This window comes from Peromyscus maniculatus, chromosome 6, assembly GCF_049852395.1.
Source record: "Peromyscus maniculatus bairdii isolate BWxNUB_F1_BW_parent chromosome 6, HU_Pman_BW_mat_3.1, whole genome shotgun sequence".
Classification (NCBI taxonomy): domain Eukaryota; kingdom Metazoa; phylum Chordata; class Mammalia; order Rodentia; family Cricetidae; genus Peromyscus; species Peromyscus maniculatus.
In genome coordinates this window covers 82,077,960-82,221,272 of record NC_134857.1, presented here as the reverse complement: position 1 = coordinate 82,221,272, position 143,313 = coordinate 82,077,960, and the positions used below count along the sequence as shown (strand labels likewise).

The 143,313-nt window shown below is 45.6% G+C and overlaps 2 protein-coding genes and 3 long non-coding RNA genes across 14 annotated transcripts; 2 read left to right on the top strand and 3 right to left on the bottom strand.

Annotated features, from left to right (window-relative positions):
- Positions 1-30,219: 30,219 nt before the first annotated feature.
- Slc22a15 (solute carrier family 22 member 15) lies at positions 30,220-91,710 on the top strand. Of its 3 annotated transcripts, none has more exons than XR_006073400.2 (12): positions 30,220-30,451; positions 43,667-43,879; positions 54,642-54,774; positions 55,498-55,662; positions 62,573-62,702; positions 66,384-66,599; positions 68,550-68,690; positions 70,906-70,991; positions 86,671-86,791; positions 87,346-87,422; positions 89,364-89,552; positions 90,075-91,710. XR_006073400.2 is itself a non-coding variant. In XM_042279611.2 (12 exons), exons 1-12 carry the CDS (start codon positions 30,365-30,367, stop codon positions 90,165-90,167), a joined length of 1,647 nt encoding a protein of 548 aa, XP_042135545.1. In that variant the 5' UTR covers positions 30,220-30,364; the 3' UTR covers positions 90,168-91,710. The 3 variants fall into 3 exon arrangements, 2 of the variants coding, with proteins under 2 accessions (XP_042135545.1, XP_042135546.1); XM_042279611.2 differs by having other exon boundaries at positions 87,346-87,418; XM_042279612.2 differs by lacking the exon at positions 90,075-91,710 and having other exon boundaries at positions 87,346-87,493; positions 89,364-89,498.
- Positions 66,540-81,924, bottom strand: LOC121830268 (uncharacterized). Its single transcript, XR_006073402.2, has 3 exons — positions 81,710-81,924; positions 75,185-75,456; positions 66,540-66,674 (listed from the first exon to the last, which is right to left on the bottom strand). It is a non-coding gene; the product is annotated as an uncharacterized LOC121830268 (long non-coding RNA).
- Positions 91,711-103,367: 11,657 nt separating the features above from the next.
- Positions 103,368-142,046, top strand: Mab21l3 (mab-21 like 3). 7 transcript variants are annotated; one of them, XM_042279609.2, is made up of 7 exons: positions 103,368-103,391; positions 120,758-121,006; positions 130,341-130,481; positions 132,430-132,721; positions 136,161-136,339; positions 136,985-137,179; positions 140,338-142,046. In XM_042279609.2, the coding sequence occupies exons 2-7, from the start codon at positions 120,758-120,760 to the stop codon at positions 140,569-140,571; spliced, it is 1,290 nt and encodes a 429-aa protein (XP_042135543.2). In that variant the 5' UTR covers positions 103,368-103,391; the 3' UTR covers positions 140,572-142,046. The 7 variants fall into 7 exon arrangements, with proteins under 7 accessions (XP_042135543.2, XP_076430844.1, XP_006997245.3 ...); XM_076574729.1 differs by lacking the exon at positions 103,368-103,391 and adding an exon at positions 118,991-119,315; XM_006997183.4 differs by lacking the exon at positions 103,368-103,391 and adding an exon at positions 119,439-119,579.
- On the bottom strand, positions 118,292-119,917 carry LOC121830266 (uncharacterized). 2 transcript variants are annotated; one of them, XR_013052275.1, is made up of 3 exons: positions 119,740-119,917; positions 119,126-119,210; positions 118,292-118,725 (listed from the first exon to the last, which is right to left on the bottom strand). It is a non-coding gene; the product is annotated as an uncharacterized LOC121830266 (long non-coding RNA). The 2 variants fall into 2 exon arrangements; XR_006073398.2 differs by lacking the exon at positions 119,740-119,917 and adding an exon at positions 119,296-119,426.
- On the bottom strand, positions 124,710-129,996 carry LOC121830267 (uncharacterized). The gene is made up of 3 exons (XR_006073399.2): positions 128,634-129,996; positions 127,936-127,995; positions 124,710-126,386 (listed from the first exon to the last, which is right to left on the bottom strand). It is a non-coding gene; the product is annotated as an uncharacterized LOC121830267 (long non-coding RNA).
- Positions 142,047-143,313: the final 1,267 nt, after the last annotated feature.

Below are 143,313 nucleotides of genomic sequence, written 5' to 3'. Positions count from 1 at the left end.
AAGGTGTTCCAAATGCACATTGGACTCTTCCTCTAAAATCCCAAGCGAGGTCTGAGGTAAAAGGTGGAGCGGGCAGCCATCTTGCTATGACTTAGCTAATGACTACCGCAGTCCTCTGCATGGGAATCACCCACAGCCAAAGGCCAGCTAGCCAAGAAGTGTGGAAACAGGAGGTGCGGTGAGGGTGAAGGGTTCAGTGGGAGTGTCTCCCTTTGCCCCCACGACAACGACCATGTGGAGGCTCTGCAGATGGGTTCGACTTAGGCTGTTCCGTTTTCCAAGCTGTTCGTGCCCTGATGCAGAGAAGGTTCCCTTGGCTGTCCTCTAAGGGCACTTGACTCTGCCTGGTGTAACACAGATGGTAGGTTAGTAAAGACGGAGCTACAGCACAGGGCTTCAGCCCCGGGACGGCAGAGACAAACCAGGTTCAAATCTCACCTGTGCAGCTTGCCAATATCTCTTCATTTTTGTCAGCCTGGGTGACATAATTCATTTCTACCTGCAGGAAAAAGCGAATGAATTCACTGAGCAAAGCACCATCCCTGAAGGGTCCAGGATGGTGCTTAGTGCACAGTGCCCTATAGAAGGGTGTTTGCTAAGTCAGTAAATCAACTCGCTCCAAGGAGACAGCATCTTCCGGGAAAAGACAGTCAGGCTGCTGCAGACGGAGCTGACATGAGTTGGCTTGTGCTTCCTGTTACAGGAATGGGTTTCCTTGCAGCAAATTTCCATTTTCTAATTAGTCTCTCCCAGGCAACTGAATATTCTAAAGTGAGAGAGTATTTCAAATTATAGGTAACTTGCTTTTGGGGGATGGGTGGGAATTAAATACATAAATGTACCGTTTAAATAGAGGTTAATTAACTGGCAATTTAGAACATGGAAATCAGTGCAAAAAAAAAAAATGGAAGATTTTGAGGTAGTCAAGCTGAAAGACTTAGATCATTCAGCTCTGCAGCCCTTAACGGTTTCATCTCTGGAAGGCTCTACCCTCCTGGAGTTCAGTGTCTCCAAAAGACACACGGGCCTGTCTCCCAGAGAAGGCAGGGCAGTAAACCAGGATGACCTAGCACACCAAGGTCAGAGAGTGTTCAATAATGACTCTGCAGATCCACCAAGCCTGTCCACAGATCCCTTCAGTATTTGGCCTAGGACCTGGTGGTTTTTATTGGTTACAGTTCTGCCTAGCTGGGTATTCAGATTTTCCAGATAGCAGGGCGCCCCAGAGCACTGCAGCAGAGAATAAATGCATAAAAAGGCTGGGTTATTTGGGGTCCTTCTGTTAGGGAAAACTGCTCCACAGGTGTAAATGCTCCCTGACAGATGACTACATCATAGTCGTTTGCAGTGGTGGACATCATGTGATTGTCTCTGAAAGGTGCAGATGAATGTGCCTGCAGCCCAAAGGAGAGAGGGTCTGAAGCAGGGCATCACAGCATCACTCCCAAGCATTTGAAGATATGTCTCAAGCAGGACCAGCAGGGACCACGAGTAGAGTCTTGCATGGGAGAGGAGGGTGTTGGGTGGAAGCATGCTCCTATGCACTGGAGGATGAGGTGAGATGCTGACCTTTGAAAAGGAGACGGTCAGCAACATTAGACTGTCAGAGAAGGAGTGAATGGACACACCATGGGACCAGTGTGCTGCAGGCATCATAGTGTGGAAAGCAGGTGGTCCCCAACCATGGGGTTCACTGATTGGCTGCAGGAGCCAGATGCCTGAGTTCAAACCCAGCTCTGATTCACTGCTAGAAGGATCTCCAGCTTAAACTGACAGTCTCTTCTGGGTAAAATAGATGATGTGCAGCAATCTGAGGATAACTTTATCAACCCATAGAAGGCCCTTAGCAACTGCTGGGCACACTGTGATACTTTGAGGTCTGGTATCATCAAACACATCCCTTGAAAACAACTTCCTCCCTGCAATCCTAGTAACGGAGGCCTGGGTCACCCCAACTCTACTCATTACAATCATCGATGTGATTGATACCTTTATATTTTCATTAAATATGCATTTACTGAGACTGACACGTGATCGGCAATGCTTCTTTTCAATCCTATGCCAGACTTTAACCTGAGACACTTGTAATTTCACCAATGCCAGCACCCTGCCCACGAACTCACACCCGGGCCAATGGCCAATGTTGTGTCCCCATTGCCAATACTCCGCATATTCAGATGTTCTAATTTTGGATAGTCTGACTGGTGAAAAGTGGGAACTTATTTTTCAGTTCTTGGAGAGCAAAGTTGAGCCTGTCTGTGTATTCTTGTAGCTGTTCTGATGTCTTCTTCAGAAGACAGGCTCAGAAACCTTGGGTTTCTCTTGGTTTTGTTACCATTGCTGCTGTTGATCTAAGTTTCATTTTTATATTTTAGATCCCAGCACTTGCTAGTGTTGCATGTTGGGAATTTCTTCTCTCAGTTAATCACATTTGTTTGGGTTGCATGATTGAGCAGAAACCTTGAGCAAACCCAGCTCAATTCTAACCCTCCATGTGGATAACCTGCAAGAAAAAGATGCCTGCTTGCTTATGGACTTCTATGCCATTTACCTCAGTCTCCATTGTTCTTCTGTACCCACTGTCTGACACTGAGTCAAAACTTAGGATTGAAAAAGAAAGGAAAAGAAAATCAAGGAAGAAAACGACAGCATCAATGGCTACCTAGCACTAACTAAATGTATTCGGACCCTGGTCCCTCCTTTACATGATCGTTCTCCTTCAAACCACCACACCACGGTTTCTCTAAGTCACTGAAACCTTTTCTGATTGTTAATGTTTTCTGTCTTAACTTTCTTTGTTACTGATTATTTTGGTGGTTTAGCCAACTCATCAATCTCTTATTTATCTGGCATCCCTGGGATGAAACTGAAGGAATAAATGAGGTTTACTTTCTTATCAGGAATGGGAAACCTTGTCTCTCATGCCTTAGCTATGATCTTCAAGCAATAAATGCTCTGAGGGTAGTAGCCTTCAGGGGGATCCCTGGAGCCTGCTAGACAGCCTACTTGGTGAGCTCCAAACCTTGTCACCAGGAAGAGTGGACAGCCCCTGAAGAAGGACACCGGAAGTTGTTATCTGGATTCTGCACACAAGGACAAACAGGAGTACGTACACCAGCACAAATGTGCACCTACATACACATGAATACACACACACACACACACACACACACACACACACACACACACACACGAAAGCATCCTAAGTGTAGTTAATTGGAGAGAACTACAGTGTTCTATGAAACAAATAGAAACATTTCATCCAAGGGTACTGCCACAAAAGGAAACATTGTCTAAATTTGTAATTATAGTATCATCAAGTACATTATTAAAACAAAGGTTCCGTCCAGTATGCTTATCACTTCCCCGACAATTATGCGTCCCTATTTTCTTCACAGTAAATTCAGACAGCTGAGGGGGAACTACATTTCTCTGGGGGCATTGTCAAAGTATTGCTAACATCTGTTAAAATCACTATTAATGTGGGTGATAAATCCCTTAAACTCCCTCTGTAAACACTTTCTGATGTTCTGTTTCCTGTAAATAAGCAAAGATGTTGGGAGATGCAGCAGTGTGGCTCCATAACTGCTGGACTCTTCCCTTGCTGCCCTGGTTGCCTTGAACACAAGGACTGTGGTCCAAACAACCAGCCGGATATTCCTCTGCCGGCGCTAGCAGCTTCTGACACTCCCCCGATGCCTTGAGGAAACTACACAACGCTCACAGCTGATTGCTCCAGCTTATGAAGACACCACCTCAGCCAGGACTGTTTCAGACAGCTGGTGCCAGACAATTTGATGTCACGAGCCTCGATGAAGTCTAGATGACCCTGTGACGTTTCCATCTGTGCCAGAGGTAAGGCGTGCTTCCCTTCGAGACCTAGCGGAGCCAGAGCTAATGGAACAACGCTGTGAACCAGCCTTCAGTTTCCTTGGGGGTTTGCTGTGATTGGTGCAACCCTTACTTCTATGATTGCGTCAGCAAGCTTGGGCTCACTTTGCCAGTTGTGACAACCCTCCTCCGCTGCCTCCCCTGATGTGGCAACATTAAACACAAAAAAAGGCTCAGGTGGTCTTGTCTACCTGTTTTCGGTAGTGTGGGCTGAGCTGGGAACACACAGGGAAAAGAAGCACACAGTGGGACAGAGCAGAGGCAGCGGAGCAGCAGCCGTAGCTCAGCGGACTCCTGTTGAGATGGTGAAACGGCAGAGGTGGCCAGATGCTTGACAGTTGAAGAGGCAGAGCCGCGAAAGGTGCAGAACAAGCGGCCATGGCAAAGGTAGAGCCCCAAGACTGTCGGCTGAGGGCAGCAGAAACCACAGCAGCAGAAACCAAGCGGCGCTAACGGCCTCCCAAGAAGATGCTACCATAACGAGGGCTGTAACAAGAGGCAGATGAACATCCTAGACAGTAGCCAGGGCAGGAACCAGGATGGTGAAGGTCAAGAGACAGTAGAGCCAGGGAAGAGAAACTGCAGGCCCTGGTAACTGAAGAGTTCCAGAACCGTCATGCTTTTGGAGTCAAAGGTCTCAGACAGGCCAGCCCCAGACATTGACAGCTGACCAGTGCTATAGAATTTTGATACCTGGGCTTGCCAAGACGTTGCAATGCCAGCTGCAGCCAAGGGCTAAGGTGTCCCGACTCCCTGACTCCACAGGAACCACAGAGCTAAGCATCCATCTACCTGAGGCCTGTGTGAAAGCCGTAACACTAAAGGGTGCTCACTGGTGATCTCACCTACCCAATGCTACTGTGCACTGTTGTAAGTTCCAAGGGATACGGCACCAAATAGCAGCATTTGAAGAGCTTCTCTTTGCCTACCTACTGTTTCCATCCAGGTAGAGCAAAGGACCCAGGCAGTCTGTTGGTAAGCGCATCAGTGTCGAACAGGAGTATCGATAGCAACACATCCTGGAATGCGCAGGTCCACATCGAGCGCTTTAGGACTTTTCGGATGTATTAGTTAATTTCTTATTGCTGTGACCAAGTACTTGTCAAAAGCAGCTCAGGGAGGAAGGATTTGTTTGGGGTCAAGGTTTTCGGGGATGACCAGGAGGTCATGAAGATAGGATTATGAGGCAGCTAATCATAGGGTGTTCAGGAAGCAGGGAGAGAGGAAATGCCTTCCTAGTCACTCAAAACCTTTCAAGTTGACAGTCAAGACTGTCAGACTGAGCCTCAGCTCTACTGAAAATCCCACATGACTCATGCTCTTCATCTAGCTCCTTTTCTGTTCTAGCTGCTAGATGGTGCTGTTGGGGATTGAGGAGAAGTTGTAGGGAGGAAACGGAGGACTTCGCACACCGGCCAGTTTTGCTGGTCATGTTTAGTCTCTGGAATGTGTAGAATTGCGGCCCTGGTGCATTCCATTGAAGCACCTTTCCCAGCCTACTTATCCCTCTGCCTCGGTACTGTAGCCTAGAAGCTTTTAAAGGACTTTAACAAGTATCTGAGACCTGAAAGCAGATTCTCCCTAAAATAACTGAAGTATGATTTTGGTATGGAGTAGGGTAGTAGAGTGCCATAGGAACCATGTTTAAAGTCTATGGGTCACCAACTCAACAGAATCCAGAGTCACCTGGGGGAGAGGCCATTGGGCATGCCTGCAGGGAACTAACTATCTTGTTTTGAGCTGGGAAGACCCACCCACTGTGGGCGGCACCAGGCACCATTCCCTCTCAGGGGATTCTGGACTGTGTGAATGGTGCTTTCCTTCCTCTTGGCTTCGTGACTGTGGATGTGGTGTAACCCACTGATTCTTGCCCCTGCTGCCTGATGGACTGGACCTTGAACTGTGAGCCAGACCCTTTCTTCCTCTAGTCAGTTTGATCACAGCGACAGGAAAAGAGACTAAGAGCCTTTTCGAGTCCTGAGCCAGCCTCAGGTCTCTCTGGGAAAGATCTCTGGGAGAGAAGAATCTAGACCGACAAAAAACTGGGATGTTTAATTCTCACAGCTGTGGCAGAGAGCTCCTAAGCTTTCAAATGTTCCTCAGCTGAGAAGGCTGGACCACTCCAGCTCCTCCGGGTCTCCACCCAGGTAGCCCCTCCCCTTCCAGCAGGAAAGCAGCTCCCTGTGGTCTGTTTGTTACATTTGGATTCTCTGTTAAGTGTTATTTGTTTAGAGAACGTGTTCACGGCTCACTGTTAGAAAACCAACTTCATCATTTTCTTGATGAGTGCCCTGAGGCTCCAGGAATTTCAATTAATTGGCCAAAGTCTGCAGACTTACTAAGAAAGCCAGACTTTCGGGATTCCAGTTCAAACAGGATGACTTTTATATCTGTATGGAAGCAAGTCGGTTCTGAAGCACAGGTGAGAAGCTTGTCTAACTGCCCGGAGTGGCTGTTACCCGTAGTTCCTTAAGAGTAACTTGACTTGGGGGCAGAAGAGATGGCTCACTGGTAAGACGACATGGGTTCAAATCCCCAGCACCCACATAGTAGCTCACAACCACTTCTAACTCCAGTTCCAAAGGATCTGACACCCTCTTCTGGTCTCTGCCAGCACTGCACACAAATGGTGCTCAGACCTCCAGGCAGACACCCGCACACATTAAGAAAATGAAACAGCGACTTGACTTTAACCCAGAGATACATAGGTTAGCAGGGCCTCACGGTTAATAGATAACAGCCGGAGAGAAAACACCGAGTTGGTGTTCAGTGCTGTTTCTGTGGAGATAGAACAAGAGAAACAGTAACTCCCTGTAGATTTCCACTTCACTGAGGCAGGTGGGACTAGATCTGGTAAGATTGAAGGCTGCCGCTCCATGCTTTGCCTCCCAGAAATTATTAATTAGATAGATTGATTAAGTTAGTTCCAATGAAAACATTTTTCAAAAGAGACAAAACAAAGCTGAACTTGTTTTTGTTGGCACACAGTGCACATGAGCAGTTTGGGGAACAGGAGAATGAGACACAGCCCACTTAGAACCAAAGACTGATTAACAATTTCTAGAACCCCAAAGAAAGTCAATTATGAAGAGCACAAACAAAAACGGAGCATCCATTTAAAAACACCGAAGAAGGCAGTCTGATAGTTCACGTGTGAAATGGAGCAGTCACAGGACAGGTGGTGGGTCTCAAATGTAATCATTCCCTACGCTCTGGAACCCAAGAACATTACCACTGGCTTTGTAGGTGTGGTAAGTTAAGGATCCTGGTAAAGGGCTACCAGATTGATCTGGGGAAAGTATCCAGGATTATCTGAGTAGGTCCTAAATGTAAGGAAAAAGGAGAGCGGGTGTGACGGCAGGTGTATAGAGGAAGAAAAGGCCACATGACCACCCAAGTAGAAGCAGGAGTAACAGGAGCCACAGATGCCAGCCACCACTGGAAATGGAAGTGGCTTTGCTGTGGTTTAGATGGTAACGGTCTCCAAAGGAACATGTGTTAAAGGACTGGTCTTCAGGGTGAGAATTCTGGAAAACAGTGAAACCTTTGAGAGCTAAGGCAAGACCTTTTGGAAGGTCTTTGTGACAATACTGGAATCAGCCAAAAGAATGCCTCTGGTCCAGTCTCTGACGACACTTCCAGGATTGACAAACTGAGAGGAGGAAGCCCCTTCCCCAGAGCAGGAAGCATATCGGAGGTGGCCCAGACACAAAGAGGTCTGGGGGGAAGAAATCAGTGCTAGCTGCCTTTGTTTCTTGCTGGCAGGTCCATCTGTCCCATTAGAATTGCTTCTCTGCTGCTGGCAGTATCCTCTGCTAAGAGCAGAACGCAACTTCTTCAGCCTTTCTACATGGGCTGAAGACCAGCAGTTCTCCAGGAATCCTTCAGGCCTTCAGGGCCTGACAAGGATTGCTGATGGATCCAGCTTCATGGGCTGAGCAGCTATCAGGTCCCCAACCCAGCATCTCTTTATTTTCTGCTTCCTAGCTCAACATACAAGAAAGAAAAGACAGGCACTCGGGAGGCTGAAGGGCGAGGATTGCTGTAAGTTAAAGCACAGCCCAGCTTACATAGCAAGTTCCAGGCCAACTTGGGCCACCAAATGAGACCTTGCCCCTCTACACAGGCTCAAAGCTTGTGGCCATTCATCCTAGACTGGAAACTGTGAGCCAAAATAGGCCCTTCGTATTTATAAGTTACTTCCCACTTTTTGTTAGTAAGACAGGAAGCTGATCAATATGAAGTGGGGGGTACCAAAAGTGAGGTTGTTAATTGTAGATATTCTTGATGACAGGGAGGAACCTTTAACACTGGTTTTGAGGAAGATTTTGGAAAAGCATTGAGGAGCAAGGTAGAAGAAGGCTAAAATGGGAACAACAGAGCCTAATGAGTGGTTCGGTGCTAGCTTAGAAAACCAAAGTTCTAACGGGAATGTGGACTTTTAGAAAAGGCAGATGAAATCTGAAATGAAAATAAGGACTCTACTAAGAATCAGAGTAGAGAGCATCCTTATACTGCTGGGGGGCAAAGTTGTATGCAGGGCTAGTGAGATGGCCCAGTGGTTAAGAGTACTTGCTGCTCTTGCAGAGGACCTAGGTTTGGTTCCCAGCACCCACCTGGTGTTTTATAACCATCTATAGCTCCATTTCCATGGGATTTGACACCTTCTTCTGGCTTCCAAGGCCATCAGACACACAATTGGTGCACACACATACACACAGGCAAAATATACACATAAAACAAAAACAATTTTAAAAACTAGTTGCACACAATTTCTTCATGCCTTGTGTCTTAATGACTTTTGCATTGCTGTTACTAAAAGATTTGCACTGGCTAGTTTTATGTTAATTTGACACAATTTCTAGTCATCTATAGGGAGGGACCCTCAATTGAGAAAATGCTTCCACAAGATCAGGCTGTAGGCAAGCATGTAGGGCATTTTCTTAGTTAGTGATTGATGTAGGGAGGGCCCCATCCATGGTGGGTGCTTCCACCCCTGGACTGGTGGTTCTGGGTGCTATCATAAAACAGGCTGAGCAAACCGGGGGAGCAAGTCAGTAAGCAACAGTTCTCCATGGTCTCTGCATCAGTTCCTGCCTCCAGGTTCCTGCCTCCAGGTTCCTGCCCTGACTTCCCTCAATGATGGACTGTAACCTAGAAGTGTAAGCAGAATAAACCCCAAGTTGCTTTTGGTCATGAAGTTCATCAGAGCAACAGCAGCCCTAAGAGAACACTCCATAGAAACAACTTAAAGGGGGGGAAGGGTTTGTGTGGCTCACGGCTCAAATGATTTTCCCCATATGGTTGAGCAGAACATCTCAGCAGTGGTAGCCTGTGACAGAGGACAGCTATCAACATCATGAAAAACAGAAAGCAGAGAAACATAAGAAACTGGCCAGGGACAATGCACCCCCAAGGACTCATCCCCAGTGAACTATTTACTCCAACTAGACCCAACTTCCCACATTTTCCAGAACTTTCCAAAACAACCCTACCAGCTGGGGACCAAGTATCCAAAACATGAGTCTGTGAGGGGAAACATCCAATTCAAACCACAATACCTTGATGCTCTCTGGGAGACTGAGACTAAAGGCACCGGCTAGTTTTTCAGATGAAGAGAAATTCAAGATGGTAAGGCATTCAGGCTACAGCTGGAGCCAATTTCACAGTGAAAATTTGGATCAAAGAGGAGCCAAGAGGAAGGACTTTTAAAAATTGACCCTTGACCAAAAGCAGTGCACATAAAAGATGTGTCCAAGAAGGATGCAAGTTCTAGAAGAGATAAAAAGCAGGCAGGTGATCTATGGTGAAAACAGTAGGAAAGATGCAGGGAGTCCCTCACAAAACTCTCCAAGGCCATCCTACCCACACAGACTCAAAGGGACAACAGTGTCAGGGTTTTGAAGGCTCTCCCCTCCCCAAAAACTGAGGATTGAACCCAGAGTCTCACACATGCTTCAGAGACCCTTGTTTCAAAGACTTGCTAGGACACAACCCTTTCATAAAGGAGCCCCATGATGCCCTGCATACCCAGGACCACCTCAGGAATCATTTCTCTGGGATGCTCAGAAGCCACAGCAGCTGTGGTTCAGTCAGGCCCAGGAACAGCAGCACCAGTGGCAGACCTTGGCTTCACACACCTGATGCTTGTCTTACTATAGGCATGCAGTATACAACAGTTATGGAGTTACAGGGCTTCTCCAGAGATTTCAGAGGGTAAGAGGATAGGCCAGGTAGTATACTGCAGGCTCAGGGTCCCTGCCACAGACCCTACCTGAGTGATGCATAGGACCATGGGCATGAAGCTAAAACTCAGTGGAGACCTTGGGATATTAGGTAAGTGTGTCGCTTTCCTTGTACCCTACAAAATACCTGAGACAACTGCCATATAAAAAGGTTTGTTTTGGCTATAGTTTTAGGGGCTCAAGACCATAATCAAGCAGATTCTCTGTTTTGGGTTCTCTACTTGGGGTACCAGGGGCCACTGTAGAGGCACATGGTCAAGTGAAGCTATTCACCTCATAGCCAGAGAGCAAAAGAGAAAATGGAAGAAGTGGATGTCTCATAATTCTCTTTGAAAGGCATTCCCCACAGTTCTACCTCCTGAACGGTCCACCGCCTCCCCACTGCACCACTGTGCAAATCAAGTCTTTACCGTGACTCTTTGGAACACATTTTGCATTCCAAGTATAGCATTCTGCCCCTGCTCTCCAAGGCTCCTGTCTAACATCTCACATTGCAAAATGCATTCAGTCTCCAAGAGTCTCTAAAGTCTTCCATTTTCCATCATTGCTTACAAGACAAACTGAGCCATGAGTTCCCATAAAAGTGAAACAGGTTGTACAGCACCAAGATGCAATGGTGGGGTGGGCACAGAATGTGCATTCTTCCTCCAAAAAGGAGACATAGGAAGACAGTGAGGAGGGAGGGAGTCAAAGTAAGATCGAAACCCAGCAGAGCCTCATCCGGGTCCCTTCTCTGGCACCTGCTGCATAATTTGGCAGGTGAGCTCCCAGGGGTCCAGACAGCCCTACCCTACAGCTTAGCTGGTTGATTCATGAAGATTCTTTCAGGCAGGGTTTGCACATTTTGGGGGCCTTGCTACCATTTGTGTGTTGACTGTTCCCCTCAGGGACTGTGTGTTAAAGGCTAGGTCCCCAGATATCAGCAATCAAAAAACTAATATGGGGCCCCAGTGGCTTGGTTAAATTCACTTTGAAATACAATAGTTTTGTTTTGTTTTTGCCTCAAACGTATAAAAATCTCCAGGCTTAAAACACAGACTATAAAAATGTCTAAGTTCTCCAGAGAATGCAGGGGAAAGGGTGCAACACCCTTGTGGCATTTGCTCCCTCACATTCTTATCTTTTACCCCATTCTCTACACCTGCCCTCTCTTTCTCCCCGCCCCCCTCAAAGCCTGGGCCTTCTGTAATGAACTCTAACCAAGCTCCACTTCAAATTTACTTCTACGATTCATGTGACAAATCACTATCACATTCAAAACATTCCAGGTTATTTTTTCAGCTATGTGTGGTACAACATATAATTAGTAAAACCAGCAGCAAATATTAACATCTTTAAATATTAGACCATTTTAACATATTAAAAATGTATCGCCGGGCAGTGGTGGCGCACACCTTTAATCCCAGCACTTGGGAGGCAGATCCAGGTGGATCTCTGTGAATAAGAGGCCAGCCTGGTCTACAGAGCGAGATCCAGGAAAGTCGCAAAGCTACAACCCTGTCTCGAAAAACCAAAAAAAAAAAAAAAATGTATCACAAATATTCAGTGACTTCATGGTGAGTTTCAACTGTGCCTTAGGCACCATGTCAGATACCAGACAACACAACAGTGAACGCAGGAGATTCGGTTCTTGTCCTATTTACTGAGTAGTCAAGGAGATAGGTATAACATAACTAACTGGGAGACGTGCCACGACAGAGAGGAAGAGGCTCCTTGGCAGTGGCACTTGTATATCCAGAACAAGGCCAATAAAATAGGGGCAAGTGATCTGAACACTTAGTAGCGGAAGAAACACAAGTAGCCAATGTACGAAGAAATGCTCACCACGACCAAAGAAACCTGGGGAGGAAAGGGTTTGTTTGGCTTACACTTTAGAACTTTAATAGTTCATCACTGAAGGAAGTCAGCACAGGAACTCACACTCAGGAACCTGGAGGCAGGAGCTGATGCAGAGGCCGTGGAGGGGTGCTACTTACTAACTTGTTCCTCATGACTTCCTCAGCCTGCTTTCTTATAGAACCCAGGACCACCAGCCCAGGGGTGGCACCACCCACAATGACCTGGGCCCTCTCCCATCAATCGCTAATTAAGAAATTGCCCAGACTTGCCTACAGCCCATCTTACAGAGGTGTTGTAGAGTATTAGTTTAAAAGGTGTTACATTCATTTATGCTGGACTCAAAGATGTGTTGCATTCTTTTATATTGCATCTGTTTAACTCTGTAAAGCTGTGTTACTTTTCCTGTCTAAAATACCTGGTTGGTCTAATAAAGAGCTGAATGGCCAATAGCTAGGCGGGAGAGGGATAGGTGGGGTTGCCAGGCAGAAAGAATAAGTAGGAGGAGAAATCTAGCCTTGAGGAAAGAGAAGAGGGGGAGCAAGAAAAGGAGAAGGAGAGGAGGATGCCAGGGGCCAGTTACCAGTCACACAGACACCCAGCCACACAGCCAGCCACAGAGTAAGAAGAGAAGAAAGATGTAGAATAAAGAAAGATAAAAAAGTCAAGAGACAAAATGTAGAAGAGGAGAAACAGGTTAATTTAATTTAGGAAAGCTGGCTAGGAATAAGACAAGCTAAGGTCAGGTATTCAAAAGTAAGAATAAGTCTCCATGTGATTATATGGGAGTTGGACAGTAGGTCCCCAAAGAGCAAAGCCAAAAAAACAAACAAACAAACAAACAAACAAAAAACCAACAACATTTTGTTGTACCAGCATGAGGCTTGAATTTCCATGTAGGGCCTGAGAAAGCTAAAAGAAAGAAAAGGAGGAGGAGGAGGAGGAGGAGGAGGAGGAGGAGGAGGAGGAGGAAGAAAAGGATATGGCTCTTTTAAGAAACTGTCATACTGCAGAGCACTTAAACAGCCTTTTCTCTGCTAAGTAGAAACAAAAAGTCTAAGTAAAAACACCTGCCATAGTGCAGGGCTCTGGCATTCTAGAGCTGGGGGGTTGAATGCAGTTCTTGGTCACCTACCTCGCTTGGGCCCAGGATCTTTAGACTTGGTTCTCAAAGAACCAAAAGTGGGCAGAGCCAGCTCAAAGTCATGGAGGATGTCCTAGCTGTGCTGCTTATCAGTTTAAAGGCTCATGCAGTCAAAAAAGACTAGAGGTATGTAGTAAAGAGGTCCAGATGGAAAAAACCTCTGAAGAGTTTACAGCGTGATTAACAATGTGCATAGATAGGCTTGAAAGAATATAGGCAGTCATAGAAAGAAAGAAGTAGTTTTAAAATAATAAAGCTTTTAAAGAGAGAATTGAAGTAATATAAAAAAAAGAAGATGGGAAATACATAGGGAGTCTGGATCCTGTATGTTGTTGTATTGACCTTGAATTTTTTGATTGCTGATAAGCAAATGACAGCTGCTAAGAGACATGGGATTGAAAGAGTGACTGATGAAATAAACCAGCCTAGTTATTTTAAGAATGCTTTAATTTTAAAATAGAAGCCAAAAAAATGTATTTGCCAAATGGAAGTCAAAAATGCTTTGGGGAAGAGGTTTTGCTTTTGTGTCCACAGGAAACAAGAGGCCATGGATTGCTTCCAGGTTAATATGGATCAGATTTGATGGGGGAGACCTCCTGAATCTTGACAGGTGATATATATCAACAAAGGTTACAGCTGGTCTTCCCAGGACATGGCTATTATCTCAATTTCCTCAGGGTCTCCTAAAGATGCCTTCACCCACAGACAACATGAAGCAGTCTAGAGAAGATTATGCCTACATTCCCAAGAAGTGGGGTGAGTGGTTGTTGGTTGTTTGATGGATTACACATGTTTGCTATTGTTTAGAGGAATACAGGATAAAAAGACAACTATTAATGTCAGATATTTTGCACTGGCATGGATTTTGGTGTATTGATACAAATTTAAAGTTATACTTTTTGTTATATTGTATACATGTTTCTACTCTTGTTTGAGGTATTGTGCTTATGCAGCTCATTTAAAAATGCAATGTACAATTAAGGAATGAGGTTGGTAGTTAATCTATAGTAATCAAACTTGTAATCATATTAGGTATGTTTTCAAGGTTAAACAGGTATGTGTATTTTAGACAGATTTTCAAACACTTCAAAGACCCACAAAATATGGCACTTAAGATGTTTAATAACCTAAGGTTTTTCATGTTAATGAGACACATCTGCTCCTGGCAGCACCAATTTACTTCATAAAAGGATGATGAGCATTGAAGAAACTCCATTTGGAGTTTGCTTTCAATGTGGCAAGGCTAGCCATTTGGGCAAGGAACTGCTCTTGCCTTGACTGCTGACAGTATGCTGTACAAACTGGACAATCAGGATACAAAAGAAAAAGACTGTGGAACTTTTTCAAGACAAGGCAGAACAGTCCTTCAAGATTCCTGTTTCACAGAAGAGTCTGCCAGACATTTTGCAGGACACAGAAGAAAGTGACTGATGATCTTTGCCTCACTGAAAAGTCTGCCAGATATTCTAGGTCTATAGGCTGAAGATGGATGCCCCAATATTGCAGAGGAACTTTAGGTGACTGTCCAGGCAGCCAGATGTCTCTGTCATTAGGTAATATTACATTCTTCTGAGGTCTGTGATGGAGTTAAAAACTAAATAGTTAGAATTATAGTTTTCCTTAGTTATGATAGAAAGTAAATTAGGTATAAAACTTTGGAATTACTAAGATAAGATAGATAATGGAGTATTTTCTCTGAATTCGCTAAATATAAATGGACTGAATATTGTGAATGTAATTCTTACTTGATAACTGTTTTTGGTGTATATAGTTTTACTATGTTAAAATTAAAACCTCCATTTTTATTTAGACAAAAAGGGGGAAATATTGTGGAATATTAGTTTATAGTGTGTTACATTCATTTATGTTGTGGAATATTTGTTTAATGACACAAAGATGTGTTGCATTCTTTTATGTTGCATTTGTTTAACTCTGTAAAGCCCTGTTACTGTGCCTGTCTAAAACACCTGATTGGTCTAATAAAGAGCTGAACGGACAATAGCTAGGCAGGAGAGGGATAGGAGGGGCTGCAGACAGAGAGAATAAATATGAGGAGAAATCTAGGCTCAAAAGAGAAGAGAGAAGAATGAGAAAAGGAGGAGAGGAGGACACCAGGGGCCAGCCGCATAGCCACACAGCCACACAACCAGCCATGGAGTAAGAAGGGAAGAAAGGTATATAGAAAGGTATAAGCCCAGAGACAAAAGATAGATGGGATAATTTATGTTAAGAAAAGCTGGCTAGAAACAAGTCAAGCTAAGGCTGGGCATTCATAAGTATGAATAAGTCTCCACGTATTTATTTGTGAACTGGGTGATGGGCCCTCAAAGAGTTAAAACAAAAAAACTACACAGAGGCATTTTATTAATTGAGGCTTCATCCTCTCTGATGACTATAGCTTGTGCCAAGTTGGCATAAAACTATTCAGGACAAAGGGTATTCAGAGTTCTTGGAGTCCACACAGCAGAGCAGCAGGAGGAAGTGTAGAACACCAAATCCAAGATAGAGAGTAAAGAAGCTGAGAGGAGGAGCAGATGCAGGCCAGTGGTCCAGAGGCAGGAGGCCAGTTATCATATGCTGTGCTGTGAGGAAGTAAGATGGTAACTGGGGGGTGGTAATGGTGGGGGTGGAGCTTGAAAGAGAAGCCCGGGACTGAAGAATACATGTGCACTCACAACACACCAACAATGCCTATACTCCCAACACACACATTCACAATGCACAAACCCACAATATGCACAGAGTTGTTTGTTTGTTTACAGGGTATAAGGAGTGTTGGCAGAAGCCACGAACATTAGCTCTCGAGAGGAAACAGCAAAAGGAGAAGTAGCTTGAAAGGAAAGCTCTGAGGAGTGTTTAAAGATGGAGTGAGAGGAAGAAATATGAAGTATCCATGGAGGTAAGAGGAAAACAAAGGGAATGCCACAGGATGGACAGCACACGAAAAGAGCGCTCCAAAAGGGTAGGGATGGGGAACAGCATCAAGTGCCACCACCAAGATGTGACATAACATGAAGCCTGGAAGGCATCACTACGATCTCAGAAAGTGTAATTCTAGGGAGGGTTGACCTGCTATCTGGGGGCCACATGCATCCAGGAGAGTCTGTGGCCCAGCACATTTGTAGATGGCAGTATCATACTGTAGATGACAGTGTCAAAAGTCCACACACCCTAACTGAATACTGGGTGATTCTCTAGAAACTTCAGTAGAGTTATGCTTTTGTAAGAGGGCAGTTAGTAATGGGTTAAATTTCAACCAAGCTCAAAACAAGCTTCCCATGGTTCAGGCTGATAGACTAGTAAATTAATGGCCGAATGAACAAAATCTACCTCCCTTTAACAGTGATGACAAAAAGGAAAAAATATTTCTAATGGACAATAAGAAATCATGAAACAACAATAAAAATCATGAAACAAATCCAGAAATGAAAAGATGGTAGAATTAGTACAATAGCAAAGAAGAACTTCAAACCAGTTATGAACAAAACACATATTTAAAGGAAAACATAGATATGATAAGAAATGGTAAGCATAAAAAGGAAAATAGAAGTGTTGCTTTTTCAGTAACACCATACTATATACACACACACACACACACAGAGAGAGAGAGAGAGAGAGAGAGAGAGAGAGAGAGAGAGAGAGAGAGAGAGAGAGAGAGAGATGGCTAACCCTATACCCCCTTTTCTGTAAGATATTTTATTGCAGGTAATTTTGAGTTTGTTTTAATGTATAAATATTTTTAAAAATTACCGAGAGGAACATATATACACTTTTAAAATGACCTGACACATGTGATAGCAGGTGTGATTATGAGACAAGTGTAGATACACTTCTGCTTTCCTTGTTTCCCAGAGCTTGTAAGACTTCTGCACACCAGGGCCATGGTCTGGGCTCTAGGCAGCCTCCGTCCTGTGGTCTCTAGAACATCAAGGTTCTAGGCTCATGAAATTAGGCTCATGTGCCTAATTACTCCCTCTCGCCTGACCCACCCATACTAGTGCAGGTTCTCTGGACCGCTAATCATCGTGTCTCCTCCCCCCCCCCCCCCCCCGATTTAAATTGCATTTGTTTGTTTGTTTGTTTGTTTGTTTGTTTGTTTGGTACAAGATCTCAGTGTGGAACTCTGGCTGGCCTTGAAGTTGCTATGGAGAGCAGGCTGTCCTGGAACTCTCAGGGATCTGCCCCTGCCTCCCGAGTGCTGGGATACAGCACCACAATCGGCCCTACTTTTTATTTTCTTTATTGTGTGCATGCATGCACCACGGCATGTGTGGAGGGGTCAAAGGGAAGTTTTGTGGAGGTTTTTCTCCCCTTTCACCTTCACGTGGGTTCTGGGGATCAGATTCAGGCGGTCAGCCTGTCCTGCAGGCACCTTTTCCCTCAGAGCGACCTCACCAGCTCTTTCCTGTGTTAAATGATCTTCGGGGAGCTTACTGGGATAGAAGAGATGCTCAAAGTAAGAAGAGAAATATCAATTGGAAAGGACATATCACGTTCAAAGGCGCACTTGAAGTATTTGTGAGCCTGTGGCAGCAAGGCTGGGTTTGGGTCAAGTTAAACAAATTCGAGTTCACACAGAAGGTCACATCTTCTCCCAGTCGTGTGTGGATTGCATCCCAGAACACAGGGCTCATTTAAAGATACATAAACTTGGACCTTAATCCAAAAAAAAAAAAAAAAAAGAATTCCCAAATTTGAAATCTCTCAGACTGTCAGCTTTTCTGGGTTTGTTCACATGGTGGAGGACTCAGGATCCGTGAGTCACTTTAGTGCACAAGGCGTCCCTACAGGTTGAACATCTCCAATTGCTCCAAAATCCAGAACCTTTTCCAGCACACACATAAAATCACTAATAGATAATCCTATACTTGACCTTATGAGGCAGGCTGGTCAAAGTACAATAAGGATATTATAAAATAACACCAGGCTGTGTGTGACGTGTATATGAAATACAAATAGACTTCATACATTCCATCATGTATGCATATATTCCTGAATCTGGAAAAAACAAAACAAAATAAACAGAAATCCGAAACACATCTAATCCCAAGTATTTCAGAGAAGGGGCCCTCAGCCTATTCTACAGTTAAACTCTAAAATTCAAAATTACTGGAGATATGCCTATTCAGAACCTTTAACGGGAAACTCATTTACTTCTGTATGTCCTCCATGCAGTAAGGGGATTAGAGGTCATGTTTTCAGCTACTCCCTCGTTGAAGGAAAATGGAAACATGGGTCTCAGTTGAATGTGTCAAGCTGTCATGCTTATATCCAGTGCCAGCTGGGCACCTGTTGGCAGGGCCAGCAAAGAGCTCTGGGGATAAATTCATCTTACCCTCCTACACTTGACAACAAGCAGACTGTCTCTCTCAGATTGTCCTCCCCCTGTGCAAGCCACTTTGTTACATGAAAAACCTCTCTGCTTAAGTGATGTTTAGTTATCAGCTTGCGTCTTAATATCTAACAAATTAAAAACAAAATTAACACGGAGCCAATATCTTTCCATTATATGTTGTTTTAAGAGACAACCTTTTCCTTGCAACAGACTACATTTTTGGTTTTTGTTTGTTTTGGTTTTGCCCCAGAAATACAGCTGAAAGGGGCTGAGAGAGAAATAAAACATAAAAACAAATGACTTACTTCGACTATTTCTAATTATCATTGCTACAATTTTGTTTTATGCCACAGTCATTTTTGTGGCTAAAATATCCACCTTCCTTACTCCCTCTCCCCACTGAGCTGTCATTTCGTCCTCAACAGACACATATCCATCATGGAAAGATGACAGAGAAAGAGAAAGATGGTCACCAGGACACTGAAAGTGACAAACACCACCTTATTAGGGGCATGTCATCGAACAGAGAGGCTCAGACTTCGTCATTTGCAGCCCAGCCCCAAGTTCATCATCCATCATCATCTGCTGGTAACTGTGACTCCAGTGGAAACATTGAGTACTCTGCCTGTATGAAGTGCTACACACAGTAAGCCAAAGGGACTGCATAGCATCTAGTGGACTGGTGAGCATTTAAGGAGGTGGGAATCCTAACTAGCCATACACTGGACTTCTAATAAGCAGGTCAGAAGGTGTAGCACCTTTTCAGGTCAGAGGTGGGATGGCCATTACATGAGGAAAAACCCTCCACAGACACTGACAGACACAATTCCATTCTTCAGCTTCAATCACAACAGACAAGAACTCTGCCCATGCTTGTGTCTGGAGTTGCATTGTTATAGTATGTGTGTCCAGCTAGGGCTTCTGACTGAGGAGACATGGCAAAGCCCTTATTTTGCCTAAGTCAGAACCCTAAAATCATTGTAGAACTGGGGACACAAAACATTGATTCTCACCATGCAGTGGTGGCGCACACCTTTAATCTCAGCACTTGGGAGGCAGAGTCAGGTGGATCTCTGTGAGTTCGAGGCCAGCCTGGTCTACAGAGTGAGATCCAGGACAGGCACCAAAACTACACAGAGAAACACTGTCTCGAAAAACCAAAACCAAAAACCAAAAAACCCAAACATTGATTCTCCTGACAAAGAAATCAGAACACAAGGATACCAAGCTAACGTGTACTAAAGCGGTCCACAGACGGCAGCCTGTTTTTGAGAGTGGTCTGTGGTAGTACACATGGGTGGCGACACACATTTTTTGATAAGTTAGTCTTATTCACTGCTCTGTTGTGAGACTTTCCATATGTTCACTAGCCATCTGAGCATCTTATGTAACCTCCGTTATCCTTACCCATATGTGTGTGTGTGTGTGTGTGTGTGTGATGTATGTATATGTAACCTCCGTTAGCCTTACCCGTGTGTGTGTGTGTGTGTGTGTGTGTGTGTGTGTGTGTGTGATGTACATATATGTAATGGTGCTCATGCACATGTGTACTCCTCTTCCCTTCTCGAGTTTAACTCTCATACCTGGCTTTTACATGGGTGCTGGGGATCCAGACTCAGGTCTCTCAGGTTTGCAGGGCAGGGATTCTAATGACGAAGCCGTCTTCCAGACCCCAGACTTACATTTGCATGTAATGTGGGGTTAGACTCAGTGATTGCCTAAAAATACGGAGTTCCTCCAGGCCAGCGAGGCTCAGCTGGTAAAGGCGCTTGCCTCCAAGCCTGACCAACTGAGCTTGATCCCAGGACTCCATGGGTGGAAGGAGAGAACGGATGCTTACAGGTCACACTCTGACCTCTACATGTGGGCTGTGCATGCACACACATGATAAAAAGTACCAAAAAGAGGTTAAAAAATATGGCATTCGGATTACGTTGCTGTGTCTGAAAGCACTCTGCCCTGTGCCCTTGCTTTTTTTCTGAAAAAGCCTATTACTTTCATAGGTTTGCAAAAGGTCTGGGGGACTAAGGGAAAGGTGGAGAAGAGTCTTAGCCATTTACTGCTGACGACAGCATGTATGCCATCAAATATGGAGAAGTCCAGCTGGTGTCTAACTAGAAGCCTCACCCCTATCGACTGATGCTCGTGGTACTGGGAGGTCCTCTGCGTGCTATCAGAGGAGAAATAATCAAAATAATCACTATCCCTAGCTACAAACGCTTCGACCCACAACAGTGACTTGACTACAAGACATGTCACTGAAATAGTGGCACAAATGTGATGAGAATCACCAACCACTTTCTGGTGGATTCAAGGCCCACCCCATGACCTGGAACTCATCCCTGACACTGCTAAATCAGCCAAGAACCTGAGACTAGATAGGTGGTAGGCCTAGGGGAAAGCCCAATACCATTACTCTGCCATAGGAACACAATGATAAAATGGTTCCTAATGACGTGCCCATAGAGTGGTGCCTGGCTCAGACCTTATTAGAGAAGCTTCTTGGAGTGCATGGAAATTAGCACAGAGCCCGCAGCTGGACAATGTGCACAGAGTAGGAGACTTTGGAGCACTCAGTCCTAAGTGTGAATTCTTCATCAAAGCCCTCCATTCAAAGCTCAGGGATCTGTGCAGAAGAGGAGGCAGAAAGACTTTAAGAACCAAAGGTGAGGGTTGATGCCAAGAAAAGTGTTTCCCAGACACAGCAGGGCTGATGCTCATATGAACTCACAAGGACTGGGAACACCTACAAGGCCTATACAGGTTCAAGACAGATGGAGTCCCAGCACTGAGAGAGGGATGTGGATGATACCTGCTGGCAAAGGGAAAACTTTGTTTTCTCCAGTGGAGTCTCCCTGGGTATATTAACCATATTCCAGGCCAGGCCTCATGCCCAGTAGTTGGCCAACACAAAACAAACTCAATGGTATTTATGTAGACTTTTTGTCTCATTTTGCTTTGTTTAGACATTTTTTCTTTTATTGATCTTTTGCTTGTTTGATTTCCATTTTTGTGTGGGTCTGTGCATGTGTTTTTTCTTGTTTATTTGTTTGTTTTAAAGAGAGTTAGAGAAAAGATAATGATGAGTGGCTAGGGAAGATCTGGGAAGAATTTGGGGAGGGGAAAAGCATAATCAAAATATACTGTATGGGAAAAAATTTAATAAAGAATCTTGGCTATGGCCGATTTTCCATAGGGCTGGAAAGGGACACTGAGAATATTCAAAGTTGTTTGTTGGGAGAGAGAAGGACAGAAGGACTTGATTTGCTCCATTTGGCTGAGAGCAAGTTGCCCTTCTTATGTAAATGAAGACTGAGAAAGAGGATGAGTTTATATTGTTTAAAATGCAACAAGATCTTTTGGCTCAAATAGCTGTATGGTAGTAAATTAAGGATTAATTTGGTTCTGAAAATCATGTAAATTCTCTTTGTGAATTTGTGCATTGATATAACTTTATAGTACAACTTTCACCACAGGGAGAGGAGATCCCACTTCATTCTTCTGTGGCAGATAACCCTAGGGTAAAGAGCCATTGGACCAAGAAGACTTAATAGGTACCATCCTCCTCTACAATCTGCTTGGGTCGCTGTTTTGATTCGGGGCTGATTTCGTGTTTAGATAACAGAGCATGTCTGCAGTTCTCCTAAGCTACAACTTCCTCTTCCTCCTCCTTGCTTTCTCCCCGCCATCCCATTCAGCACTATGAGGAGTCTGAGGTCCCCCCCAGGAGTCTGAGGGAGCTCAACAGGAAAGCACTGTCCCTGCTTGAACACTTTTGTTGGTACCAGAGCAGACTAGCTCTTTACTGAGTGGACGATCAGCAACGCTGCAACGGTGGGGGAACGTGGGAGACTTTCAGAGTCATGACACCTTACTTTTGAGCCTGAGTAGACCAAGCACAGTAAACTTCATCCTCGGAAATCTACAGAACTTTCTGTTTCCCAAAAGCAATAAAAATTGCTGTTCTCGATTTATAAACCAATGGCGGTCAGCCCAGTGACATGTGGGTTATTTTCACCCTTGTGCAATCCACCCCCAGCTGTACTGGTGTGGGGTAATTCCAGTAAGTCTCCATATTTGAATCCGGGGAAACTGTGAAGCATTTGTTTCTGTACAGGGCAAATTTTCATCCGTTCAATTGGATCATAACTTCAATTTATTAAGCCCATGAGTATAGCAAATTCATCATTTCAGTCTCTTTCCCCTAGTTATAGAACTCTTCCATGCAAGAAACAGCAGCAGCAGCAGCAGCAGCAAGAATGGAGACAGCAGTCCCACTGACGTTTTCATTAAGGACGGGCACTCAGGGATGAATCTGTTGAATTAAATGAATGCCCTATTATCTAGGCTCCGTGCCTCTTGGACAACATGTAAAATTAGACTCTTAGCAAGCAAAACACTCTACTATCTAAATTCAAGCATAATTAATGGCTAATTTCCCTCATATTTCATCTCTCTCCTTTAACCTCCCGAATCTCAGCATAGCTCTGTTTATACTCTGATTTTACTGCTAAGGCTAGAGACCCAAGAATGGCTAATTTCTCCATATTAACTGGGGGTCTGCTTTAATGGTTTTTTTTCACCCCCTTGACAGTGGTTTGTAAATGAAAATTGTTGCTTCAAGAGCCTCGAAGACAGAGGCATCCGTCCCACTATGAATCCTGTTTTCTTCTTCTTCCCTTGTTTCCTTGTCTTTTCCTTCTAGACATCTATCCTCCAGACATACTGCTGGCTCCCTTGGGACCTGTTCATTCCTGTCATTTATGCTATATGTTTTTTTTGTTTTGTTTTTGTTTTTGTTTTGTCATTTTACTGTTGACATAGATACGTGTATACTGGCTGTCTTTATCAAGGTAAATTGCTGTGGCACACTCACAATACAGTGTTATCTCAGTGTGAATGAAGGGTCTTTTGGCAGCGGAAAAGATTCTTCTGATGAAAGAAAGACAGACAGTTGTACCCCTGGGTACATGGAGCTGGCTAGAATACTTACCAGACACTAATCTGTTATCTCACACACCAAACTTAAGTTGTCACCTGGGACACAAACTGCCAGTGATTCAAAAGGCAGGACAGTGTTTAGGGGCACAGGTTCACAGGCGAGGAAGATAATGATGGATTACATTTGCTTCAAAGTTGATCTTTTTCTTTCCTCTCGTGGAGCAAGGGATGCTTGATAGATACTATATTCTAAATGTTGTTCAAATGTTTTAATTATTCAAAACAATGTGTATTGTTCCTGATTTATAAACAAAAGATACAGGTATTACAAAATTGTGGTAGAAAAAGACTTCAGGAAAAAAAAAATGAGGTGGGGGACCGAAGGTCAGAGGGGGAAAATGTGTGCTCAAAATGGAACTCATTGCTGAGAGCCACAGATGCAATACCTTGAACCTCAGGAGAGCTTTAATTAGTCCGGCTCTTTCCTGAGCGCATGCTCAGAAGCTCTGCTGCTAACTGTAAATTAGGGCACGGAAACCCAGCAGGGGCCTGCCTGGGTTAAGGGGGGAGGGCAGGATCTTAAAGGAACAACAGTCATTTAAAAGAGCAATGCCCGTTGGCCCAACCATTCCTGACATAGACCTTGTGCTAGGAACCTACTCCACAGTTTGGGCTCCTGCCTCGGTTGACAGCACCCCACCCCCCACCCCCCGAGTCTGGCCTTTAGGATGGGAGTGTGGAGGTGATGCATGGTTTCACCCTGATGGAATTTGCAAATGTGATCTCTATCAGTTCTGGCTGACTTTGCTTTGGTTTGACTTTGTTTCTCCATTCTGTCATTCTAAATGGTTAAGCTCTCTCGGTGGGTCCTGCTTCCATTTTCCCCGCTGGTCTTACATGTATTTTCCAGCACACTGCTGTCCAGTTTAGATGATCTAAATGAGATCTCTTCAATTTAGAACACCACCACCATCCTCTTCACTTTAGGACAGTGCCCAGCTTCTGAGTTCCGACTGTTGGCCCTCCATCAGCCCAGGAAGTCTTGCCTCCTACCTCCCCAGGCTATACGATTAAAAACAAGGACTGTAGCTGGGCTGGGCAGTGGTGGCGCACGCCTTTAATCCCAGCACTCGGGAGGCAGAGCGAGGTGGATCTCAGTGAGTTTGAGGCCAGCCTGGTCTACAGAGCAAGATCCAGGACAGGCACCAAAACTACACAGAAAAACCCTGTCTAGAAAACAAACAAACAAACAAACAAACAAACAAAAACAGGGACTATACAGAAGAGGCTTTGTTCAACTTAAAATATTTCAGCTTTTGGGTATAGGATATAAAAGTCCATCTTTTATATAACAATATATTAATTTAACTATATGTCATATATAATGTTAATTTTAATTGTTTTTTTTCCCACTTAAACACTTCATGATGTCAACGAAAAAGGTTTAAAGTTAAATGCACATTACTGGGCGTGATGGCACATGCCTTCTGTATACCCTTTGATCTCTGAGTTCAAGGCCAGCCTGATCTACAGAGAGAGTTCTAGGACAGACAGAGGTACACAGAGAAACCCTGTCTTGAAAATCCACAACCCCCCTCTCCAAAAGAAAGAAAGAGAGGAAGAGAGGGAGAGAGGGAGGGAGGGAGGAAGGAAGGCAAAGATGTAAATACATGTCTCTTTGTCTAACATAGGATGAAGCCTTGTTAAGGTTTTATGTAACCTGAGTACCGATGCCGGGACTTGGGGGAGCAGAGATGGCCCCACAGCAGTTGAATGAATGGTTGCACACAAAGCATGGATGTCAGAGCGGTGCTGCTGCATTGGGCACCGAGTGAATTAACATCCCACAGGGCAACACAATCACAGCTCATCTTTCCTGTTAAGTGTAATCATTCTCCTCTCTCCACAAACACAAAATCTGTAAGCCGACCCACAGCTTCCCGGCTTGTTATTAAAAGAGCTAGGCCTGCTAAATAATACATCATTACTACAATGAACAAGTTTTCTGCCTTATTATTTTTATGTTAAGGATAATCATTCTTAGCAATAAAAAGTTTCTATTTTTTATTTTCTAATCAAAACCCTTCCCATGAACCTTGGGTCACTGGGTTGGAGATTGAGGAAGCGGATGAAGGCTGGTGCCTTCCTGCTCTCTCATTGTGTTCATCCTGAGCTGGCCGCCCACATTCCCTAAACATGAGGATTCACCTCTGTTAAGCCTCCCTAGAAATACCCTCCTCACAGATATATATCCAGAAGATTGTCTCCTAGGTAATTTTAAAACTTGTCCAAGCTGACAGTGATTTAGCAAACATTTCCAGAACCTGACATCTTTATGCCTCCTGAGTTTTCTCAGACACAGTATTCCTGAAACCTTGTATAGGTTTTTAGTCACTTTGCAAAGAGGATATATAGATTCTATCGATACAGAATGTATAGATATAAACATTGTGGAAGTAGGCACGGTTAAGTAGGTAGGTGTAACTTCCAAAACACTAATAATGATGTGATCCATAGCTCCCAGAGAAGCAAAAGGAAGATGGATTACAAAAGTAGATATAATCCCAGCACTCAGGAGACAAAGGCGCATCTCTGAGTTTAAGTCCATCCTGGTCTACAAAGTGAGTTCCAGGCCAGCCAGGACTACACACACAGTGAGACCTTGTCTTTTAAAATAAATGTAATAATCCAACAGATGGCCAAGAAAATTAAAAAGAAACACAGAACAGGGATGGCAGAAATAATTTTGACTATATAATTCACAATAAATATAGAGAGATGTATTCTCCTACTGAAAGGCCTGTTCTAGTGGTCTGTCTTTAATCCCAGCACTCAGGATGCAGAGGCAGGTGGACCCCTGTTAGTTCAAGGCCAGCACGGACTACATATCAAGTTTCAGGCCTGCTCAAAAACAAAAAACTCAAAACAACAACACAAAAACAAACCAAGCAAAACAAATGAACAACCAATAGACTATCAAGTTGAATGGAAAGATAGAGACAAGCAAGATGAATGGGAAAGAGAGTCCTTCTTCCGTAAACATGGAAGGAAAAACCACTAAACCAAAAGAAGAAAATAAGATGACGTAAGAATAAGAGACTTCAAGGGCTATATTGATAATGACAAATGAGTGACTCAGATTGTCCTTCTGTGAACCTATAAAGATTTTAAAAGAGAATCTAAAAATAAAAATGATAATTCTGGAAGATGTTGATACATTTAATAAAAACTGATATACGCCCTTGAAAAATGTTTAGTATGAATGCTGGTGATTTTAGTAGGATCACACGTATATGTACTAACTTAAAGAATGCTTTGAACCCAACAAATGGAAACTATATGTTATTTCCAACACATATGATGCAGTTTTGCTTTGTTTTTTACAATGACTGCATGCTAGGTCAAAGGAAAGGTCAAGGCAGTACCAGGATTTAATATTGTCTTTGTCCATGAAACATTCAAATAAATAATAAATAAAAATTGTTAAAATAGCACAGCTTTTAACTGGAAAGATAAAAAGAATGCTCTAAAATATAACTTACTAGTTAAAAAACAAATTGTGAGGCTGGAGAGATGGCTCAGAGGTTAAGAGCACCGACTGCTCTTCCAGAGGTCCTGAGTTCAATTCCCAGCAACCACATGGTGGCTCACAACCATCTGTAATGAGATCTGGTGCCCTCTTCTGTATACATAATAAATAAATAAATCTTTAAAAAAATTGCAATGTCATGAAATATTTTAAAACAAAATATTGCTTAGGAAACCTTGCAAATAAGGGCAAAATGGTACTCACAGAATTTTATACCCTTTGATATAACTACTCTTTACAAAGGAGATTGTAACCAGGTATAGTATTGCAGTGTTGGAGAGTATTATTTTAAGATGTGTTAGTTTGTTTATGCTGTGGGACATTTGTTTAATAATGGAAAGATGTGTTGCATTCTTTTATGTTGTGTTTGTTTAACTCTGTGAAGCTGTGTTACTTTGCCTGCCTAAAACACCTGGTTGGGCTAACAAAGAGCTGAACAGCCAATAGTGAGGCAGGAAAAAGGATAGGCGGGGCTGGCAGGCAGAGAGGATAAATAGGAGAAATGTGGGGGGAGAGAAAGAGCAAAAGAACAAGGAAAGGAGGATGCTAGGGGCTAGCCACCCAGCCACCCAGCCACCCAGCCACCCAGCCACCCAGCCACCCAGCCACCCAGCCACCCAGCTAGTCATGGAGTAAGAATGAAAGATACACAGATGTAAAAAAAGGAAAATGCCCAGAGGCATAAAGTAGCCAGGATAATTTAAGTAAAGCTGGCTAGAATCAAGACAAGCCTAGGCTGGGCATTCATAAGTAAGAGGACATCTCCGTCTGTATTTATTTGGGAGCTGGGTGCCGGGCCCCCAAAAGAGCAAAATCAAGCAACAACACTGCAGGCCTGTTGTCTCAGCAATCGGCAAGACAGTGGCAGGAAGATCAGCAGTTTAAGGATAGCCCTGGCTGCATAACAAATTTGAAGCTAACCTGAGCTACAGGAGACTTTATCTCAAATAAAACAAAGGAGGGGAGGGAGAGGTTTGAAAGCAAACAACTAAATGCTGGCGCTATCCAGCTAGTAAAAGAGTTAGAGTAACAAAGCTAGACAAACAGAGGAAGGATTCAAAGTCCACCAACTACACTTTTATATTTGAATATTTCCTTTGTAGGAAAAATACAAAACAAATAATGAAAAGACAAGAATGTAACCCACACTAAATAAATAAGTCGTAATAAAAATAATGAAAGGTGGAGTGTAAATACAGCCAGATGATGATTTGAGAGCAAAATGAACAAGTTTATTCCCTAAATAAAAAATAAAAATTGAAACATTTTTAGAAAAAAAAATAGTAAAAGTACTTTAAGAAGAAACAAAACCATTCAACTCCCCCCTTCTTCTCCCCCTCCTCCTCCTCCTCCTCTTCTTCTTCTTGTTTGTTTGTTTTGAGACAGGGTTTCTCTGTGTAGTTTTGTGCCTGTCCTGATCTCACTCTGTAGCCCAGGCTGGCCTTGAACTCACAGAGATCCACCTGGCTCTGCCTCCCGAATGCTGGGATTAAAGGCGTGCGCCACCACTGCCCGGCCCCCTTCCTCTTCTTATAGAGAGCCCTGCCCCCCAAGAAAGCTAGAGCCATACGGCTAAAGGAAAGGTTTGCCAAGCACTCCCCACTCATGTGGTGTACTGGTTTTGTGTGTCAACTTGACACAAGCTAGAGGCATCAGAAGAAGGAGCCTCAGTTGAGGAAATGCCTTCATGAGCTCCAGATCCAAGGACTTTTTTCATTTAGTGATCAATGGGGGAGGGCCCAGCCATGGTGGGTGGTACCACCCCTGGGCTGTTGGTCCTGGGTTCTATAGAAGGAAGACTGAGCAAGCCAGGGGAAGCAAACAGCACCCGTCTATGACCTTTGCATGAGCTCCTGCCTCTGGGGTCCTGCCCTGTTTGAGTTCCTGTCCTGACTTCCTTCAGTGATGAACAGCAACACTGAAGTATAAGTCAAATAAACCCTTTCCTCCCCAACTTGCTTTTTGGTCACGGTGTTTCATTACAGAAATAGAAACCCTAGTTAAGACATGTGGCTACTACACTCACCACCTCCAAAACGCCCATATTCAACTACCTTGAGTATCCTTTTTTAAAAAAATAATTAGGTAGGTGACCAATAAAAGGTGGTTACCAATAAACAACAGACATCATAATTAATGGGAAATTGTAGGAGCACGACAAGGATGCTGGCCAGACAAGGGGACCTCCTGGCCATCAGTTACACTCTGCATTATATTTGGGGCGGGGGGGGGGTGGTTTTAATTATCAAAACCTTGTCTCAACTGGGTAGGGAGTCTCAGCGAGGAACAGTCTAAAATAGGTTGGCTCGGAGTTGCTTCTGAGGGACTTTTTAAACTGGGTTGAGTTAGGAAGGCCCGCCCTGAATATGGGTGTGGCCATTTCATGGGTTGGACCCCTGATTGAATGAAAGAAAAGGAGAGGCTAGCTGATCTTTGGTGTGCGTGTCTTCTTTCATTCACTGCCCTCTTGACTGTAGATGTCATGTTATTAGCTGCTCAAGTTCCTGGTGCCTTTGACTTCCCAGCAATAATGGACTGGAACTGGAATTGTGAGCCAAATAAACTCTTTCTCCCCTAAGTTACTTCGGTCATGGTAATTTATCACACCAACAGAAAACAAAGGCAAGCTGAGTGATGGTTTAGATCAGTGGTTCTCAGCCTTCCTAATGCTGTGACCCTTGAGTACAGTTCCTCATGTTGTGGGTGACCCGCCCCCCCCCCAACCATAAAATTATTTCGTTGCTACTTCACAATATGAACCGTAATGCAAATATCTGATCTGTGACCCTTGTGAAAGGGTCGTTGAACCCTTGAAGGGTCACGATGCACAGGTCGAGAACCGCTTGCTTAGCTACTTTGAATGGTAAGCACACCATAAAAACAGGGTTAGGAGTAGGGGCATGAGGGGACTCACACCGGTAACCTGTCCCCACACCTCTCCAGCCAAACTCCATCGACAACAGACTTGGCAGCTGGGACCCCTGCCCGGTCACCTGTCCCTGGCATCCCTCCGCTTCGTGCGCAGGGGCGAGCCCCGCGGGGCGCGGCGTGGAGCTCCCGGCCCCTCCCGTGGATCCCCGTGGCCGCCCGCGCCGCACCCACTTCCTCTTTCCCTTCCGCGCGCGCCAGCCAACCGCTCGCCAAAAAAAAATTCCAGCCACTTCTGACACAGGAAGCCGGGAGGCCGCGCCCGAGCGACCAGAGGTGCATCTCAGCCGCGCCCCGGGGACGTAAGTGGGCCGCGGGGTCCCGCCTGGGCCTGGGCCTGGGCCTCAGCCCCGCCCGGCCGGGTCCTCCAGCCGGCTCGGCCCGCTCCTCCCTCCCCGCCCGGCCGGGTCCTCCTCGGGCGCGGTGGCGGCCCGGTCCTCCGCCGCGAGCCCGCCATGGAGGTGGAGGAGGCGTTCCAGGCGGTGGGCGAGATGGGCCTCTACCAGATGTACTTGTGCTTCCTGCTGGCCGTGCTGCTGCAGGTGAGTCCCCGGCTCCCCACGGCCCCGCGGGACGCGCTCAGCTCGGGGGGCGCCCCCAGGGATGGCGTGAGAGCCGGGCGGGCGGGCGCCGCGCGGTGGCGGGCCAGCCACTTGAGCTCTCCCAGGCTGTCACCCCCGAGCTTGGCACTGACACTTAGGCGCCAGAGCTAGTTAAGCGGTGAAAACCATTGCCTGGGATCTGCTGCAGAAAATGAAAGGGAGTCGGTACCCTAACCCGTGGCTCTATCACCCTGCAGTCTAAGACCGAGATGGCGCGGACCCACAAAAGGTGGGAGCTCCGAGGCCCTCTCTGAGCTCGAGGGGACTTCCTATTAAGGGGGCTTTCCATGCACGGGATTTATTTCTCTGTGGTTTAAAGTTCTACTGGGTTATTCAGCACTGAGGCCGGCTTCGGTCTGATGGTATAGGGAAATAATACCATCTGTATAGTGTAGTTTATCGTATAGAATTCCCAGAACCCATTTGCACACCTCAACCGAAAACTCTTGATTCTAGGGTGCCTTAGAGCTTCACTCTTGTAATCACAGCACTGTGGAAACTGAGGCAGGAGAAGGATACCTCTCCTTTCAGGCATATTCAAGGCCAGCCTGAGCTTCTTCGTTCCCGGGATGCAGATCAGTGGTAAAGCCTTAGCATGTGCAAGCCTCTGGGTTTGGTCACTAGCGCCAGGGCTGGAAGGTGAAGCTAGCTCCCTGCCCAGGAGGCTTGCATTCCTGGGATGAAGTGAGGTGTGATGAGGCAGACAGACTGACCGCTAAGCGCGTAGTTAAGGTGTGATGGTGTTATTCCAAGGGAAGCACTGACTGGACACGGATGTAGCCAGAGCCCACAAGGTGCTTCAACGATGCAAAGAGGTAGGTGCAGGACCGGAGGCAGTGAGGTCAAAGTTGACTTATTGATTTCTCTTTTCCGGTTAAACCATCAAAAATTCAGTTGATTTCACCACCAACCAGAAAAATGGTTCCAGTGGTGATATATGGAAAACATTCTCTTAACAGAATAAAAACTAGTTAATACAGAGAAATAGAATTGTAACTGTGATACCTGATCTTTGTATAATAGTTTCTTTCACAGTAGTAGTCTATCTAGCCAGGAATTCCAAGTATATAATTCCTCTCCGGCAGTCCTTTCCAGCCCCCTCTCTATCCACACTCCAGTTCTGTGCTAGCATCTTCTTACTTAGCCAGGTGTCCACCAACTTGGAATAAATCTTTCTTGAGTGCGGTACTGAAAAGACCGTATTCTGGGTCGGGACCTGTGAACTTTCCTGTGCTTTTTACCCCCCCCCCCCCCAGCTGGAGATCCAACCCCAGAGCCGTGTGCTTTTTACACAAGAGCTTTACAGCTGATCTACAGCCCACCCCAGGCCTCCCATACTTTTTTTGTTAATGACTGACCTAGGTCACTGGAGTTTGTTAAGGAAGAGTTCCAAGCCCGCGATCTTGATGGCTCACTAACCCTTGATTGAAGTACAGTCGGTATTTGCCAGGTTTTAGAGGGTTATTGGCAGTGGGTGATTGTTTGCCTTGTAGGTGTGGGCTGTCTCTGTCACCCTGTTCCTTCCTCCAGCTGGGATGAAGTCCCCGCTATAAACAAGTGATGAGGGTCACACCGTGAGCATTGCTGAATTAATTACTTAGTGGATCATAGTCTAAGGCCAGCCTGAAGACCCCACTGTATCATAGTCTAAGGCCAGCCTGAAGACCCCACTGTATCATAGTCTAAGGCCAGCCTGAAGACCATACTGTATCATAGTCTAAGGCCAGCTTGAAGACCCCACTGTATCATAGTCTAAGGCCAGCCTGAAGACCCCACTGTATCATAGTCTAAGGCCAGCTTGAAGACCATACTGTATCATAGTCTAAGGCCAGCTTGAAGACCTTACTGTATCATAGTCTAAGGCCATCCTAAAGACCTCACTGTATCATAGTCTAAGGCCAGCCTGAAGACCTCACTGTATCATAGTCTAAGGCCAGCCTGAAGACCTTACTGTATCATAGTCTAAGGCCAGCCTGAAGACCTCACTGTATCATAGTCTAAGGCCATCCTGAAGACCTTACTGTATCATAGTCTAAGACCAGCTTGAAGACCATACTGTATCATAGTCTAAGGCCAGCTTGAAGACCATACTGTATTATAGTCTAAGGCCAGCCTGAAGACCTCACTGCATCATAGTCTAAGGCCAGCCTGAAGACCTCACTGTATCATAGTCTAACGCCAGCCTGAAGACCCCACTGTATCATAGTCTAAGGCCAGCCTGAAGACCTCACTGTATCATAGTCTAAGGCCAGCCTGAAGACCTCACTGTATCATAGTCTAAGGCCAGCTTGAAGACCTTACTGTATCATAGTCTAAGACCAGCTTGAAGACCATACTGTATCATAGTCTAAGACCAGCTTGAAGACCATACTGTATCATAGTCTAAGGCCAGCCTGAAGACCATACTGTATCATAGTCTAAGGCCAGCCTGAAGACCATACTGTATCATAGTCTAAGGCCAGCCTGAAGACCTCACTGTATCATAGTCTAAGGCCATCCTGAAAACCTTACTGTATCATAGTCTAAGGCCAGCTTGAAGACCATACTGTATCATAGTCTAAGGCCATCCTGAAGACCTTACTGTATCATAGTCTAAGGCCAGCCTGAAGACCTCACTGTATCATAGTCTAAGGCCATCCTGAAGACCTTACTGTATCATAGTCTAAGGCCAGCTTGAAGACCATACTGTATCATAGTCTAAGGCCATCCTGAAGACCTTACTGTATCATAGTCTAAGGCCAGCCTGAAGACCCCACTGTATCATAGTCTAAGGCCATCCTGAAGACCTTACTGTATTATATAGTCTAAGGCCAGCCTGAAGACCTCACTGTATCATAGTCTAAGACCAGCTTGAAGACCTCACTGTATCATAGTCTAAGGCCAGCCTGAAGACCTTACTGTATCATAGTCTAAGGCCAGCCTGAAGACCCCACTGTATCATAGTCTAAGGCCAGCCTGAAGACCCCACTGTATCATAGTCTAAGGCCAGCCAGCAGCAACACAGGGGTTCAGCCATGAGGAGAATCTGTTCATATCTAGGGGGGTCAGCCATAAAGAGAACCTGTTTGTATCTAGTAAGTTTCTGATGGTGAAAACATGACTAGTCACCAGGGTTCTCTGTGAGTTGGAGTAAGTTTTATGCTGCTCCTGGGCTTGAGCTTGGTTGAGCCTTCTACTAGTCTGGGTTCTCTAGAGGAACATAATATATATGTACACACACACACACACACACACACACACACACACACACACACACACACACAATTTATTAGAATGGCTTACAGGCTGTGGTCCAGCTAGTCAAACAATGGCTGTCTACAAACGGAAGGTCCAAGAATCCACCTGCCTTCCAAGAATCCAGTTGTTCAGTTCCTGAGGCTGGATGTCTCATCTGGTCATCAGAATCTCAAATAGGCTCTAATGCCAGTAAAGGAATGGACTTGTCAGCAAAAACAAGAGCAAGCGGACAACGAGCAAAAGCTTCCTTCTTTCCTGTCCTTTACATAGGCTGTCAACAGAAAGTGTGGCCCAGATTAAAGGTGGATCTTCCCACTTCAAAAGATCTGGATTAAAAGAGGACCTTCCCACTTTAAATGATTTAATTAAGAAAAAAAAATCTCTCACTGGTATACCCAGACACTTGAGTTTTAGTTAATTCCGGCTGTAGTCAAGTTGACAACCAAGAACAGCCATCACAGGCCTCATGAGGGTTATGATAAACTGGAGACTTTTGGCTGATTGTTTATACCAGCTTTCATGGGTGGGCCCCCGAGCCATACTGGCCTCAGTTACATTCTCAGGAACAATGGTTACCTTGGACTGCCCACGTGTGTGTAACACAGATAAAGTTGCAAGTCCTTTAGGTACTTTCCTCATGGGGAGGCTGCGGCCATACAAGAGGCTCCAGGCAGCACAGAGGGCTTCTTAGGGTCTGGAATATTTCAGAAAGTGGAGTGTGGTTTGGAAAGTGTCTAGTCTGATGCCTCCACAGATCCCAATGGCATGCCTGGCAAGGCCACCCACAACTCTTGACAGTGCCCTGATGGAGCAGGTGTCACCTTCCAAGGAAGCACAAAAGAAGTCATTACAAATGTGAAAGCAGACAATGTGTATAGAGTAGACAGAACTCTGGTCCCGGCACCACGTCACTGCTGCAGAATGGTTGAATGATCTTATGAAAATGACCTCTCAATCCTCACCGTGCCTTTGGAGGTGGCTGGTCAGGAAATCTTGTTTTGCAAATTTAGAGTTTTTTGGGTTTCTTTTTTCCTAGTCTTTAACATTCAATACTTTATCTAATCAGCATGACTATGAGGCCAGCATAGACCGAACGATTAAATAAGCATTTATAGCTATCCCTGTGGATTCCAGTCTGAAGGTTTTCTTAAAGTTGCCCCTTACCTAGTAGTAATAATTGGCATAATAAATAGACCTGGTGGTTTTTAGGACATTAGATTGAGTCCTTACCACAGTTGGGAGCTATTTTATGACCAATAGGTAATCAAACTGAAAGGCACACAGATTGGCGATCTTCTCTCTGGTTTCCTTGACCAAAGTTCAAACAAACCTATGTCTGTATTCTCGATAATTATGAGCATGCCACAGATAGTATTTGATGATTGTAGGGGGAAACGAGAGAGTGTAGAGAAAAGAAAGAAAAACAAAACAGTTATTCAGAGTGTACCAGGGGCACATTTTGGTGTATATCCTTCCAGAACTTTCATTAAGTAAATATGCACATAGCCCTTCTTTTGCAGAAATGTATATTATCACTAAGTTTTGTCTCTTGGCAATGTTTAGATGCCTTGCTAGTGTTGAGAGGTAACTCCACCAGAGAACACACACGGACACTCTTAAAACCCAATAGAAAGTCTGTTATGCCAGCCAGCCGCTGCCCAGGGAACTTGCCCAAATCATGAAGCCTCAAGCCTCACTGTCCCTTGTCTTTTATTCACAAACATGATCTCCTAGTTGACATACTTTGGTTACCAAGAACAGTTAGCAAGATGCCAAACTACAGAAGCCAAAAGGCAAGGTTAGGATATTTAGGGACTTGACTGGATCCTGGAACTACGGAGTAGGTCTTTGATGGATTTGGTCTTTCCTGTTTTGGCAGGTGTTGGGGCCTATGTGCTGGGTTCTAAGGTAAGAATGATGCTTTCAACATGGCAACAGCTGTGCTAAGGTTGGGGACCTGTTACAATAGTCACAAATCAATAGCTTCATGTAGCGCGAATCCTAATTGTTCTTAGTAACAAAAACCTGGAGCCAGATATTGAGGTAAATGCTGAAAGATCAGAGAGACAAAGGAGCAAGCCATAGCCACTTCTCACCTCGCCAACTCCTCAACCTGAAAGGGACCGAGCTCCTGTCTCCACCCCTCATTATCACTTCTTATTCTCTGCCCAGCCATATCACTTCCTATTTCCTCCTCCCAAGTGCTGGAATTAAAGGTGTGTGCCACCACTGCCTGGCCTCTATGGCTAACTAGTTGTTATCTCTGCATTCTGATCTCCAGGCAAGCTTTATTTGTTAGAGCATAAACAAAATATCACCAGAGCTTCGTATTTTATTTTTAACAGCTGCAGCATAAGGTCCTTGTTATATGTCCATACCGTAGCTTGTTTATCAGTTTCTAGTTTTCAGTTTAGAACCACACACTGTGGTGCTGGGCTCTTCTTTGTTCTGGCCTTCACCTCTTGCCTGTTGATTGACACTCCCCTTCTCAAACACGGAGAAGACATTACCTAATAACACTCTTTTATTTCACTGTATTTGTTATTCATTCTATTTTAAAATTTTAAAAATAATTTTAAAGCACTTCAAATAATGTAGAGAATAATTCACAAGCCCACATGCACTTATTTTCAGGTTGAATATTACTAATATTTTTTCAAGATTGTGTTATAGTTTAGCTTGTAAGGCAGGACAAATAACACCTAGGATGTGAGATTATGCATATAACTAATGAATAGCTGCATTGTTGAGATCTGACCATGCATTGTTCCAGGAGCTGGTATGTGTGATATTGGGGCTCAAACTTGGCAGGGCAGGCTGTTGGGAAGGCAGGGTATGTTCGGAAGCCTATCAGAACTGACTGGGGTCTGCCGTTCTCACTGCCTGCATTCTCAATGAAAGAGATGCCTCTGATCATAGACTTAAACATTTGCCTGGCCAAGAAATCAGAGCAGGTAAAGGCAGATCCAGATGAGGGTGTGGTTGCAGGCCGAGCTCCTGTACTGGTCGAACTGAACCAGCTAATATATGGCAGTGAATATGGAGCACAGAAGCACCCACCCCAACATATTGAGCACAAAACCAAAAATAGCTGCCCTTCACATTCACACCTCCTCCCTAGATCTTGCCTGTAACATCTTTTTGAGGTCATCTAAAACAAGAGCATCCCAGACAGCACTTGACCTTGTAACATCTTTTTGAGGTCATCTAAAACAAGAGCATCCCAGACAGCACTTGACCTTGTAACATCTTTTTGAGGTCATCTAAAACAAGAGCATCCCAGACAGCACTTGACCTTGTAACATCTTTTTGAGGTCATCTAAAACAAGAGCATCCCAGACAGCACTTGACCTTGTAACATCTTTTTGAGGTCATCTAAGACAAGAGCATCCCAGACAGCACTTGACCTTGTAATATTTTATGTGTCTTTGACAGTTCCCTCTGTCAACTGATAGCTGTATTGATAACAAATTGTACTTTCATGCTGATTTACTTGCAAAAATAAAGCTTTGAATTGAGGGCTGGTAAACTAGCTCAGGCAGGTAAGGCGCCTGGTGCCAAGCCTGAAGACCTGAGTTTAATTCCCTGGACCCACATGGTAGAAGGAGAGGACCAAATTGTCCCACAACTTGTCCTCTGACCCCCACACTCACACCCTTCCCCCCAAATAAATACAAATGTAATGTAATTTGAGGAACTGATTTAGAAGAAACTCATGAATATAGCACATAGCAAACAGACCCAGAGCACTTGCAGGGTCATCACATGACAGAGGTTGGAAGAAACTTGAGTTATCCCAGGAGTGTGCTGTCTGCTCTCTCTCCTCTGTCTGAGCTACTGCTTTTTGCCAAGAATTCCTTCCCTAAACTTAAACTTACCCGCAGCACTTACACAGCATGGCATACACTTTGCCCTGAACACCCTCTACTAGTATGAACTTCATTTGACTTGAAAGAGAGAAATAGGTACTGATAAAAGAATTTCCCCAGAATCTTACTAAGTAGTAAGATAAAAAAAAACAAGACGCTAGAACCAGTTTTGTTGGCTTTTTGTTGTTGTTGTAACCTATTTGTTTGTTTGTATACTTATTTTTGAGACAAGGTCTCACTATGTAGCTCTGGCTGACCTCAAACCCACAGAGATCCTCCTGCCTCTGCCCACCAAGTGTTGTGATTAAAGGCATGTGCCACCACACCTGACCCAGAATTACTGGGTTTGATTAACTTTTTGCCATACCATTCTGTAAGGAATTAGTTTGAAGATACATAAGATATGCTGTTGTAACAATGGTACACAGAGGGTTTAGAGGGATACAGACATGCATGAATGTTACTTTCTCTACAGGTCTTTAAACAGTTAAAGTTAATCCTACCTATACACATAATCATGCAAAGCACCATTTCCCCAGTAAGTAATGCACCCAGCCAGTGGAAAGTAAGAGAAGAGACTGGGGTTTACTGCAGCCTTCAGAAGGATGAAGCTTAGGTTTAGAGAGAAACTTGAAGGTCATTTTAGATGGAAAAACACCATTGCAGAAGTGGAGAATACCTCACACCTGTGCTACTGCTACAGCGTGTGTTGGATGGGGCTGGAGAGATGGCTCAGAAGTTAAGAGCCCTGGCTGCTCTTCCAGGGAAAAGCTGTGTATTTCACACCAGAATAGGTATAGGGAAGCTGCTGGGGAGTTAGTTAAAGTTTAGGAAAAGGGATTCTTGGCAAAAGCAATAGTCCATTCAGAGGAGCGAGAGCAGATAGCACACTTCTTAGGGTTCCATGAAGATATCCTAGAGTTAACTCAGTTTCTTCCAAACTCTGTCATGTGATGTCCTTGCAAGTGCTGGACCCGAGTTTGGTTCACTGACACCTACACACACACACACACACACACACACACACACACACACACACACACACACTCACACACACATGCACTATGTAATATACGTTCACAAACATACAGTCCATTAAAACAAATAAACAAGCGATACCGAATCAATTTTGGAGCTGGTAAGAAACAGTCAATCTTCACCCTGATCCAGAAAGTCTCTGCTGATTCAAGTTTGGGGAGTCCTGGTGTACAGTGCTTGCATAGTACTGTACAACTTTGCTGTTCAGTAAAGAAGTGTCCCATTGGACCCTCCGGAGAGGCTAGTTAGATAGGCGTGCATAGGCAAAGACATGCCATTAAGATCCAACTGTATTACAAGAAGACGTGAGTGTAGAGAGTGTGACTATAGCTGAGCCTCAGACTCAGGTTAAGACCCGTGTGCTCTCACAGCACGTGGTAAGTCACACCCGGGAGTGAGCAAGCCAGTGCAGGCAGCTGTGTGTGGACTAGTTAGCAAGTGGGCTGTAGGAAAATAATCCTGCACCCACTAACATGATTCAACCGGCAGAGTTTGCGGAGGAGTTTCAGGAAACTGAGCTGGTTATCTGTAGATGGATTAGAGAAGAGAAGCACCAGTGATTTAGAATGTGTGAATTCCACACTTTAAGCCTCCCAAATACATCCTCCTCTGCAAGTCACTCAGTCAAGAGCTAATAATGCTCTCATGTTCCAGACACTGGGCATGTGGTCTCGCTTTCATGATTGGGGGCTTATTCACACAGTGTTTCTGGTTGACCAGTTAAACAATTGAGTCCTAAGTGCGTAAAACACTAATAGTAATGCCAGCAATGAATTCTACTTTGATTTTTGTCCTTTATGTTCCCCTGAAAAAAGATCTGCCCCTAAAGTTAGATGAACCCACTCTCATCTTGGTTTGTGGTTAGAGAAAACCTTGAATGGTATTTAATTGCCCTGTGTCTTGTTCCGACTCACAAAGTGAATATCAGGCACAGCCATGACTTCACAGTGTAGGGTTGTGATGGTTTCCTGAGAAGTATTATGAAAGCCCATAATGGTGTTACTACAAAATTACTTTAGAAACCTTCGCTTTCAGAAACTTGAAATTTCAATACCCTTGAATCATTGTAAGTGTAATTCCACTGGGGTGAGGAGTGGAATGGGGGGATCCAGCCATCTGTGGTACTTGTTCTTCCCTGGAGCTGGAGCCCAAGGGCATAAATGATTTATCTGAGATGTTGTTATCCCACACGGAAGGAGAATAGATAGTGGTTTCTTACTGTGGCTTTAAAGCCCATCTGCTCATAGGTGTGATTTCATTGGACAAAAACGTGGGTGAGTGTGCACATGGTAATGGCAGAGTGATAGTAAAGAGTGAGAGTCTGCTTTTGTTCTCTGGGGGACAGAGTCGGATGTGTGAACTGTGTGAAAATGTCACAGTCAAAAATGGCAAACCAAGGAAAATCACCCCCATGTTGTGTGGGGGTGGTGCATTTCAGGGCTGGTTATGTCATCTTTGACTTCCTATGACCACATGACCCCAGGATGTCCCTCTGGTATGGAGGACCAACACTAATATAACTGTGGACCTGGAGCCTCCCTCTCTGACCTAACCTCACGGTGCTCTTGTGTAATGTTCATTGCACAGCATGGCTGCCCCCCGCCTACTGTGTCTGCCCGGTGACTAACAAAGCTGAGCATGACCACGGGCTGGCGCCGCATAGAAGAGTTGCATATGTTTAGCCTCTCTGTTAACGTAAAAATGATGAACCCATGTATTGAGCACCTTGAATGTGGATGTGTGCATGTGTGTGTGCACACTCAGGCTTGTTCATAAAGGGGACCAAGAAGACATTGTGTGTGTGGGGGGGTGAGCAGAGAGGATGACAAAGATAGAAAGTGCTTATTCTGCTTACTGATGGCTAGGAATGAAGTGGGTTCACACTGCTTAAAACATACAATACTGTGCTGTGGGATGTTCTGTATGTCCTGTGGGAGCCGTTCTTGGGTTCCTCGTGGCTTTACCCAGCAGGTCCGTATAGAGGATGATTAGGACCACGGGCCTGAGTGCAGGTGTCTGAGATGGTCTGCACTTGACTGTGCTGTAGGATGGTCTGTATGTCAAGTTGCTCTGATTGGTCAATAAATAAAACACTGATTGGCCTGTGGCATGGCAGAAAGTATAGGCGGGACTGACAGAGAGGAGAAAAGAAAGAACAGGAAGGTGGAAGGAGTCACTGCCAGCTGCCGCCAGGACAAGCATGTCAAGATGCCAGTAAGCCACGAGCTATAGATTTATAGAAATTGGTTAATTTAAGATATTAGAACAGTTAGCAAGAAGCCTGCCACGACCATACAGTTTGTAAGCAATGTAAGTCTCTGTGTTTACTTGGTTGGGTCTGAGCGGCTGTGGGACTGGCAGGTTACAAAGATTTGTCCTGACTGTGGGCAAGGCAGGAAAACTCTAGCTACAATGCTGATTGACTAGTTTCCATTGTTCCCTATGAATAAAGGAATACAATAGCACCTCTTTGTTTTGAACGGTTTTCCTCAAATTGTAGTATATACCCAGAACAGTCGCCTTCATAATGAGGCACACCTCAGATGAGAGGACCCGTTAGAGCATTTCCTCTTTTATCTAGAATATTGCTTATCCTAGAACAATGCAGATAAAAATATCATGTACTAATATACATTCAGCAGAAACCTATACTAAGAATGGCACATAGCTAGCATTATAAAAGCATGTGCTCATGTCCTTCTTGGTCACTTATTCATCTCCCTTGTTGAGTGTGGGGACCCTGGGTTATTTATTTTGGAAGCCAAAAGATGAGTCAGACATAACAAATATGCATGAGCATGACTTCTAGACCACTGGAGAGGAAGCCGAGTCGGTGAGGAAACCGGTAAATGAGCCTGACTTTCAGAGAATGAGAAGCGTTTTAACGTGACTTGAGAGGAGACGCTGCCTCTGGGGAAGGAGCGGAGTGCGCAGAGGTAAAGGGGCACAGTTAGAGAGGGACGTGGCTAGTTTGTTTTGCCTGATGAAAGGCTGTGCTTTGAGTCATCTCCTGCATTCCCTTGGCCCATGGTTTTCATTTCTTTATACCCATCAATTAAATTTCAGCAGATTGTAATCAGAGGGCCAGTTGGTAAATGGATGAAAGTGACTTTGTAATTATAGCTACTGCTGGATGTGTAATCTATTTGTTCTTGTGATTATTAAGGTTTTTATTTTTATAAGCTGATTGCCTCCTCTTCTAAAATGTCCTTAATAGTATGCAAATAAGGTCCAGGAAGCATGGGCGCCTAGGAACATATTTTCCTTTGTGCCTTATAATAAATCTCACAGCATATGAGCCATGCTAGCTTTGCCCTTCTCCCAAAAGGTCCACAGTCCATCCACTCAAAATAGTGTGGGACTGCCTTGTGTCCCCTCAGCCTTAACAAGAGGGAAGTAGTCACAACTCAGATTTTGCATTAGCTTCTGATAAATGCACAAACTATCACGACTCCTTTTCTCTTTCCTTGACTAATTCCGTTGTCTACCACTGATAAAATTCCACTATTAGTTCTTCTGTTTATCTACTGAGCTCAACATGCCCTGTAGAATGGTGTGGAAAGAGCCCCCAGCTAGAGTTCTTGGTGAACTGAACAGGAATCCTCTGATAGACTGCCTATCTTTATATGCCTCGGTCAGCTCTTATAGTGAGTGGGCTCATGGCCATACACTGATAGGAATCACATGCTTTGTATTTTTTAGACACTCTGTTTATTGGTATTTTAAGACCAAGTTAAAAGTTAACAGGGATCTTATCTTCCTAAAATAAGATTGTCTTAACTTGCAGACTAATTATGTATTTTCTTAGTGAATTTCAAATCTGAAATAATCATCCAGCAGTGAGAGCTAACATAAACAGATATCCATATCAGTAAAGTCTGAGAGGACTCAACAACCCAGAAACCCAACTGCGAGAAATCACCAGATCTACAGCAATCGGCAGATGGCATATGTATTCAGTAAACATTTCTTGAATGAATTGGTGCTGTATTTTTTCCTTATTAATCAACAGTTATGGTTAAATTAAACCAAGATTAAATACAGCTACAAGTTGTAATCTGAATATGCCTGAGATTCCGAATCTTTTTCAGTCTTAAGAGTTGCATGTCACATTTTTAAAACAATGTGCTGTTTGGATTGCGAGTCCAAAGCCAAGCGCCTCCTGGCTCCTGGGAACTGATTATTCGAGCTGGAAACATGGCTGAGAAGGAAATAACTGGAGTGTCAGTCTGTTAAAGCAGAGTCAGTGGTGTGGGCTGTGCTGCCAGTGCTGTACAGTATCACACAGAGCCCATGGCATCAGACACACCCCAGATGTGGAAGGAAAACAACTGTCTGAAGCAGCGCACAGTGCTCCACGAACGGGCTGCTGATGGCCCCTGTAGCGAGGGACTCTGCTTCTTCATGTTTGTCTTCCTGACTGCTCCTGTGGCCCATTTCTAGCTACAACAAGACAAAACATGGAAGCAAGACACCCACCCTCCCCCACCACTTTCTTCCTCTTCCTCCTCATCTTCTTTGGTTATTTGTTTTTACTTTATGTTTGTGCATGTTTTACCTGCATGTAGGTATGTGTACTACATGCATGTCTGGTGCCTGTGGAGGTCAGAAAAGGGCATAGGATTCCCTGGAACTGGGGCTGTGGATGGTTGATTCTCAACTGCCGTGTAGATGCTGGGAATGAAATCTGGTTCCTCTGGAAGAGGACCCGCCCCTCTTTCCCCCTTTCTCCTTTGTCTGCCTGAGTTAGACTACCATGTATTTCAAGCTTTCTTGAACTCACTGTGTAACTGAAGATGAACTTGGACTTTGGATCCTTCTGCCTCCACCCCCTCAGTACTGGAATTACACAGGTGATGTACCAGGCGTGGTTTAGGCAGTGGTAGGCAAACACTCTACCCACTGAGCTACATCCCTAGCCAATCACTGTATCTTTCAAGGTCTGCAGGCTTCCCGAGTTTTCCGCACATGTCCACATCTGCAGCAGTTGATTCTGTGTGTTTCCTTTCAGCTTTATGTGGCCACGGAAGCCATCCTCATTGCACTAATTGGAGCCACACCATCGTATCACTGGGACATGGCCGAGCTCCTGCCCAACCAGAGCCACAGCAATCAGTCAGATGGCCAAGACCAGGCCTTTGGTGACTGGCTTCTGACCGCCAATGGCAGTGAGATCCATAAGCACGTGCATTTCAGCAGCAGCTTTACCTCTATCGCCTCTGAGGTAAGCAGTCACCACACTAGCCAGGTGACCTAGGTATAAATTCCCAAAGAGCTTATTTTGACTGTAGAGCCTTTCAGAGGTGAATTAAAGCTGCCCAGGTCCCTCTTACCACGAATGCAAGCCGAGGAAAGCAAGGGGACCACAAGAGGCCTAGCTGTACTTCCCAGAGAATATGCTTCAGTCCCATGCTGTGTGTAGACACAGGACACGTTGGCTGCACAGGGTAAAGTCCAGAGGGTGCCCTGTTCTGAGGGGCCACTGCTGGCGAAGAGACTCTGGTGCAGCAGAGCCAACCAGAGATGAAGAAGCTCAGAAGAGTCTACTGAGGGTAGCATCAGGAAATCATGCTTTGATCACCCCTGTATCTCTATAGCCCAGGAGCAATTGTGGTAACTGCCCCCTACCCCGACTAGCCACTTCAAAAGACAAGTAGCATCATTGATTATTTACTATAGACCAGGCATTGTGACATTTTATAGGTCTGTCTTATTTACTCAGACTAATTTTGTCGGGTAGACTGTTTTCTCCATTTGGCAGATGGAGAAACCAAGATGAGGTCAAGCTTGACTTATAAGAACAGTGTTGGTGTTTGAGTGTAGATTTGTCTTAACTCGGAACCTGTGCTCTTCGTTCTGTTTCCAAGAAAGAACATACAGCCTGTGTCCAGACTGGGGTGCACATCTCTTAGGTTCTTTTTGACTGGCAACAGTGGCCAAATATTTTTGTACTTATAATTTCAAACCGACGGAGCAAAGAATGTAGCTCAGTAGTAATCTGCTGGCCTGTCATATAAGGAGCCCTAGGTTCTATTCTTAGAGCTCTTTTCTTCTTGGAGACTCAGGAAGACATACCAGGCCTCTTCTGCCTTACGTTTTAAACACAGAATTGTTTATCTTTCTCCAAGTCTTACTCTATTGGAGTCAGCACTGTGTCTGCCCTGTGTGTATATCCTCATCCAGAGTGTGTGAGCCATGGGTGAGCTCTCAGGCTGCTCCTGCCTGGCACCTTAGAGGTCTGTCTGATGGGCTTGTTTGAAGTGGTCAGTACAGGCGGCCTCCAGCCTCCCTGCTGTTCCCAAACCACCATTCAGCGGAGAGCTAGCAAGAGAGCAGATTAGTGGCTGGTGGGCAAGGCCAGGAGCTTGCCTGGGCACACAGGCGGGTTTCAGGTGTGCTGGCCACCCCCAGGTCTGTGCAGCAAGTTGGGTTCATCTTAATTGCAGTCGAAATGCAGCTCCAAGCCGACCCCCATTCTTAGCACTGATTCGATTTCAGTCCCCCATCCGGTTTTCAACTGTTTTCACAGTCTTCATATTGGCAGTATTGAAACAGTCTGTGGAATATACATAGTCCAAGACATAGCTCTTGTTGAAATTATTTAGGCTAAAAGTCAAAGTTTCAAAGCAAGTTCTTGGGCCAGCATGATAATGCCGGAGAGGGTGAAGGTACCTGTTGCCATGTCTGATGGCCTGAGTCTGAGACCTAGACTCACATGCTAGAGTGAGAAAACTGACTCCTGCAAATTGTCCTCTGACTTTGACAGTTGCACCATGGCATGCATGTTCCCCACTCCACTAAATAAATGGAAATAAAATAAACCAAGAACTTCCCTTTGCCTGTGTAGAGAGATACCAAGACAGTGTTTACAGAACTCCACAGTCTAGGACATTATGTTAAAACCCACAGTTTACAGCTTCTACCAACATCTTACTGTACTTGATCTTGAAGAACTGTTTTCTGGAGGGTTTGGGAAGGGTGAATAAAGGGTTATGTGATTAACATGGTATTTAATTTTTTAAAAATCCTCTAATCTAGGAGTCTTGACTATTCTCAAATGAGCTAATAGCCATTGGGATGGATTTATGTAGCAAATTGCTGTCTGCTGTATTCAAATTATTCCCTGAGCTCTGACTCCTACAGAAAACACCAAATATCATGGAGACACACAATTATCATGCTTAATTAATGTTTGCAACCAAAAAGCGCAAGGTTGGAATCTTTAATATCATTGTGGATATTGAAGAGATGAAGTTGACTAACTATTATCTTGAGATTAATATATTTTTCCTCAAGCCAGACCCTGGGGTCAAAAGACAGAGTATTAAAACTATTTGAAAAATTCGCTGCAATTAATTGCTGCGGGGGCTAATTTTTTTTTAATGTCTTGCTTCCTTACGCCTGTGCTACTGATTGTTATCGCCTGCACACTTCACCCATTAAGTGGTAATTCAGAGTGACAACTACATGGAAATGAAGCAAGTTAGTTAATCACCGTGAAACTGCTCTGGAAATGCCCTGTCCAAGTACTCTCCACTCACGGGAGCTCTCATTACCTGACTCGCTCCCAGAGGGCAGTTTCCTGCACAAAGCCGTTTTTAATTTTTATGGAGAAGACAAGGGCAAAGGGGTTGGTGATGATGTTTGTGTGGCATTGTCATCAGGAACCACTCAAGGCCAAGGAGAGCCCTCAAGGTCATTCTCTGGGTGTTGGGAAGCTGCTGCTCGTTCCAGCGCTGTGGTCTTTGAAATACTCACAAGCTAGGAGTCTGGGCTGCGGAAGTGATTGTTATAACTGGGTTTTCCCAGAGTGTGACTTCAAGCCGCAGGGGGATCAATGGGCATCGGCCAGTCTTGCTTGCCCGTGATTAGATGGCCTGCCGTAGCAACCAGGGAGCTACCTCTGTCTTCCTTTGCACTTTGACCGGGTGGACAGAGCAGCCATGCTTCTGCCCCCATTTCCTGGAATGGTGAAGTGGTACTTGTGAAAATATACTGGGCCCCAGTACAATCCACCTTTTAGAGAAGACTCAGCAGCAGGTGAGGGGTGACGTGGTTCTCTGGCCTGCTGCAGTCTCTGCCTGTCTCACAGATTCATTGATCTACTGGGTACCATAACATAGCTTCTCTCGTTGCATGGTCATGGGCATTGTTCTTAGTAGAAATACTTGTGCACTAATGAACATGCTTTCATGAGCTCAACTTATAACAAAGTATTCTAGATGTCAGATTGGCTATCAAAAGGATAGCCCCTCGAATTCCAAGTGTCCCTCATACTTCACTTGATGAGAATGCCACTCAGTGGCTCTGAAGAAAAGATGGTTGGTTAGGTTGTCTCTTGGTACTCCTAAACTCTAGTGTAATGCTTGAAGTAATGCTCCCAAGATGCTGTAGGTGTCAGGCAGGGTAGCACATGTTGGAATCCCAGCAGTCAGAGAGCAGAGTAAGGAGGAGCACTGCTGGTTCAAGGTCAGCCAGAAACAGAAACAAAAGTCTACTGTTTGTGAAGATGCCTGTAAGACTAGAGCGTTCACTCACTACATACATAATTCAGTGAGTGTTTAATTAGTGTTGGCAGGCACTGTAAGATTAGCACGTGGCTTACAAATGTGCCCTCAGGAAGCTCAGGGCATCATTGGGGAGAGACAAGGGAACAACACATGGCTCACTCTGCATCATGCAGAAGAAAATGTGAGATGATATGGCAGGGAGAAGAGAAGGTCAGCTCCACTGAGGAGTGCCAGACCAAGCTGGGGCGTGTGTTACAGAGGATGAGCAGAAGTTCAGCAGGAGGAGGCTAGGTGGGGAGAGCGGGGCAGGCGCCTACCCATGTACAAAGAAAAGGCAGTTCCCAACAGGAGTCAGGCTTCCTGGCAAAAATAGAAATGTTTGCTTCCCTCTGGATAGCCATGCCCTCACCTGGGCTCCTGCAAGGCCCGTCGTGCATAGCTCATATGTGGGTGATAGAGTCATCACCTGCCCTGGGCCAAAACAAGGAGAGCAAGAGAGAGCCAGGCCTCCCTAGAGGAGGGAAATGACCTAATGCTTGTAAAGGCCTGCTGTGCATAGCTTTCACTTACCGCATACAGCTCCTTTTGAAAAGAGGGGTCTGTGTTGAGACCACGTCTCTCAACTACTGTTCCATGAAAAGTCACCATAAACTAGGAAGATAAACATAAGGAGAAGAGAGTAGGCAACTTAGGCCCAAGGGGAACATGAAACAACAGACCTATGGCCTTCCTGAGCGTCTGAGGGTCAGGCTGCACACACTGCAGCTCTCAAAGCCAGCAGAGAGGGCCTTCTGCTTCTCCAGATCTCTAGGAGTTATGCTCACCCGAGTGCTACAGGATGCAGGAAAATATTATAAGAACTCAGCTGGTTATGGCAAAGCCACTACCTGGAGGGATAAAGGAATTCCTTCAGAGGAAGCCAAATTCCAAGGAGCTTTTGGTGTTATTTGGCTTGTTATATATCAGCTGTCTTCTGTTATGAAAATCATGTGTGCCGTCATAGCTTTCCCAATTGATTTTTCCCTAAGTGCTAACAGTGTGGACTGATCCCTCTCTGGACATACACATTCCAGGTATTTGGGGAACAGCCTCAGGAAAGGCTTCCTTCCCCTTTCTCCCCTTTCAGCACTGGAATCACTTTCAAGGACTAACAGAAATCACAGTCCAGACCACCAGCTAGTGCTGGGGGATGGTCTGTATGTCAAATTGCTCTGATTGGTCAATAAATAAAACACTGATTGGCCAGTGGCCAGGCAGGAAGTATAGGTGAGACTAACAGAGAGGAGAATTGAGAGAACAGGAAGGCGGAGGGAGTCACTGCCAGCCACCGCCATGACAAGCAGCACGTGAAGATGCTGGTAAGCCACGAGCTATGTGGCAAGGTATAGATTTATGGAAATGGATTAATTTAAGCTATAAGAACAGTTGGCAAGAAGCCTGCCATGGCCATACAGTTTGTAAGCAATATAAGTCTCTGTGTTTACTTGGTTGGGTCTGAGCGGCTGTGGGACTGGCGGGTGACAAAGATTTGTCCTGACTGTGGGCAAGGCAGGAAAACTCTAGCTACATGCTAGTCTCCTGATTTAAGGTAAATTCCACAAGGAGACACCGCCTAGGTCAGGTGGACTTTAAGTAATAGCTTTACACAATTTAGCTCGGATCCTCCTTTCTTACAGCCTTACTAACTTTATAGACCTCTAACTCCTTACCTAACCACTTCTAGGAATGTTTAGATAACCTCCTGCACTGACAGCTATGTTCAGCCAGAACTCCCAGTTCAAGCCTCCCTGTAATTATCATCATTGGCAGCATCTGGCCAGGTCCATCCCCAGACGGAGGAGAGTACGTTATCAGAGATACCTCTGTACTCTCTAAGAACAGACTTAAGCATGCAGACTACCCGTTTGAGAAGGCCTGTCAGATGTGCCAATTAAGCTTAACTTCCTCCTTTCCCAAACCTTACCTCTAGTTCCAGATCTCCCTTTAACTATCACCAGAGGCCTCTAGCTGTGCACAGGTTGCCTAGCAACTGAGCACACTTTTCCCCCACCCTACAGAAAAACGGCAGATAGCTTGGACAGATAGGAGCCACAGGAAAAAAAGAAGGCAGTTTTATTTTCTCCCATTGACCTAGCAACTTAAGGATTCTTAACATTTTCTACTAATCATGTTTAAGATTATAGTTGAGCACATAAGATCCCTCTTTTCTTAGATATTACCTGAATTTAGCCTTTAGTTAATTCATTTCCCCATTGGTCACTTCCCTTTTGGGTTGCAAATGATAATTAACTGCCCCTCTGTGTGATTCTTATCACCCCTCTGCTTGACCCTGGAAGCCTGGCTTTGCACTGCCAAGGGATTACTGCTTGTAAGTGCATATATACTGGGACTCCCAGGGCACGGGAGCTTGCAGAAGATTTGGAAGAATAAATGACTGGACTCAGAGCTCGGTGTGCTGAGATTCTATTTCCCAAAAATAGTCCTCGCCGTTTGTAGTTCTCTCTCCTGAGCCCCTGGGTTGTATAATATTAAGGCTGGTCCCTCTGATATTATACAAGACCTGGTGCATGCTCTGGGGCAGTCAGGGAAGATGGACATCCCAGCAATATGCAGTGTGGAGGGCAAAGAATGGCATCTGGGGCTGGTGTCACATTAGGACCTAAGGATGGCACACAGACTGCAAGTCAGTGATACAAACCCAGTTTAAAACCAGAAACGTTCCTGGGCATTAAGACACACAGATCATGGAATGAGGCATACCCTGGGGCATAATACTAGCCAAATATGAAAAAATTACAATAAAAACTGCTGTGGACGGTGACTTTAAAACATTGTCATGGTTCCCTCCCATAAGCCTTCTGTTTTCTAAGCACAAAGGCCACAGAGCATTTACTTCCTTTCTCTTTCTCTTCCTTTCTAGCAATACCTTGTCCTGTTCCTCTTAAGTCAATGGTTCTCAACCTGTAGGTCGTGACCCCTTTGAGGTCAACTGAGCCTTTCACAGGGGTCATCTAAGATCATCAGAAAACACAGATATTTACGTTATGATTCATAAGAGTAGCGCAAGTACAGTTACAAATAGCAACAGAAATAGGCTTATGGTTGGGGGTCACCACACATGAGAAACTGTATTAAAGGGTCGCAGCATTAGGAAGGTGGAGAAGCACTATTCTGAGTTACAAGATCTACTTATTCTACTGTCTTCCGAGAGCTGGTTTTTCCTGCATGTTTCCTTAATGGAACAAATGCAGAGGACTAAAAATAGAAAGTCTTTCCCCAGTCTATTGTCATTTCTGCACGAAGGGTGGCTGCGGGTAAAGGAGGAGAGTAAGTGTAGAAGTCGGCTGGTTAATTATCTAGCTGTGAAGTGTGCAGCCTGCCTGTGTGACAGCTCTTTGATGTCTGCATTTTCATTACTTGGCTGCTAACTTGGCTTTTAGAATTATGCCTTAGCGCGGAGTCTGTTTTAGGGACGTACATTGTCGTTTTTTCCCCCAGATGATCATATTTCTGCCATGTCACAGAAATCATTGATTCAACTTGACATCTCCATAAAGCTGAAGGTTTGATGAGTTCAAGACGTGTTGAAGATGCATCTTAAAACTTCCTTTAAAATTCATCTCCAAGCTTTTCTCCATGTTTGGTTGGTGTAGTCTATTCCAGTTGGCATCAGTAATTCCCGTTCCAAGATGGCTCAGCCTCTCTGAGCACCAGGTCTCCAGGTCTGACTTGAGTCTGTTGTCTTCTAGAAGCCCCCATCCTGCCCAGGCCGCCTGGCTTATTAGTCAGCTTGCCGTCTCCATCCCACACTTTGTATTGCAGCCAGGGCAGGTTTGCCCTCCATGTATCCATACTTCAGTCCCTCATTGGGCATCTCATTTATTCTCAGCCTTGAAACAAGTAATACTGAAGTCTGAACAAAAACCTCTCCCAAATATGTCACTGGTACCCAGCCAAGAGTCAGTCTGTCTTCGTTTTCATCCATCTCCTACCTTCCCTCCTCTTTTAAGAGCTGGAAGGCTCTGCTGAGCACCTGTGCTGGGCTCGCACCTGTGCTGGCCATATTTATATTCCTCTCATCTTTTATGGTAGAGGCACCTGCTCTTGGTTCGGCCCTGCATTGTGCCTGGTTTCCTCTCAGGCCCGTTTTCTGTAGATGAGTGAACGATGAGATCTGTTTTTACTACTAAGCCCTTCCATTCCATTTTGAAATAGAATATAATAAATACTTATAGATTCTATGTAGTGATTAGAGAGAAGATAGATAGATAGATAGATAGATAGATAGATAGATGGATGGATGGATGGATGGATGGATGGATGGATGGATGGATGGATGGATGGATGGATGGATGGATGTTGGTTGTTCAGTCAGGTCAACATGAGAGGCTAAAAATATTTGTCATTATAGTCTTCCTTTCCTGTTAATGTATGTGGGGAGAAAGTGGGATTTTGTATTTTGGATTTGCAAGCAATTTTTCAGTTTGAAATGAATTAGTATAAAAAAAAAACATTCATTCTAACTGCTTTAGAATTAGGCCTGCAATTAACAAAAACAACAGGGGAGTCACTAGTTTAGTAGTCTCTAGCCAGTAAAGACATGAATGACTTACACATTTTGATTTTTAAAATCTAAAGATTCATGAAAACATTTCTTGAGAATGTCAGCGTGGTCATTATATTTGGTTCATTATCATTTCATTTCTTATGTCCTGGTGATTTCCTGGTTTGGATTTTACCTTGGCACTAAATAACGACCACAGGATAAGAAAATGAGCTAGCAACTGACCCAGTCTTCCAGCCACTGTCTTTAAGATACAGGGATCATGTCTTACTGCATCTTGGTCAAGTTTGGACAAAGTAAAACCCTTTTAATCACATGGTAGCTAAGTAATAAGAATTTAAAAGATGATTTAGAGAAGTTGCAAACATAAAGAAAATGTAAAACAGAGTCAGGATAGGGTTGTGGAAAGCTTTCTGTCAGCTGATGATCCTAACTACTCCTCACCCATGCCTCAGCACGCTCAATTCACGGAGCTCTGCTAGGGAGAGAGCCTGGATTCTAACTATCCGTTCTCTATTTAGCTTTGTAAAAATCTGCTTTTTAATTTTTCTGTTTGTTCTTGAATGTATTCCAGGAGAGATGGGAGAGTGCATTAGCTTAACCAGCATCGACTTGAAGAAAAATGAGTAGAAATGACTTTGACACTTGGAACTGGCAGCCTGAGAATCAGGATTTGGAATTTGCTGGTTAACCATCCCTTGGGCCATTTCTTCCTAAAATTGTTGTCCAAGTTGACAGCTATTCAGTTGTTAAGGGATGGCACTGTAATCTTTTTAGTAGATATGAGAAATTTGGTGAATACAGTCAATAGACTAGTCATTTCCTCCTGATTAACAGACCCAGCTCACTGTCCACATGAGTATCTTGACCATGTAAATAGACTGGAATTCCTAAAGCACAGAGGAATTAAGGCTAAAGTTGCAAGCCAGCTTGTAAGAGCATGTAAACATGAGCATTAAGAACATGATGAATATAACAAGTGTTTGAATTAAGAGGTTAATTGTACGTAAGAACAATTCCATTTGGCCCTGTTTCGTCTATCCTAGGAGCAGGGCTGTCCCTGTGATAGATGCTGAGCTGGTTCCCTAGGACAACATGGCATCTAATGTCTCATTTTTCCATTTCAGAATATGCACCGTAGTCATTCCTCCTGAGTTGAACATTCTTCTACAGAACTACCACTGTATCCAAAACGAATTAACTTTTCACAAAACAAAATTCTTCTTCAAATGCCAGAGCTCTCCTCATTTCTTTTATATGAAATTCTACCACATTATAACCCTGTCTGTCATGATCCTTAGAACTGACTTGTCAAGACCTTCGTCACCCTTATAGGAGATACAGAGCAAGGAGAGAAAGTAGATGTGCTTCTGGGGCCCCAAAAAGAGTTGTCTTTTGTCTGGGGCCCCAAAAAGAGGGGTAACATAAAACAACAGAGACAGGCAGCCCAGAAAAGTGCCACCTTGAGAGTTCTCAGTGAGAAGGGCTCTTGGGTGGCTCTGCAAGGGGGCTGGGAAGAGGAAAGGTGTATCTTTGTGTCCTCTGAGGTTATGACATGCTTCCTGTTCTTCACTGCTAACCGTCACTGGATAGGATGTCAGAAACTGATGCTGAGCAGAATGAGAGCGCCTTCTCTTTACTTCATAATTGTACTGAAGTAGACCATAGCACTCTAGGAAGATTTTTATTGTTCCAAATATACATGGCACAAAGGTCACCATTTTCATGTTTAAGTGTCTAATTCTGTGGCCTTAATATAGTCACATTATTCTGCAGCCATCACCACCATCCAGCCAGAATGTTTTCATCATTCTACATGGAAAGTCTGTTCTCATTAAACAGTGACTCCTTTGTTCCTCCTCCCCTAATCCCTGTAACCACTATTCTTTCTGTCTGTGACGCTAACTCTTGCAGGTACCTCATATGAGTGAGTCACACAGTGTTTGTTCTTCTTGCCTGGCTTGTTTCTATAATGTCTATAATGTCAGAAGTTCATGTGGGCTGTAGTATGAATCAGGCTGCACTAGTTTTAAAGGTTGAGTAATATTCCATTGTACATGAGTATGGTGTTCTACTTCTCTATTGATCTGTTAATTGACACAGGTTACTTCGACTTTGATTGTTGGGAATATGGTGTGTTAACCTGGGCGTTAATGGAGAACCTGAATTTAGAATTTGCTGCTCATGGATATACACCCAGAAGAGAAATTGCAAGATTATATGATGTTCTCTTTAATTTTTTTATTATGTTATGTGCCTGAGTGTTTTGCCTGTGTGTATATCTGTGCAAAGCTCTCAGAAGCCAGAAGACAGCATTGGATCCCCTGGAACTGGAGTTACAGACAGTTTTCAGCCACCATGTGGGTGCTGGGAATCAAACCCCGTCCTCTGGAAGAGTAATAAAGTGCTCTTAACCTCTGAGCCATCTCTCCAGCCCCTCTCCCATTTTAATTGTTTGAGGAATGTGTTCAAGGGATTTTAAACATACTAATCTGCTAAACTAAAGATTTATTCATTGATGACTTCGTATGTGCCATGTGATGTGTAGGCATCAGAAAAATGGAAATAAAACAAGACTTCTCCTCTCCAAAGACAGCCCAGGAGGACTCAGGATAAGGCCATAGTCAGCAGCCACGTATGTAATGAGCCCTTGCATGCTGGGTTCAGCTCTGTCTGGAGTACATGAAGAGTACTCTGGTAGTATACCTAGCAGCAGTGCTTCCCAGTGTTTCGGAAGCTAACTGTCTCCTTGGATGGTGTCTGTGATGAATATTCTTCCAGATTCTGGCTAGTGGTGGCTGAGGCAGAGACGTTCCTGTGTCTGAGTCTGTGTTGTACTCGAGGCTTATTTAGTTCAGTGTATGTATTGCTCTCTGTCCCTAACCTGTCCCCTCGTTTCTTTTCCCTCCTAGTGGTTTTTAATTGCCAACCGATCTTACAAGGTCAGCGTGGCCAGCTCCTTTTTCTTCAGTGGTGTCTTTGTTGGCGTCATCTCCTTTGGTCAGCTTTCAGATCGCTTCGGAAGGAAAAAGGTCTATCTCACAGGTAACCTTCGCCACGGTCGGACACCGAGGAAGAGAGAGGCTTTGTCTCCCTGAGACACTTAGGGAAGTAACCAGGGGGTTAGTTCCCTAAAGTTCTCTGAGTCCGCAGGTGGACAGTTTGTTTGTTACCCTGGCGACAGGCCACACTGCAGCTAGTCATGACTCTGATCACGTGCTTTTCCCGAATGAGCTCACCTGGCTAAGGCCAGCTATTTCTGTTAAAAAAACATTTTATATATATATATATATATATATATATATATATATATATATATATATATATATATATATATATATTGACAGTGCTTTCTACAACCCCCAAATTGTAATCACTGCCCTGCTTCTAAAGAGAGCCGTGGGAGATTGCCAGAGCCTTCCCAGCCTATTTCTGGTGTCTCTCTGTGTTGATTTGTTTCAAATGAGCTCTATAGGACTTGGCGTAGCTGTCGTGACAGGCCGAGTATGAGTGAGGATTTTCAATTTCTAGCATTATTATGAATAACTGAAAATGGTGTGTGATTGACAGAAATTGTAAAACAAAGAAAGCAAGCCTTGGTTTTTCTTCATAATTTTCGGGGCAAATTGTTAGGGAAAAAATGAAAAACATAGCTCAGGACATTTAAGTTTACACAGGTTTATTTCACAAACTGATGAATATAATTTATTATTTTCTTCAAATGCTGTTTTGCTTCTGGGTCATTGAATATTGTTCCTCTCTTCCCAGGTTTTGCTCTTGACATCTTATTTGCTATCGCAAATGGATTTTCCCCCTCATATGAATTCTTCGCAGTGACTCGCTTCCTGGTGGGCATGATGAATGGAGGAATGTCCCTGGTGGCCTTTGTCTTGCTAAATGAATGCGTGGGCACCGCCTACTGGGCACTTGCAGGTACTGCTTCACTTTGTGCAGCTCTGGGATGTGAGTGGCTCTGGAAAGCCTTGCTGGGAACCAGCTTAACCCAAGTCTGAAAACACACTTGGACTTGAGGCATTTCCTGTCTACAGGTTGAGTATTCCTTACCCTAATGCTGGGGACCGGAAGTGTTCCAGATTCCAAGTTTTTATGCATAACGAAATACCTTGGAGATGTGGCCCGTTTCTAAATACAAAATGCATTTACATTTCATAGCTTCTTTATGCGCATAGCCTGAAGGTAATGTTATGCAGCATTTTTAGCATCTCTATTTTGGGTTTAAACCATCACATCCAAGGTAAAGTATGGATTTTTTTCACTTGAGGAATTGTGTTGGCTCTCAAAATGTTTCGGATTTTGAAACGTTTGTGATTTGGGCTTTTCATATGAGGGATGCTCAACCCGCTCAGACTTGCTTTCTCCATTGTGGTCTTCAAGATGTCAGAGATCACGTGGTTCACATTTCCTGGAAGAAGTCTTTCCTGGGCCTGCCTCGCAGACAGTGAGGTGGCCACCCACCTCATGACCTGTCTGCAGATGACTGTGACGAGTGTCTCGTTTGCTCAGAACAGTATTCATCACTTTCCCCCTTACCCTGGGAGGTAGTGCAAGGGCAGGAGACACAAGGCCTTTGACTGCATCCTCTTGACGCTTGTTTCATGGATTTCCTCATTTTCGCTGTTCTCTCCAGCCACTAGAGGGCATTGTTGTAACATTTCTTACTGATGCTCAATTTCTAAATTGAGGCCATATTCTGTATTATCTGCAATAATTCCAGGATATTCTCAACACCACACATACAGTAAAATATATATATATATATATTTAAAATTTTTATATGTATATATTTTACATGTGTATATATGTTCATGCGTACACATGTGCTCATATGCACATGGTGAGAGAACAACTTGTAGAAGTCAGTTCTCTCCTTCCACCATGTGGGACCTGGTGACTGACCTCAAGTCATCAGTCTTGACAGCAAGCACCTTACCCACTCAGCCATCTTACCGGCCCTGTAATTATTTCTAAAGGTTGTCTTGGCTAGGGGTTCTTTTGCTGTGATAAAGCACCATGACCAAAATCAACTTGGGAGGAAAGGGTTTCTTTCACCTTATTCCTTGTAGTCCATCATGAAGGGAAGTCAGGGCAGGGCCTCGAGGCAGGAACCTGGAGGCAGGAACTGATGCAGAGACCGTGGAAGAATGCTGCTTATTGGCTTGCTCCTCATGGCTTGCTCAAGCTGCTTGCTTACGGCAATCAAGACCACCAGCCTGGACTCCTCACACCAATCATCAATCAAGAAAATGCACTACAGGCTAGCCCACAGGCCAGTCTTGTGGGGACAGTTTCTTAGCTGGGGTTCCCTCTTTCAAAATGACTCGAACTTGTGTCAGGTTGACATAAGACTAGGCAGCATAAAGGTCAGGGGCTGGGGAGACGGCTCAGTGAGTGCAATGTTCACTGATTCCAGATTCCCAGCACTCATAGTGGAAGTCAGACAGGACAGCCTGTCTGTCACCTCTGCTGGGGAAGTGAGAACAAGTAGATCCCGGGGCCTGCTGACCAGCTTGACTAACTGAAATGCCAGGGTCCTGGTTCAGTGAGAGGCTCTGTTTCAAACTATAATGAGGAGAGCAACATAGGAAGACACATAGCAGCCTCTGGTCTCCGCATGTACAGGCATGTGCACCTGCACACACATCCCTACACCACACATGCACACACACACAGCACTTATAAACACAGGCACACACACATACGTTATATGACTTCAAATATTGTCTTAGGAGAGTACCTGTCTAAACCTCTACATTTTAGATTAGAGATTTGCACTCATAACTTTTTCAGATCTTAAAAAATTCTTCATTAACTCAACAATCATTGGTGTAAACAATATTTTTGTACTATTATGGGGGTAAAATTTGCCTTATGATTGATAAAAATGTGTCTAAATGACAATATTATGAGAGAATGCCATTGTTACTCTTTAAAACTAATTCACTAATTTTTTTTTTTTTTGGTTTTTTTTTGTTTTTTGTTTTTTGTTTTTTGTTTTTTGAGACAGGGTTTCTCTGTGTAGCTTTGTGCCTTTCCTGGAATTTGCTTTGTAGCCCAGGCTGGCCTCGAACTCACAGAGATCCACCTGCCTCTGTCTCCCGAGTGCTGGGATTAAAGGCGTGCACCACCACTGCCCAGCTCTAATTCACTAATTTAAAAAAATTGAACTGGGCGATGGTGGCGCACGCCTTTAATCCCAGCACTCAGGAGGCAGAGGCAGGAGGGTCTGTGTGAGTTCAAGGTCAGCCTGGTCTACAGAGTGACTTCCGGGAAAGCAGGGGCTACACAGAGAAACCCTGTCTCAAAAAAAAAAAATAAACAACAACAACAACAAAAAAAAAAAAACCAAAACTTTTTTTTGAGATTATAATTACATTTCTTCCTTCCCTCGCCTCCATCCAAGCCCTCTCATGTGCCCCTCCCTACATTGCTTCAAATACCCTGCCTTCCATTTTATTGTTATTGTATGCACATATGTGTACACACACACACACACACACACACACACACGTGTGTGTGTGTGTACCAAAGTTACCAAGCCACATAATAAATAAATATATTTATTTATTTGGATTTTTATTCAAAATGCAGAGGAAGGTCTTGGGACTTATGTTACATAGAGGAAGGACCTGATACAGAAAGATTGTTCTCATGGGTTTATGACAGCAGGGAAGAGAAATAAAAACTGAGGGGTCTTTCAGGAGGCTCTGTAGTCGGCTGTGAACCCAGTGGTGATTCAGACAAGTGGGAGCTGGAGCGGAGGAGGAGGAGAACTGAGTTTGATTTGGGTAGCCATGACCTGGAGAGGAGTCTGCAGCGGGGGGGGGGGGGGGGGGGGCGGGAGGCCTAAGGGAGACTTCAGGATTTGGATCTGAACACTGGGTCAGTCACTGGTGCCTTTTGCAAAATCAAGTCATAACTAATCTGCCAACATTTATCCAGGTCCTAACCGAGCAGGGACAGGAGACTTGAAATGTCTAAGAAATGAGTGGAAAACAAATGTAAATGAAAGAGTAGACCCTGAGGTACATAAACATTAAGTAAACCACACATGGGGTTCCAGGATTATAATGATCAAGGGACTTGAAATACTTACATTTTTAATGGTTTTAGCCAAATATCACAGGAGTCCCATCCTATCTGCAGCTCTTTGCTCTTTGTGCCTGCTGTTGTTTACAGACATGCATGTGTGGCTTCTTCTTCTTCTTCTTCTTTTTCTCCCCATGTGTGGCGTCTTGCTGGTTCCTAGTTGTGACTGTCTTTTAGCCTATCAGATTCAACACTACTTTCTTACCACCTACAATTGATGTCACCATCTGGACCCTCCCTTATATTGTCATCGCAGTATGTAAGATCACCAAGCTACAACATATCTTTAAATCATCTACTCTTGCCCACCATGTCTATGTGGCACCTTCTTTCTTTCATTAGCTGTGACAGAGGTCAGCTCTAAAGAATGCAGATATAGGGAAATCATTTGCTCAGTACTCATGACAGTACAGCTAGACCTCAGAGACTTCTGAACCCTGAAAGTCAGGTGTTTCTCATCTCTGCTCTCTATGCTCTCTGAAAACTTTCTCAGCCAGAGATAAGACCCAGCAGTCCCGAGGACAGTTTTTGAAATTACAAGTTCTGATTGGTCAAGCTAAGGTTACTCTTATAGCTAAGGGAACTGTGATTGGTTCCCTTGAGCTATACAGTCTGTTCTCCAGGATAGTGTGGTTGAGAGGTACTGTGGGATAATGCTCTTGTACATTGTAAAGGTTTGTCACTTGAATTGGTTTAATAAAACGATGATTGGCCAGTGGCCAGGTAGGAAGTGTAGGCGGGATGACTAGACTAGGAGAATTCTGGGAAGAGGAAGGGTGGAGTCAGGATCGCCAGCCAGATGCAGAGGGAGCAAAATAAGAACGTCAGACTGAGAAAAGGTACCAAGCCGCATAGCTAAACATAGATAAGAATTATGGGTTAATTTAAATGTAAGAGCTAGTGAGTAATAAGTCTGAGCTACTGGTCAGGCATTTATAAGTAATACCAAGCCTCTTAGTCAATTATTTAAGAAGCGGCTGCTGGGTATTTGGGAACAGGCAGGTGGAAGAGAAACTTCTACCTACAGAGAGAGAAGTTCTTGAAATTAGAAAGGAAAATAAGGCAGAAAATCTTCTAAAGTGGACACTCATAACCAGAGGCTTCCAGATGTCCTCCCTGTCCCACCCTGATTAATGGATGAGAGCATGTGAACCCAAACCCAGATTGTAATAGGATGCTGTGGTAACTACTTGCAATTGTCAACTTGGGTGTATTAGGAAATACTTTAGTGAGCACACTTGAGGACATGTCTGGTAGAGTTTCCAGAGACTGAGGAGGGAAGACCCACCCTGAAGAAGGTGGGCCCATCCCATGTGCTGAGGGTGCAGCCTGAATAAAGAGGAAAACAAAAGATACATGAGTGCCAGTGTACATCTCTCTGCTTCCTGCTCTGCACAGATGTCAACAAGCAGCCTCACACTCCCACTGCCATGCTTCTCTGCATGATGGACTCCAACTCTCTCAAAGCGTGAGCCAAAATAAACCCTTCCATGCTTCATCTGCTTTCTGTCAGACCTTTCCCCACAGTGAGGAGAAGAGCAGAGAGATGACGAAGATAACATTTGGATAACAAGCATTATTTGGGGGAAGTATTAATAACAAAAGCAACCTTTGAGATCAGTATTGTTTTTGTTTCAGTGGTGAGAAGATGGAAATTCAGGAAGTGACTTGTTCACAATCACACTATAGTACCGTGGTTCTCAGCCTTCCTAATGCTGTGACCCTTTAATACAGTTCCTCATGTTGTGGTGACCGACCAACCATAAAATTGTTTTCATTGCTACGTCATAACTGTAAGTTTGCTACTCTTATGAGTTGTGATGTAAATATCTGATAATGCAGGACGTGTGATGTGTGACCCCTGTGAAAAGGTCAGTTGACCACAAAGGGGTCATGACCCATAGGTTGAGAACCACTGCTGTAGTGTTTGGTAGAACTCAGATTTAAACTTGATCCCTCTGTAACAAGCCTATCTTATCCCCCGACTGTGTTCTTTTTGTGTGTGTCATCATAGGTGAATACTGCGTGGCAGGGAAGCCTTATCCTTGGGAGCCAGCCAGGTGCTATATGGTAGAAGATAAAGAATCCAAACAGTTATTGATTGTCTTAAATTTCCAGGGGACTCCATACTGTCTCTATTCTCTTACTTGGTGAATCTTGTTCTCAGAATGCTGCACGCGCGTGCTCACTCTCCCTCCCTCCCTCCCTCCCTCCCTCCCTCCCTCCCTCCCTCCCTCCCTCTCTCTCTCTCTCTCTCTCTCTCTCTCCCTTCCTCCCTCCTTTGGCTTTCTTTTCCTAGATAGGGCAAACAGTTATCATGTTTTGCCATAAAGTGATAATCTATGAGCAGTGATCAAAGAAAACATTTGTTTATAAGATTATCATAGAAAAATTAAAAATAAGACAAGCAAAGCCCATCTAAAAACTGTCTTTCCATAGAAACGAGTCAGGAGGTGGGGTGGCTCAGGATGCAGGTGGACTTTGTACAGGGCCGGGCTTTGCCCTATACATACAGCCTCTGCGTCGTAGACACCTTCCCCTAACCCTCAAGATCTTTTATTGCTTCAGTGTGTGGTTAATAATGGTACCTGTTTCATAACACAGCACACACAATACAATTATTCTCGACAGATATCTCAATAGCCTGCCCACAGTGATAATAGCAGTTACCGAAAGTGTGTCAGAGGTATAGAATTTGCAAGAACATCGGGCAGACTGGTGCATTTAATCCTCATCTCAACACTTACTGAAAAAAGCATAGGTTTCTTTACAGTTCTGGGGTTGATATTTTTCCATTAGTGTTTTGACAAAAATCCATGTTTCAAAAAGCTTATGTTCTCCTTGGGAGAGTCAGATGAGAAACAAGAAAATGTAAAGTGTCATACACCTGATGGTGATAACTAGAGAAAAGTGGTGGGAGGAATTGGGAGTGGCTTAAGATAACATTTTCATCAGTAGCCTCTGTGATGAAGGTTAAGACCCAGGGGCTGGCAAGATGGCTCAGTGGACTAACACACTTTCTGAAAAAAAATTAAGAATAAGACAAGCAGCGCCCATCTAAAAACTGTCTTTCCATAGAAACGAGTCAGGAGGTGGGGGTGGCTCAGGATGCAGGTGGACCTTAGACAGGGCCGGGCTTTGCCATGTACAGCCTCTGTGTCGTAGACACCTTCCCCTAACCCTCAAGCTATTCTGTAGTTGGCTCTGACTCAGAGTTGGAGCTGTGGAGTCCACATGGTGGAAGGAAGGAGGCAGCTACCACAAGTTGTCTTCTACTTCTTAAGTGTACCAATGGCACACACAAGCCCACACGTATAGAGACACACATACAATCAATAAAAATAGAATAAAACCTTTAAACCTTTTTAAAAAGATTAAGACCGGCATGGCAGGAGCTGCATGACTTGAAAGTCACATCACCTCCAGCTTCAGCCAGGGGTGCAGGCAGAAGTCAGCGCAGCAGCCAGTACAGACAGCATCTGACAGAAGCCTTGGACTTCATCTTGTCCCCAGGTGGTGCATGTTTCCAGCTGCCCTTCCTCCATTCCACAGGTTTCCGGCCCCTCTTGATGTTATAAACTTGAAGCTGGGTGCTTGCATAGTCTCTCCCCGTGTTCTGCCGCTCACACTTGGGGCAGAGCCGATGTCTCACGAGGAGGTCCCGCACACTGACCAGGGTTGGAAAGGGTCCTGTGAGTGGTCTTCGCCAGTGACAATTCTCTTTTCCCTGTATTAGGATCCATCGGCGGTCTCTTCTTTGCTGTCGGCATCGCGCAGTATGCCCTGTTAGGATACTTCATCCGCTCCTGGAGGACCCTAGCTGTCCTGGTCAACCTTCAGGGAACAGCGGTCTTCCTCTTATCTTTGTAAGTAGACTTTTCTCTTGGAAGTTTTGCTCCATAAACAGGAGTGTCTTAGAAGGATGTGAGTAAGCGAGCGAAAGAGCAGCATCCCTTCCTTCAGGAGCTTGCCTGCAGTGAATTCTGGGAAGACTTAAACTGCAAATGTTCAGTTCTTGTCAGCTTATGGAAGAGAGAGATGCTAGTTAATTCGTTCAGAATGTAGGTATCTCATGTTTAGAGTAATCGACTGCATTTGGTCTTCAGTGATTGGAAATTTCTTTCTTTCTTTCCTTTCTTTGTTTCTTTCTCCCCTCTCCTCCCCTCTCCTCCCCTCCCCTCCCCTCCCCTCCCCTCCCCTCTCCTCCCCTCTCCTCCCCTCTCCTCCCCTCCCTTCCCCTTCTTTCCTTTCTTTTTTTTTTTCTAACTGAATGCCTTAATCTTAAAGCTCTTCAAGCTGGATCTGGCCGTGGGCTAGGTGTGTGGTTGAGATTGATGCTGTGGAGCCACGTCTAAGTGTTGAACACGTAGCGACAGCTGTTCATCTTGCACAGGAGTCTCAATTCAGGGCCTCTGAGTACAAAGTCTACAAGAGAGATCTTGTCTCCAGGAGTGCTCAGAGCAGGACAAGAATAATTCCCAAGCCAGGGTGGGCTCCATAAACAACTATCCAAATGTCACATCATGGTGGCTAGCCACCAACTTCAGCCCGTTTTACCATGCTTTAATGTGGCCAGTCAAAGCTGTTTCTTCACTAAGGTATTAGACTAAGATCTTTTGTGTAAACAAGAATTTCACCAGTGGTATCTGGGGTTTCGTTAGTGACATAAAGTAAGACAGACCTGTGGTAGTATCTTCACTTCAGTTGCGCCGTGATTTAGTAGCTCTTTATTCAAGTTGAGAGTTGGTGGGATCTGAACTGAAATTTGCTTCCTCGTTGTTTTTGAAAACCGGAGAACTGTTAAATGCAGAAATGAATGTAGCAGGATATATAATATAATACAGTTAACCTGTATTAAAGAAAAAACCGCATTAAAGATTGAGTTGTGTGAACTGTGGGCAGATCGTTTTATTATTATAAAGGGAAATAACAATTGTATCAGCTTGCACATTGTACATTTTTGAAAGTAATCAAAGTGTGCTTCATATAGTGCACCGAGTTAATAAGCCGTCATGTAAATACTGGTGAGTAAATGAGGTTTCTTTTCAGATATTTCACAAAGCTCGTACTTCTCCCCCAGCCTGGCTCTCGGCTCTCCTCACTAACAGTGCAAAATCAGTGACGGAGAGGAGGGGCCCTTGTGCCTTTCTTTGTCCGAGTCTGCAGTCTGACTTAGTTACTGCTTAGTGCTGGGCAAGGAAATGTTCTCACTGGACATGAACAACAGAAAGCAGCCGAGAAAGGACTCGTGAGCTCTAAAAGTATTCTCACTCTTAAATATCATCTTCGGTATGATTGATGAAGTGTTGAGTTTTATTGCTAATTAACAATCATGAAAACACAAAGGCCAGGGAGTATGTGACCACTGTTAACCACAGACAGTTATGTCAGGATTTTGATATACTTCCTGCTGGTTCTTTTTCAGTCCTTCCAACTCTGCCCCATCTAAATTTTATTTTCATATGTTTTCTGTATATAGGCAGGCCAGCTGTCTTCTTAGAATTCTTTTTATTTATATTAAGACTTAATCAAATCATTGTACGTGGTAGCTCCATATTGCGCACTTTAGCTCTATATTGCATACAAGTAGCTCTATATTGCAGGCAGTAGCTCGATATTGCACACAGTAGCTCTATATTGTGCACATTAGCTCTATATTGTGCACAGTAACTCTATATTGTGCACATTAGCTCTATATTGTGCACAGTAACTCTATATTGTGCACATTAGCTCTATATTACATGCAGTAGCTCTATATTTCACAAATTAGCTCTATATTGTACACAGTAGCTTCCAACAGAACAGTGTGACTTGGTTGTTTGCCTACTAGTCAATAACAATAATTAAGTGGCAATAAGGAGGTGACTAGAGGGTTTTACAAGACATTATAGATGACGTTGATTGACAGTCCAGCATTGTACATGAGCGTCCTTGGCCCCGGCGTCCTAAGTTCTATGAAAATTCCTTTTTGTCCCAGCATCTTTCTTCTGAGCACCATTATACTGCTCCGTATAAAATGGAAATGCTCACTGAATAATTTTGACAGAATGACTGTCCACAAAGCTTCTGGATCCTGTAGTGTTTATTGCTCACTATCCTTCTTGAGGAGTATCAGGAATTGGAGAAAACACCAATTTTATTCATCAGAATTTCACTTGAGGCAGAGGGTATCAGATTAGACCTTTAAAATGAAGTCCTTGGATTTTGTCTATTGAAGAAGAAAGACTTCCAGGGTAAAAGTGTTTGCTTTGCAATCTTGGCGATGAGTTCAAATCCTAATACCCGCATAAAAAGCTGAATGTGGTGACGTGCCCCAGTAACCCAGCACTGTGGAAGGCAGAGGAAGGAGAAGCCAGCCTCATCAAACCAGGTTCAATGAGAGACCCTACCTTAAAGGAGTAAGGGAAAGAGTGAATAGATTAGAGGACCTGACTCCTCCTCTGGCCTCTAAGAGCACAGCATATTAACCTACACACACACACACACACACACACACACACACACACACACACACACACTAAATGTTCTAATAAGGCTTCCATTCTGTCATGGCTTTGTCTTTGGGAAACCCTCTTGAAATGCAGGCAGACTGGTGAAGCGAAATCGACACAGTGCCTGTGTTTTGAAACCGTGAAGACACTAGTTGCATACCACCAAGTGGCCTGACACTCTGTGGCTGTGTGAGGGACGCCTGTGGTTCTGTAACTAGAAGTTGTCCTGCAAGGGACCCTATTCTTCACAGTCTTGGGAAGCAGGGAAGGTCCTCAGGACACTCTGAAGCTGGCCCATTGGATGAGTTGGAGTATTCTGAAGCAGGGAACGGCCAGAAGTGGCCAAGACGTGTTAGACTGTTTCATGCTTCTATGTAGTCTTAAAATAATGGCTCTCTCCTAAATAACATGTCATTATGTTAAAATACCTCTGAAATGTTTTCTTTGATTAGATAATAAAGATTTCTATCTCCATGTGAGACTTTCCAAGGGCTTAGGGACCCAGTTGGTTAGGCCTGGTGGTGCATGCCTATAACCCCAGCACTCTGGAATGTCTTAAGTTCAGGACTATCCTGGGCTATATAGCAAGTTTAAGGCCAGCCTGTTCTACATAGTGAGACCCCGTCCTTAGAAAAAGAAAAAGATGAGAACATGAAGCAAGGCTAGGCCCACTGCTCTCTTGTCTACGGCCTCTAGTGGGGATTCAGAGCTGAGCCTGACCTGTGCTTTGTGAGGAATGTACATCATTCAGCACTGTAGATTTGCCAGTCACTTACTGAAACTTACTTAAAAAGACATGGAAATTATTTCTCTCTATTAAAACAATATTTGAAATGCGTGTTCTCGGTTCCAGCTAATAAAGTAAGCCGCATTTTCCGTTGCCACGGTGTTGGGGTAACCCCTTTGTCCTCTCTCCTGTGTCACCGGGGAAGTCCTGTCTCAGGCTTGTGATGGACTGAGCTGTGGTGAGGGAAGCCCCCTCCAGAGGGCTGTTTGTCTCCATCCTCCGCATGTGCACCCGTCTGAATATCCAGCCTTTAATGACATCTCTTTCAGATTCATTCCTGAATCCCCTCGTTGGTTATACTCCCAGGGTCGGCTGAGTGAGGCAGAAGAGGCTCTCTACTTCATCGCCAAGAGGAACCGCAAGCTCAAGTGCACGTTCTCACTAACACATCCGGCCAACAGGAGCTGCAAGGAAACCGGAAGCTTCCTGGATCTCTTCCGTTACCGGGTCCTCCTAGGACATACTCTGATCCTGATGTTCATCTGGTAATTCTGAGAGAGGTTGTGGAATCTTCAGTTTGAATGCTGATGGTCTCTTGATAGCCTGGTCCTTCCACGGGGCTGCAGAAAGATTAACCTCTTGTCAGAATGAGGTGGTTTTGTTAAAAGCAAAACCAAACAAGGTCCCTGTCCCTCAGTGCTTTCTGTGTGTACCCCTCTGCTCTCTTGGAAATGTCATCTCTGGCACTGATGGGTTCCCAGGAGGTTGAAGGAATGGACAGACCCACACATCGAGTCAGTAGATGAAGAGGTAACACTCTGAGCCTGATATTTAGTTGCTCAGTGTATTCTAGCCTGCCCCTCAGAATGCATCTGAGTTCCTATAAACTACATCCAGGATGCTGGCTGATGCCTTTTAAAGAATGAAGTTTCAGGGAGACAAGACAGTTAATGAGGCTCATGTCCTAGGGTGTGCACAGTGAATGTCAAACATGGAGCTTAAGAAAACCTCTGAAAATCAAGCCCGCAGTGTAGTGCAGATCTGCTCATTGGAGGTCCTTACTAGTTAGAAGCAGATCCTGAGTGCACAGGAACCCAGAGCTCTAGCCAGCTCTGAGTTTGCTCATCACATGGCCCCTCAGCTGCTTTGGAGGAAGCACCTACTTGTGAAGCTGCTTTTGGTAGTATAAGGAAGTGAACCTGAGCCATTGTACATGTTAGGCCAATGTTCTCCTGCTTTGCCTCTGAGCTGTCCGTGCTGAGCTGACAGGCCACTGTAGCCTGCCCTTCACAGCCTAGTGACAGCCCTGTAGCCTGCCCTTCACAGCCTAGTGACAGCCCTGTAGCCTGCCCTTCACAGCCTAGTGACAGCTCTGTAGCCTGCCTTCACAGCCTGGGACACTCAGCCCGCTGCTGTGGTTTTTGGCAGAGGGAAAAATAAAGTGTTCCCTTTGCCATTTGACCCCAGTGCGGCTGCATCGTGCCAGGCTTTTTCTAGAGAAAGCAAAATGGAAGCAAATGAGGAGCCTCTTTAGCAATCACTGGCCATGTCAGCTACAAAAGATGAACTTGTAGTGTTGGAAAGCCCAGGTAATCTGTTGCTTGGGTAGGAACTTGTGGTCTTCATCTACTAGTAAAGGGCAGCCTTGTGGTCCTCAGGACTGTCTGTTCTGTGTTGGGATTTTACTACAGCAGCTTGCCAGACTCTGGTGTTCATCTTACCACTTCACTGTGGTTTGGGGCTCCAAATTGGTGCTCGGTTGAGCTGCGCTCATTCCCCCTGAAGAAGACAGTCATGTGTCTGGTCCAGTACCAGAGCCAGCAGGTGCTCCCTAAGTGTGAAGTTCAATGATGGTGTGCAGAAATGAGTTAGTGTCTCTCAAGATCCTCCTTCCCTGTTGATCTTCTCAGAATTCCTGCTCTGCTGTGATCCTGGCCTTTTCTTCTCTAACCTTGTCTCTGTGTTTATGTGTGCCTGCTGAAGACCTTGGATGGGAAATGACTAGGGCCGTAGGGGGATGGAGAGCCTGGCATTTGTGGCCTGCAGATGACCCACCTGAGGTCCAGCCCATCCTCTAGCCATCCGCTGTTGGCTTTGCCCATAGGAGGCTGAGTCCAGCCTTTCTGATAATATCAAAAGGCCACGGGCCAGTGTTCCCTAGATTGTTGAACCCAGTAGAGTAAGAATAAGGCCATTGTTTTCACTTCAGTGCAGAACTGCTTGAGGAGGCAAGAACAATGTCTTTCCTCAAGCAGGAACTGTCCCTTCATTTGCTTTACATAACACACGGACATAAATCACTCCCAAAGCCCCAGTAGGCCTTTGTGTCTTAATAGGATGAAAGTTTAGATGAAGATAGAAAGCTCGGCGGGAGTGTCAAACTCGTTGCTTGCAGCAGAGGGTTTGATATTGCCCTGGCACTATTAATCTCTCCTGGAAAATCCTGTTTCTGCCCCGTGACTTGTCTCACCGCTCAGTCTTTGATCTCCATGCAGGTTCGTGTGCAGCTTGGTGTACTACGGCCTCACCCTGAGTGCGGGGGACCTAGGGGGCAGTATTTATGCCAACCTGGCTTTATCCGGCCTCATAGAGATTCCGTCCTACCCTCTCTGCATCTACCTGATTAACCAAAGATGGTGAGTATGAGTGATAATGAGGCATACCATAGAGGCTGTGGATTGGAGCACCCACACATTTTTCCCATACGCTCATTCCTACTTGTTATGAAATTTGGTCGTAGACAGTGTATGGCCAGCACTGTCCATCAGAGTTTCTCTCAGGCTAAATGCAGCTAAGCTCACTTTTTATTGTAGTAGTTCTTGAGTTTTATGTATGTGAATGCTTATGTAGGCTTTAACTCAGTGTAAAAGGTACTACCATCTGTGAGGTGTTGAGCAGTCTGTATAAATTCATAGGCCTGAACAGTGTGCTTGTTAGCTCCATGTAGATAGAATCCCATCAACTCAGAATCCAGAAGGTCTTAGAAGCAGGAAGACAAAACCTGACAGAACTAGAAAGACTTCCTACCCCCTAAGAACTACTTAGAAGCTTTTGCTGCTTGTGAGCAAGGGAGTGGAATTCAAATGTTATCTTCTAGAGATCCGCATCCTGGTCTGTTTCTCCCTTCTGTTATTTGGTGAGCTAGGAACCAGTTGAGTTGTGCCATTTCTTACTGTCTAGACATTACCATTTCAACCCAAACTATGACATTGCTCATCTCGATACTGTTAATCAGGAAACCAAGGTTCCTTTGGGGTTACTTAGACTCATTAATAAATTTAGGAACGGACTTGGAAGGAAGCTTGAGGACAATTTTCTTAGCATTTGAAAGAAAAATATCAGGGCAGGCAGGCTGGAAATCCAGGCAGCAGGGGAAGATAGAATGCAGCGCCTTTTGAGGCTAAGGAAACAGTGCTATTTCCAGAGTGCCAAGGAAAATATGCGCAGCCTTTGGCCAGTATCTGAAAAGAAGATGAAGAGAAGGATCAAGGAACAAACGCTAAGTGCCAACCTGTCCCGGGCTCTTGTTTATTTTTAAAAAGTGAAAAATAGAACATGACTGAACATCGGAGTGGGCTCATGAGCAGAAGGGAAAAGCCAGAAAAGCACTGGGCCACGTGCTCTAATATCCTGACTCTCCTGCCACACCTGTCAGCACGCTTCAGCTGAGCGTCCTGCAGCCCAAATGCAGACTCTGGTCAGCTGGAGGTTTTTCTCCCAGGCATCATTGCGTTGCCTGGTCTGAGTCTTCTGCTAGTGATCACCACTGACTCTCCTCATGATCCCAGAAGTAGGCCAGCCATCACACTCGGCATGTCTGTAAGACAACATCCACTTCTTATGCAGCTACAGGTTCCTGTGGATGCCTCTGATGGCCACTTCTAGCATCACCAGGAAGCTATTCATAGGAGTAGCCTTTGCCTAGGGCCTGCCTGTCATGGTCAATGTCACTCAAAAAGCCATTCCGTGCTCGATGTTAAAAATACCCTGGAAATAGCTGTCGAAAAGACATCAGACCTTTTCTGCTTTCCAGCAGCTACTGCTGTAAGACAGGGCTGCAGTCTGAAGGGGGCAAGTTCGGTGCCTTTGGGGTCAAGCAGACTTGGGTTTCATTCTAGTCTGAGCCATGTGTTAGCTTTCTGACTTCAGTAAGTTCCCCCATCAAGCTTCTGTTTATGATGATTTTAAAACCAGCAATCCTAAAATTACCCTGACAAAGTAGTTATCAGAATTACAAGTAAATACCAAAGTTCCTAGCAGAGGACCTGGCCTGTTGCTGTCCCTTGGAGAGTGGAGATTAATGTAGCATCTTTCTTCTAAGCCTGGACCTCTTATTTGGAAATTAAGGTGTGTAGTACATTTTACTTAAATAGAAACCACTGACAAGTTTTTTTTTGTGTTTATATTTCTAAAAGATTGAGACAAAGACAAACAAACAAAAAAGGCCCACCAAACCCTGTATTGAAAACTTCCAAGCCCATAAGGGGAACCAGAGACTAAAACAAGCCATTGGACTCCATTCTCTTTACCAGGGTGGGTCTCTGGAAGATGGGGAGGGCAACAGCATATGCTGCACATTTGTGATTAGGACTGGGGAGGTAACAGGTGGCATGCACTGAAGACAGTCCTGCCACAGTGCACACTCTGGGAAACACAATGAGTCTTTCCCTGTGTACATGATCGGATCCTGCCATCCACTGGATTCCCTTATCTGTCTCCCGACCGGCGGCTACATTTGCCACCCACTCAAAAAAAAGATTAGGTCGAGGACACTTAAACGGGAAAGCTGGCGGGAAGGGAAGATGACTTTCTAAGACTCTTTAGAGAAACACGATTTCCTTCTTTATTCAGGTTTGGTCGGAAGCGGACACTAGCAGCATTTCTGTGCCTTGGAGGACTGGCCTGTCTTATTGTGATGTTTCTTCCAGAAAAAAAAGGTATGCCTTTCAAATTTCCATGAGGACTTTGAACAGCGCTTTTATTACAATGAATCTCAATATTGTAAAGGGATTACCATATGCCATGCTTCGTTTCTGTGATTGAGTATTATTTAGCAATTGTGTGGTCTATAATGGGCCAGATTCTTTGCATTGCCTGAACCATTCTCTGGGTGAGTAATGTGCTTGGAGGTGTGCTATTAATTCTTCCAGGCTATTAAGCTACCATCTGGGGTGTCTGGGATGCAGCCGTGGTGATGTTAGAGTTGTTTACTTGATGATGGAGAGGGCCAAGGCCTCTTCCACACTGAAAGAAACTCCTCCCAAGCTGCAAATGAAATTCCACACTCGAGCCAATCTCCAGCCTGGAGATTGGACACTGGTCCTCAGAGGTAACTTTGGAACCCCTAAATGTCTCCATCTGGTACCCCAAAGTTAATAATAGTAACAGCAACACCGTAAGAGTAGCATTCACTGTCCATCACAGTGGTTGTGCTCTTGGTCATTTTCAAGTGTGAATCAGGGCCGCTGAGATGACCCTGCTGGTAAAGGCCTTGCCACCAAGCTTTCTGGCCTGAATGTGATCACTAGGGCCTGTGTAATGGAGGGGAGGACAGTGCCCACAAGTTGTTCTCTGACTTCCACACACGTGTTGTGGTACACACACATGCACACAGAAACAAATGATGGACATCATTTAAAAAATAAAGTGCAAATAAAGAATATTTGTAGGAAGCTTTGGTATTTTTAGAATTCTTTAGCTTTATGGCACAACACAGCTTCAGAAGATGTTCCTTTGGGTGGTAATGGGGCTCAATTGGTAGAGTGCTTGTCTAGACCGCCTGAAGCCCTAGGTTCAACCCTCTGGACCATATGAAATTTAGGCATGGTAGCAAATCTGTAATCACAGCACTCTGGAGATGAAGGCAGGTGGAGCAGGTGTTCAAGACCATCTTTGGCTACATAAGTTTGGGGTCAGCCTGGATACATGAGACCCTATCTAAAAACAAGTGTCTCTTGGTCATCCCATTTAACACAGTTACCCCTACATAGGAATTCTTTAAGGCCACATATGGCAGTGTGTGCTAGCAATTCCAGCACTCAGGAGACTGAAGCAGCCGGACCCCAAGTTTAAGGCCAACCTGGGCTATGCATCAAACTAGAGGCAGGCCTGGGCTACACAGTAAGGTACTCTCAACAATAAAAAAGGAAGAGATTCTCTTACTGTGTATTAGATACATAGGTACTTGCAAGTTTCCAAGCTTTTTTTTTTTTTTTTTTTTGTTTCATGCTTCTTTTCTGGTACTTGCATGTGGACAGCATGGCAGTTCCTGCACAGGGAGGGTGGTGTGGTTTTCAGGGAGGAGGGTCCAACAGCTTTACTACAAGGGCACATGGGCTGGAAATGCCCTGCACCTTGTTTTAGAATTTTGATTGCTGTCGTATGGCTCCTGTGCTCTGGGTGGGAATCGTGGAGGTGGTCTGACATAAAGTTCGTAACTTCTGGAAACCATGAACTGTTCGGTCCCCATCAGAGCAGCCTGCACGCCAAGTGCCCCTCTGCAAGTTGCTGCTCCTCTAGGCTGAGTTGTCCCAGGTCTTCTCCGGAGCCTTCCAGGTTGCCCATACTTCTGACCCTCCAGGGTGCCTGCCCCACCGCCAGTCACCACCTGAGGGGCTGTGCTGTGGACCCCAGCCTGTTGCTCAGCTCTAATAGTGATTCAGGCCTGGACTGGACAACAGCTGGACAGTGATCGTTATCACCTCACGGGAACTGGAGACTTCAGGATATTTGCCCATCTCCTATCCTCTGCCAGTGCCAGGACCCTCATGGTGTTTGTCTAGGGCAAAAGATAAAGGGCATCCAATTGTGGTGGCTCTATGCTCAGCAGAGCTTGTCTTGTATAGACAACTTGGGGATGTAGTTTTCTACCAAAACTGTCATAGTCTGTGCGTCATCTCAGAGACCAAAGCTGTGTCTCCTCCCACCTCTGGAAGCCAGGCCCAGGGATATCTTCTTCCCCCCTCTTACTTCTTTGTACATTCAGGTATCCCACCTCGAGGACTCTGCACAGGACCCTTCCTAACACACACGAGCAATCTCCTTTCCAGATTAGCATTCCCTCCTCATCTCCATCTGTCCTGAGAGCTACTGGCCCCGTCTGTGGGTTGTGCCCCTTGGTGGACATGGCTTGAGACACAGTGAAGCAGTGTTTTCCACGGGCTCAGGAGATAGAACACAGCTGTTATGCTTAGAAAAAGTGGACACCCTGTCAATTTTTCAAGATTTCCTAGGAAAGAAATTCTCTAATGTCCCTTAGTAAATGGTTTCAGTTTTTAATAACCGTGACTGCTAGGATGATCCTCTCCCACAATGCTGAGTCTATTTCCTTTCATTTGATTCATCTCTAGAAGTAGAGAACAGATGGCCAACTTTTTGTGCATAATACTTGCTGTTCTTTCTGGAATCCTCTCTGAGCCTAAAAAATTCTTTAACTATTCATATTTACCCTTTAAAATGTTTGGTTTGGTTTCTTTTCAATCTCTTTTTCAGAGTTTTAAACTATAGGTTATGACAGTTCCAACAAGCATGTATTAAGAGGAAGACCCCGGGGTTTCTATTAGCAGCAGCTCATGTGAGCTTGAAGACCTCTCTTCTCTACTGTGCTCTACTCATTCCCAGAGATTTTCCCACTCCCACGAACATTCCACACCTGCATTCTCTCCTTTCTGCCAACTCAGGTGCCCTTTACCCACTTGCTTCTTTTCAGCATCTGCATATGATGTGGCTCTCAGTTTCTAGGGCATTCGTGGATACTGTGACAATATATCTCTAGGAGACTCGGAAAATAAGCTAAAGACCAGATGTTTAGTATCTTGAAGCCTGTGGTTTATAATTATACGTTGACTATCCCTAATCCAAAAAGCTGATTGTAAGACGAATCTTAGAAGGTCTTTTCTTAATAAAACCCTGGAGCCAGATATTGGGGTGAAAACTGAGAGATCAGAGAAACAGAACAAGCCACAGTCACCTCACCTCAGCCGATACTGTTTTCCTGAATCCTCAGACTGAAAGCCTCTGAGTCCTCACCCCTGAGGGTCTCAGTTGAACTGCTGCTAAAAAGCTTCTAGTTCCTGGTCCTCACACCTTATATACCTTTCTGCTTCCTGCCATCACTTCCTGGGATTAAAGTCATGTGTCATTTCCAAGCAAAGACATGAGATCTCAAGTGCTGGGATTAAAGGTGTGTGTGCTACCATGCCTGGCTCTGTTCCCAGTGTAGCCTTGAACTCACAGAGATCCAGATGGATCTCTGCCTCCCGAGTGATAGGATTAGGGTGTGTGCCACCATTATCTGGCCTCTGTGTCTAATTTACTGGCTGCCTCTGTCCTCTGATCCCCAAATAAGTTTTATTTGTTAGAGCACAAATAAAATATCACCACAGCTGATATCTAAAATGTTCCAAAAATTTGCAACACTGAGAATTTTGAGCACTAACACATATGATGTCCCACATGGAATATTCCACTCTTGACCTCACATGATGACTCACAGCACTAAAAGTATTGTATGAAATTCCTTACAGGTTATATGTGTCCAGTGTTTATAAATCACAAATAGATATCCTGCTTACCCTCGGGTTCTATCCTCAAGACACTTCACTATGTGTAAATACTCCCGAATCTCCCCAAACCAGAAACACATCTGGACGAGGCCCTTGATCAAAAGGCCCCTCAGCCTGTGTTAGAGAGATGCTTTCTATCCATATGTGTTCTCTTACTGGTTGGCCTCCCGGAAAAACTCTCTTCTAGGAATATTAGCAGGGGCCGCTTACAATTGTACACAGATTGGTCAGCAGGCATTTCACTTGGTCTATATTCTTGCTTAGAGGAGGGTCCTGATTAATCATTGATTAATCTTACAGTATTAGTTGCCATTTATGGAGTGTTGACTAAGTGCTGTATTCTCCATAAACAGTAGGTCATTATGTGTCACTTATCACGTAATGAAACTAAAATTCAGACTGCTCAGATAGTGTGTCCAGCTTATAACAAGGGGCTGGAATTTCAGGCCTTCCTGACTCACAGCCGCAGTCTGTGCTCACATGGAGATGCTTTGACCCACGTAATTACAAATGGGGAAGCTGTGGTGTCTGCGCATGAACACTGGGTGACTAGGGCCAGTTCTTACCTCTGCAGTGGCAGGCCTGGTGAGGATTGTAGGTAGCACTGACCACCTATAGGTGAGGCTCACGGCAGCCGTGGTCTCTCGGGAAGATCTGAGCATGTCCAGAGCAGCAGCATTGCAGTTGAAGGGTGTGTGCTTCAACCCTCCAGAGTGGCCAGCGGGTTGCAGCTTCCTCAGACTTGTCTGCCCATCTCTGTCCTAACTTCTCCATCATCTGTGGATCCAAGATCCTGTCCATGACCCAGCCCTCTTCCTGGCCGTGGAAAGCTGGAAACCTAGTGAGGAAACATAGTGGTGTAGAAGTGACGAACAGCAGTGCCTCGGGAGACCTGACAAGCACTGCAGCCGTGATAGTAAGAGAGCAGCTGTCTTCCCACGTAACTAGAAAATCCATAAACAACTCTAACATGCACATTAAAACGTCCCTGTTTAGCCGTCAGATAGCAGGCTGCATAGGACAGTGGTCCCTGAAGAGGGAGGCTGACAAAGGTTGGCTGTAAGAGGATCCTTGCTCAGGATCTCCAGGACACAGGGCAGAGAGGAGGTGCAGCAAATCTTGGCAACTTACTGAATCAAAGAAGTAGATATTGAGCATGACTAGAAGTTGCTAGGCAACAATACTGAGAAATAGATAGTAGGGTGGCTAGAAGTTGCTGGGCAGAAGTATTGAAAGGAGTAAAATACAGAGAGGAAGACCTTCATGGATCTTCAGAAAAATCCCTCATGCTCTGTGCAGGCAATGGAGGACAGTCCCGAGGACAGGAAAAAAGTACTAGACAAAAGTGGGGAGGACTGCCAGGCAGGACTGAAGAGGGTTGTAAGAGAGGACTGGGTAGCATCACCAGACACGGGTGGGGACGGTCATGAGATAGGGCCGGAGAGGACCACTGAAAGACCCCCAGCTGAGATCTTCCTCCGGGAGAGACCCCAAACCCAAGGAACACACCGAAACCACAGATCAGATGCAAAAGCAAGAGGGTTTATTTAGACCAGGTACCTGGGGCGAAGTCTCTTGGAGGACTTGCGCGCTTTCTTAGGGCAAGGGGGACTTTTTATGGGATCCCAGGGGCAGAGGCGCGGTTACAGAAGCGAGAAGCATAGTTACAGGGTCCCTATTGGTTGTTTCAAAGAAGGCCAGGGTGAACTTGGGGTCGTATGTGTGTGGCTGATTTGGCCTTGTCCAGGCCAGCTGCTTATTCCTCAAGGCCAGGGGGCCAGCCATAAAATATCCTGATTTGACTTAACTGTCTTTCTCTCAAGGTCGCCGACCACAGTTATCTCTCTCAAGGCTGGCCATAGCTATCTCTGTCAAGGCCGGGTGGCTGGCTACGGCTGTGAACTCCTGTTTTTCTGATTCCTTCAGAATGGCGTTTCTTAGGCTAAGTTATAGGGGGGGGGGGGAGCTTTTCTTTGGCCCAAAGCCCCATGTCCTCATAATGGAGCGGGGGTCTTTCACCACTAGACGAGAGTGGGGACGATCATGAGTTTGGACTAGGAAGGACTAACAGACAGGAGAGGGAGGATCACCAGCCAGGAGTAAGGAGGACAATGAAACACAAGTGGGAAGGACCAGGAATGGGGAAGTCATCTGACAGTAGCAGGCAGAGCCATCCCTAGAACCCGGGGCCATCAGTGCTTTGCGCATTCTTTAGCTAGACATAAGCATTGGAGGAGACAGCCTGGACCAAAACAGGCCGAAGTGAAAGGCTGTTTGCCCTAAGAGTGCTCAACACAATCACTGCAGGACCAGCTGGCCCTGAGTGACTGAGCTGTATCACAGCGCAAAGTCAAAGTAGCACTCAGAAGACACTAACGGAGCTCAACACCTGGCCGGGGAGCTGTCACGCCTGGCTTTCAGTCAGAATTTCCTGCACACATGTAAGCAGGAGAAAACCTCCACACAAGGAGAGAAATCTACAGAAACAGCCCAGCAGTGCACAGGTGATAGAGCTCAGAGGCCAAAACATCCACGCAGCTGCTGTGATTTGTGTGCTTAAGCAGACGAATGTCAAAGCAGTTACTATAACTGTCCTGTGTGCATAAGTAGCCAAAAGCCTAAATGGCTACTGTAACTATGTTCAGTGTGTTTAAGTAGACAAGTCCAAGCAGCTGTTACAACCAAGTTCCATGTGCCTGAGTAGACAGAAGTATACTGAGAAGGAGCAGAAGAAGACGAGGCCATAAAGAAGACATGCACAGAAAATCTGAAGAGGAAGCCTGCAGCATGCAAAAGCAATATTGATGTGGCCAACAGCAGACTGGCTACGACAGAAGAAGAGATCCATGGATCGCAGACAGCAAAAGAAACTTCACCGTGGAACTCAATTCAAATCCAAACAAATGGAATAACATCTAACAGAGCACCAGTGAGTTGTGGGAAAATATTGGTGGCCTGACATGTAACTATGGTCTCAGGGAAAAATATTATCTAAGAAATGATGACTATAAGCTTCCTGAGTTGATAGAACTTTAAACACATGATTAAAGAGTGGCCAATTAATGAACCATGTAAGTATCCTACATGTGTGTGCCTCTCACAAAACATTCAGAGTACCCAAAGCAAAACTGTGCAGAGCTTAGACTTGCTCCTTCAATAGCTGAGGCAGTGATTGAAAAAGTAGAAAATGAAGACACAACCAGGAAAGCTGCTGATTTGTCCACACCTTACCCTATAGCAAGGGAACGTTTCCATTGAAAGAGCCACAGAATGTCTATGGTGAGATGCCCTAGTCTGGGCCATGACACATAAATGAATAGAATTCAGAGGATTGAAGACTTATAAAAGTACTGCTTTACCAGAATAGAATTAAAATAAAAATTAATTTAAAAAAAGATATCTGGAAAATCCTCAGACATTTGAATACTAAACAATACTCTTTTAAAGACACATGAGTTAAATAAAATAACAAAGGAAATTAGATATCTTAGTTAAACTATAAATTAAATATGCAATATTAAAACTCATGACATGTAGAAAAAGAGAGGCTTAGGTATCAACATTTATATAATTATCAGTGATCAAGAGAACAAATTAGTAATCTCAACTTTTGTTTCTAGAAGATAAACTTTCAAAAGGAAAGCCAAGGTAAACAGAAGGCAAGCGTAAGAATGAAAATTATAAATGTAAAAGAAAAAGGAATGAAAACAGAGAAATGATAGAAAAAATCAAGGAAATCAAAAGCCTATTGTTTAAGACCTTTAAAGTTAATAACCCTCCAAACTAATAAAAAATGAGACATAGATCACAAATATCAGAAATGAAAATGGAACCATCACTAAAGAAACTTTAGGTGTTAATGAGAACCGTTGTGAGTATTCTTACACTAGTAAATCAAGTTATACACAGTCTTTAGAGAAACAAACCAAGAAAGCGTAAGTGAAAGCAAGCAGATGACCTTTGCAGCCCTTTGTCTGTGGGAGAAATTGAATGTGTGGTTAGAAACATTCCCACAGAGAGCTGCAAGCCGGGATGACTTTGCTCCTGCGTCTATAACACACGAAAAGAAGTAGAAATTCCAGTTCACATGATTTCCCAGCAATTCACATTGGGCCAGCAATTACCCTGAGGCCTAGGCCAAACAAAAGCAAGCTTTACCCTCAAATACAAGCACTCATCAGTGTTACTCACCATATTAGAATCCAGAAAGAAAAGGAAGTTACATGATAATTCAGTACAAGCAGAAAAGGCACTTTTTAGAGTTTAGCACCCATCCACCCTAAGAAATATTAGCAGCTGGAAGCAGAAGAGAATTTCTGTAGCTTGACAAGTAGAATCAAGGGAAAATCTCTAGCCAATCCTTTGTTTACCACCGAAAGAGGGAATAATACTCACTGTGATCAGGATGCCCATTCTCTGGCGCATTGTCAAGACCATAGCAGTGAATGCAGTAAGACAGTGAGAAGAAAGGAAAGGGACTCGAGCTGACAGAGTGAAACAGTAGAGGACTCTGAACAATAAACAAAAGACCTAATAGAATTAATAAACGAGGGCTGGCAAGAAGGGTCAACCGGAGAAGGTGCTGGCTGCCAAGCCGGTGACTTGAGTTCAGTGCCTGGAACCCACACTGTGAAAGGAGAGGACCAAACCCACAGAGATAGCCTCTGACAACCCCACACATGCCATGCTACGCACATGCCATGCTACACATACACATACACACATGCCATGCTACACACAGAGATACACAGATAAAAAATGTAAAAATTTAAAAATAAATAAATGAGCTGGTCAGAATCATATGACACAGTTTTATTTCTATATATTATTAGCAAATAATCTAACATGCAATTAAATAATGGTACTGGTAATAAAATTTAGAAATTTTTAGAGATAAAATTTCTGTAACATATATAACATTAAAAACCATGAAAGGTTGCTAGGAGGAACTAAAGAGGGCTGGATAATTGAATTGGCAATAGTAATATTCACAGATAAGGAGATCACCATGCTCAAAGGTCAGAACTTACTTAAGTCCTCTTCTCTTACCAAACTGATTTATTTTTAGCACAATCTCAAATGTCCAGGAAGATTATTTTATTCGTAGAATAAATTTGTGCAAAAAACATGAGCACTCAAAGAATTCTAGACTAGCCAAAATAATTAATATCAAGAAAAACAAAGTTGGAGAATTTATCTGCCTTTAACTTATTATACAGTTATAGTAATCAAGATAGTGTGTTATTGATAGGATAGATCAGGGGGAAGAATTGAATATTAAAAAGAACCACAGCTGTGAACAAAAGAAATCATATCGTATGCAGTAATAAGCACAAATTGGATGTCAGGCCTTGTAGCCAGACGAATCTTTCCCGCCCGTCAGTACCTGAATAACTAGTCGGAGGCTTAATATTAATAACAAACCTTTTGGTCTATATCTCAGGCTTACTGCTAGCTAGCTCTTACATCTTAAATTAACCCATTTCTATTAATCTGTGCATCACCACATGTCATGTGGCTTTACCTCTATTCCGTTACATCTTGCTCCCCTGGCAGCTCACAGCGTCTGCCCTGACTCTACCTTTCTTCTCCCAGTATCTTTGTTTGGATTTCTCACCAGGTTCTTATCCAAAACAGCTTTATTAACCAATTAGCAACACATAGTCACAGCGTACAGAAAGACCATCCCACAACACTTCCCCTTTTCTGTCTAATCAAAAAGATTTTAACTTTAACATAATAAAATTACATATAACAAAACAGTTATCAAGTAAGAATTAGAGTTATGATATCTAATCTATTTATATTTGGCAAAATTAAAGAAAATATCCGATCATCTATCCTATCTTTGTGAGTCTAAAGTTTTACATCTAATTTATCTTGTATTATAACTAAGGAAAACTATAATTATAACTATTTAGTCTGAAACCACCCAACTTCTCAGAGAGTAGACAGGAGAGCAGAGTAGTGACTGGGTTAGTCAAAATTTCTTTTCTTTCTTTTAAAAAAGATACTCTTAGTCCTTTTAAAAATAAATCCATTTACTTATGTTACATGTGTGGATGTTTATCTGCATGTTTGGCTGTGTACCATGTGCATGCCTAGTGCCCAAGGAGACCAGCAATCACAGACATTGTAATTCCATGGTAGCATTTCGAGCTACCATGAGGTGCTGGAAATAGAACCTGGGTCCTCTGGAATAGCAGCCAGTGCCCTTAACCACTGAGCCACCTCACCAGCCAGTCAAAGATTTATTAATTAATACACAAGAAGCACTAAAAGGGAAAAGTATAACCTACTTGATCAAAACACAGACTTTGGCTTTATAAAAGATTCTTACCAGTGATGTTATCACATGGTTTTAATTCTGGCACTTGGGAGGCAGAGGCAGGCAGATCTCTGAGTTTTAGGCCAGCCTGGTCTACAAAGCGAGTCCCAGGGCAGCCAGTGTTACATGGTGAGACCCTGTCTCAAAAACAAACGAAACAAGAGACTGTATTGGGCCAGGTTGTGACTCAGTTGATGGAGTGCTTGCCTAGCACACACAAAACCCTGGCTTTAATCCCCCAGCACCCAACACCACAGAAAACCCAAGTGTGGTGGCGCACACCTGTAATCCCAGCACTTGGGAGGTGGAGGCAGGAGGATCAGAAGTTCAAGGTCATCTTCAGCTATATAGTAAGTTCAGGGTTAGCCCTGGAGTACATGCAATCTTGTCACAAACAAAATGAACAAATGATAACAAAAAGTTTCTGTTGCCAGGTGTAATGATGTGTGCCTGCAGTCGTAGCTATTTAGAGGCTGAGGAGCTCAGGGCCAATTAAGAGAGACAGGTCTCTTCAAACAAAGGAAAAACATCCTTAAGGAGATGAAAAGTAGTACACAGGCCAAGAGAAAATACTTGTAAAAAAAAAATGCATTATTAAGGATCAAATCCAAAATAAGGAAAGGAATCTTAAAACTCAATAATAATAATAATAATAATAATAATAATAACAAGAACAACAACAAAAATATTTAAGCAGATAATTCTCCCCAAAGTTGTTAGAATGGCAAATGAGCATGGAAAGAGATGTTTAAACCCACCAGACCTTAGGAAAATGACAAATCTGTGCTGAGATACCAATACACACACATCCGAACAGCCAAAACTGGAGAACCTAGCTCATCACAGTGAGGGCTGCGGATGCCAAAGCTCCAGCTGCCCTAGACAGTGCCACAGACACCCCCTTAGAGTGGGGCACGGGGAACCAAGGCTCTGCTGCAAGTCCTCAGGATGTGACGACACTGGACCCAAGCTGGAAGGAGCCCATGCCCCCAGCTGATGACCAGATAAGCAACTGTTATCCACCCACACAGGATCTTACTCAACAATGACATGTGACCTGTGACTCACACAGCTTGAGAGCCTCTCGTCACGCTGAGTGAAAGAAGTCAGACATGAAAGTCCACAAAGTATTAGTCCATTCAGGTGGAGTTCTAGAAAAGCTGAGACTGTGGTGACAGCATTAGGCTTTATTCTGTTTTTCGTTTTGTTTTGTTTTGTTGTGTTGTGTTTTTAAAGAAACAAATTGGGGCTAGCAAGATGACTCAGCAGGTTGCTACAGAGCCTGGTAACTCCAAGTTCAGTCCCCATGACCCACATTGTGGAACGAGAGAACCAACTCCCAAAAGTTGTCCTCCAACCTCCACACATGCCCAGGCACATGTACACACACACACACACACACACACACACACACACACACACACCAAATAAATAAATGTAATAAAAGACAAATGGGCTTGGTGTGTGACTGTAGCAAAGTACGTTCCTGAGACCCTGGGTTCAGTGTTCAGAACCAGGAAAAGAAAAGGCAAAGGTAAAGGAAAGGAGCTGTGTCTGCCTGTTGTGTTATCTATACTACAGGACATAGAGGTAAAGCAAAGGCGCTGTGTCTGCCTGTTGTGTTATCTATACTACAGGACATAGAGGTAAAGCAAAGGCACTGTGTCTGCCTGTTGTGTTATACTTCAGGACACAGAGCTATCTTACTGTTTATAAACATGAACAGCCAAACATCTGCTTGTAGAGAGCTGGGTGTATTGGTGCACACCTGTAATCCCAGTACTCAGGAAGAGGAGGAGGGGAGACCACTGGGAGTTCAAGGTCAACTTCGGATACACAGCAAGTTCATGGACAGCCTGGCCTACCCATAACCATGGCTGTCTCACAACACAGCAAAACAAAATAAACTTGCTTATGATCATCCACTGGAAGAAGAGAATGACGGAGCCGACGTTTTTATTTGGAACCAACAGACTAACTACTGTTTGAGCCAGGGGTTCAGGGACAACCTGGGCAACCGAGAGAACCTGAGTCTCTTAAGACAAAACACCCTCAACAAAAAAAAGTAAGGCACAGACTAGAAGAAAAGATTTGTAAAATATATAAATGATGAAAGATGGAATAAAAAATAGAAATGGATCTTACAACTCAATAACAAATGGACAAAAGAGACATTTATGCTGATGGCCCCAAAAGGGCTTCTGAAAGTCCTGAACATGCAATCCTTTAAAGTTGCTATATATCGTTGGAGATAAGTTATGACCTCGTGGAGTTCAGTACATGGAAAGATACAAGTGTTATGCAAATCTACTTTAAAAACAAACATAACCTCATTTTAATTTTCCCTTTAAATCACTTGCTTTTTCCCCAAACAACACTTTGACCATTCATTGGAAATGACTGGTAATGTAGGACAAGAAGGCAGGCGACCAGCTCAGTGGCTACAGAGCCTTCTGGAACAAAGCCAGCAGCCCAGCAGCTGCACAAGCAGGACTCTTCACAAGGAAAGCTGTCTGCTGTTGACATAAACTGTCTTGGGGGAGAGGTGGATTCCCCCCAAGAGGTGATCGCAGGTGTGTTGGCAGGAGCGCAGGGGAGGAGGTTCAGGCTGCAGATGGGGTGGCTTTGGCCTGGGGCCAGCGCCAGCCTCCCCATGAGCTCTGGCTGGAGGTGTCTTCCACCTCCCACGGGAGTCCTTGTGCAGCTTTGGACCCTGTGGGGGTTAGATGGCAGTCTCTGTGTCCTCCATGTGAATTTAAATTTCCAGATGGCAATCTTCAGTCCTGTTAGGAAAGATGTAGGGTGCCTCCATGTGGTTTTGAAAGATGCCACTGTGCATGGGGCTGGGAGTGAGGGAAATCCATCCTTCCCAAAGCCATTTGCAGTCAAAAATCAACACACCTCAAGAGGAGTAAGAGATATTTTATTCTTGAGCCAAATATAAAAATGACCACAGTATAGGAACCTATATCGATTCAGGGAACCCAGGATAACATGTTCCATTAAGGAAGCAGTCACATAGGCTTTTACTAGTCACAGAGTAAAAGAAGTAACAATTGCATCTACTATTTGCATTTGTGGGGGACCACAGGCAAACGGGTTACAGCAAAGTGATGAAAACAACGACAATTCTGTTACAGGTTTCAGAAGCTCTCTGGTGACATTCTTGTCCTTGGAGTTGGTAGAAGACATTGGTCCACTAGAATACATTTCAGAGACTTTTCTTTATAGTCCAGAGATATTAGATCAAACATAGGGGTGGGGAATGAGTGACTGGTAAAGGCACTAAAGAAAGGCTGGTAATTGGACTTCATCTGTACTGTTCTAACTCTCCATAATTACCAAGTTCTAGCCTGTTGTTCACAACCTGTAGAGGCTTCAGCACGGGCATCTTGCTTGTTTGTTTTCTGGGAACTTCAGTTTACACAAACAATTACACATTTTTGTTTTCGTCAGTGCTACTCAGTACCTTTTCCTGACTCAGTTTTCTAGAAAATAGTGATGAGGCTCATGTGTCCTCATTATTGATTTATATGGAGAAATGAATAATCTCACTAAATTGTTACCAGAAGTGAGATCTAGTGATCTCAGAACCCTAGAAACGTACACACCTTGGAGCCAACTGCTGGGAGGCATAGCTTGTCTTCTAGAAAGACCTTGTAGCTTAAATATGTACTGCTTACCCTAGCAAAGATCATCCCCAGATACCTTAGCAGCATTGAAGGCAGCCCACGTGGTTAAGATGGTTGTGGCCTGATGATACCATGTTAAGGTAGATGGAGCTCGGGCCCACAGTTCAGCAGGAGTTTTAGATGTGTGATATGCCCTCCTTGCTGGCGGCTAAGGCAGCATGAACACAGACTCTTCCCACCACGTTCATGCAAGTTGGAGTCCCAGTGCCTTTTAGCTCAACAGACACTTGGTAATCAACCATGTGCCCTAGTCTACAGGGAACCCTGGGAGTCCGGCGGTATACATAAGACGCCAAGCTCGGCATGAAATAAGAAGGTGAAATACGTTTTTTGGCGAACAGTAGGAAAGTGAGTAAGGACAAGAGAGTGCCTGAGGCATGTGGTCGATGGACTGGAAAGTAGAGGCAGTGGCAGGCCCAGGAGGAGTGGCCATCTCAGTGAGACAGGACGGGACGGGAACAGGGGCTCATGTCAACCACATAGTCCCAAGGAAGGAGAGGTCTTCTGTTTGTCAGAAAGGTCAAGCGAGAAGAGAGAGGCAGCGACATTGGAGATTAGGACAGTGCTGCTGGTCTTCACGAGTGTGGCCGTGGGGAGAGGAAGGCAGCGGCGGCCCGCGGAGTGCTGGGAGGTAGGGAAGTGCAGTAGGGATTCGGCAGTGACAGGAGGAGGCTCTGGAGAGCGGAGAGCGTGAGAATTGCCTTCTGCTCACAAGGAGAAGACTGCTGTTTTTACGGCAGAGGTGTGTGGAGTTTTGAAGGGGAGACATTCGGTATATTTGACAGGCAACAACTATAGAATGCCAGTTAATAAAGGAAAGAATCAGGATAATCCATACTATTTTAGTAAGGAAGCAAAACTGGAATATTTTTGCATTTTATGTAAATAAAATAAGAAATTCAAATCTAATTACCGCTTAATAACCCAAACAAGAAATCGAGGAGAAAAAAGATTAGAAGTTTTTCCAAATTTCTTTCATCTTTTGTTCTCTACAGAGCACTGTCATATCTTCTCTCAAAAATTTAATGAGGTTATTCCTTAACTCAGTGGAATACTTCTGTGTTTTAGATTTTGAATGTCTCACAAAAACCCATATGCTCACAATTTGGGCTCCACGCATAGGTACTGTTCAGGATGTGAGGACTGAGGGGAGGAAGTGAGGTCAGTGAGAAACACGTGAGAAACACACCCTGGAAGGGACCCTTAGGACCCTGCCCTCCCTGTCCTTCCCTTGCTTCCTGGCCACCGTGAGGTGAACAGGTTGGCCCATCATACACTTTGACCTCCCTTCAGGGTTAAAGCACAAGGCTAACCAGCCATGGAGAAACCCACAAGGCTAACCAGCCATGGAGAAACCCCTGGGATCTTGAGCCCAAGTAAACCTTCTCTCTTAAGCTGATTACCCCGGCCATTTATTGCAATGAAGGAAAGCTAGCAAACACAAATACCAGGTATAAGAACTACGGATACAGAGGTCAGGGGGGTAGAGAGACCTGGGGCAAGCATGCGTACTGCCTGTCAGCACAGACATGTTCAGGGCCTCTTGTGAATGAGTGAGGGTCACATGCTCCTGAATGACAGACAGTCAGTGTGTCAAACCACAGAGATAGCCAAGACATTGAGAAAGCACTGAGTGTGTGTGTGCGTGCGTGTGTGTGTGTGTGTGTGTGTGTGTGTGTGTGTGTGTGTGTGTTGGACAGGACCTGAGGGTGGTGTGTGTGTGTGTGTCTGTCTGCCTGTGTGTGTGTGTGTGTGTGTGTGTGTGTATGTGTGTGTGTGTGTGTGTTGGACAGGACCTGAGGGTGGTGTGTGTGTGTGTGTGTGTGTGTGTGTGTGTGTGCCTATGCTTGTGCGTGTGTGTGTGTGTGTGTGTGTGTGTGTGTGTGTGTGTGTGTGTGTGTGTTGGACAGGACCTGAGGGTGGTGTGTGTGTGGAGATGAAGGTGAGTGCTTCCTGCTCCTTGACAGTGAAATGTGTCATCTGAAGGACCTGTCCTACTGGGGTCTTCACAAATGTTGTCTGTCCTCCTCAGACACAGGTGTGTTTGCGGTGGTCAACAGCCGCTCCTTGTCCTTGCTGGGGAAGCTGACGATCAGCGCTGCCTTCAACATTGTTTACATCTACACCTCTGAGCTGTACCCCACTGTCATCAGGTATGGGGCTCTGCTGACTGTGCTTCTGTGGCCAGAGATGGCCTTCCCTACTTTGCATGGGCATGTGTCAGTCACGAGAGCGTTTAGTCACCTATTACCTTAGTCACTGTTCTATCACTGTGAAGAGACACTGTGATCAAGGCAATGAAAATAAATATAAATCTTTAAAAAATAAATCGGTTTCTGCTGGGTATGGTGGCTCATATCTTGAATTCCAGGAGGTGGGGGCAGAGACAAGAGGATTGCCACAGTTCAAGACCAGCCAGGGTCACCCCAACAAGACTTGTTTTTTAAATAAAAGTTCATTTCCTTATCCTCATGAGTCACATTTCAAGGGCTGGGAAGCCTCGTGTGTCCAGTGACTTCGGATATGGTGGCGATCCAGAACTCTGGTCTCACAGAAAGGTCTAGTAGACAGCACTGTACCTTCTACTTAGGAATTATTTACCATTTTGAGCTTATTGTATTCTTCCAACCCAGTATATTTAAACTGTCTCCTGAAACTTAAAGCTTTGTATGTAATTAGTTAATTTGTTCTTTCTTACGCCTTCCAGGAACGTTGGCCTTGGAGCGTGCTCCATGTTCTCCCGAGTGGGCGGGATCCTTGCCCCCTTCATACCCTCACTGGTTGGTTTGTACCTCCTGGTTCTGTTCTTCCTGGTCTCTGCTTTGGAACTCATGTGTGCTTTTGTGTAGAAAGAGGTAATGAGCAGGCTCAACCAAGATCAGCTGCACAAACGGGAATCCTGTGCCTTTTCCGTGAGGAGCCCAGTGTCCTGTCAGGTGGATGGACTGGGCGTTTTCCCCTGGCGGGCCTGGCTTTTCATTCATCTGGACTCTATAGGGTCTGATGATACCAGCAGGCCCTGTCCACAGACATTCCGAAGTCAGTTAATTAGTTTTTGTGGTCTTCTGTGGCGTGCTGGTTCTATCCTGGCCCTTTGCATATGTTGCCGCATGTAACTGTCACAGCAGCTGTAAGAGGGAGGCATTGCCATCAGCTCCACGGTGCTTTAGAAGCAGGTTGCATGTGCGCTCACCACTGCAGAGAAAACCGGAGAAGCACACCCAGCAGCATGCATGCCCCTGTCTTCTTTGGTATTTTGGGGTCAGGAGAAACAAATGGCCATTTTCAAATCCTTTCAGCCTTAAATGCTCAAGCTCTGTGAAAGCCCTGGGCCCATGCAGCTCTCTTCTTGATTTTGCTAGGTAGAGGACAGACGTGAGCCGTGGAGCTGGGAAGGGGCCTCCGGATAACCCAAGCCCTGCTTGTGGAGCCTGGCGAGCTATTAGAGAACCCAGCTTTCGTGATAAAGGCTGTTTCTAAAATACCAGCCAGCCTTATCCCTGGGACAATAAATGTCTTAACTGATAGACAGTCATGAGATCTATCACGGGACCTTGAGCTGTCTCAGGAAAGAGTCAGACATGTGGCGACCAAGAACACTACAGCTGCATCGTGCTTTTCTGTCTTCTGAGGGTCAGAATGTCCCTTTGCTATTGAGTGTCCTTGGAGCTGCAGATGAGTTTTTCCTGCTACATCAGTAACTAAGGGTGCAGGGCACTTCCCCATTTACACTAACAAAGAGTCTGAATCCTAAAATGTTTATAACAGAGACTGGAGAAATGGCTCATTGGTTTAGAGCATGCCTGCTGTTGTAGAGAACCCTGGCTTGACCCCTGCCTCCAGATCAGGCAGCTCCCAACCGAGAACCTCGGGGGATCCGACACTGCCATGGGCACCAGCACATCCGTGTGCATACCCCCATTCGCATAATTAAAAATCCCAAAATATTCTTGTTATTATATACTAAAATAGCATTAAGATATTACTTATACTGTGGTTTTGACAACACCTTTGAGGGCTTTTCTAGATCTTGAGAAGAAATAACCTAAAAGGTAGAGCCAACCCATTGTGTCTGGGAGCCTGTGCATTGAAAGAAAACATTGACTTACACTAAGAATACCCTTGGAATCTCTGAAGCAATTGCTGGTAGCACCATATCCCACTCAAATAGTTTAAAACTCTGGATCATAGGACTTTTTCTTTCAGTTTCTACTCCTTTAATCTTAGGCCTGTCGGTGGTAATGTTATGATACATTTGACAACTTTCAAGTTTTTCAGCAAATAGTCCAGGGTCTCCCTCCTTGAAGAGAACTAGAAGCTCACCACAGAACAGACTTCTCCTTAGAGCGGAAGCTGCACTGGAGAGTTCCTGTGAACTCTGCCTGTGTAGGCCTCCCAAGCTCACAGATGGCCATGACTGTGCCTTGCCTGAGATGGTTGGTCCAAGACATCTAGTCCATATTCTCATGCATCCTTGACTCACTTGGATACATCTCTGCATGTATGAGGAAGCATGCTATGACTTCCCAGGATAACTGTCTTAGAGTGCAAAAAACCAGAACCATGGTGTATGGTGTAGTCTAGTGGGAAGGTGCTGAGTAGACAATTAAAAAACAAACAAACAAAAAAAAAAAAACCCAGCAGTTCTTGGTCACAGGACTGCCGATATCACCTGCTAAGGAACTGAGAGGTTTGTTTGTTTTCATCCACTCCCTGTACCCACAGAAGGACCTGCAGTGGTCCCTGCCCTTCATCGTGTTTGGAACTACCGGCCTGACCTCAGGCATCCTCAGCCTGCTATTGCCAGAGACTCTGAACAGCCCCCTGCTGGAGACATTTTCTGACCTTCAGATGTACTCGTACCGGAGGTTAGGGGAGGAAGCCTTGTCTCTACAGACCCTGGATCCTCCACAGGTATGGAGACACTTGTAATCATCTGGGTCTTCCACTTGGGCAAAGAGAGTTTTTGAAAACAAAACAGAACATAAAGTTCAGACTGAAAATAGAATGGAAAACAAAGATGAATTGAACAGCAGATGATTTATAGCAAAATAGAGCTGGTAATGGACTCATTAGCTTTCTGAGAACGCTCTATGGACAGTGCCTTAGGAAAGCAGATGTCATGAAGATACATTTGTTGGGACTATATTTGTTGGTATAGTTCAGTTGGCAGAGTTTTTGTGTTAAGTGCATGAGGTGCTCTGAGGTCTGGTCCCCAGAACCACCTAAAACTGGGAGTGCTGGTACACCCCTGTAAACCCAGCACTTGGGAGGTAGAGGCAGCTGCATAGCAAATTGAAGGGTAGCTTGATCTATGTGAGACCCTGTCTCAAAACAACAACAAAACTGTCATGTGAGTATCTGGGTGGTAATTCTCATTTAGGCCTGTCGTGACATCGTTTTACTACCTCGACAAGATCTCCTTTGCCATTTCAGCCTCTGGACAAGGCCAGCACCCTGGGGAGCGAGAGTGAGGAGGAAGAGGAGGAGTTCTATGATGCAGATGAGGAGACACAGATGATCAAGTGACGGAGCCCACATTCCTCCAGAAGCAAAGCATCCTCATCCTGTGTGCCTCGGGTTCAGCCTAACCGCCAGTGACGTCCTCCGCCCACTGACATTTCCAGACTCAGGACGAGGTTGGAGGAGGTTCCTAAAGGGAGAACCTTGGCACATTGAGAGAATCATTGCTAATTTGTCCAGAGTTGGGGCTGAGCTCAGCACCATGCCTCTGGCCACACCGCTCAGGTCCACCATCCACGTGGCTGACTTGTGTGTCTCATGCTGCTTCCCTTCTCTGGGACCCAAGAGCAGGTGTGTGAAACCGCTCAGTTTACTAGGATTAGCCAGAGCTTCCCCCAAGATCTCACCTTCCTAGTCCATTTGACATCTGTCCCTGTCACTTGCTGCTCCCCATCAGGAATCTTCTGGTACAAGGTGATGTGTCCAGAGCCCCTAGCTTTCCCTCAGCTGGTGAAATGAGTCTTCAGCTGGTTCCCACCCATTGATTGACAGTGCAGCTTGGGCCTTTAGTCTGCGATCGTTCACTAGGAGAAGCCAGAGTCAACAGGGCAGTTTGTGGGTGACAGAGGACTGGCTGTGGCTTGGTAGCTCCCTTGACACTTGGGTTGTGCAATGTTTCCAGTTAAACCCTTGGGAGATTTTTCTCTGTGAGATTCTAGCGTCAGCAATAACTTCAAAATCATGCACAGTCACTAATGAAACTCTCCAAGCTGGGGGAAGTCAGCAAGGGATGTGCTGGCACTTTTCAAATGGGACTTAAATTCAGAGTGACGATTTTCCCTCACAGTGTTTGCGGTCTTCAGTGTGCAGTGAGGGATTTGGACGGCACAGCAGGGCTTGAACCCTGCCCTATATGAACCATTACTTGTTTACTCAGATGGTGGGATGATTTTTAAAGAAGATGTTGAGTTTTCATTAAGTGCTTCCATTGCTTTCCAAATAAATCAAAATCACACTTCATACCTGTTTCTCACAAAACACGAATACTCTCAAAGAGGCATATAAGCCAAGAGTTCATGTGTGGGCGATTGATCACTTTCCCGGCCAGGGAAATTGCTGTGTGTTTAGAATGTCTGTTTATGCTCCTCATCTCTTGGGAACAGAGAGCACACAAATATGAAGGAAAGGTACACTGTGGGTGCTTCTGGAAATCATGGGTACCTGCATCCTGTCGCCTCCTCCATGTTGTCTTGGCTTACACTAACATTATACCCACCTGTTCCTTTGTTAAAACACTGTTTTCCTTGATGCCCTTGATGATGGGGGAGCCATTTCTACCACTGGAGAGAACATTGGCTGTGATGCAGTGAAGACCTTATAGGTGGTCCTGTGTCTAGCTGTCAGGAAGGTTATGGAACTCCCTGCAGCATCATATCCTCAAATCTCAGCAAAGTGTACCCCACACCCCCAAACTGTGGAGTCCTGCGTCTCTCTTCCCCGGGAAATGGAGGTCAGCTCTCCTTAGGAGAGGAAGAGAAGGCCTCCAGAAGCACTTGGTTCTTGTCAAATAGAGTGTTTAAAATAAAGCAGCAAATTAATATATGTGTAATTTTGACTGGTTTGTTCTCTCTTTATAAGAATAATATAACCCATTATAGGAAACTTGATATTAGAAGTTAGAAAATATATCCATCATCCAGCCCCCAGAGAAAGCAGTGCTGAGCCTTTGCTTCCCATGTAGATTTTTCTGCTCTGTTGCCACTGAGGTTCCTGCTGCTTCTGGCTAAGTAAGTGAAGGCTCTGTAATTGTGGCTCTGTGTTTGTTTTGGGAGTTAGAAGGAGAGACCCCAGTTTGAATTACATGTTGTGTAATAAGGCTGGGTTGGCTGTCGGCTACTCTTGTTAGATATATATTTTTTCTTCTCTCTGGATAGTCCTCTAGCATAGTTTAATAATTATTTACACTGCCTTTGTAAAGATGGATTTTATTCCCTTGATAGCTTTTAATAAATATTGATAGTACAGAATGGGCACATGTATATATGTGCATTGATTAAATTACTGGACATCTTATTTGGTAGGTGACATACTTTGTATAGATAGTCCATTAAAAGCATCTTTAAAATAACAGTAAGGATATATGAAAAAGTCATAAGGAATCATACTATTAACTAGTTACCTAAAAATACCTATAATACATGTAAGTCAGTGTATAAATATACACAAATAGTTTAAATAAAACTTCCCATCTAGCCGGGCGTTGGTGGTGCATGCCTTTAATCCCAGCACTTGGGAGGCAGAGCCAAGTGGATCTCTGTGAGTTCGAGGCCAGCCTGGGCTACCAAGTGAGCTCCAGGAAAGGCGCAAAGCTATGCAGAGAAACCCTGTCTCGAAGAAAAAAAAAAAAAAAAAAAAAAAAAAAAAACTTCCCATCTGAGCTGACAACGCTCCCACCAAGAACCATAGACTGCGTAACAAAAAGCCTAACGCAGGCTGGGTTGGTCACGGTTGTCCAAGAGACTCCCCAAACAGCATAGGCTATTGCCTTGTTTCCCCCGCCCCTCACCAGAGTCCTGTGTGTGTGTGTGTGTGTGTGTGTGTGTGTGTGTGTGTGTGTGTTACACATATGTAACAATAAAAAGATACCATGAATTTAGGCGAACAAAACAACAGAAGTAAGGTTTTTGTCCTCAAAAGTGACAAGAAAAATGTAGGACAAGTGGGAAAACTCAGGTTTCAGGCCCACAGGTCTCATGGCCTGTGCGGTTCTCACACTGCGGTTTCCTTCTGCATTTAAACCACAGCCCGGGATGCCCCAGAGCTCGGCTGCTCTGAAGCAGGGGCGGTATTCTTCAATTCTCAACATGAACACGTTAACAAAGTACAAGGATAGTTTCTGGATCCCTGCTGAAGTGACTTCGGCCTGGACAGGCACTGTCATGCTGTAACCAAGGAAGGTGCCTTTGGCATATGATTTATGTTCTTAGCACACACGTGTTCAAGCATTGAAACCCCACTTTCAGCAGGACTTCTTCATACAGATGTTTATCACTGCTCCTTAAGCTGCAAAGATAACAAAGATGAGGGGATTTTCTTTTTTTCTATTTTTAAAATAACAATTTCTTCATTAATTGGGAGCATCACATCATTCATCCCAATTCCACTCATTTTCTAGACCGCCCATATCCACCCTTCAACCTTACAGCGCCCCCCCAACAAAAAAAAAAAAAAGAAAATTAAAAAATTCAAAACAAAACGACAAACCCCCCTCTTCACTCCTCTGTCTTTCCCACCTCTCCAACACTCCTTCCTTCACCTTAGTGACAATGGGAGCCACACAGGGTCACACAGTATGTACCCTTTTGTCCAGTCAGCTTTACAAATGTTCATTGCAATGAGTTATTGGTCTGGTTCAAGGCCTCTGGTTTCTGGTTCACCATCATCACTGGGTCCTCACTGAAACTCCTCTCATATATCCTGTGGCCACCCGAGTCATGGAGATCCTGCTGGTATCGGTCCACAGGAGCAGTCCCTTCACGGGCTCCAGCAGGTCATAGATGGAGTAGATGTTGGTGAGTGCCAGCACAAGACCCTGGATGTAGGCCAGGGTGGTAGCTTGAGTGGGTCAGACCAGACCACTGGGCCCCCACCCTCAGGTGAGGAGCAGAGCCAGCTCTTCCCCGTGCCTGTACCATCAGGACCAGTTTTCCCATGCATGGTAAGGGTTGGGCCAGGGCATGGGGCCATCTCTCCTGTGGGGGTCCAGGCCAACTCTCTTGCTGCAGTGTCCAGTGAAGGCCAGCAAAGGGTGGGCCGGCTCACCATGGCCCTCAGATTTCATCATATGAATCCTATAGCCCCCTGTGGTAACATGGGTCACAGCCATCAACACAGACCCCAGCTGCAGCAGGACCATGGACCCAGACATGGCCTTTGGCAGCAGCTTGAGCCCAGACATCACTATGGACCCTGTGGCAGCTTAGGTCACCCAGCTCAGTATGGCCCCAGCAGAAGCATGGCTCGTCTCAAGTGACTGTCCAAACCCCAGGCATCTGCTTGGCACTCACTAGTACCAGGAGCCATGGACATCCACTCGGACCCTGGCTGCTGTAGGATGATGGACCCAGAGATAGCCGTAGGTTGCAGCTCAGGCCTGGACATCACCATGGCCCCAGGTGGCATCACAGGCTACCCAGATCAGTGTGGCCTGAGCAGCAGCATGGCCCTTCGACACCAACATGGTCTCAGATGGCTAACCAGACCCCAGACATCCACGTGGCCCTCGGTGGCAACAGGAGCTATGGCCATCAACTCAAGCCCGGGCTGCTCTAGGGTTACAGGAAGGGAAGTATTAGTGCCTGCCTCTTGTGAATTTATTAAAGGATGACAGAATACAGGGCTTTGTTCATACAGAGTGCATTAGGAACACAGTAGCAACTTTGACAAACACAGAACCTACTAGAAATCACAAGTAATGTATGAGGTGGATTGTAAGAAACAAGTTAGGGGCTTAAAGGAGAACCCCAGGAGAAGAGTTAAAAATGTGAAGATGATGTACTGTGGAAAATCTGTGGTGCAGTAAGCACATCAGAGGAGAAAGACTCGTGAGCACTACTGTGGGTACAGCATTCAATATTCACTCCAAGTTAAAGCTATCAACAGACTAAGAATACAGGAAGCACTAGCAAGATGGCTCAGCCCGAACCTCAGTCCAGTGCCTGGGACCCAGCTAAAGGAAGTGGAGGACTGATTCGTGCAGGCTGTCTTAGGACGTCCACACGCACACTGTGGTGCACATAGACACACAAAGTAAAAATGTAAGGTTTTAAAAATACAGAAAGCTCCCTTAGCAAAACAAGGGATACTGTAGTAGATGCGATGAGTGGCACACGGCATCTGCATCTCCTGGTACCTCAGTCTTCAGACTTTCTTGATCCCAAGCCACAATTAAAAACTGTTATGGGGCCTACAGGATGGCTCAGTGCATAAAGGCACTTGCAGTGCAAGCCTGGGGCCTTACTTTGGCCCCCAACATTCACATAAAAGTGGAAGGAAAGAACTGAGTCCAAAAAGTTGTCTTCTGATTGCCACACATACAATGTGGTATATCTATACACACACACACACACACACACACACACACACACACACACACACACATACACACACACACACCACATGCACAATTAAGAAAAATACATACATGTTCGTGTGTGCAATGTGCACACATTTGTGTTTCTGTGTGTGGAGACCAGAGGTTGATGTTGAGAATCGCCCTCTATCATTCTCCACATAACTCTTGGAGACAGAGTCACTGAATTTGGAGCTCACCATTCTGGTTAGACTGGCTGGCCAGGGAGGCTCCGGGGCCCACTCCTGAGCACCACGGCTACAGATGAATGCGGCTGACTCAGCTTTTACGTGGATGCTTGGGATCCTAATTTAGGTCCTCATATTTGCATAGTAGGCATTTCACACACTGAGCTATCTCCCCAGCCCAAGAAACGCTTTTATATATTCTCTCCTCACTTCTTAAAGATCTATAAAAGCGTGTAAAATGGAAAATAAATGTGTGTATAGCTTTTATAAAAGATGGTTCATTAACAGTTTTGTTTCACTTTTTTGTCATTTGTGACATAAGTCATTTCATGGTCCATTAAGAAGTTGTAATTCTGTTTGAAATTCGCTCTTCTCCTTGCACTGCAGAGGCGTTAAGGCTGAAAATGTACACTGCCTGGACTCCCTTGCAGCTATGCTTCCCGGCACAGTTTGTCTTTGGCCAATCAACACAGAATTTAAAACATGGAAGTGAGGTTGAGATCTGCCTTTTATGTCTGGGCTTCATAATGGTGGCGCCATTTGATTTCTTTCAGTCAGTCTTACCAGAGAGGTTGATAGTCAGAGGCTATGATAATTAAAATCATTTTTATATAGACCTGAAATAATGTCAGAACTCACATGGGAAAGTAGAGATTCAAAAACAAAATAAAGACAATCCTTAAACAAAAATACATAGTAAGTAATCAGACTTCCAAGATATCAAATATGAATGATAATCTTGATCAAAAAAAGACAAGTAGCACAAAAAAATTCCAGAAAAATTAGTCAGATATTGAAACCAAAGAAAAAGGAATTTACTGACCTCATGAGAAGCATAAACTGGATTTTTAGCAAGTTAGCTTGAAAGTGTGTCTGCTCTATAATTATGGAACACTTTTTTCCTTCAGTTTCTTAACATAACTCATTGTAAGAAACATAATTTTGTACAATGACAAACAGCATGCTTGAACACACATGCAAGCATGATTTTATAAACATAACTACACTGTTCTGTACTTTCTGTTTCACCTTAAAGAGCAAAGGACACTGGTGATTCTGAGATGACTCATAACACGTGAAGTCAGAGCACGCAGCTGGAGGAGGCAAGAGATGCTGTCTTATCTGCCGTAGTTCTTGCCTAGTGTACACACGTGCAAAGAAGTCCCACTGTGCCATTATCAGTTGTTGTAAACCAATGAATTTATATATATTTATGTATATATGTCATGGACAGTTCGGAGAATGCATATACTCAAATTTATGCACGTGATGGAATAATTGAAGTTTAAATACTGAGGTGGGAAGGTCTCAAGAGTGAGTGATGCTGTGGAAGAGGAGTCAGTTTCCTTTAAGGCTGTGGCTCCTGGTAGATCAATTATGTTCCAGTGGGTGTCTTCCCCGCACCCCGCCAGTATATGGATAGCACAAATTATAGTGGATGGGCTACTACATTTTTCAAATGGGGACACGATGTTGGGGGGATAGAGAGGATCTGGGAGGAGTGGGAGGTGGATATGATCAACATACATTGTGTGAAATTCTCAAAGAATTATTTTTTTTTATAAAAAAACAAGTGACTGGAGTGCTTACTAAGTAAATAAATTCCTTTTTGTGCCATACTTTCCAATCAGGATGAACTACTATTATGTTAAACAAATAGAGAAGTCTTGTGCTTATTTCCACCAGATGAAGAGGTATTCCTCTTCATAGAGAAGTCTGCCCATGTGACCACATGATAGCCTAAATTTCTCCTAAAAGGAGCCTCACATCTGTAGAAACATCTGGACAATTCTAGCACTTTAAAGCTTAGAAAAGCTTATGTATTAGAAATAGTAAGGGCAGATTTATTCAAAGGACCTCAGTCTGGACTATGTAAAACAATTGGTTTTAGATAAAATTGGCTTTTCAGAATCTCTGCTTCAGAGCATCAAATGAAGAAATTGAATTAAATGGTTATTATGATGTGCAATCACACACGTATATGCTCAGCTTAAAGAAGAGGTTAATAAAAGAGTTTCCAATGAAAGGGCAGAGGAGTGGGCAGGGCAGTGAGGAGAGACCCTGCAGGACCTGTGAGGCTCACCTCAGGGAGCAGCATTCAGACCGATGTGTGCAAAGATACCTCTCCAGACAGAAGTTGGTGAGTAGCTGTTCCCTCAGGAGAGGAGGGCTTCAGAATGGCTGAAGCTGCGCTGTTCTTGGTGGTTATAGTCATACCAGATTCCCGTTGCTTTCTAGAGCATTTTAGAACACATGTGGATCTTGCATGCCTCCACTGTGTGGCAGGTACCAGGCCTATGCCCCTGAACCTAAAAGAAGAGGTGCTCAACAATGCCTATGTCTGAAGTGCCATTTGCCAGACAATCTCCCTACCCCTTTCACAAAATCCTGATGCCCTGAAGTTGTCATCAAGATCTCTGTTTCATCACCCTGAGGACACATCTGGAAGAAAATAATAATAATAATAATAATAATAATAATAATAATATTAACCATGGTCAGCAAAAGCTTTAAACCCTAGCATGCTACCCACACTTCCTTGAGAACTCAAAATAGTAGGAAAGTAACCTGAAATGGATTGGTATATCTATAATATGCTTGTTCTGACACAACAGTCAGAACAGGAAATTTAATTGTGATGTTCCCAGGGAGGAATAGGGCAGAGCAGCAGCAGTCTGCCTTCAAATGGTGTCCTCATTACTCAGGAATTCAGCACTGCCATCATAGTTTATAGTCAAGGAGGAGAAGAGGTGGCACAGGAGGGAACCAATGGTTAGGAAGTGCCCATCAAGCCAACTTCCCCATGAAGATGACTTCCAAGGGCCTTACTAGTCTTCAAGAATGATGTGGAGGAGTGTGTGTGCAGAGGTCAGGGAGGGGTGTCCATTTCCCATTGCTACTGGAACTAATTACCGCACTCCCAAGTTTGGGCCTGACGGTTTTGGAGGTCAGAATACAAAATGAGTCTTAAAACTCCTTCAAAATGAAGGCGTCTGTCTATGGGACTGTTTTCCAGATTCTCCAGGGAAAAATCCCTTCCTTCCCTCTGCTCTGGCTGCTTCCCTATGTGGCAGCATTCCTTGGCCTGATGTCATCACTCCTATTCAATGAAGTGCCCCTTGCTTCCTCTGACCTCCTGCCTCCATCGAAGATGGGCTCCTGTGGATCATCAGCCTACCCAGAGAATTCAATCGAATCTGCCCATCTGAAGGTCTTAACCCTAATCACACCCCACAAATATCTGTTGCAATAAAAGATAACATTCTGGAGATTGGAGTGTGAATGACTGAGGCATTCTTTCAGCCTATTGCCTCTGGAAGTATGTGTCATTAAGACATCAAGCAGCTGCAATCTGTGGATCAACTATTATTGATCTCATAGCTCAATATATTGCAAATTCAATGGAATGATTAATTGGCCAGAGAATGCAGATGCAGACCATGGGTGACAGCTCTAAGTCTGTGTATTGATCTTCTCTACCTATGTGGCTAAACCAGGGTCCCCTCTGAGAACGACTGTGGCTGTTGTTTTCGAGAACAAGCTGAGTCGCTTACAGAAACCTTGGTCACTAACAAGTCTTGACTTCTGAGTTCCATTTGCTGTATTTTTTGTTGTGTCGGTGCTGAGACTCGAACCCAGTGCCTCTTGCTTGCCAAACACACTCTACTACTGAACTAACCCCCACTTCAGCCCCCAGCTTCTCTTAATGCCCAGCAGGTGCCTTAGCCCGGTCAGTTCTGTTGTTTGCTGTGTTTTCTTAGGTTCTCTCAAAGCTGCATGTACCTTTTTCCCATGGTAATTTAATAAAAGATGGTGTCTTTATTACTAAGCCATAGGCTCTGTGGAGACAGAGTACATATCTTCCTTTTTCCCACCATAGTCTAGTCCAGAGAACCCGATCCAGTGTTGGACAGATGTGCAAATATTTTTGAGAGAATGAACCAGTCTCTCACCCCACTCCTTCCTAAAGCTCTGTTGTCACACTGAACTCAAAGGCAAGAATGAACTATTTTATTGACCTTAGTAACTCTGCAGGCATTTATTGATGTTGGGGTGAATGGATATAGAGACATTAGCTGGTTAACTGGTTTGTCTGGCCAGTACTCAAGAGGGATACTCTTCACCCAAATCAATTTGAGAAAATGTCTGTGGATAGTTTGCCTCCGGAAATGCTACTCACAGGTAACTGCAAAGGCTCCCGTTCGGCCTCCACCTCGCCACACAACCCTGGCATTTGTGCAAGGTAGTAGGACCTTGAAAACAGAAGTGAGTAAAAGATTAGTCATTCAATTATTTTGTCCAAGTAGTCTCAGACTGGTTACTAAGAAACCATGTAGCCTGCTGAGTGCAGAATGAGTGCATTTGTGGTGGGTGGGCGGGCTGTGCATGCGTGTCTATATGTGATCTATGTGGTGCATGTGTGTCTTTGTGTATGTGTATGTGTGTCTTTGTGTGTGTGTGTGTCATGTGTATATGTGGTCTGTGGTATATGTGTGATATGGGGGGTGGGAGTGTGGAATATGTGTAAATATAGGAATATGATGTATATGATGTGTGTATGGGCATTTGTGTCATGTGTGTGTTTGTCTACATGTGTCTGTGTATGTATGGTGTGGGGGGGTGCGTGAGAGTGTAGGATGTGTGTATGGTGTATGTGATATGTGTATGGGTGTGTGCAGTGGATATGTCTGTGTGTGTGTGTGGTGTGGGGGTTGTGATATGTGTGGTTGTGTGTATGGTGTATGTGGTGTGTATGTGTTTAACTGATCATCTTCTGTCCTCAGAGGCCATCACTGCACTGTGAAGGTAGGTGTTCTTTGGAGGAATTTTGGGTCTAATCATCAATGTTGAAATGTTCATGTCTCTTAAATAGGAACAGCACATCAGAAGTTCAGGTATGCTGTCAGTTTGGTTACAGACATTTGAAGATCAATACATTAAATAAAATCACTAGTGTTAAAAGAGTGTTTAGATTTCTTTGTTGGGTCTCAAATGCTTGTTTCCATAGGTTAACTTAAATATGGATAACCTTAGAGTAGTCAGAGGAATGAAGCCACAGCTGGAATTGAGGCCTAAGAGGACCGCTGGCCTCTCCCTTGTATTTATTTCTTCATCTAGACACACCCCAGGGGAAAAAGGCATTTATTTCTTAGTAAATTGGCCCCCAAACATCTCTGAGACAAAAACTGCCTCCATGTTCCACTGTGCCTCGGAACTCCACCCTGCTGACATGGCAGACGCTGAGCGGAGACACAGCTGCTCAGACTCACTTTCACAGAAAAGGAATTTATGATCCCAGCCATCCTACAGGGCAGGGAAGGGCTGGACCCAGAGTCAGCTGATGAGGAGATGGCAAGGTGGGGCCTGAGGCAGCAGCCACCCTAGGGCGCGCTGGGGGCAAAACTGGGGGCAGAGGGCAACGTCACGGTTTGGGTCACGTGCAGTAAGCAGTTCAGGTTAGTCGGAGAAGGGACTGATTAGTCAGAGAAAGGACTGATTAGTAAGTGCAGCTGATAAAGGCACCCTGGGATGCTCTCCTGTGAGCAGTCGGGGGCAGTCGGGTATATCTCATCTCCTTTCCAAACACTTCAGCCTGCTTCCTGGAGCTGGAAGCTTATTCTTGTGTATAATGGGTGTGTATAAATGATCAGAAGATCCAAGTTGCTTCTAGAACACAAGCGCTTTCGGGAGGGATCACATTCACTCAGTGACTTAGTGAGCAGCAGATGCATCCCAGATCTCATTAGAACGGGTGCTGGACTTGCCGGACAATAGTTACTTGTTTTTTTACTTGGGACTTGTTTTTTTCCTTGGACTTTGTTTAGTGAAGAGGCCTAGCAAACTGTCACTCCTGTTTAGAGGGCCCCAAGCTCCGTGCCACCACCATGTCAAGAATACTCAGGGTTCTGCCACATTGTTCTCAGCACTATCAAGGGGGTGAAAACCAGGAGACTAGGGATGGTGACCCGCCCAGGGTCACAGCTGGGGTGGCAGTGTGGAGTCTAGACCTATTCGGGGGTTGACAAAGCTCACACACAGGCTTGCTCCTCCTTCCTCCTGAGGAAGAGAGAGATTTCAAGAGGGAGCAGTGCTGTTTGGAAGACATCTCCACCTTGTCCCTGGCTCCTGGAACAGGGGCAGCAGGATTCAGATTAGTCAAGGATTCCCCGTGTTTGGGGGAAGCATGGAGATTTTTTTTCTCTCCAGTATTAAATCAGTGGAGGAAGACATTTGTCATTCAATGATCCGGGCTGTCAGGATCTGTGCCTTGATGGCAGGTAGGACATTGTAATGATAATGACAGACTTTCGGGGTGTCTCTAGGGGTTGCTCTTATTAATTGCTTTGGGGACACTGTTAACTTAGGTTGTATTTGAGTCCGTTGGAGAAATCTGAGGACTAGGCCGTTGTTAGTGGGCTTGAGTCGAGGTCAACGAGGCAGGTGTCTCCCAGGTCTTTGACCTGACTGGGATATGTGTGGTGAGGGGGTCAGGAAGACTACAGAAGGGTCTGCAGAGCTTCAAGAGGGAAAGGCTCATGTGAAATGCCAGGGAGACCTCAGCTGTCTAAGTCTGAACAACGGACTAGAAACAATATTGGCTTTCTAAGGAGAAAGAATATCTTGAGAAGTGAGATCTTAGAAATCTTGGCTAGAATTTTGAAGAAATCTGTAACTTCTAATCACCCCTCCCCCAGCACATTAATCACGACTAAAACCCCCTACTATGGAGAAGAACTGTGAGTAAAAAAAGGTAGGGACATTTCCTCTGAGTAATATCTCTCTTCTCAGCACACTTAGTCACCCAGGGCAGACAACCAGGCCTGCCCAATACCAACACATTTTATTTCATATTCCATAGGAAATCTGTTTATTTTGTGGTCAATATCTTTTAGCCTTGGAATAGTTCAAAATATTCTCCAAAGACACTTTTGTGCCCTGGGAAGTAACTGATCTGGTATAAATAATGGCCTTAGAATCGGAGTGGCGCCCAGTTTTCCTCACCTGCAACACAAAGTGTTAATAGCCTATGTCATAAATCTGCTTTGATGATTACTGTTTATAAAAAAAAAAAAAACTCACATAGTAGGGCTCACAATAAGGAGTGTGTCAAAGAGCTTTTCAAAAGGGTTTGAACTCAGAGATTCCCCTGCCTCTGCTTCCCGAGCGCTGGGATTAAAGGCGTGCACCACCACCACCCCGCCAAGACACACATTTTTTGTTTTGTTTTGTTTTGTTTTTTGAGACAGGGTTTCTCTGTGTAGCTTTGCACCTTTCCTGGAACTCACTCTGTAGCCCAGGCTGGCCTCGAACTCACAGAGATCTGCCTGCCTTTGCCTCCCGAGTGCTGGGATTAAAGGTATGTGCCACCACCGCCTGGCAAGACACACATTTTTTAAGGTGACGGCTTTGGACTACATTTTTCATTTTGGCCAGCAGTTCATACCTGCAGTGGCAGCTAATCAGGAAAGTTGAGACAGGATGGCCCGTCGAATCTAGCAGCTGCCAGCCATTCTCAGCAAAACAAAATTGATAAAATAAAAGGCTTAAGGTGTGGCCAGGTGACAGATTCTGTGCTTAGCATGTGAGAGAGGTCCTGGGGTCCATCCCTAGCACTCCTGAAAGAAAGCTTTGGTGGTTTTTATAAAGATTTTTTCCTAAAGTGGCCTCTTCCTTTGTTTAGAGCTCCTCCATTTGCCAACTAATAATGTAACTGAGAAAAATGTGGCATTTATGAGGTCATTTCCCTTTTCTTTATGGTCCTAGAAGACCTGTCATTTTCGGGGAAGGAATGTCTATAAAAACTAACCTCGCCCTTGGGGCGAGCTGACTTCTCCTCCCACTTTTCTGAGGAATCCTGGGCCTGGGGGCAGAAGCTGCAGCCTCCCAGTGGAGGAGGGGGATGTTACACAAAAACCACGGTCTCAGGTCAAGGACAGCAGACCTCTCTGTCCGCGGAAGCAGGTTCAAGGGGTAAGTGTGGATGAAAGAGATTTGTGTGTGTGTGTGTGTGTGTGTGTGTGTGTGTGCGTGTGTGTGTGTGTGTGTGTGTGTGTGTGGTGTGTTCGTGCACCCTTTCATCTGTGCATCCATGCATGTGAGCAAGTGTTCCGTGGAGGAGGAGACTGGGCACACTGGCCGAGGTCTGCTCTACAGAGGGAAATGTGGGGGGGGGGGGAGGGGGGCAAAGGTTCTTTCTGCCTACATGTGGCCTCAGAAGAGTGTCCTCCTTGTTCAAATTACGCGAGCCCAAGGGAGCTGTAGGCGATGAGCCGGAGACAGATGCCCTTGCATGCTATGTATAACATTTTAGGGTGATGGGCAGACCACATCGGTCTATTGCCGCTGCCACAGCTGGTCCGCACATGCTGTCTCTCCTTGTAGCTCTCCTGAATGCTCTTTTCTTTCTGCTTTACGTATGCTCTCTGAGCAAGCTCGACACCACCGTCTTGGAATTTTGAGTTCTGTGATTTGTAATATTCTTCTTAAAATGATTCATTATTGGTTATAAAAAATATTTTGGGCAATACAAGAAAATCTAACATTGAAAACAATAGCAAGGCATAGAGGTATAAACCACTAATTCTACCTCTGGAGAGACTGAAGCAGGCAGGTGGCAAGTTCAAGCCAGCCTCGGACATTTAAAGAGTTTCACTGAACTCAATGTTGTATTTACATATCTATATCTGTATAAATAATGATTACAAATGTGTGTTTAAAAAAATCTTAAATCCAAAGGCTTTTGGTGACTTCTGCCAAAGAGGTTTATAGACAACAAATAGATTTTAAAACATCAAAAAAAAAAAAAAAAAAAAAGGCAGTGGTCCTCAGCCTTCCTAATGCTGCAACCCTTTAATCCAGTTGCTCATGTTGTGGTGAGCCCTCCCCACCACCACCATAAAATCATTTCATTGCTACTTCATAACTGTAATTTTGCTACTGTTATGAATTGTAATAAAAACATCTGATATGCAAGCTCATCTGATATGTGACCCCTGTGGGGGTTGTGACGCACAGGTCGCGAACTGCTGGTTTAAGGTCATCCCTCATTCAGCTAAAAGCGAGACCCCCCATCCCAACAAAAGGAAGAAAAATGAAGTACAACCTTACCAGCAAGAGACAGCCACTCCTAAGCTTTTGTGCATGTGTGGGTAATGGCTGCAACGTTTCTCACGAACACTTTCTGGTATTAAGTCTCTTTTTCTAAACTACGTTTGAAAGCCTACAGAGTCTCCTGCCTACCTTTCCTTCATGTAAATGAGGCATAGAGAGCATCCCTCCTGTTTTTCCTTCTGATAACATATTGGGTCAAAGGGCACAATTTACAAAGTTTTAATGAAAACATTCATATAAGATTATATTGAAGCCAGGCGGTGGTGGCACACGCCTTTAATCCCAGCACTTGGGAGCAGAGCCAGGCGGATCTCTGTGAGTTTGAGGCCAGCCTGGGCTACCAAGTGAGTCCTAGGAAAGGCACAAAGCTACACAGAGAAACCCTGTCTCGAAAAACCAAAAAAAAAGAAAAAAAAAAGATTATATCGGAGGGCTGGAGAGATGGCTCGGTGGTTAAGAGCACTGGCTGCTCTTCCAGAGGTCCTGAGTTCAGTTCCCAGCAACCACATGGTGGCTCACAACCATCTGTAATGAGATCTGGCACATAGACAGAACACTGTATACATAATATACAATAAATAAATCTTTTTTTTAAAAAAAAAAAAGATTATATTGGTATGTGTAATATATGAAGGCTAAGTTCTCACAATCTCTTAAACCCTGGGACCTTTTCCAAATCTTTGTCAGATTATCAACTGTGGTGGGCGTGTCTGTTGGGTGGACAAGGGGCTGTCTTATTGTTAGGGCTTACTTTATGCATTGTCCGTGGCTACAGACGTTGCGCTTTCTGTGTGTATTAAGCATTTCTATTTCTTCCTTTGAGGACTGCTTCTTCAAATTTATGCCTTCTAATTTTGAAGTTTTTAACAAGTTTCCAGTACCTCCCACAATAGTTCCTCGTGCATGTGAGTTCAGCTTTTTCTCCTAGTTCTGTGACTATGTTTAACCTCTTAGTTTATTGGAATTTATTTTCATATGTGGAGCAGGGTGATATGGTGGTCTGACATCACATTTTTCTGAATGTGTTGAGCATTTTTCTTTCCCCAGTTGCTCGTCATTCATTTTGTCTCCCGCCAATGAAATAAGCCATCAGGGCTGGGGCTTAGAGTTCAGTAGGACAGAGCTCACCTCAAGATCTAGGTCCTGTGTTTGATCACAAAAGAGAAAGATCATCCCCAGACTCAGGCCTTAGGGATCCAGAACTCTTGGATGCTTGAGCAGAAGGGTAAGGGTAAAAGGAAATGGAGACTCCAGCCCTCTGAGGAGCGTTTTGTCTGTCATACTTTCCAGGAAAAAAAATCAACAGCAAAAATTATAGGTGCTTCCATGTATAGAGTTTGGATATAGCTTGGGCATATTTTCTGTGTTTCTCTGGTGTCTTGCTAAAGAATACATACATATGTACATGAATTATACAAACCTATGAATTATAGACTTCCTGAAATTTTAAAAGAGTCGTGAGTAAAAAGAGTCATCCCATCATTTTTTGAAAAGACAAAACCACCAACCGTGCAGTTTCTAATGGTTTCCTTTACTGATGCTTTTGCTGCTTTTAAGCCGGTTCCCTTAATTGTCTTCTGGGACATCACCTATTTAATTCCGGGTTGAAGTCAATTGCCAGAAGGTTTTACAGAGGAACCTTCCACAACTGTCTTTCTCTGACTCCGGTATGCAGTGTTGATTCCTCCTTTTCACCTGTTTAAATTGGTGTATTCACTTATTTGTTTAAGCTCCTAGCAGATCCTTTGCTCATCACGTCAAGAGTTTCTTGGGCATCCCTAACTAAGGCTGTCTCCCTGGCTGTGTGGTGGTGCACACTTCTGTGCTCGATAGAGCCAACCTTTTCCCCTCATTGATTCTGTCCCAGTCTTTACATCAGTTTTGTGCCTTATAGTCAGTCCCCAATATCAAAATCTTAATATTTGGGTCATGCGTCTTTGTCTCCCACGTGACTTTAGCTGTACACATTCTTTCTGTTTTTAGTTCTGAGTTCACTTTTTATCATTCTTACTTTTCTCATAGGATGTCATCATCCCCCTTTCATTTAATCAATTCTGTGTTTTCTTCGGTTGCATACACTCCCTGAAGCAGAAGCCCCCTCAATATTCCTAGAGAAAATCCTTCAGAAGTATCCTCATGCCCACTTCTTTTTCTCAGTGTGGGGACCAGGGTTACTGTGTGTCTTTAGGTTTTCAAGCAGTTTAACCTAGCAAAGTCACTGATGTGAGCTGTGGAAATGGAGACCTGAGAACCTCCTTTTCCTGAGGAGCTGCCCCACAAGCCCCCATTTCCCCCCAAAAGGAGTTTATTTCACTTCTTGAGTCAGGTTTTTCCTCAACATTTTGAGTTGTGAGTTATGTTTTCACTCATCTGTAATCTAAAAAAGATAGATTTGACACTAATGCTTTCCAAAAAACTTGTTGGATTCTTGTCAGAATGCCTAACCTGGATGTTTAGAGTTTTATTCCCTGCGTTTTAACTCGGGGAGGTGGTTAACAAAAATGTTCTCGACCCATTCCCTGCCCTAAGACTTGAGAGGACTGTGTCCACAGGGATGACTTGTTGCCTTTGGGCTTGGAGAAGCATCGGAACCAGGTGCAGTGTGCCAAGGTTAGTTTCTTATTTGGTCTGGCTGCCCTGCCAGGGTTTGGTGGGCAACATTGGGGTCTTACTAGTTTATTCTCACTGAATTAAGATTGCTGTCTGGGTTCTGCCCTTTGGCTGCCTTCTGAGACCCTTGCCCACAACTGGGAATGGAGAGGAGTGGCGTGTCCCGCTGGGTCCCTCCCTATCTTACAGATGGCTCTGGGCAGAAGTCACACTTACCTAGTCACTCGCTTCCCAGTCTCACTTTTGATGATAGGGAAGGTGCTCAGTCTTCGAGCTTGAACCCAAGTGCAGTTGGTGACATTTGGTGGCATCACCCCTTAGTTTCCACATGAATAAAAACCAAGTGTGCATTTTTCCCATTGATCATTTAAGATGGCTTGAGATTGAGAAAAGAAAGATTCTGATGTCTACATAGATTGTTCCTTTAATTGAGAGACTGTGGTCATTCTCTGGCCTCTTGTCTTCATGTCTCTATTCTGATATTTTTCCCTGCCATCAAATGGATTTTTTTCTAGACACACATGTTAATAATATTGCCTTCCAGCTCTAAAAAACTCTGTGTGGGGAGTATTGTCACACACACACACACACACACACACACACACACACACACACACACATTCATGTATATATATATATATATATATATATATATATATATATGAATAACTATATAAAGTCAACATATAAGGTATAACAATATAAAGTCAGTCTTACAGTCCATGAACATGGGATGCATTTGTATTTACTTAGGTTTTAATTTCTGCCAGTGATGTTTCATATTTACATCTGTTCCTATCTATTTTATTCTCTTGGATACTATCACAAATGGAATTGTTTCCTTAATTTCATTTTCAAATTGCTCATTGTTAGTGTACAATAACAAAACTGACTTTACTTTCTTTGGATAGTTATATCCCTCAACTTAGCTACCAGACTTGCTTATTGAAACTAGTAGGGTTTTTGTGTGTGTGTGGATTCCTTAAGATTATCCATACATCAGATAATGCAAGTTAAAGTGGTGTTGCCTTTCCTTCCCAATCCAGACGTCATCCATTTCTTTACCTTGCCTAGTTTCCATGGATAGACTAGTTACCTAGTTACCATGGATAGACTAGTTACCTAGTTTCCATGGATAGACTAGTTACCTAGTTTCCATGGATAAACTAGTTACCTAGTTACCATGGTTAGACTAATTACCTAGTTACCATGGATATACTAGTTACCTAGTTACCACAGTTAGACTATAGAGTAATTTGGAGCAGAAGTGATCAAAGTGGACACGCCAGTCCTGTCCCCATCATAGGCCAGAAGGTTCCAGCTTGTCATTAACAAACTTCTTAGCAGGGGTTTTTTAATAGTCACCATCATTGCTTCAATTTGTTTGTTTTTGATTTTTGAGATACAGTCTCTCTGTGTGTATCCCTGGCTGTCCTGGAACTCACTCTGTAGCCCAGGCTAGCCTTGAACTCACAGAGATCCTCCTGCCTCTGTCTCCCCAGTGCTGTGCCACCACCCTCAGCTCCTTTCTATTTTTTTTTTTTTTTTTAAAGAAGAGCTTGTGACTGACTAGCGGCCTGTTTGATGATGGTGGACTTCTTCTGTGGTGCTCTCTATCCGGAGGCTTACTCTCAGAGAAGCTTTTGACAAGTGAGTCTGACTCTACTTGTCCATTCAGATGCTGATGGCCTGTGCTGGCAGTTTTCTAGAAGTCTGCTTTGTCTTGGTTATCTAATTTGTTGACATAAAATAGTTCTTAGCATTCTCTTATGGTGTCTGATGTTTCTTTTTGTCATCCTAGAAGAATGTCAATTTTGCTGTTCACTCCTCAACACTTCTTACTTTCTTTCAGCATTTTGTGAGAGGGGACCCATTGCCTCTGGCCTGCATGGCCTCTGATAAAAGGTGTTAATTTTATTGAGACTTCTCTGCATGTGACATGATGAGTCACCTCTCTTGAGGTTTTGAAGATTCTCTTTGCATTTCAGCAGTTTTGTCTGTGTCTGAGTGGGAGGCTCTCTGAGTGTTTTCTACTTGGAGTTCAACTGAATTTCTTGGCTCCGTATTTTGTTTTTAATTAAATACAAGAATTTTTCAAGTGTTTTTTCCCCTATTTTCTCTTCTTCCAGATTCCAGTGTGGATTTGTTTACAAGCTTGATTGTCCCACAGATATGTGAGGTTTTGTTAATGAAAAAAAATTAGAGATTTATTTTCTTTATGTCTAAGAGTGCTTTGCTCAGATGTATGCGTGTGTACTGTGTGTGTCTAATTTTTATTTGTGCTTTTCTCCCATTAGCCAGACTGAATAATCTCAGTGATTTATTCTAAAGTTGTCTGTTTCTTTCTGTGTCTTGTTTAGATCTTATGCTCATGCTCTCAGTAAATTCTGTGTTCTACTTACACAGTTTTACACCAGATCTCTCTTTGGTTCCTTTTAATAAATTCTGTCTCTTTAAAGATAATTGATTTTTGGTTAGGCATTGTTTTCATATTTTCCTTGAATATTAGGTTATGGTTTGCCTTAGCTCTTTGATATGTTTAAGAGATTTGAAGTCTGGGCTTAATAAATCCAGTGTCTGGGCTTCTAGGGACAATTCATACTAATTATTTTTTCCTATGAACTTCTCAGAATTTTTGGTTGAGAAAAGGTAAGTTGGGGAGACTAGAAATCAAATTCCTCTTTCCCATTGTACATTTCTGTTAGTGTTTGCTATGAGGCTTGTTTCTTGGTTGTTTAGTGACTTTTCTGAACTAATCCTGTAAAATCATCCTTTACTGTGAATGACCACTGATGTCTCTGTTCATGCAGCTTAATTGTTTGTCAACGAATAATTGGACAGCTTTTCTATATCAGTAGGAATCAGTAAGTTCCCCAGCTGTTGCCAAGGAACTCTGCTGTGGTTTGACCCATGTCTTTTAAGAACACTGGGGGGCGGGGTGCTGGAGAGATAGCTCAGAGGTTAAAAGCACTGGCTGCTTTTGCAGAGGTCCTGAGTTCAATTCCCAGCAACCACATGGTGGCTCACAACCATCTGTAATGAGATCTGGTGCCCTCTGCTGGCATGCAGGCATATATGCAGGCAGAACATTGTATACATAATAAACAAATCTTAAAGAAAAGAACATTCGGGATGCTGACAGTTCTGGCTGCATTTTCTCCTGGTTGTTCAGAGCCTTTATTCAACAGAACTGAGAGCTTGGGGCCTCCTTGGATCTCTTCAGCCTTGGGCATGGGCACAGCTCACAGGCGTGATCTCTTAAGTTCAGAGATAGTAGATGTTCACTAGAGTCTCTGTGGACATCCACTCTCTAACCTTCCTATTTCGGCTCTTTGGTAATGTGTCATCTGTCTTTTTGTCCATTTGTCTGGGCAGCTATGAAATTAAACAATTGCTTGAAGTTGTTTAGAAAAAAATCCCATCAAGGAGAAACTTTAAGGTGGGGGGCATCAAATAATGGCAAGTCTATGACACTTTTTTGTTTGTTTGTTGGGTTTATTTGTTTTTAATATTTTTTGAGAAATTCATACATGTGTACCACCACCCCTCCCCCTTCCCCTCCAAGTCCTCTATGTGCCCCCCACTCAATCTCCAACTCATGACCGCATGTTCAATTATTGTTACATACATGTATGTACATGTAAAGAAGTGTGTGTGTGTGTGTGTGTGTGTGTGTGTGTGTGTGTCCAGACACACAACCTGCTGAATCCATTTAGTGTTATTCATACGCATGTGTTTAGGGTTGTTCCCTGGGGATGAGCTAATCTATCAGTGGGCTTGACCCTAGGAAAGACTGATTCTCTGGCTTTCAGCAGGCATCAGTTGTCTGGAGCTCTTCATCAGGGTGGGGCCTTGTGAGATCCCCCCATCCGCACTGGCATACAGTTGGTATTATCATGCAGGTCCTATTTAGGTGACTGTATTGTTGAGATTTCATGGCACAGCTTCTCTGTCATGTCTAGAGGACACTGTCTCGCAGCAGCCATCCAGGTCTTCTTGATCTTACAATTCTTCCACACCCTCTGCTCCAGTGTCCCCTGAGCCTTAGGTAGGGGGATTGTATCATAGATGACTGTACACCCCATGGGCAGTTGTACTCTGCATTGTTGACCACTTGTGGATTTCTGTGATGTTTTCCATCTACTGCAAGGAGAAGCTGTAGTGAGGGGCGAAATCTGCACTCTCAGGCAAGGCTGGCGCAGGAGCTGCATGCACATCCAGGCCTAGGGACTGTGGAGACGGTGTGGGAAGGCTTGGTTCTGGAGGAATGCACCAGGCAAGGCTGGCACAGGAGCTGAGTGGCGGGAACCAGGCCTGGGAGTGTGGGACCCGGGCAGCAGCTGAGGTTCTGGCAGATGACACTTGGAGGAAACTTAAATCCCCTTTGTTTCCCCCGGGGACACCAGGAGTCTGTGTTATTAAAGTGCAACACGACAGGAGAGCTGAATAATGACATGAATGAAGTTAATGAATAAACAAGAAACATGAAAACACATGAAACTTTCTCCTTTCCCAGAGTCAGCCTTTTTTCTTGAATAATCCCCCAGATGGTCAAAAGTCTTTAGTGAAACTATTTAAAGAATGCGTTCTGTCAATGTTTACCAGCTTTTTCTATTATGTTTTAGTTTTTATTTTTGCAATGTATTCCTGTTGGTGTATATTCATTGTATACGGTAGTAGGTTGGCTAAGGACATTTCTATACATATGTGTGTGTGTGTGTGTGTGTGTGTGTGTGTGTGTGTGTGTGTGTGTGTGTGTGTATGCTGTACTTTGAGCACAGTCTCTCTGCCCTCCTCAGTACTCATCTACTCCCTCGTCAGTCTTTTTTGTTCCCCGAGACAGTTTTGCTTCGGCTGTCACACCATGTGCTCATGTACAATCCATGTTTCTATGTAAAATCTAGGAAACACAGATGAGAGAAAACAGGGGATGTTTGAGTCTGGGGACTTTAGAGGTCTGTGCGCCCCCCGCCCCACCCCCGCCCCCGCCATCACTGGCTCTTATTCTTCAACCTGCTTTCCTCTGGAACATCTTTTCTTTCTAAGCTGTCTCACCAATCTGTCTACCTTTCGTGACTAATGTCAACTCTTCTTCGACTTCCTAGTGAACATCCCAGTACACGTGCATTTGACTTAGACTGAACTATCACCCTGCCTTGCGGTTGAGTGTCGCAGCCTTGACCAGACCCTTTCTGTCTTACGTATTGACACCTCTGCTGTGTGGCACTAACTCTCCAGTGTAGAGTGTCAGCAATGTCCCCCGGCTGCACACCTCTGCTGCCCTGAGAGACTTAAGGCTTTAAAGGGGGACATGGAAAGCCACTTACTGGGAGAGTAAAGGCAAGTTGTCAGTGGACCTGTGAGTCCAGACAGCGGTGTTAGTTATATATTCTGTCTACCTGAGCTATAGTCTTTCTGGGAGCTCTGGGCTCTTCCCTAACTTTGAGTTATAAACTAGAGGAAGAATTACTGTGTCCCGGGGCATGGGGTGCGGGGTTCAGGGAGTGAGGGAGCTCATGGTGGAAAGCTATTGTAGCTCCTTAGTAATATCAGCCATGCCTCCGTGTATCTTTAACTGGGTTGTTTCCATTGACCTGAAGAAGTTATCATAGATATTTTGGTTGTGGAAGCTTCTAGAAGGAGTTAATCAAAAGAATTCATAGAGCCAGCCTGGGCACAGAGCTGCAGGTGTGGCTGAGTTCTATCCTATTTCATGCTTTCCTTTTTGAGGGGCCTTTGGCTCCCCTGTGTCGGTCAGCATTGTCTCCTATTTGTGATCATTTTCGTCTCATTTAATGACTATGGCACAGACGGGCTGGAAGGTTAAGGCTTTACGTAATCTTGCTCTTGATCGGGCATTAAAGAGGAAACTGAAATCTGAGCAGTCCTTGATGCCAAGAGCTCAGAAACACTTGGAACCCTCCAGTGTTAGCAACTGCCTATCCAGTGTTATAATATGACCAGAATTCACCAAGAGACAGGTCATTATTTGAAAAGAAACCACATGGGCTGGAGATAAGGGCTTTCTTTTTCCTTCTGATGGATACTGTTGTACTAGTTGCTTATGACTGATGGTTGCTGCCATAGTGATAGGGGAAAATGCATTGGGAAGTGACTGTGATGGATAATGCATTAGAGAAGAGGGAAATGGCCCACACATCATTTGTTAATAGGACATTGTTGATAGCCTTTCATTGACTAGGGTGTGAAGTGTCATGTTGCCCATGCAGACATGAGAGCTATGTGAAGACACATTATATGATGATAGTGCAAGAATCCTACAGTTTGTGGACCAGCTTGTCCCTGTCTCTGCCCCTTCACCTATGACCGCAAGAAGCTTAGGCTTAGACAGAGACCTGATCCAAGAAAAATGGTGTGTTTTTTACAGTACATTTAGGAATTAAAGCCACTTGGAAAACAGCTATCCTATTTGGCACCTGTCATTAGGCACTTGTCCTGGTTATTGTTTAGAAGCAGTTTAATAATGAAGGCTGACTGGTATTGGGTATCATCACACATTTCCCCTCTGCTCTTCCTGCCAATGTCCTTGGTGTGGATGGGCTGACCTTGACCGCTTTTACTGAAGGGGTACTTGGCCTTTGGGCAAGTTTTCTTTTCTTAGCATCAGTTGTAGAGTATATGCCCTGATAAACCTGTGTGGGAATAGCCATGCTCTCCTTGGCGCTTGATTTTCTCAACCGTGTGTCAACAATAAACACTGTGGTCTCTGAGTGGTGTAGGGGGTAGCGGTCTGGTGAGGCCTCTACCACTTTGTGAGATTGTTATCTCCACCAGGCAGAACACAGTCTATTCCAGGGTAGTCTTTATGGGCTTTCTTAGTTTCCTGGAGTCCCAAGGGAAAGTGTTGGGCTATTTGAATGGTCCATTTGAAACCTCTGTGACAAAAATACTTGAAGCTGGATAAATTTTAAAGGAAGTGGTTTGTTAAATTCCGGTTCTAGAGGTTCCATACCGTAACATTCCCTTATTTGGGCCTCATGCTTTGATTGAGGACTCTAAGGCAGATGGCATCATGACAGTCACAAGGGGGGACACAACGCCAGAAGATGGAGAGGAGTCAGGCTTGCTCTTTTGTCAAGACCCACTCAGGAAATCCAACCCAAGATGCCACGAGAATGTCGTAAATCCATCCAAGGGCAGTGGTCCCCAAGACTGAAGGACCTCCCAGGAGTGTCCACCTCTTCAGGGCCCCACACTTCCTCTTAGTACCAGCACTTAGGAGACCATGCTGCTAAAACATGAGCTTCGATATGCAAGTCCCAGGGGATGCAATCGCCCCTTCCTAGACCATAGCTGATGTCTCCATGGGGAACTCAGAGAGCACAGTTTTATTTACAGAGTACTTCTAAGTCTTCTGAAGAGAGATGGAGGGAAAGGGGTCCTGAGGGGCGGGGGAGGCAACAGCCACTTTCCTGTGGCCAAAGAGGGAACATAACGCTGTCCTCAGATGCTTGTGGGGATGAGGAAAGTAGCAGAAACATTTTTCAAAAAAGTAAGAAACCCGAGATGGGCTGGGGATACAGCTCAGAGATAGAGTGCTTACCTATCACAGGGTGAGGCCACCCTAAGGTCAAGGGAACAAAGGAAGACACAAAGTCTCCAAAGATGCTGACTGAAGGGCTGAAGTCTGTGAACCAGGTGGTTGTGAACTGATGGTTGTGGCAGGGATGAAGGATGAGGCAAAGGGTGGAGCCGCTAAGACGCTCTTGCCTAGCTCTGGCAAACACAAGTGAGTTCTCCCACAGGTGTGGAGTGCCCTCTTCTTGGGCTGGCCCAGAACCCCATAGACTGGGCTGACTAAACAGCAGATGCAGTTCTCACACTTCCGGAGGGTAGAAGGCCAAGGTCAAGGTGCTGTCACCGTTGGTTTCTCCTGAGACTTTGTCCCTGTGTAGGCACACTTGTGGGATACCGTGTCCCTTTTACAATGAATGATGCCGGGGCTGTTGGACTGTCACTTCCAAGAATTCTTTGTTTAACCTAAAGTTACAGGGGCTTACCCCGCCGTTCCTTCTACAAGCTTTAGGTTTTATGCTTTTCATGGAGGTCTATGAGCCGTGTCCAATCGGTCTTTAAAAGACTGACTTCCTCTTCCTCAGTGGACCATCCATTGCTCATGCCACCTGTTGCATGTCTTTTCTTCCACGGGTTTTGTTTATTCTTTGTCAAAGATCCAATGACCATGTTTGCATAAATCTATGATGGGAAATCTCCATCTACACCCTCGTGTTGGTCTCTTTTGAGTAAGCAATCAGACAGATTTGTCATGGTTCCTGAACCACGGGGGCGGGGCAGGGGAGGGGGGCTTCCCTCCGAATGGCCGAGAGCTAAAGCGGTGGATTCCTCTAATCAGGTGTTTCCTCCTGACTCAGCCATCCCAGAAACTGAGGTGAGCAGTTCAGCAGTTACCAGACGGCATTAAAAAAAAAAGAGTGGAAAGCCATTCACTTCCTGAACTGCTTCCCTCATCCTCTTACTTTCTCTGGTAATAGCAACTTAAAAATAGCTCGGCCCCACCCGACCGGGGCGGCCTCCTGGATTCAGGAAGAGTTTTGAATGAAAATACAATATTCTTCCCTCCCCCTCCCCCAAATAGACAAAGAGATTTGATTTGAAAATAAAGTGTTATCCAAGCCATAACAAGAGCTTCATGGCCTTGGTGACTGTTCTCTGTTAAAACACCAAGTCTCCGGGCTGGTGTCTGGGCTTCATCCGCTGAATGGGGACAATCCAGAAAAGGAGGCTAGCGATCTGTGCACTTGGATGGGCACATGAACCCACAGGCACAGCCGGGATATGTCTGTGCCCCTGCCCACACTGAATCATTTCTCGTAGTTTCTCTCTCTTTAAACATTTCATATTTTTAAAAAAGTTATGTGAATGTGTATGTGTGTTCATGCTTGTAGGTATGTACCTGTGTGGGCGCAGGTGCCCAAGGAGTCCAGAAGAGGGCATCAGATCTCCTGAGCTGGAGCTTTAGGCAGTTGTGATCTGTTGAATATATAGGTGCTGGGACCAAACCCAGATCCTCTACAAGCGGTACATACTCTTAACTGCTGGGCAGTCTCTCCAGCCCCATTTCTTATATTTTTTTTTGCACCTAAGCCAGATCATCTTTGCCCTGTGAGAAGCTTAAACTCACAGCCTGGCTTTTCCCCTCTCACTGTCCTCCGGTTATGCACCCTTATTTTCTTTTTTGTAAGGGGTACCACTATTTCTGGAAGTGCTGGGACAATCACAGTATCTTAATAAGCAGTCTGATGTTCTCCAGACGGCCAGGGGCAGCCACGGCTTTCACAAAGACGTGAGGATTCTGGGCTTCTAGCATGCTCTCCTTATTGGGTTGTTTTTCAGCATTCCTGCCGGCATTAGGCTGGGAAAAGTGACTTCCTCCAGGTGCGGGCACATCTTCTCCTGTTGCTCTGTTCCTTCTGGGTTAAAGTCAGCTTCCCTCCCCCCCCCCCCCCCCCCGTGTGTGTGTGTGTGTGTGTGTGTGTGTGTGTGTGTGTGTGTGTGTGTGTGTTCATGTGAGTGTGGAGGTCAGAGGTCAGCCTCAGGCCTGGAACTCTCTGACTAGGCTGGACTGGCTGGCCAGTAAGCCCCAGGGGCCCCCCTTTCTCCATCTCCCCAGTACTGACGTGGCATTTTACACGGGTTCTGTGGAGTCAAGTCTGGGTCCTCCTGCTTGAACCACAACTGCTTTATACTGACTGAGCCATCTCTCCTGTCTGGGAAGTACGCTCGCTCCTGAAACCAGCCCGGGTCTCACCTTGCTCCATGTCTACACTGTCTAGGTTTATTTTAGAGTCTACCTTGCCCACATAAGTGTATGAGTTTGGGAGCCCTTGCCTCTGAACCTAGACAAAAGGCCAAATGACCTCAGTACAAGAGGAAAGGAGACAGGTCTTTGGTGGAGCTGTGATGAATGACCCATTGCAGGATCCGTCCACCAGGAAGATGGAGGGTGACCACACACGTCACTAGAAGGCCCCTTGTCTTCAGTGAATAAAGCGATCACAGTTTACTAAGATCCTAACTTGTGCCAGGCTTTTCATAAGAGGAGATGATAATAGAAGTGATCACAGGATCTCATATACAGTTGAATTTATAATACATGAAGTAAATGCATTGTACCATATAGTATTTCATTAATTATCGATAGATGGGATGCATGGACATCCATAGACACACAGATTTTCTCTTCCTCCTGCCCAAACTGGGAGCATTTTTTGTTGTTGTTGTTTATTTGTTTGTATGGTGTTTTGGGGGGCGGGGTTGGAAAAAGGTCTCACATTCAGCCCAAGTTGTCCTTGAATTCAAAGCAATCCTCCTTCTCAGCCTCCCTAGTGCTAAGCTGTACGGTGTGAATTACCATGCCTTGCATATCATTTATTCTGTATAATTTTTGTAGTACAATGCCACTAGTTTTAAGGAAGTCAGATAAATATTTAAAAATATTTGCTGATCAATCTTGTGTGCGGTGGAGGCTTCCCTGGACACAGAGAATAGCCTTGGACCCTGCTGCAGACTGTTCACTATTGCGGGTTTCATCCAGTGTCCAGGCTTCTGAGCTGCTGGACTTGACCCTTCCCAGATTAAAGCGAATCTGTAAAGGAGCAAATCAGAGTTTGTAACCCTGACGTTCTTGAGCAAATCTGCACATTTAAGATTGATTTGGGGGCTGGAGAGATGGCACTGGCTGCTCTTCTAAAGGTCCTGCATTCAATCCCCAGCAACCACATGGTGGCTCACAACCATCCATAATGAGGTCTGGTGCCCTCTTCTGGCCTACAGGCATACATATATACACTATACATAAAAAAAAAAAAAAAAAGATTGATTTGGTCAGGCTAATCTTTCCCCTTCTTGCCATGAACTGTTTAGCCACTCGATAAATCAGTAAAAACGCTGGGTGAGCCTGGGTGGGTGTGGTCTTCCCAAGATGCCTCACTGAATATTAGGATTGACTTAAGATGTTTGAAAGCCTTGAGCTGGCTCACTTAGTAAGGTTCTTGCCTTGAATTCATGAGGACGTGAGTTCAGACCCCCAGAACCCACGTAGAAAACTGGTTGCGGTGCCTTGGGTCCAGCAATGGCGAAGTGGGAGGCAGGAGATGGAGGCCTGGCAGCTTGTGGCTCAGCGCCTGACCTACACTGCAAGGTCCCTAGACACCGCAAGACTGTCTCCAGGAAAAGGTAGAAGGCACCCGAGGGCTGACGCCTGAGCTTGTCCTCTGCCCTCTGAGATGTGCACACCACACTACCCGACCCAGCACAAAACTATACAGAGGGAAAATCTTTTGATTCCTTTGTTAAACAGACATTAAACATGTTACTGCTCCGCAGAACCCATTGCATTTATTTATCTATTATTTGTATACGTGTGTGGAGGGGTACGGGAGACAGGTGGCTCTTTCCTTCCATCTTGTGGGTCCCGGGAGGTGGGGAGAGATGGAACTCAGGTGCTCAGGCTTGGTGGCAGGCATATCTACTGGGCCGTTTCACCTGCCCCCAGTCCTCAGAGTCCACACCGAGCTGAAGCTGCCTTCCAATTTCACTTCGCCTTGCATGTGAATCATGAAAAAATGAGGACTTTTATTTCCCAAGGAAGGAGGAAAACTTGAATTTGCTAGGTCCCTCTTGGTGGCCATAGGCACACCCTTAGTCAACAGATTTTTGCTGACCTATTGTCCAATTAACTAGAGATCTGTATCTGCCAGGAAAGCTTGTTTTCCTCAGCCTTTCTGATAGGAGCTGCCAGAGCCCGGGTCTGTGCTGTGGCACCTTACCCACTAGGAACTGGGCCATGCAGTGAGCGTGTGCTGTCTGTGTTCACAAAACACACCGATCGCCTGCTGTGCATCTGGTGGGAAGGTGACTGCAGCCAGCTGCCCTGAGCTCACAGTGCCCTTCCTTCCCCGGGTTCCTCCAGTAGCTCAATTTTCTGCTTTCCCTGTTCATACCTGGCAAGAATCTTTCCATCTTGGAGCAAGAGAAGTTTCCGGATACAATATTTCAATCTGCAGTACTGGAGTAACTGAGATGGGTCTGCAATAGATCGAGAATGATGAAGGTTTGGGTATTTGAGTCTAGAAACCCAGGGCAGCTTTATTGTTACCAGGAAAGGCCTTACCAGAGGCGCGGGACTCTGAGGTAATGATTCCAGCAAAAGCAGAAGCCAAGGGCAAAACCAAAAGTACGTGGGGGAAATGTGGACTTTGGTGCCGTTCATAGTGACGTGGAGAGAGAATTCCAGAAGGCAGGTTAAGGGGAAGAGGCTCTTGTTTCAGTTGTGAAAAACTCATGTGGTCCATTGGAGTGTTGATCAGGGGAACAGAAGCCAAGGGAAGAAGATCCTGGACCATCTGAGAGGGTGTGCGGTGAAGAGAAGGGGATTTCCATGACACAGAACAGCAGGTGGGACATCAAGGAAGTGTGGAGGGGATTCTGAGGATCCTTGAGGAAGCTGCAGCTTTTCAGGACTGGATATAAGGTCCTGGATTGGCAGATGGAGCCCTGAGAAGGCTGCCCGAACACCTAGCAGAAGGAGGTGGGTGGGGTCTGATGTGGCTCTCACCTGGAGCTGTCTGGGAGGATATGCAAATCCGGGGCCACCGGAGAGAGTAGAAAGGCTGGATTGGCTGAGGTTGAGGAGCGCTGAGGAGGTTGGTTTGGGCAGCTGCCTGCCTGGAAGCCTTGATCAGATTTGAGCCCGGCTGTCAGTCCTTCGGATCACAGACAGTAGATTGAGAAATTTACCAGTTTCGGGAAGATCCGGCTGCTGAGATTTTTCTCACCCTGTACTAAAGCTATCCCCAGCCAGTCAGACCGGGAACTTACTGTCTGCACTGTTGTCCTGGATGAGTTTTCCTGCTAAAACTCGATGCCTCCTAGACTCTTAAGGGGCCTGTTTATATTGATTTCATTTTGAATGTCAGCCATCAAGTGGGACAAAGAAATCACATTCTAAGGTCAGCAGGTGAGAGGCAGGACTCTGCCCTACTTTTCTCTGCATGTGTGTGCCTGTTTGTAAGCCTGCCTCGTGTGTGTGTGTGTGTGTGTGTGTGTGTGTGTGTGTGTGTGTGTGTGTGTGTGTGTCTCCCCTGTCAGTCTGTCTCTGTGTATCTGCTTGTTTCTCTCTCTCTCTCTCTCTCTCTCTCTCTCTCTCTCTCTCTCTCTCTGTGTGTGTGTGTGTGTGTGTGTGTGTGTGTGTGTGTGTGTGAGTGAGCTTGCCTCTGTACACAGGAGTGTATCTGTGAGCTCATGCTTTTCCAAATGTTGATCCTGGCCCTCATCTGATGGGCAAGGCTTGTGTCGGGCATGATGGTGAGAAACCAGAAGACTTGTTTGCAATTTCTTATTTGTTTAGGGTAAGGAAGTAAATCAATTGCAGAATTTTCTGGATTGGAGGGCAGGGGATATTTACTGTCAACAGGATAAGGACAAGGAGATGTAAAGATACTGGTCACCAAGGTGCACCTGGTATCAGAACAAGAGGATAAAAAAGACAGGGTGACTAACACCAGGGAACACCAGGTGGGCTCCAGCTCATTTCCATCAAGCCTCTTTTCTAATCGTCTATCATTCCCTGAAAGATGGCAGACGGATTCTCTCAAGTTGGAAAGGAAAACTGCAGTGAGCAGGCGCGAAGAGGCCAAGTCTCTGGTCCATGCTCACAGTTCCAGAGAAGTTTCATCCAGAGAGTAACATTGCTGGGAAAGCTGCCTACCAGTTTTGTCCTCCATCGTGAAAAGAAGCAGAAGGTTGCTGCTATCCTGGGGACAGACCAAGAGGCCATGAAGTCTCTTCCAGAGGGCGATTTACAAGATTACCTGCTGAGTAAGGTAAGCCAAGGCCTGCCTCTCCTGGGCACGCCCTCTTCCTCTCCACCCCACTGACATTGGTCCAGAAGGATTCCCCTGCCTCTGGAGATCATAAGATGGTTCTCTGAAACACAAGACCACTAACCTCAGCATGCTGAGGAAGTTTACCCAGCCAGGTCTTTTCTCTGAGGTTCTAGTGCCCAGAAGAATGCTGGGTACAAAATACAGAACAGACCTCTAGCTCTGTCCATTGCTGACACTTATGCGGCCAATTAATCTATCCAAGGCTCAGACTTCTTTTCCATCAAATGAGGGTCTGCATGGGGTCACTGGGAAATGACTAGCCAGGCACAGGCACAATGACACATACCTGTGACGCCAGCATTTGAGAGGCAGAGGCAGGAGATCAGAAGTGGAAGGCATCCTGGACTACATGAGACCTTGCCTCAACAAACAAACAAACAAACAAACAACAAATGAGCTTATGACAAGGCTTTTAAAAACTGTAAAACTGATAGTTTTAAAAAATACTCTTTGGGAGCTGGAGAGACGGCTCACTGGTTAAAAGCATTAGCTGCAGTTCCAGAGGACCCAGGTTTGAGTCCCAGCTTCCACATGGTGGCTCACAACCACCTGTAATTCCACTTCTAGGGGATCTAACACTCTTTTTGGGTCCTCCTAGGGCACCAGGCACACTTGTGGTGCACAGACATGCATCCAGGCAAAATACCCATACACGTAAAATAAAAATAAAACTACAAATCTTTAAAGGATATTATTTCGTTTGTAAGTTGGGCATGGTGGTGCACATTTTTAGTCCCAGCACTCGGGAGTCAGAGGCAGGCAGATCTCTGTAAATTCAAGGCCAGCCTGGTCTATAGAGTGATACCTTGTCTCAAGGGGAAAAAAAAAAAACCAACAAAAAAAGAAAGACAGAAAGAAAAGAAAGCAGTGGGAGAGAAAGGGGCTAGTTTATTTCCATCTTAGGCTCTTTTGATGTCAGACTTTGTAGGGACCTTAAATATTATTGAATTTAAGATGGTCCAGTGTTCCACTTCCACATGAAGCTTCTAAGGCATGCAGTTAATGTTTAAACGAAAAGGTTTAAGCTGAGAGGTAGGGACTGCTCTCTGGCTTTCATGCCTTTGTATGTAAACAGAGCAAAGATTGTTATCACAGTGAGATATGAGTGCACTTTTTTAGACAAAACCATCATGGGAAGGTCTACGTGTGTAAAAAACAATAGTGAACAAAATGAGTTCCCGTCACTCCTCTACACAGGAGCAGCGTTGACTGGCATCTTCCTGGGGTCCGGTGTTTTCTGGAAAAACAATATTCTGACTTTCTTAGCTTGGCGTTCAAGTGATTTCACCTGCCCGCCCGTTCTCTGACCCTCTGCCTCTGGGCATACCCACCCGCAGAAATCATAAATGGTATTCCCGATATGCAGTCCAGCCTGGGCTCATGCATGGTCTGTTTGGTCTATAGAGCATTTTCTAAAGTTTTCTTTCACAGACATTTCAAAATACTGAGACTTTGCATAGGAATCTGGATTTCTGCCTCCTATAGGGATTAAAGAATCGGGGTACATGGCAAGGGCAGGTCCTCTGTCTGGCCTGGAAATCATGGCTTGAGTGTTTGTTAGAATGTGTGCCAGCCAGTTCTCGGAGGCTGGAGCACTGGCCTCCAGTCTGACAGACCTCTGTCTCTTGTCTCTGAAGGTGGACCAGCCTCCACATCTGTCCCATAAGAGTTACGTCCTAAACAGACTTCAGGCCCTAGTCTCTCTCTCTCTCTCTCTCTCTCTCTCTCTCTCTCTCTCTCTCTCTCTCTCTCTCTCTCTCTCTCTCTCACCTTAATCCTTCTCATGCAGCTCAGAGTTGGCAAAAAGGCTCCCCTAACTATCACCGGGGCATAGACCACTCTTGTCACCCTGGGAACTCTGGAGCTGGTCCTGTTTATTGATCATATACACTGGCTCCTCTTAGCATGGTTTCAGTTGCTGACTTACACCCTGGAAGGTTTTATTACTTCCACCTTCTTAGAGGGACCAACAGTGTCCTGGATACATTCCTTTCCTTCCACATTCCCAGAGTATCTTGCACAGATACTCTGAATCCCTTTGGAGTTCACTGAAGATAAGGGAAAACACTGTGCAGGCTGCTGACAGGTCGGGGTGCAGGTAACACTTATGTAGCCACCAGCCAGCCTCCATTTCTAGAGGAAGAGAGAGCTTTGTAGAGATGAAAGGCTTTGGCTAGCGTCCAGTGGCTATATGGTGAAGGTACTGAGCTCTCAGCAGAGCTGGTTGGGCCCAGAGGCCGTATCTCCTCTGCTACAATCCTCTGTCTCACAGGCACACAGAACCCCCACTTTATGTCAAATCCTGCTCTGTGGTGTGGAGGAGCTCAAGCCCTGAGATGTGGTCTGCTAAATGGAAAAGAAATGCTGTGCATGCCCGAGGGATGGCCGGCCACACCTACAGATTCTGTTCTTAACACCCCAGGAAGAAGGGGACATTCTGTGTGCGGTCATTGAGTGTACAGCAGACCCCAGGGCTGCAATGGAAAGAGAGCCTTGCAGAGCGAAAGGAAGGGCCTGGGCTCTGATGGGAGAAGTGGTCCACGGAAAGAGGAATGGAGATGAGGGCTTGGCGGATGTGTTAGGTTTCCATAAATGAAGAAGGCAAGTACAGGAGGAAACCCAATTTACCCACCCACCCCATGGGGGGGGGGGGGCGTTGTATTCAGCTACCCTTTCTTTTAGGGAAGCAGAATTTGAGGTAGCAAATGTGACCCGCCTATAACTTAACTAACTCTGGTGCAAGTTGCCTCCTGAGCCTCAACTTCCTCATCTATAAAATGGGAGTCATCATTGAATGGTGGAGGCTCCGGTACTCCTGTTCTTTTGAAGTGCCCGGTACCCTGGAAGGATTGAGTAACCCCAGCTCCACATGCTGCTGCTGCTGCTGCTGCTGCTGCTGCTGCTGCTGCTGCTGCTGCTGCTGCATTTGGAGCCGCCAATACCAGGTGGTCCAGGCAGTCCTCATGGAATTGAGTAGAGCTGTTTCCCCTGTAAGTTTAAGTTAAGTTAAGCTCCCTTTAAACTGGCAGCTTCTGGAGGGCAGGGAAGGTACCTGTCCTGTCTTAACCCATTATTGGACTTAAAGCAATTCCAAGGTTAACAGCCCAGCTTTCTGTTGTCTGGGAGGAAGTTCTCGGCCATTTTTTCCTCCCTGTCCTCCACCTGGGCGATGCTCATGTAGATAGACCGCCTGTCCTGGGTGCAGCCAGCCCCGTACGACTTTTCCCGAAAGCCGCTTAATTGGCCCTCCACAGAGTTCAAGGAAGAGGGTTGCAACACCCATGAGTCAGCAGTGTTGTTAGAGGGAACAGTCTTGAATTCCCAATAATTTATATTTGAAACAGTAAATTATTCACAAACCTGAACTATTAATAGCAGCAAATGACTTGTGGTCCAACAATAGCCCAGAGGCTCTGGCTGGGAAAGAGGGGAGGGAGCGTGGGATGAGACAGGGACGTGTGGGGAAGCACGTAGACACACCTGGAGAGGGAGGCCCTGGGCAAAGCTACGGCATGAAGGCGTCATCTGCTGCCCTGGGTGACCTTGGAGCATCCAGCCTTGTGTGTGCCTGGTTGATTCAATGTGGCTGGGCTCGGCCACACCCACAAAGGCAGCCCTTGGAAAAAGAGAATGGACCCTTTTTTTTTTTTTTTTTTTTTTTTTTTTTTTTTTGTGATATATATTTTTTATTTTACAATACCATTCAGTTCTACATATCAGCCATGGGTTCCCCTATTCTCCCCCCTCCCACGCCCTCCCCTTACCCCCAGCCCACCCTCCATTCCCTTCTCCTCCAGGACAAGTCCTCCCCCGAGGACTGTGATCGACTTGGTAGACTCAGTCCAGGGAGGGAGGTCCAGTCCCTTCCTCCCAGACTGAGCCAAGTGTCCCTGCATAAGTTCCTGGTTTCCAACAGCCAACTCATGGAATGAGCACAGGACTTGGTCCCATTGCCTAAATGCCTCCCAAACTGATCAAGCCAATCAACTGTCTCACCTATTCAGAGGGCCTGATCCAGCTGGGAGCCCCTCAGTCTTTGGTTCATAGTTCATGTGTTTCCATTCATTTGGCTATTTTTTTTTCAATAATTGAGTAAAACTGAAATTTATTATATGCCACAGTCGTCCTACGGACCTCCATGCTATATATATATAGCCTCTATGGTTCTATGGGTTGTGGTCTGATTGTTCATTTTATATCTAGAATCCACCAATGAGTGAGTACATACCATAACTGTCTTTCTGGGTTTGGGTTACCTCACTCAGGATGATATTTTCTAGTTGAGAATGGACCCTTTTTGATTCGTTGAGTTTATCAGCAGAAGAGGAGAGCGAACACTGGATAGGCCCCAAGATCAAGCTTGAATTGAGTTGTGCTTTGAGTCCATTTTCTTCAATGATCCCATTTTCCCCGTATGTTTATTTTCAAGCCTTTCTTTGCTGAAATGCATTTGGTGATGAGACTGTATTGCTGGCCTATTGACGTTTGAGAGACTAGAAAGGAAAGGGATTCTGAGATTGGGCGTGGAGGGCCCCGTACTTGTGATAAAGCATCCAAAATCACTTTTACCAAAATCTCTCTGTAATGGACCGCAGGCCGCATCTGCATCTCTGCATTTCCTCAGTCAGAGCTTCAATCCTCTTGTTCTGGTTCTCTGGGTTCAGTCGAGATAAGTGGAAGGCCATAGTCAAGCAGGGAAGGTCAGGGTCTAAGTTGGGGATGCAACCTAAGACCTGGCCTGGGAACCCCAGCCCAGAGCGTTGGGGGCTGTGGGGTGCTCAGTGATGCCGTCGTGGTAAGAGCCTGTCGCTGCTCGCGTGGTCAATAATGTGGGAGCGGGGCGGATATCACCTGATGAAAATTGTACCCATCCTCAGCATCCTGGGCACTGCGGGGACAGATCTGCCTGGGGCTCTTCAGTGTCTGGCCCCTCCTGTGTTATCCCAGTATCCCTAGGGGATGTAAGAACCGTCCGTAGTACCCACAAAATGGCAGCTCCAGACTTGCTGTTTCATGAGCCTTGACTCCAGACTGAAAGCCTCATCTATCTAGGTCCAGGAAGAAGATAAGGGACATGGCAGAGAGTGCTGGATAATGGCATTGGAAACCCCACGCATGTCGTCTAGTTCTACTTCTAATTGCCGGTGTGACAGAGGAGAGCCTCTTGTTGCTCTGGTACTCTATTTGGTGGCACCAGATAAGATGATTGCTGAAGCTGAAATAACTCTAAGATGCTAAGTTTAAGGCACCCAAGTGCCGGAAGAATTTGTAGTCTGAGCTTCCAGGCAGCCTAGTTCTCCATTCTTGACTTCCACATCTGCAGATCAGAGCACATGAGGATGATGAGCTAAGCGAAGGAGAATGAGAGAGATTACAGGGGCCTTCCAGGGTGTGTTCAGACTTGTTCTGCCCAGTCACTGTCCAGTCTGTGGTCAAGTTCACTCATAGAGAAGGATTTTGGTTCCCACCCCCCACCCCAGTGCCGATACTGTAATGGAGCTTTTCTTAGTGTGCTGGTCAGGTTTCTGTCATCTCAACACAAGCTTGAGTTGAGTTGCTGTGGTTCTGTTTTTCCAGACAGGGTTTCTCTGCTTATCCCTGACTGCCCTGGAACTCGCTCTGTAGACCAGGCTGGCCTCAAACTCAGAGATCTGCCTGCCTCTGCCTCCTGAGTGCTGGGATTGAAGGCGTGCACCACCACTGCCTGGCCTAGTTAGAGTCATTTTGAAGAGGGGGACATTGACTGAGAAAATGCCTCCCTCAGATTGGCTTGTAGGCAAGTCTGTGGGGGCATTTTCTTGATTAATGATTGGTGTGGGAGGGTGCAGCCCACAGTGGGCAGAACTACCCCTGATCAGGTGGTCCGGGGTTGTATAAGAAAGATAGCTGAGCAAGCTGTGGAGAGCAAGGCAGTAAGCAGCACCCCTCTAAAGGTCTTTGCTCAGTCCCCTGCCCCGACTTCCCTGGTGCGGGAATATGATTGGAATGTGTAAGCCAAGTATACACTTTCTTCCTCCAAGTCGTTTTTGGTCCATGTTGTAGCATAGCAACAGAAGCATCTTAGGACACTTAGCTTATTAGTGCGTGCGTCCATTGGGTTTTTCATATTCAAATTCTGTGGAATCATATCCATAAACTTAAAGATTTGGGGACTTTGGGGTTATAAGCCTTGGCCCTCCATGCCTTCTGAGAACTTAGCTACTCAATGACACCTCCTCACAGCCTTTCTCACTGCAGTGCTCTATCTACCTCATCAGAACATCTTGCATGGCTTCTTCTTCTTCTTCTTCTTCTTCTTCTTCTTCTTCTTCTTCTTCTTCTTCTTCTTCTTCTTCTTCTTCTTCTTCTCCCGGTTTTTCAAGACAGGTTTTCTCTTTCTTTGGTGCCTGTCCTGGATCTTGCTCTATTGACCAGGCTGGCCTCGAACTCACAGAGATCTACCTGGCTCTGCCTCCCGAATACTGGGATTAAAGGCGTGCGCCACTGCCACCCGGCAACTTGCATGGCTTCTTTATTGTGAGGCTTGTTCATGATTCTATATAATCCCCCCCCCCCCCCCCCGCCCCACACTCATTTAGCAGATTCGTCCCTGTTCAGTGCCCTGTAATCTACCAGCCTGGCTATATGCATTCCATCCTCAGGCTGGAAAATCCAACTCAACCGCCAAAACCCCACCTCCAGCTTCCACCCCTCCAACTGAGCGCCTCAGCCTGACTGGAGGGTTAAGAGGTGCTTCGGACATCTTACAGCTGAGCCCACGAACACTCCAACAACCTCACGGGCCTCACCATGGCTACAACTCCATCTTTACACAAGTACCCAAGCCGTCCTCACCCTCATCCTTGGGAGCGGGTCTAGTCTATTACCTGAAGTCTGGCACCTGCCACCTCTCCGGCTTCTTGTTGCATATTGCCTCGTCTCCTACCCTGTGAAGAAAACACATAGACTTCGAGCAGGAAATCTCTCCAGTTCCCAACATCCCTCCCTTTCCCCTTCCTCTCCTGCTCCCCTTCCGAAGCAATGTGGTGGAGATTTGCATGACATTTTCCTGCTGGGAAATCCCTCCTCTTTGTGTGGGCCTCTTCCTCCTGAACTGACACGTGTCCCTCCATGTTTAAACATGCCTAAGCCCATGTGTCAGTTTGAGAGAATCTGCTGCTGGCCCTGCCCGTTTTGTCTAATTTGTTTGCTGCCACGGTCAGGCTTCTTGAGAAGTGGTGACCCTTTGTCCTCATGAATTTGTCTTCATTCGTTCCGCTGTTCTGGTTGGGAAACTCTAGACACTTTGGGGGGCGGGGGGTGGCACTGGCTCTCCCTTTATTCTCAGGACCTGCCATCTTACATATGCAGGTTGAGACAAGGTCCCATGTGTCCCAGGACTTGCTGAGAAGCCACAAATGGTCTTCCTGCTTCCACTTCCAAAGCACCAGGACTGTGGGCCTGCACGCCACGCTCAGTTTCTGTACTGCTGGAGGAGGAACCCAGGGCTTCATGCACATTCAGCAAGCATTCACTCTGCCAGAGCCAGATCCCTAGCCCCCTGGTTGACTTCCTCCTACCTTACCTTCTGCCTCCAGGAAGGACCCTCAGCCTCCAGTTTAGACAACTGTCCTTTTGCGGGGCATCCACAGTATCCTATGGCTGTCTTTCCCAGCATCTCACTGTGACAGTTTTAAACCATCTTCCACTGGCAGTCTATCTGTAAACCTCTTGCCATGCAGTACAGAGTCCAGCAAGAAGTAGGCGTTTGAAAGCTGGCCAAATGGAGTTGAATCAGACACAGGGGAAGTCCTGTCTGTGGGGACCTTTGACCAAAGGTTTCCAAAAGCACTCTCCCTTATTTTTGGCATCTTGAACTTCCTGCCCTTCTGTGATGACCCCTTTTCTTCCACTTGCAGTCTAGAAGATGTAGAGCCCCCACAGGGCACAGCCATTCCAAGAGGGTCGGTCCCTCACCGCCATCACCCATAGTGAGGTGGGCATTATTGGGATGAAAATGGAGGAGCGGCTGCTAGTGGCAAAAACCACCTGTTAAACTGCAGATACGACTGCCACAGTCATGGTCAAGCAGGACCCATGGACTTTCAGGAGACTATTTTGTGTATTTGATGTTTCCAATGAGATCCTCAGGTCTGCAGAGTTAGGGGCCTCATTTTCTGTCTCTGGCTACTCAGCATCGTGTTGGGCATCTGGACAATACAAGTCTGTTTTCCAAAGACAGTACTTTACATGGAATTGTCAAAGAGATCTCTGCGCACAGATTAGGGGTCTCCTCTCTGCTGTATCAGTACAACGCCCACACTTGCATTCTCTTTCAGATGGTTTCTCCAATGCTTTGAGTACATAATCGTGTCGGTCTGCCTTGTTCCTGTGGCCCGGCAGGAAGCTGTAACCTGCATACAGTGAATGTAAATAGATAGCTATCAATGGGCTGACTCAGCGTGGGCTATGAAACCTGTGCAGACAGATAGGCGTGGTCTCAGCCTTGCATTCTGTCTCTGTATGGGATGGCTCTGTAGGAGGCTCCCAGGTGCCTGGGGCGATGAATGACTTAGCATTGGTCAAATGTCTTGGGCTTGGCATTATATTACCTGGCTGTTTGGAGTAGTTTTGGAATCTGCTTTCCATAGCTCTCTCTATGACTCACTCACATGTCACCTTCTCTGACCTCCCTATCTGAAATAGCCACGCTTTATCCCCTGGTCTTTATCCTAGCTCAGTGTTCCCTATGGCACTTTTCAAAGCAAGTATGTATGGCATTACAGTGTACACGCCCAACCATGTGTTGTTTCCAACCAGAGGGACTGTACATCTTGTCTGATTTGTTGCTAAGTTTTTTGAGACGGGGACTCGTGTGGCCCATGCTGACCTTGAACTCACTGCAGAGCCAGGGCTGGTCCTGAACTTCAGATGCTCCTGCCTCTACCTCCCATGTGCTGGGATTACAGGTATATGTCACAATGCCCCCCCCCCCAGGCACCCCTCCCATTCCTCCCTGGCCTTTGCTGTTGCCTTGATTGCTGTTATGTCCCCAGACTCTGCCCAGGAGTAAGTCCTGGATAGATTGAGGTGACTGCACCTGTCCAGAAGGAAGCCAGTGTCATTTTGGTCCCTGTCAGACTTAGGCAGCTCAACTCCCTTGGAATCCCGGGAGGCAAGATTTTTGCTTTGAACTTGGGTCGGACGTCACTGTGCCTTTGTCTTGTCGCCTGGGCCGGTGCCCCGGGCCCTGTAACTGTTTCGCTGACCCCCCCCCCCCCCTCACACCCAGGTGGACCTGAGGCGCCAGCAGGTTTCTCAGAGTGTGGAGGAGGTGCAGAGAGTTATCCACTGTCTGACGGCAGAGGTCAGCCACCAGGACAGTCGATTCCAAGCAGTGCCTGCCTCTGACACGTACAATGACAGCGTTAAGGTAAGCGGGTCCCTCTGAGGTGCCCCAGGACGCATCCAAACCCTTGGGTGGGAGGGACTCCATGTATGAACGGTGCGTATCCCACTGAGAACATAGTACTGCCCAGGAAATCTTCTGCCACCGCAAACGTGGTACAGAGTGAGCTGGAGGTGGAGCCAGGTTCTGAACTCTCCAAGACGGCTCCCAGTCATACTCCAGCGAGCAAGGCCACACTACTTCCTCATGTAGTGCCAGCCTGTAGGGGACATTCTCAATCAAACCACCACAGATTCACGTCAAATCTGAGACCAGCCTGGGATACAGGAGACCCTGAAGAAAGAAAGAAACGAAGAAAGAAGAAAGAAAGAAACGAAGAAAGAAAGAAAGAGAGAGAGAGAGAGAGAGAGAGAGAGAAACAAAGAAAGAAAGAAAGAAAGAAAGAAAGAAAGAAAGAAAGAAAGAAAGAAAGAAAGAAAGAAAGAAAGAAAGAAAGGGGAGGGAGGAAGGAAGGAAGGAGGGAAAGGAGAAAACACATAAAATGACTTCAATTTTCCTCAGTGGCTCCCCCCCTTATGCTCTGAGACAGGGCCTCTCGCTGAACTGGAGCTCACTGATTCAGTTGTATTGGATAATCAACAAGTCCTAGGGATCCCCCGTCTCTGCCTCCCTAGTGCTGTGATGACAGGCATGCAAGCACACGCCTGACTCTTTCGGTGGGTGCTGGTGACCGGAACTCAGGTCCTCATGCTTGTGTGGCCTTTAAGCAGTGTGTGGTCAGAGCCGTCTGTCCAGCCCCACCACTGTGCTCTTGAACTCATGTGCAAGTGGATTAAAATTCATTTGGAGTTTAGGCGTTTGCCCCCCCCCCCCTTAATCTAGCCTCTGGACGCCAGAAGTCACATGGTACCCTCATCTAAGCCATCAAATGTTCTCTGAAAATGGGGCAGGATCAGCTGAATCGCTCATTGCTCAGACCAGGGACAAAAGCTCACTATTGCTGGACTTCCCGTAACCTTCTTCAAAGAAAACGTGGCTGAATGAACAAAGAGGGTGCTAGCGAGTCACCAGGGCACAGCCAGAGTTCAGGGTCCCTCTGGCAGATCTGCGTGGCCAACGGGTGTATTGTGTCCTTTGCATTGTGTGCCTGCTAAGTATGCTTTCTTCCCGGCCACTGCTTAACTGGTTCCCGGAGAGTGGGAGTGGGTGGATTCACATCCATTTTTCCATTAAACACAGAATCAACTCAATGGCTCACATTGTCCAGACAGACAGGCTTTCATTTCACCTTTGATTCTGTAAGGGTTAGTCATTCGCACTGACCCTGGGTCATGGTGACAGGCTAAAAGAAAGGGTGGCATTTCAAAGTTCTGGCACCTTCTCTTTCGTGTCAGAACGTTCAGCTGTCCCAGGACACTCGTTCCCGATGCAGAACTAGTCTGGGGTAGAACCGCCGAACAAGCTACCAAAAGAATTCAATTAAACTCTCCGCTCTTCCGCTTGCTGGCAGCGCCCCGGGGCGATCCGCAAGCCCCTCTGCGCCTTAGGCTGCTCACTGGGGAAGTGGTATCGTAGGTACCTCTTGTTGGACTTCCGAGATGGAAGAGGCGCAGCCATATCCTCTGTGTGTGTGTGTGTGTGTGTGTGTGTGTGTCAGTGGATATGTTTCCCTTCCCTTTCTTCTCCCCTAAACTCCAGGTCCCTCCAGGGTTCCGGGTTTTCTTCATACTTAACTTGTGGCCTCACGAAGCCCTGAACTCCTTGAGTCACTCTGTCTGCCGCAGCCTCAAATGGGTTAGTGGTAAAACAGAACCGTAGTGCTCAGCAATCCGGGTCTCTGTCTGTACACCTCATCCCATTGCTGGGGGTCGAATGGTCACTTGAGCTGCCTGGCTGGAAAGGTCAGCACCCTCTGCCTGTCTCCTCCCCCGTGACAGGAACTCAGCTCCCGTCTCTCCTTTTCTAACCGCAGGTTCTGGCTCCCAGACTGTTCCAGGTCACAGTCCCTCTGAAAGGCCTCTCGGGATACAAGGGGGCCCGGCCACAGCGCTGGCGGTACTACAACCTGCAAGGCGCCAAGCTCACCTGCCCTCTGCGGGACCCCGAGGGCCTGCAGCAGTGGCTGGAGACGGAGCAGTTCATGAAGACCCTGTGGCAGTGGCACCAGGCGGACGTGAACATAGAGGGGGACATCGTGCCTGCCAAAGTCCTCCAGGTGTTCCGGGCGCTGGTGGAAAACGCAGTGAGAACCTGTCACCTCTCGGGTGAGCTGGTCACGGGAAGGCGAAAGGGGAGTGGTAACCAGTCACCTTTTGCATTGTGGTGATGGGGGGATGGCCTGCTAATCTGTTAATGAAATCCCCAAGGCAGGGATTCATTCTCAGGAAACACTTCCGAGACTTAGAAATGACAGCCCTGACGAACACACCTCAGGCTGTGGGTTTTGTGCCCTGCCCCAACCTCAACATTACATATTTAAAGCAGCAAATTGCTCACCCTCCACCCTACCCCCCAAGACCTTGGTTATCAGCACATTTCTGTGCCACACGGAGCATCGGCGTGAACACAGGGTGTGGAGGCTGAGTGCTGGGAAAGCACCCACCCACTGCAGCCGAAGCCCAGCAGCCTTAGGACACACTCACCTCCACAACTGCAAACATAAAGCTGCAGTAGAGGGTGACGCGCATAAGTGCACACACATCTACACACATGCACACGTGGAAAACCTGACTTAATTAATTACAGAAGTAGTTCTAAACCAGGAAAGACAAATGGTGAGCTGATCAACAGAAATGATAACACACAAAGCAAAATAGACAGAAAAAAAAAAGAAAGGAAGAAAAGAAAAACCGAAGAATATAAATGTTTTTTTTTAAAAAAAGGAAAAATATAAATTTAAAAAATTCTAGCAGATTGCCAAGGCATGGTTGCTGGTGCATGCCAGCACTGAAAAGCTGAGGCAGGAGGATTACTTCAAGTTTGAGGCCAGCCTGGGTTTACAGAGTGAGACCCTGTCTTATAAAATTAAACAATCAATGATCGGGACCAGAGAAATGCACATGGTTAAGAACAATGGCTGTGCTTGCAAAGGACCTGAGTTCAGTTCCCAGCACCCATTTCAGGGAACTCATAACCACTTGTAACTCCAGCTCCAGGGGATCTGACACCCACTGCTGACCTCCCTGGGTACCTGCATGCATATGTGTATACGTACAGTCACACACACACCATATAATTAAAATAAAATAAATCTAAAACAAAACAACGATGGCAAAGGATCCCCAAAACAATAAAAACATATTAAAAATGCCTGGCAGATGAACAGCTATGTGAAGTGTGTGAAGTGTGAGAAGTGTGCTCCTGCTGGGTGTAGGGTGGGTCAGGTGAAGCAGGCCTTTTCATGTTGTTCTTGGGAGCGAAAATCAGTGTTTCATTTTTTAGAGGGCCATTAGTCCATTATTTATTTTTATAATGTGATGACTTGGCAATTCAACAAATAAACTTTTGCAGACACACAAAGAAATATGGCCAAGAATGTCTTCTGCCCTGGGTCTCAAAATAGTAACCAACTAGAAAAAAAAAAAATCTAAATGACTATCTAAGAAAATTGGCCTGGTAAATGATGGTGCCTTGGCCTGGCAGACTGTGTGCAGCCTCTGCTGAGTGAGACATACACAGGCACACACAGGTATTATGAAAATTACACAGGCTGCCGAACTCAAATGATGTGTCTGTAAATGTTTGCTTGTCCAAACAGAACAACTCTGAAAGTCTCCAGCCTGGTCACATCTCATAGATGTTTACTTTATAGAAAGTACTTGTGTGGATTACTTAATTCTGAGACACTCTGAGACTGGGGTAACATGCAGCTTAGTTGGCAGAATATTGGCCTGGCGTGTGTAACACCCGGGATTCGATCCCCAGCCATGAATACACCAGACACGTGGGTGCACACCTCTGATCCTTGCACTCTGCCAGGTGGAGACAGGAGGACCAGAAAATCAAGGTTATCCTCTGCTGGATCAAAAGTTCAAGGCCAGCCTGGGATACAGGAGACTTTGTCAAAAAAAAAAAAAAACAAAAACTTTTCTGTACCTCTTTAAAAATGAAAAGACTGAGACAGGTAAGTCACTCGCCAGAGCCGCCTGCATCTGCAGAAGTAAGGTGTGGGCCAGGCAGGCTAGCTCCAAGTTCAGTCACTCCTAACACTAGGAGAAGATCTATTAGAGAAAGGAGAGCTGGGTGAGTCCAGCTGGGCCAGACCTGTGAGGAGGTTTCAGTAAACAAAGCTGAAGTAACACTCCGTATCCTAGCCTTGTCCGGGCTGCTCTGGAGAAATGTAAACTGTCAGCCGTCATAGCTAGCTCAGAATAGCAAGCACGCTTTCCTCCGAGCAGCCAAACACAGTTAAAAGCTTCAAATTTTCTCCTAAGAAGGGCAGAGTGAGATGACAGACCTTAGGTCAAGACACTCTCATTCTTATCTGCAAGGAAGCCAAACAAACAGAAACACTCAGGTGCTGGGGCTGGAGAGATGGCTCAGTGGTTAGAGGCATTTGCTGCTCTTGTAGAGGACTGGGGTTCAGTTCCCAGCACCCTGTCTGTAACATCAGTTCCGGGGACTCTGATGCTCTCTTCATGCCTCTGCAGGCTGCTGCATGCACGTGGTGAACATGAAATCATGCAGGTGCTCAAATACATACATATACACATACTACATACTTACATACATATAATGATAATAATAATAACAGCAGCAACAACAATAATAATAATCTGTTGTTTTGTAAGGAGGAGCCCTTTGGCAATGAGGGTAGGCTGGCTCACGAGCTGGAAAACTGACCACATGCACTTATTTCCTCCTCTCTGCCTGCTTGGTAAATAAAATAATGGGAAACCTCCCCCACTCACCTGACCCTTTCCAGCTCAGCTATAACATGCTCGGTGGGGCTTCACGATCGGATGGACTCAGGAAATACATCTAGGTGAAGCCTAAGATGGATGGTAGAAGCAAACCCCATCCGTGAGACTGATTCAGATGAAACAGGCTAGTAGGACCCCCCTGGAAGGGACCTGGGTGAGGTGGGGTCAGAGCCATCCTTCAGAAAAATCCTGACGTCAGAGTGAAGCGCTCCGCCCTTACCCTCGCCTGCCTTCCCTCCCAAACCGGCATCGAGGTGATGTGGAGGTGTTAGATGGCGTCTCAGGAGCCAATATGATCCTTTTCTGTCTTTTCCCATGACTCCCCTCGTTGAACCTCCTGAAAGGGATCTATCACTTTAAATGGAAACCCTCTGGGCTCGGATTATAGCTCAGAGGTATTGTGATGAGCATGTGTGAAGCCCTGGGTTCTATCTACACACACACACACACACACACACACACACACACACACACACACACACATGTTCACACGCACGCATGCACGCACGCGTGTGCACACACACACATCCAAAAATAACATGTGCTGAAAAGCTTTGGAGGAATGAGGAGGAAAAGGAAAGACCCCACTGACCATGAGCTTTCCCGGCCAGGCTGTGACAGTGGCTGGCTGTCCGGTGTCAACAGACCTGATGCTGGGTGACAGACACCCTGACAGCTGCCCACAGTGGCTGCCCACTCGCTCCTGCCCCTGCCCTGCTGCTTGTGTGTAAAGCAAAGGCTTTCTCTTATCAAGGGTCTCTTTCTGGTTGGTTCCCATCAGGCAAGGTCAGTGTGCTAGCAAACCGAGCTGCCGTCTGGGTTGCCGTGGAAACGTCCACAGGCCAGGTGGAGCTGGAGCTGGTCCCCACTGTGGAGATCCCCACCGCCTGGTCCGAGAAAGCCCAGTGGCCTAGGTGTCTGAAGCGGTGGCCTTCCCCAGAGAGAGTGGAGTGCATCAAGGTATGGGTGACCAGGCGGGGCTCGTTCTGTGGAGGGCTGACAGCTTTGCCGATCTCGTTACTGACCATGAAATGGCTTACTGCGGGGGGGGGGGGGGGGGGGGGCGGGGGTTAGAGCTGCTGTTCCAACGTGTCTGCTGCCCCCCACCTGCTCCCCAGGGGCAGCATCACCCATGAGCGTGCCAGAAACGTAGGTTTCCCATCAGAAACCCGGGGCCGGCAGAGTGAGCATGGGTCAGAGCCCAGTGACCTAGGTGAAGGCTGATAAGTCCTCAGCGGCTCTGACGGGGGCAGAAGCAGCTGCCTTAAAGTGGTCCGAGCCTCCCCCTGCTCCCTGCGTGTACTCACGGTGCCTTGTGTTTCTCCACGCTGCCCTTTAGGCCTCTATGTTTTGCCATCCACATGTGAGTGAGAATATTCAATGTGTTTGTCTTTTTCTGCCTTGCTGCTCTTTACACATTATACTCTAATCCCATCCTTGTTCCTGTGAATGGCTGGATTTGATCCTTTTTATTGGCTGAGTAATATTCCATCACATAGACATACCATAGGCTGTGGGCCGTGGGTCCTTCAAGCTATGCGAGCTGCTCTCTGCTTTAGCCAGAATCGTGTTCCTCATGTTCCCAATCCTTTTGTCTTTTTTCAGTCATTTGGGTTCAACTTGGTGGCCCGGTCCAGTTATCACTGGCAGCTGAGTTTCTCCCAGGCAGAACAGGTGCTGTTTGAGCAGTTGGATGAGGATGGGGGCTGCCGCAGGCGATGCTTTCAGGTCCTGAGGCAGCTGAAGGAGGATGTGTGGTGTCCAGGGCAGAGACCAGTCATCACCACCCACCACCTGCAGGTGAGCACCGGGTGTGGTGGGGGGAGCCAGGGCAACCGTCTCTAGGTGGGTCCCAGTGGGTGATGGGATCGGGATGGGGCCGTGGGAACCGTTTTCAATCCCAGGGTTTCCACACCGCATGCTTTTCTGCTCGTGGTGACACATAAAACCCCAGCTGTGTGTCCCACACCTGCCAGGGGTGATAGCGAGTTGGCTTCCTTCCCTCCCTCCCTGACTTCCCTCTCCTTCTCTCCTCTGCTCCTCGCTCTCTTCCCTTCTTGTTTGATGTGGCATTGGGGATGATTTGTTGTATGGATTAACACCTTGCATCACATCGTATCTGTGAGGTGTGGAATAGTAACTGGAGACACACAGACCATGCACCCTGTAAAGCCCCAGCAATCAGCGTGCCTCTTCGGATGTTTATTCTGTCTTCTGGTTGGGGGCTTTGAACTCCTGCAGTTATTTCAAAACCGGAAGAATTGCTGTCAACTGCAGCAGGCCCCAGGTGCGCTGGCCAGTTTTAAACTATCCCTCCTGGGGTTTTTGCATTTCCGCCCTATCCTCCTTCAGCCCTCTGTCCTGATCATATTGGTGCACACACGTGACCGGGAGCACACAGTGTCCGTCTTCTTCCCCTTCCTTTCTTATCTCACTCAGCAGAAGCTCTCCATTTCCTCCATGCTGCTGTGCGCGGCAGGATTTCACTCGCCGTTTGGTGGCTGGGTAGTCGTCCACTGTGTCGGCCTCCCGCATCTTCTCTCGTCTTTTCTTGATGCACACCTAGGTTGGTCACTTTTTCTCCCTTGGCTATTGTGAATAATACTGCGGTAGCCGGAGTATCGGTAGCTCTTTAATATTCTAATTTCATTTCCTTGTTTATGCATATCCAAATTTTAAGTTTTGCACCCAGTCTATTTTGAGTTAATTTTGTATCATGTGAGAGGTGTGGTCAGTTTCATTCTGTGTGTGTGTGTGTGTGTTTCTCTCTCTCTCTCTCTCTCTCTCCCTCCCTCCCTCCCTCCTTCCCTTCCCGCCTCCCCACTTTTCCCAGGTCCCCTTTAGTTGACGAGATTATCCACTCTTTAAAATTTTAAATATGTATTATTATTTTTATGTATGTGTATGTGTCTATGTGAGTATATGCCACGCATGTGCAGGTGCCTGAGGAGGTCAGAAGAGGGTGCTGGGAATTGAACTCAGGTCCTCTGAATGTGCAGCAAGTGCTCTTCATTCATCCGGGACTTCAAATTCTCTTCAAACTGATGCTGTTATTTTTGATTGCTGTGTTTAGTTGCATATCCTAATTGGGTTTGGTGTGACATTTTTATACATGTGGAGAGGGTGCACCAATCACATCCACCTCCCTTTGCACTGCCCCCCTTTACCCCGCCCCTTTCCCAGTTCCCAGTCCTCAGCACACCATGTTCAGACCTGCTTCACCCTCAGTTTCCACGCGTGAGGAGGACGGTGCCCTGTTTGTCTTTCTGCGTCTGGCACATTTGACTTAATACATGTCCTTCCATTTTGCTTCCAGCCATTTTGCTGTAGAGGACAGGGTTCCATTCTTTCTGGATGAACAGTCCTCCATTGTGTCTTTGTGCTCGGTATGCCCTGGCCATCCATCTACTCTTGGCGCTTAGGCTGGTTCCACATCATTCTTGACACCCTGTGTCTGTCGAAAGGCCGGCCAGCAAGGCAGGGACCAAGCCTCACAGAACATGTTACGAACTGCAACCTTAGCCAGGTGTGGTGGTGCTTACTTTTAAGTCCAGTGCTCAGGAGGCAGAAGCAGGAGGCTATCTGTGAATAAGAGGCCAGCCTGGTCTACACAGCTCCAGTCCAGCCAGGGCTACAAAGTGAGACCCTGTTTTGTATCTTAGTTAACCAAGAGTGAGAGGAACTGTTATTTAGATAAAACAAACAAAAATAATGAGGATTTATACTTAAAACAAAAACAAAAACAACCCCCCCCCCCAAGCCCACAAACCTACAGATTGGCTGCTGGTACTTGGGATGGACACACAAAGGTTAATCGGCTGCCAAAGAGGATGAGACCTGTGGTGGAGAGGACGGTGGGAGGGGCGTGAAGCTGAGTGGCAGGTCTGAGAGACCAATGAGCAGGAAGATGAGCGGGTTGGGTTGCGTGTGACAGGGAGGATGCGGCCCCAGGCTGTGTCTGGCCCAGCTGACTGGATAAGCAGGTCTAGAGGCCGAGCAGGTTTGTGGGAAAGGCCATGAGTTCAGTCTGGGCATGTTGAAACGGAGGTAACTTTCCAATACCCAAGACGAAGCAGGTCAGGAGCAGAGTCTGGGCTGGAGAAGGTGCGGGGGTGAGTCCTCCATCTTACTGAGCCCCAGGCAGGGGAGGGGCAACAGCAGAAGGGGGGGGCGGGTGGGGAGGGAGTGTCCTTAGGGACCCCAAGGCCGAGCAGACATAAGTGGGTGCAAGATCATTGGAGTAGCTGGGATGGGAGGAGAAAGCCTGGGAGAGCATTGTCTTGGAGGCCAGAAGAACAGTGGTTAGGGAGGCAGGGTGTGGCCAACTGTGTGACCCACTGAAAGTGAGAAGAGGTGAGGCAGAAAAAGGCCTGCCCTGCCATTGGAACCCTGGAGACCTTGGGCTAGGAGAGCAGCCTTCAAGATTAATGGCAGAAGACTCCCGACTGGAGTAGGTGGAGGCAAGGAATGAGTGAGAAGAGAGGAATTTAGCGGGGTGCCTGGACTTGCCAGAGGGGAGACCGCCACGGGAGAGCAGGAGGGCTATGACCCCATGCTTAAGAGGCCATCTCCAAAGAGGGGACTCGATCCTATAGTGCTCCTAGGAGGCGGAGGCAGAGGCCCGTGAGAGCCGTGGATGCAGAGAGGGAAAGAGGAGGCTGCCATGTTGACAGATCTCTCCCATCCAGGAGATGAGGGCTTCCATGTTCCCCGTATGCAGGGAGGCAGAGGGCCTCTGCTTGAAGCAGGGTATGACTCACTGGGAGAGTGTTGGTGGTCAAGGCGGCAGAGGAAAGGGAAAGAGAGTAACTGAGAGGTGTGAGCCATCTAGGCAAGCCCCAGGCTCTGGTGAGGCAATGGGTCATGAATTCCTGGTGAGTCCAGTTTTCCCAGGATGCCCTGCTCCTCCTCCCAGAGCCACGGAAACTCAGCTTGTTCCCACCATCTTTCTTCCACAGACGGTGCTCTTCTGGACATGTGAGAAATACCCACACCTCAAGGACTGGCAGGTCTTCCATCAAGCGCTCCTCCGCCTGGTCCGGAAGCTGCACAGATGTGTGAGCCAGCACTTTCTGAAGCACTATTTCGTCCCAAAGAGCAACCTCCTGCAGTCAGCCAGCCCAAGTGAGCTGGATGCCGTGGCCCAGAAAGTGGCCTTCTTCCTCAAGAATCCGCAGGTCACTCTGCCCTGAGGTGGCCCAGGGAGTCCTTGCTCCATCCCTTTCTGCTGATCTTGTTCCAGGGTGGTTCCTCTGCCAGCAGCTGGGACCCAATGCTAAGAGAAGGACCACCAATGACAGAGAGTAAAGCCGGCCAGCAGCTCACTCATCAGAGGCGAATGCTCCTGCCCCAGGTCACGCAAGCATTTCACCTTCCCTACCTCTCTCGGGGACAGCTCTGGTCCAGCTTCCCCAAGTGACGATTGTCCTTGCTCAGTTTCTTATTGTCTGACAAGGGCATTGGAGATGGGCAAGGGCGGGCCAGGGATTTAGCCTGCTGCTGGAGAATGCTCAGACTGGCTGGACCAGGACCCACACACTGACTGACGGACAGCCCACTCGGTGGCTGGTGTCCTTTCCAGACTCTGTTCTCCAACTCCAAGCAGTGGCCAGCAGTCCAGGCCCTGGAGCTGTTCTGATGTTCCTCTGTCAACTGTGTGGAGTCATTGTAAGAGTTAGTGCAGATCCAAGAGAAGGGTGCAGCTGGGACTCCACCTGTCACCTGACTCCAGTCCCAGCCCTCTCTGCCATGGTCAAGGCTAGAACTTGCTTCCACTTCAGGAATAAGCTCCATGCTTGGCCTTGCATGGACCACCTTCATGTCATTCATGTCTGGATGTCTTCCTTAGCTCAATCAATTCACTCACTTGTGGACACGTAGGTACTCGCTAGGTACGAAGGACACAGCAAAGAACAAGACAGACTCCCTGGAGAAGACAGGAAGTGAACAGCAGATGGCTGAACTCAGTCACCACACAGAGAAGGAAGTCTGCTAGAACAAGGTCCCAGAGAGATCCCGAGGGAGAACGTGTGGACAGCTAAAAGGGGCCGCAATGGCGACCTCAGGCAGGCTGGGGTGGGTAGACATGGGTCTGTGGCTGTGTAAAGTTGGGGAAATTGGTATTATTGTGTTCTGGGGTCAGAGGTGCAGCGTTTACCTCCAACAGAACACTTGAGATGACGACTCTGGCAACAGCATCGGGCAGGACTTTGTGGCCCCTGCACCTCTCCATTCTGAAGTGTACGGAGGCCCTCAGCATCACACATCTGCACCCTGTCTGGGATTGCAGGGGCTCTCAGAGAGAATGGCTTCTTTGAGTGTTTTCTTAACGCTTCTCAGCTCCAGGGGATCCTTTATGGCCTTTGAACATTCTCCAATAACAAATATGCTTAACAAAGCAATATTTCTAAAAGCACAGCCCACTGGTTTGGGGGGCTTTGAAGGAACCTGTGTGCAAAGGACTGAACCCGAGCGAGGCCTTTGGCATGCTGAGCATGTGCCTTGCCAACGAGCTAGGTTGACTTTATTTCGAGGCTGGATCTCACTAAGTTGCCCAGACTGGCTCTATTTTTTTATTAGTTTTTTTATTAGAATATATGAATTATACATAATGATTGGTTCCATTGTGATATTTTCATGCATGTATGAAATGCTGTGTATGAATGTGTATGCATGTGTGTAAACCAATGACTTCAATAGGGTTCCGTCCAGGAATATGGGAAAGGGACTAGTTTGCAGGAGAATGGGCACCTTTACTGGTTACACCACTGGTTATACCCCTCTAGTCCCCAACAACCATTAAATGCTTATTCATCCCCGAGAGGGGAGGGGACTTGCAAGCATTTCCTGTCCGTGACAGAATGCTGATGGGCCCGATCTTGTATGAGTGACCACAGCCTCTGGGAGTTCAAGAGAGCACTGGCCGCATCATAGCTGAGGACAGCAGTCCACAACGCTCCACCCCGTCCATCAGCGCTTGCATTCTTCCCCCATCCCATGACATTTCTCAAGTCTTGCAGGGGGTGACAAAGATGTGCCATTTAAGGCTGAGCATTCAGCAGCCACATATTCTCAGCACCTTGGCCAGTTAGAGGGCTGTGTAGTCGAGGCACTGTGACCACTGCTAAGAAGCCTCTCCAGTTACTGTTGGCATCAGAACAAATCTATAAACACCAGCACGGATATGCTGAAGGCATTTGGGCAGACATATGATGTCCGCTTCACAAAAACCAGCAGAAGATTCCCCACCGGGGCCTGTCATCTCTCCAGCCACGGGATTTTGACTAGGTTTGCAATCAAAGATGTGGATTCACTCCTAAGAAGCAGGCCTCACGTCCAGAAAGCTACTGATTACCCCATAACAGTCATGCTGCTATCACACCATGGGTATAACTTGCCTGGAAGGTAGCACCCGGGGTCCACAGTTGGGTCATACCATTTATGACAATTGTCTCCAGAAGCCTGCAGAGCACTTTATAAACCAGCCATTAGGGAAGAAGCTTCCGGCCAGGTCCCAAGCTTAATGTTCTATGTCCTGCAAACAGAGCATGGTGTCTTCAGCAACAGGGTCTCTCCATCTAGTTCTGGTGGGCATCCAAACAGTAATGGCAATAGGCGAGGCTGGCCTTGAACTCTGTAACTCAGGCAAGCTTTGAACTTGCAATCCTCCCGTTCAGCTTCCCAAGCAGCTGGAATTCTAGTCCTGTATCACCGCTTCTGATTTTGTTTTGGTTGAAGATCAGTATTATTTTTTCAAAAGCACTGTAACCAAATGGTGGGATTCCCAGGGTATCGCACAGCAAATCATAGTTTTAAAAAGGTTGAAACCTATCTTATTAAACTAACTGGATGATTGTTTTGGAAGCATGAAGTGATAAGCAAACCTGTGCTCTGTTTAATCACCAAGCCTTGGCTTCTCGTCACCATGTTTGCTG

Coding starts and splice junctions, on each gene's coding strand:
- Slc22a15 (XM_042279611.2), top strand. CDS start 30,365: ATGGAGGTGGAGGAGGCGTTCCAGGCGGTGGGCGAGATGGGCCTCTAC. Junction 54,775..55,497: donor GAAAAAGGTCTATCTCACAG/GTAACCTTCGCC, acceptor CTCTCTTCCCAG/GTTTTGCTCTTGACATCTTA. Junction 55,663..62,572: donor CGCCTACTGGGCACTTGCAG/GTACTGCTTCAC, acceptor TCCCTGTATTAG/GATCCATCGGCGGTCTCTTC.
- Mab21l3 (XM_076574726.1), top strand. CDS start 120,461: ATGGGCAAGGCTTGTGTCGGGCATGATGGTGAGAAACCAGAAGACTTG. Junction 136,340..136,984: donor AGAGAGTGGAGTGCATCAAG/GTATGGGTGACC, acceptor GTCTTTTTTCAG/TCATTTGGGTTCAACTTGGT. Junction 137,180..140,337: donor TCACCACCCACCACCTGCAG/GTGAGCACCGGG, acceptor TTTCTTCCACAG/ACGGTGCTCTTCTGGACATG.